Below are 144,179 nucleotides of genomic sequence, written 5' to 3' on the forward strand. Positions count from 1 at the left end.
AAACATGAATTCTTTTTTGGCTAAATCTTCCAAGTGCTATTATGAATTCATATGCAGAAGCACATTAAACATGTCAGACCTATTGAACCTGTGAGAATCAGTTTATAGGGTAAACATAACTGGTGAGATATTATTAGAAAACACAAGATGGCGCCAATGCTTACCAAAAAATTATACATTGCTGGCACACTACTGCTAGCTTTAGACAAGAGTCAAAATAAATTTTACTGTAATAACACTGTTTCCCTGCTTCACCGAGTACATATACTTTGCTCTCTTCACAAGTAAAACCAAACACGTGGTTATTTCAAATGGTTACTAGTAAATTTGCCAAATACAATTTTTCTACCTAAAAATCTAGTAAATGTGTGTGGTAAAACAAAAAAAAAACAAAAAGGTAAGGAATACCTGTCATGCCAAAGATATGTCGGGCACCACGGATGATCTTCTGTAAACAATAACTGCTTGGCTGTTGGTGGTTTTAATCCTTTTTTAAATCATTCACCAGAAATCAGGAACATTGCTAGGATTTTAAAGGAGCCACAGTATCCCAAAGCATACTTCTAGGTGTAAATGTTAGTTTGCAAAGAACACCACAGCAGATTCCAAGTTACAAAATGCATAGGTGGTTTTAAATTGCATAATGCTGCTGTAAGCTGAATGTTTCCTTTATTACTACACTGCATGCTTTGGTTTAGGGCTTAGTTTAGGGGTGAGGTTAGATTAGGTATGTTGATAGGGTCAAGGGGAGCTTCCCCACATCTCATTTTCCTGACTTTGTGGATGTAAGGGTCTGTGGGGGTATATCAGAATCTTAGAAGCCCTCTAAAAAAAAAAAAAAAAAGGGGGGAGCCCCAGATGTCCAACCCCTCACCCATCCCCACCAACGTTAATGGGTAACTCATCCACAAAAAAAACAACGTAAATAAATACACCACACGATCCAAGAAGTTCTTTACTGAAAAAAAGGTCCTGCAGGGTAAATTATTTTTCAATCACTTCGTCAAGAGATGTAGATCCATGTCAATCACAACCTGCAACGATCCCGAGAACACGCTGCAAAAAAAGATACCAAGACAATCCACACCTAAGGGACTTCCACCATGAATGACCTTGCTGGCCTTGCAGCTGAATCTAAAAAAAAGGTGTAGGGAATTGTAGGTGACACTATTGACTATTTAAAGTAGTTGTATATTTTTAATGTTGCCCTTTAAAACTTTTTAAGAGCACCGCCCCCCACTGAACACTATTTTATAATTAATTTTTTTTATTGGTATATCCCCCCCCCCCCCCAGGGCAATGTCCAGCTCCCTATGCCCTTTGTTAGATTTTTGGGAGACCCCATGACATTTTAAAAAGAATTAAATCACAAGCCACAGGGAAATGTCACAGCATATGGTATATATATATATTTTTTTTTTTTAAATGTCACTTATGCTGAAGTACATCCTGCAGATCCTGAACTTTACAGACAGGTTTGGGACATCCCCCAAACATGGTATTTAAGGGAATTGCACCCTTAATATTTCATTTTAAATCTTATTAAAAGAACTGCTTTCCAGCAAACTGTAGTTTTCACATTTTTGCTTTGCAAGACTCACCTCCCATTGACTTTAATGGAGTTTGCATTAAAGTTCGCAATTTTTTACAGATTTTTGGGTGTGTTTACAAAACCTGCCCTTGGATTGAACCCAAGCAGATTTGCCTATCACTACTTATCAACAGTACATGACCACTGACTACAACCGTACAGAAAAACGAATTATCTAACTTAATGTATCTCTTTCATGAATGCACCAGAAAACTTTTCACATAATGTTATATTGTATGTTCCACACCACTGTACTTTCCTGTAGGTTCTATGCTCAACATCTGGCCTATATATGGTGATTTAAATTCTACATCATTAAGCTGTCTAAACGGCTATTTACTGTGTACATTGCTGTATATTCTCTAATGCGTATGGTGTTATACATTTTATGCTCTACATCGCTCCAATCTACAGATACAGATAGTTCTGCACACTTTTCTGCTCGGCACACAGTATTGTACAATGTATACTGCCCACTACGCTGCTCTGCACTTAAAGTGGGAGTAAACTCCCACGCATGATTTTTACCTATAATAAGGCTTACCTATAGGTACTGTAATTATCTCCTAAATGCACACCGTTTAGGAGATATTTAATTTAGATGCAGCTGGTGACGTCACCGGCGCATGTGCTCTGAGTCCTGTGTTGTAAACCATGACTCCTGCTTGCATGCACGGGAGTGATGTCATCCTGGCTCCGGTCTTTCACACAGCTGGAGTCCGGGAACCCGGAAGGAAGACCGGGTGAAGATGGAAGCGCCTTCACCAGCAACAGCGTGCCGCTGGAGGGCTTCATTCTAGGCTAAGTTTCACATTATGTGCTAGTATGCAATGCATACACAATGAGCAAGGGTCATCATCTGCATTACCTTTCAGTGGACAGGTCTTTCTACACAGGCAGTTGATGCTTAAACAACTGTAACAACTGTGTTAAACCTAGATGAGTATTTAGTTGAAACTGAAGGTCTAGTTGGGCTTTTTTTTTTTTTTTTTTTTTTCAATCTGAATTTATTCGACTGGAAAAGCAGAATTACAGATATAGATTCAAGTTTGATATCACGAGAAGTAGCAAGGTTACATGAATACAATGCAATAGTTAGGTACACGTTTTAATAAAGGAATTAACCTAATTGGTCAAGATAAAGTAGTCTAATGGCGGATGCATTACAATGTCCAAGGCATTTAATACAGATACACATAAGTTTAAGGTTTCATGAATTATGGTCTTGTTAGAAAAATCTAAAAAATCGTATGCTGGGGAACATGCACATTGTATTAAACATCAATGATGATCAGTATATGCATGGATTATGGTCATAAGTAGAATTAAAGAGGAGATAGGAGGGGTAGAGGACAGGGGGGTGAAATGAGAAGAATAAGATAAAGATAAGGATGCACTCTGTCATGAGTGCAGTGAACTAGGGTCAATGTCGGTTTCCGCCCATGGTTGGAAATCAGAGGCGTAGTGAAACATGGACCATGCGGTCCAGGTAAGAAAAAAAAACGGTCTTCCTTTCCTGCCTCCTGTGCCAACAGTCATTCAAGGTCTCTAATGAAGTTCAGTTAATTGGCCCATTTCCCCAGGGAAGGTACACTGGTTGACTTCCAGTGATGGGGAATTACCATCCTGGCTGCAGTCAGAAAGTGCCGCAGAATATCTCTTTTGACAGATTTGAAGGGTCATGGACAGTAAGACTATTTTGGGAGATGGTTGAATAGATTTTGCCATCAATTTTCAGTACACCTCAAAAACCAATTGCCAAAACCTCAGAAAAGAGGTGCAATCTCAATAGTTGTGAATCATATTACCCTTGGAAGCAAGGCAACGCCAGCAGGTTTCAGGTATTGATAGTGTAGCACCCTCCTTATGGTATAGGTGATCTATTAACAGGATGCCCGCTTTAATCCAACATTGGAGGGGTATACAGGGGATTAAGTGTTCTAATATTCGTAGTGATAGAGGGACATGCTGTGTAGGGGAGGATGCAGGATTTTGTGAGATTAATTTTCTCCAAGCAAGTACTGAGGCCCGGGTAGGAGGAGGGAAGGGTGTAGTGTTCAGGGATTTCCAGGTATCTGCTAGTAGGACGTGGCAGATTTCCTCTGATTTCGTAAGTGTCGATTCTATGTTGGTCCATGGGGTGTTGAGAGAGTCACAGAACCAGTGGGGTAGGGATGTTGGTTGTGAAGAGCAGTTATAGTCTGTTAGGTCCGGGTAGCCAAAACCTCCTATTCTTCGGTGCTTAATAAGGTGTTGGTGCGCACATCTGGCTCGTTTATCTTCCGATAGAAAGGATTTTAAAATGGTTTGTAGAGCATCAAGGTATCGTGTCGATATTGGGATTGGGAGTGTGCAAAATATGTATAGTATTTTGGGGAGGCATTTTATTTTAAATGCTGCTAGTCTACCGGCCCAAGATAGCTCCGTTTTAGAGAGGCAATGTGTGTCCTCTTTGATAGAACTAATTCATTTTTTTTTTCATTATATACAATGCAATTATTTTCATTAAAATTGCCCAGATTTTTGGCAAGCCAACTGTAAGGAAAAATAAGAGGATGTTCAAAATAAGGTTTACAAGACGAATATAAAAATGTATTTAGTATGTCCCCACTTTAAATTCAACTCAAGGATGAGGAAAGTTTAGGAACTTATTCGGGTTTCTTTTGTTCTCCATTTCATGTGGAGGAGATCCAGCTTATCATCTTTTCCAATGAACCGGGAAGAGAAAAACAGGTAATCTAAACATTTTAGCATGTTACTGGAACCAGTATATAGGAAATATTTTCCAATAAGCATACTTTCCCTGCAAGCAACTGTCAAAGTTACATAGTTACATAGTAGGTGAGGTTGAATAAAGACAATAGTCCATCCAGTTCAACCTGTGTAGGTGTGTGTGGCTGTAATCATCTCACATAGCCCTGAATGTTCTGATCCTTGAGATGTACGTCTAACAGTCTTTTGAAAGCCACCATACTTCCCGCAGAAACCACCTCTTGTGGTAGAGAATTCCACAATCTTGTAGCCCTAACAGTAAAGAACCCCCCACGTTGCCTGAGGTTAAAACGCTTCTCCTCTAATCGCATCATATGCCCTCAAGTCCTCATGCAATCCCTTCGACTGAACAGCTTTTTTTCTAAGCTGAGATCCCCATTGAGATATTTAAAATTTGCTATCATGTCCCCCCTCAGGCGTCTCTTCTCCAGGGAGAATAAATCAAGCGATTGCAGATGCTCTTCATAATTAAGGTCCTCCAATCCCCTAATTAGTTTAGAGATTAGTTCCTTCTCTGGACTCTCTCCAGCTCCAACACATCCCTCCTGAGGGATGTTGAACCATCCTCTAATTTTAGGCATATTGTCACTTACTTCCTGCTGTGGTAGCTAGTTTATGTTTCAGTCTATATCTAGAAAAGTAGGTCAGCAAAATGTTTGTTATATTTAATTTTTACTCTAAACTATTATATTAAAATTTTATCATAATGTATGATATATGCAAAACACTAACTAAGGTGTGTTGCAATTTTTGAAGAATGATCAAAGTTAGTTTTCTTTAATAATGGGGCACAAGCTCAATCTTTTAATGAGACTTCAGTAAATGTAGAACTTAAGGTAAAACTGCAGTACATATATTTATTTTATGTCTAATTATTTTCTATACCCCCTTTGTCACCAGATCAAGCCTCTTGTTGGGCTTAATTTTATTTGCATGCATTACGGTACCTAATAAACGCTGCCCAAATGCCATTTTTGTTTTTTTTAGTTTTTTTTCACTAAGGGAAGTAAGCGCTGTCAATGCTTTCAAAACTCATTCTGAAGGCACCAAAAACTCTATAGATGCATTTTTGGTGCACAAATTTAATGGAGGCAGCAGGCTGCAGCAAAGCCCAGACAATGCAACATGGCCTACATTTTTTTGACAAAATGTAAACTGAAGCAATGCTAACAGGCTGGTGTATACTCTTCCTTCCATGTGCCATTGTTTTCATTACCTAGCATGTTGGCAGGCAGTGCAGGAGTATTGAAAACACTTGTTTTTGACGCATCTCAATGCTCATGTGAAAAAGGCCTTAAACAAAGATTTAAATCTCTTTATAGACAGAGGGTTGTAGCGGCATAGGCAAAAAGGAAATGTGTTTTTCACATAAAAAAACTGTACTTTTTGGAAAATTCAATGTGGTTTATTATAGTCAATTTAAAAGCAAACAGTGCTTAGAGGCATACAATGCCGTAAAAGGTTGGTGAATGTATATGCACTGTAATTGGTCAGAGGGAGTAATGAATGCTTTATTGTTCTTAAATATGATGCTCAGGTCACATGTTCACTTGACTATCCTTGATGAATCTATCGTTGACCACAATATATTTTTACTATGCTGTTTTCAATTAAATGTATAACATAATTTAGGCAAACATTTAGAACATTGTTCCCCAGGGGGTCTATAATAAACTGTATAATCTTGTTTGCACTCCCCAGGGGGCCCATTGTAAATACTGTAATCATATAGGCATACACAACATTGTCCCCCTATATAAATTGTGTATATTAATGCATCACCTAAGACACACAAGTTCATCAGCGTATATATTTAGGATATATGAAGAATAGTATGAACACAAAACATTTGTTTATGCCATGGTATTCATTAACTGAGGGTGTAACGGGAAACTGCAAAAGCTTGTAGTAGTACTGAATACTATGAGCAGTGACACGTTCGCTTACATGTAGGAAGAAGTACAGCTGCAACAACCTATACATGCTAAATACTGTATTGTAGTAAGGCGCCCTTGATGTATAAGCTGTAACTGTTACTATGGATATCTTGTAGTACAGCCGATACTTTCCCAGATAGCAAGCAATTGAGCTGCAAGTTTGAAAATGACTAGCAAGCTTTTGCTAGACTTGCCAGGCTTCACAAGTTTGTTGCACAATTGCAGCAAGTCCAGAGCTACTTTCTTTGCAAAAATTCTGCAAACCTAGTGTAAGTTCTGGTTCAGGTATGTTGTGCAATATCATGCACAACATGCCACCACAGGGGTCTCCGTGGCTGAATATCCAAGCTGTAGACTTGCTTAGCTTTTGTAGACTGTAGACTCACCACTGCAACTTTGCTCTTGCTAGAGACTTACCACGCAAATTTGCTACAAATTGGAAAAGTGTCAACTAAAACTTGTGCTTCAAGTGCTCTGCAAGTGTAAAACTTGCCAGTGAAAATATGTAGCAAGTTAACAGACTTACAATTCAAAACTGCCAAACATTGGTGGCAAATTATCCTTGCTATCTGGGTTATTATGTTAATAGAAAATAAATTATTAATTGGATATTCTTCAATGGCCTGGGAGTATGATTGAATGAAAAGTTCATTGATGGATAGCAGAAAGAGCCTTCTTTCAGTGACATTTTGGTAAGTCCTTTCCAGCTTATCTGGAATCTTATCTTATATGACCATAATAAACATGGGCAGATGTAGCTATAGAATATTAACTAACTACCATTATACACCATTTATGCTATATTGAAAAAGAAATGCATAAGACTCTGGTACACTTAAGGACCATTATCATTATACACAGTATGGTGCATACATACAGGACTGTATTTACCATAATAATAACACTTGTGGTGCAGTACCTAGAACAGAGGATGGGGGGGGCAGCCACAAGCTTTAACATTTAGACCCCGTTCACACTGGGGCAACTTGTCAGGTGACCTGGTCGCCTGACAAGTCGCGGTGGGTCGCCTGCCATAGATTAGCACAGGACCTGTTCTAATAGGAGCGACACAGCGCGCACCGCGACTTCACAGGTCGCCCCGGCAAGTCGGGTCGCCCCTATGTGAACCGGCACTTACAGGTCATTATTTTTTATTTTTTTACGTATTTGGTTTCCCTCTTTTGGTTGTGGCTAAATTTAACAATAGATAAAAAAGGATTAAAGAGTCCTAATTATTTTATTGGTTTACGCTAAAAAAACAGCCATGGTTTTCGTGGGCCAGAACCTTCCCCCTTCAGAGCTCTAGTTAAAATAAGAACCACCTGGAATGGGTTCAAAATAGCTATCCTAATTGCTTACACAGATGGTGCTGTTAAGTATCTCTCCTAGTCCAGCAGCTGCCCTATATAGATTCATACAGGAAAGCTTTATTTTAAGTCTATTCAAGGTTCTTGTTTGAACTGAAGTTCTGGTAAAGTTTCTGGCCCCCAAAATGTTTTGGCTGTTTTTTTAGTGTAGTTTTTTTTTTCAGTTTGGTCTGGCGCTCCTTCCATTGACACATGTTTTTTTCTGATAACCTGCTGGCTGGGTACCCACTGGAGGTTAGTCTCCTGTCTGTTGTGAGCAGCCTAACCTGAGCCAATGTCCTCTCACTACTTTTGTCATGCCTTCAGCCTAGGGAGAATTAATATTATTGTAACTTGCAATACTGATATTGTCCACAGGATGCCACTGTGACAAAGACTATTGATGGACAGTACTCAATGGTATTTCTTGCTCTCTATCACTGGGTATTAACTCCACCTCTTACTGAGAAAACTTCCTTTTGCAATCTTCATCTTAGAGGAGTGAGACTGTCCCTCATCTTCTTGTGGAAGATCCTTGAATCCTTCTAGGAAGTATCACTGGTATGCCTCAGAACTGTTGACTGTATACTCAGTGCATATCTTGTTTATGTTTATATACTGATTGTATGCTTTTATTTGTTTATTTCCAGTTTCACCATATTCTCAATTCTATCTGAAATCAATCCTATCTTATACAATCCTATCTATTCGCAATCCTATTCGCATATGTATCCTGTTTCATGTGACCACCATTCTTTCACCGGAATAAAGCCTAAAGTTACAAAAAGACTGGTTATTATAGGATTGAAGGTTTAGCTGTATGTTGAGCTGCATACACGCCTGGGGCATACATGTAGTGAGAACAGAACAGTGAAACAGCGGCTATCCAGCAAGTGGGATTTAGGACAGCGACTATACAGAGGCCTGCTACCCTGCCAGCGCAGTCATCTGCATATGCAATACAGCAGTCTCTACACAGTCAAGCATTCCTGCAAGCAACATGTCACATAGCCAGACATCCTCACTCCACTCAAGACAAGGCCCCAAGTTTTTAGGCTCCTCTAGATCTTGCTCCGCAAACAATGCACTCGCCATAGCACGTGCGAAAGCTGAAGCCGCCAAGGCCTGAGCAGCCTTTGCTGAGCAAGAAATGCAGATTAAACAAGAGAAAGTGAAGCCCTCGTAGAAGTAGCCCTAGAGAAACTCACTGTAGAGATGGAAGTAGCAGCAGCCATAGCTGAAGCAGAGGCCTTAGAATTAGCTGTATACCCGAGAAGTGAACGCAGCAGATGCAGCAATATTCTTGACCCAGAAGCTGAAACTCAAAATTCTCTACAACGAACTTCAGATTACATCAATCAACATTTTAAAACAAGCAGTGAAAAAGATTACGTCAAAGAGACAAACCAAAGACATTCCACGGTACCGCCGCAAGTCAGTGACAAGCCTCAAGCCTGAAAACGGGAGAAATCCATGCAAAGTGACGTCTCCTACGACAGACTCCCCATAAGTGAGAATATAGAATCGCCTTCTAATCGCCCTCCAGGACCAACGTCCAAGCCAGAACGGTACATCAGAGTTTGGGTCGATGCCCTCAAAAGGTATGACTGCACACAGCCACCTCACCATGGCAACACACAGCAGGCTAATCAAGCCACCATAGTCTTTGCAAGGTTCTTTGCACGACGTGAGTTAGTCACCAAAGGACTTGAAAAGTTTAATGACCGCCCTGAAAACTACAGAGCCTGGCGGTCATCCTTTCAAAACACCATCAGAGACTTAGGGCTATCTTGCATTGAAGAGATAGACCTCCTGATCAAATGGCTTGGAAATGAGTCTTCCGAGCATGCCAGGCGAATCAGGACAATAAATATAAACTACCCAGACACTGGCCTTAAAACAATCTGGGATAGACTTGATGAGTGTTATGGTTCAGCAGAAGCAGTAGAAAGTGCATTATTCAAAAGACTTGACAACTTTCCCAAAATACCTAGCAAAGCCTACCATAAACTTAGAGAGTTAAGTGACTTGTTAATGGAACTTCAAGTAGCTAAATCCGAGGGAGACTTACAAGGACTTGCATTCCTTGAGGTGTCAACCCCATTGTGCAAAGTTACCCTATAACTTGCAAGAGCAGTGGATTACACATGGATCCTGATTTAAAAGACAGCATGATGTTCCATTCCCTCCTTTTTCTGTTTTCGTGGACTTTGTGTGCCAGCAAGCTAAAACAAGAAATGATCCAAGTTTTGATTTTACACTGTTGTGTGCTGCTCCTGTGGGACTTAACCCTCGCAAACCCCCAGTAGCAGTACACAAAACTAACGTGTCTCCTCCAGGTTCCTTTCACAGGTCTGTCAACTTCTCTAACTCAGAGACCAAGATCCTGGTAAGCAGTGTCCCTTGCATCGGAAGCCACATCCTCTCCTAAAATGCAGAGCCTTCAGAGAGAAAACCCTGCAGGACCGCAAAGCCTTCCTCAAGGAGAACCACATCTGCTACAGGTGCTGCTCTTCAACATCTCATCTCGCCAAGGACTGTAAGGTCAGTTTAAAATGCACAGAATGTGACAGCTCAGATCACAACACAGGGTTGCATCCTGGGCCAGCTCCATGGACTTTACAACACACCCTCAGCACTAGTGAGCACGGCGGGGAGGAGGAGCACACCACCACAACTACACCAGAAGTCACTTCACAATGTACAGAGGTCTGCAAAGGAGCCATAGGTGGTAGGTCCTGCTCCAAAATCTGCCTAGTCAGAGTCTACCTAGCAGGCCAAAAAGACAAAGCTATTAAGCTTTACGTGCTCCTGGATTACCAAAGTAACAGGTCATTAGCCAGCTCAACTTTCTTTGACATGTTCGGCATTAAAGGCCCCAGCATTCCCTACTCCTTAAAAACTTGTGCAGGAATAGTGGAGACGACCAGTAGGAGAGCATCCGGCTACTAAATCGAGTCCATCGACGGGCGATCTAGCTTGTCTTTGCCAACTCTTATCGAATGCAATCAGATCCCTGATCATAGATCTGAAATTCCTACACCAGATATAGCTGCTCATCACCCACACTTGAAACGCATAGCGCATCTGATACCGGAACTTGATCCTCAGGCTCAGATTATACTACTCCTCAGGAGAGATATCTTACAACCCCACAAATCAAGAGCTCAATTCAATGGTCCCAATAACGCCCCTTATGCTCAGAAGTTAGACCTCGGATGGGTCATCATAGGAGATGTCTGTCTAGGAAGCGTGCACAAACCTAACTCCATAAGCAGCATGCTTACAAATAACCTAGAGAATGGGCGTCCCTCTCTTTCCAGCCGTGCCACAACTATTTCCTTGTTAAGGAATCAGCCTACACCACCCACTCATCTTGTCCTTTCACAAGCTCCACTAGTGACAACTTTGCCTGTGACAGTGACCAAGACCATCTAGGGTGCACAGTCTTTCAGAGAACTAAAGATGACAATCGCGTGGCAATGTCTATCGAGGACAAACTCTTCTTAGAAATAATGAAGCAAGGTCTAGTCAAAGATAGCACAAACAGCTGGGTCGCACCTCTTCCCTTCAGACTACAGAGACAACGCTTACCCAATAACAAAGAACAAGCTTTAGAGAGTTTTGCTTCCCTTAGACGTAATTTACAAAGAAAGCCAGAGATAAGGGAACATTTCTTTTCTTTCATGGGGAAGATCTTTGAGAACGGTCATGCCGAGGTGGCTCCCACCCCTAAAGACTCTGAAGAGTGTTGGTACCTCCCTATATTCAGAGTGTACCATCCCAAAAAGCCAGGTCAAATTAGAGTAGTGTTTGACTCTAGTGCCAAATTCAAGGGTATCTCCTTGAACGGTGTCCTCTTGACAGGCCCAGACCTCAACAACAAACTCCTGGGAGTGCTCTTACGCTTCCGCAAAGATTCCATTGCCTTCATAGCTGACATCCAGCAGATGTTCTATTGTTTCTTGGTCAGAGAGGAAGGCAGGCACTTCCTAAGGTTCCTTTGGTTCCAAGACAATGATCCTTCCAAAGATATCTTAGAGTTTCGTATTAGGGTACACATCTTCGGCAATAGCACTTCACCTGCAGTCGCTATCTACGGACTCAGACATTCCGCCCAAGAAGGTGAACTTGAGTTTGGCTCAGATGCAAGACAATTCATAGAGAAAGACTTTTATGTGGATGACTGTTTAAAATCCTTACCTTCCAGCAAGTCTGCAATCTGTCTTCTTAAAAGAGCACAGGAAATGCTCGCTTGTTCCAATCTCAGGCTTCACAAGATTTCTTCCAAACAGCAAAGAGGTAATGGAAGCTTTCCCCGCTCAAGACCATTCCAGTGATCTAAAGGACTTAGATCTGGGTACAGACTCTTTACCTGTACTGCGCAGTCTAGGTCTACTTTGGGACTTGAAATCCAATTCCTTTACCTTCCAAGTAAATGGAGAAGAAAGACCCTTCACTCGCAGAGGTGTCTTGTCTACAATCAATAGCCTGTACGATCCATTAGGATTTGCGGAACCTGTTGCAATTCAAGGTAAAGCTTTACTTAGAGACTTGATTCGTGAAACATTCGGCTGGGATGCCCCACTACACCTTGATAAGAGAAACTCTTTGATAGAGTGGAGGGACTCTCTATCAGTCTTATCTGATCTCCATGTTTCACGCCCATATGCTCCCGTACCTTCTACAAAGACACAGAGCCAAACCCTTTACATAGTCTGTGATGCTTCTGTCAATGCAATAGCTGCCATGGCCTACTTAAGAATTGTCGACACTACAGCACGATGCCACGTAGGATTCGTCATGGGCAAGGCAAAGCTGGCTCCACACCCTGAGCACACTGTACCTAGGCTAGAACTTTGTGCTGAAGTACTAGCAGTTGAACTAGCAGAACTAATAACCTCAGAGATGGACATTGACCTCAAGGATGTTCAGCTCTACACAGACAGCAAGGTAGTGCTAGGCTACATCTACAATGAGACCAGACGTTTCTATGTTTATGTCAACAACAGAGTGTTGAGGATTAGGAGATCCACTAGTCCAACACAATGGCACTATGTACCTACTGACTATAATCCTGCAGACCATGCTACAAGAGCTGTTGCTGCATGTAACCTGAAAGACACAACATGGTTTACTGGACCTGCATTCTTGTACAATGCAGAACAGACTTTTCCTAAGAGTGACACTATTGAACTAGTAGATCCAAACTCAGATACTGACATCCGTCCTGAGATCTCAACATTTCATACTGCAACTTCAGGCTGCCAGCTTAAATCTAACAGATTTACCAGATTCTCAAAATGGAATACTCTTGTTCGAGCTATTTCTTGTCTTATCCATATTGTTCGCTCCTTTAAAGGTGACTCAAACAGCTGTGACTGCAAGGGATGGCACCATTGTCAAAGGATCAGTTCAGCATTAGAGCTACAGCAGTCTCAGGATCTTATCATCCGCACTGTACAGCATGAAGCCTATGCTAAGGAGATTGACTGTATCTTGAACATAAAACCTATCCCTAGAGACAGTGTCCTGAGAAAACTTGACCCATTTCTTGATCAAAATGGACTACTTAGGGTAGGTGGTCGTCTAAGACAAGCCAACCAAGAGTCAGAAGAGAGAAACCCTCTAATAGTTCCTGGTCACCACCACATTGTATCACATCATCACTCCCATGTAAAGTGGAAGTCAAGATCCACAGAAACAAGGAGACAAAGTTGTTCCTCGGACCAGTTTCTGAACTGATTTTGTTGTTGTCATCTGAGGAATAAATAGTGGTATCTGATGATACCAGGCAGGGAGTGTCATGCCTTCAGCCTAGGGAGAATTAATATTATTGTAACTTGCAATACCGATATTGTCCACAGGATGCCACTGTGACAAAGGCTATTGATGGACAGTACTCAATGGTATTTCTTGCTTTCTATCACTGGGTATTAACTCCACCTCTTACTGAGAAAACTTCCTTTTGCAATCTCCATCTTAGAGGAGTGAGACTGTCCCTCATGTTCTTGTGGAAGATTCTTGAATCCTTCTAGAAAGCATCGCTGGTATGCCTCAGAACTGTTAACTGTATACTCAGTGCATATCTTGTTTATGTTTATATACTGATTGTATGCTTTTTTCTGTTTATTTCCAGTTTCACCATATTCTCAATCCTATCTGAAATCAATCCTGACTAATACAATCCTATCTATTCGCAATCCTATTCGCATATGTATCCTGTTTCATGTGACCACCATTCTTTCACCGGAATAAAGCCTAAAGTTACAAAAAGACTGGTTATTATAGGATTGAAGGTTTAGCTGTATGTTTAGCTGCATACACGCCTGGGGCATACATGCAGTGAGAACAGAACAACTTTGTATAAACTCACATCAAAGTTCTAAGGCCTCTAGGATATATTTTTCTTTATTACATTTAATAGTAGAAGTGGAAGGGTTGCAAGGGATGCTGAGAGATGTCACAAGGCTCATGAATCATAAAGCCATCTGTCTTTTGTCTTCTTTGGTGGTCTCTTCAGTTTAAAAAGGCAATTCTCTAGGGAAAGAGGGGAGAGAGGTGGCGCAAACAGACAGTACGGGTGACTGCAAAGTGTACTATGGGCAGATGGTGGAGTGTAATCCGATAGCTGGACACTTGGATGGCTGCAGGCTTGTAGAGGGTGAAGCGACCCTGTATGATTCAGGAGAGAGAGAAAAGCAGATCACATTATGCCACCAATCAGAAGTTTGGAACCACCAAGACTCTTCCTAGAATGGGCCATCCAGCCAAACTGAGTGATTGTGGGAGAAGGGTCTTAGTCAGGGAGATGACCAAGAACCTGATGGTCACTCTGACAGAAGCATTTCTCTGTGGAGAGATGAGAACCTTCCAGAAGAAAAACCATCTCTGCAGCACTCCACCAATCAGGCCTGTGTTCCCCTCGATTCACGGTATCACGGTCGGGTCTAAGTCACATAAATACGTGGCTTATGCGGACGATGTTCTTTTTTATGTACAACAACCCATGATATCCCTGCCTAACCTTCTTTCTGAATTTGATAGATATAGTGCTTTGTCTAACTTTAAAATCAACGAAGTCAGAAATTTTAAACGTTACAATTGCCCCGGCAATGGCACATAACATCAGTCCAGCATTTCCCTTTATATGGCAATCTTATTCCCTTAAATACCTAGGGGTACATATTACAGCCCAGGTTGAGGATCTAGCACGGGTAAATTATATTCCTTTACTTAACACAATTAGAGCTAACTTTGCGAATTGGCATCATTTAGCAACCTCCTGGATAGGGAGGGTGAATGTAATCAAGATGAATGTGCTGCCCAGGGTGCTCTTCGTGTTTCAAATGCTTCCGTTTAATATACCTGTCAACTTGGTGAGGACCTTAAATTCCTTGGTTAGAGCATATGTTTGGCGCCGCTCACAGCCTCGGCTTGCGCTCTCGCTACTTTCGCTGGGCAAAAGCCGGGGGGGGGTTGGCGGTACCGGATTTTGGGAGATATCTGAATGCCGTCTCCCTGGTTCGGATAGCCGATTGGAAATTTTATACAGAGGAAAAGCTCTGGGTTCAGCTGGAGCAGAAGCTGGCAAATACATCATTATATACTCAACTTTGGATACCGCCGGAGACTAGAAATCTGGCTGACACTATTTCGCCTCTAACCAGTTCGGTTTTCCGTGTCTGGGATCGGCTTCATAGGCTCTATAAAATTCCATACAACTCACCACTTATGCCGATTTTAGGCCATAGCCTTTTTCCGCCTGGTTATAAAGATCACTCTTTTTCCCAGTGGTTACCACAGGCCAATGCTACGCTGTTGCATCATATAACGGGGATGGAAGGAATACTCCCATTCTCTAAAATATGTCAGGCCTCACCAAAGACATTTATGGATTGTTGGAAATACCACCAACTTCAGCAATTTGTGAAAAAACTACCCTACCCCTTACGTAATATACACTCCTTGAACCCGATTGAACAAATTCTAGCACGCCCTGAATCAGGAAAAGGTTTATTATCAAAGTTTTAAGCCCCAACTCCACCCCACATTTTTTGAAACAGTGGCAACTAGATCTTAAATGTACTTTTTCGCCGACACAGGAGAAGGTTATTCTTCAAATGTCTCATAGTTCAGGAACATCGGTGCGGACAGCAGAAGCTAATTATAAGTTTCTCACTAGATGGCACTACTCCCCCGTCAAGCTACAGAGGATGACACCATCTTTTTCGGCTGACTGTTGGAGAGGATGTGGGCTTAGAGCTACGCACGCACATATATGGTGGTTCTGTCCAGCAATCCGACCCTATTGGACTAATGTACTATCTTTAATTGAAGAAATTCAGGGTTTACCTATTGCCAGAGATCCGTTGTCTGCTTTATTCCATGACACTAAACTCCCTCTGGCCCAGTATCGAAAATCTATTACCCCTCATCTCTTAAATGCAGCCAAAGCATTAATCCCAAAATACTGGAAACAGTCTACAGTCCCCTCGATATCTCAATGGTTGCAGGCAGTTGACCGTATTTATTACCTGGAAGACATGACATTGGATTCTCTCTCTTCTCCTTATATTGGAGAGCCCCCGCTTAAACAAAATTAGACAAAAATGCTTAATAATCCCAGAAATACTGATTCCTGTAGATATATTAAAGCGTATGTTTGTGCATTTGTTTTAGTTATGATGTGTAGGGATCGCCAAAATGTATACAGCCTGGGGAGACTCTCCTTTTCTTTTCTTTTCTTTTGTCTTGTTTATGCCTGTATAAACTGTATATATAAATCAATAAAAACATATTAAATAAAAAAAAAAATCAGGCCTGTATTGTAGAGTGGCCTGACGGAAACCACTCCTCAGTAAAAGGCACATGACAGCCTGCCTGGAGTTTGCCAAAAGGCACCTGAAAGACACTCAGACCATGAGAAACAAAATTCTCTGGTCTGATGAACCAAGATTGAACTCTTTGGCCTGAATGGCAAGCAATATGTCTGCAGGAAACCGGGCACTGCTCATCACCTGGCCAATACCATCCCTACATTGAAGCATGGTGGTGGCAGCATCATGCTGTGGGGATGTTTTTCAGCGGCAGGAACTGGGAGACTAGTCAGGATCGAGGGAAAGAGGGATGCAGCAATGTAAAGACATCCTTCATAAAAACCTGCCCCAGAGAGCTCTGGACATCAGACTGGGGCAAAGATTCATCTTCCAACAGGACAACGTCCCTAAGCACATGGCCAATATAACAAAGGAGTGGCCACAGGGCAACTCTGTGAATGTCCTTGAGTGGCCTAGCCAGAGCCCAGACTTGAACCCGATTGAACATCTCTGGAGAGATCTGATTGGCTGTGCACTGACGCTCTCATCCAACCTGATGGAGCTTGAGAGGTCCTGCAAAGAAGAATGGGAGAAACTGCCCAAAAAAAGGTGTGCCAAGCTTGTAGTATCATACTCAAAAACACTTGAAGCTGTAATTGGTGCCAAAGGTGATTCAATAAAGTATTGAGCAAAGGCTGTGAAATCAGATTTATTTCATTTTTTCTATTTTTAATACATTTTCAAAGATTTCAATCTTGTTTCACGTTGTCATTTTGGGGTATTGTTTGTAGAATTTTGAGGTAAATAATGAATTTAATCCATTTAGGAAAAGGCTGTAAGATAACAAAATGTAAAAAAAGTGAAACAATGTGGTAATGCGCCTAAAATGAATGTAAAGCCAACTGCACCCAAAACACACTGCAAAGTTGTGAACTGGCTCGTTACTGTTTTTTGCTGTAACCATTGGATGAGGTACAAATAAGAGATTGGGTAAAGTTTGTTATCCTGTTTGTTTTACATTGTAATCATGTAATGTTTTAGTTACAATAGTTTTATTTTGTTGTGGTAATTAGGCTTCAGATTACTATTTGATATATTATTTCAATAGCCTGTAGAAAGGCATTACGGTTTCTCTGCTCCTCACTTTGTAGGTGGGTGCCTACTAAAGTACTACCTCAGTTGTGTAATGTTCAGTTTGTTTTATATAGGCCTTATATTGTGCATTGTAATTAGGTTTTCTGGCTGGTGCAATCTGGTCATTAGGGGTTTTCGTACTCTTAGCAGCCTGCCCCCTGGTGTTCATTGGTCTGCCCACTTTGGGCGGACATAAATACAGGGGAGGTGGGCTTTGTGGTCGTTCATTGGTCCATTTATGGGAAGTGTCAAGAGGACTTGCTAAAGGATGTAGAAGCATTTGTGCCTATTTTATTAAGTCGCTTGGTGGGAACCCAAGCGTGGCTCCAGGGTATGGACAATAGCTTTCATAATGGACATTTACCTCTCAGATATGGATATCGGCCCACAGGGCAGGGTACCAGGTCAACAGGGGTAACACCGACAGCCTATGTCAATATTGAATATGTGTTTGTTTTGTGATGTATGAGGAAGTTCTTCAGTAAAGAAATAATTGTAGAAAAATAATTGCCTAGTCTGACTTTTTTACATATCACATAGTGGTGTATGCCGGGTGTATAAAATAACATTTACTGGGGAAAGAATACGTTAACCCTCTGTGTTAAGGGAAGGAGGACTCTCTACATAGATGCAAGGCTAAGTTAACCCTAGCTGGTGGTGTCCTAGCTAAAGGATTTTCAGGGATATAAGTACAGAAAAGATATAAGCCAGCCTAGTGTAAGAAGCAGGTGACTTGGTAAGTGTGACGGGGAGGTCCAGTAGCAGTAAAGCTGGATACACACTATCCAACTTTTGTGGTTAGATTTCCTTCAGATTTACCTTTTCTATGTAGTGCAAGGGCCTGCCAGATTGCATACAAATTGAAAGTGTTTAGGTTTGACCTCATATTATATGGTTTTGGTAAGTCTAAAGGAAAAAGTCTTCAGAAAATCTTATAGTGTGTATGGCCCATAAGGGGACCTTAGCATCGCAGACCTCCTCTTGGGGCTAGCTGCAGTATGGGATCATTCTTGGGAGAAGAATCATGATGTAGCCTCCTAATAAGCCACTGTGACAGTATTCTGTTAAGTATGAAGCAAAGTGTGTCAACTGTGTCATCATATTAAGCCAATTACAATGGGACGGTGGAGTCCAGGACATGTTCTGCATTACCAGCTCATAATGCTACATGTTTAAGTGTCATGCAGAGCTGGAGATGCCTGCCTGCAGTTTCATTAGGAGAGAAGCATATGTGATGGAGAGTGCTGCCTTAATTCCACCTCAAGTGGAATTAATCAGGGGCAGAAGATTAAAACAGCAGATTACAACAGTAACCCTCCCCCCCCCCTCTTCTTCACCTGGTAACACATTTAAATAGATGGTGGTAATGGCTGCAGGCATACTCAATGAATCTTTGAATAAACAGATACTGCAAAATGGACGTTAGGCTGGGAAATTCCATTTAGTAAGTTGACATTCAGTGTGACTTTGGATGAATATGGCTTTTTGGGTGTTGCACGTGATGATCCTTCTTACAATGCTTCTCTTAATATTTTTTTGGCTTTATTTAATTTACAAACGGGCCTCTAGCTAATTGCTTTGCACACAAATAAGAGCATGAGAATGAGGTTGTTTGGTATAGAATTGTGTTTAAAGCCTACAGTCCTATCTACAGGACTTGTGAGATTCTGTATTTGTGAATATTTAAAACTAGAAATAACATACAAGTTTTGGTTATCCTAAGGTTAAAGGCTGGATTCACCCATGTGCTGGATGAAAAAGAGCATCTAGAACCCATGTGGTTAAAGCAGGGGTTCGCCAACATACCACATTCCAACCACTATTTCAGGAAAAATAATATTGAATATGCTGCTATGGCTGAATAATGTAGATATTTTTTTTGTTGGTGCACCATGCTGCACAGACCTAAACTGCTCAAGTGAATACTAAGACATTTGTGTCTACATATGCCCATCCTACAGTAGGCACTTGGTTTGGATCAAAAACACCACCTTTTACAGCCCTGGTAAAGGCATCTTAGAAAAAAAAATATATGTGCTGCATAACTCCCCTAACAAAAGTATGTTGATTCTGACAGTGAAAGCCACCTAATGCAGCTTACTGTGATGGCGTGGAAACAATGCTGCACTGCTCCTGAATTCGGAGCAGAGTTGCCACTCTTATGTAGTCTCTGCTTGATTGCACTACAGTGGGAGGAAAAATGTTGCAGGGAGTTTGGCTATCGGCATTGTCACTGCTGATTGAAAAGATTGTAGCTTGTCAATCAGCACCTGACCACACATAGTCCTGCCCTTTGCTTTTTTTTATTGACAGAACTCCCTTTGCTGCTGAAACACCCCCCAGCACACACTCTGTGTTTGGGAGAGGGAGTGTATGAGGGATGAACGAAGAGGGATTTGAGGTCAATCAGAGAAGGTAAAAAATAAAGGAAGTTTTTGCCTAAATATTTTGTTTTGGGCATTGTACAGGAACCCTTAATTGTACTTGAGTGAAAAAACAAAATCAGTAATAAAGCTGGCCCACTGGTCTCTTTAGTCACTTCCAAGGGATGATTCAGTAGTAACGGTACATCTACTTCAGTATTAAGTTATGTAACCTAACAATGAGTATCAGAAGCCATGAATTCCAGAGAAGAGATTCCACCACTGAGGCCAAATGCATTAGCAAGTTTATATGCATTGTAACATATCATTGTCCACCCAGTACGTTTTTTTAAAATTGTAAAAATACAGAAACTATATTACTAAAAGCCCTTAGCATATACTTTTTATTGATCTTTACTGTTACAGCATATACCATAATCAGGTTAAACACGTGGCTCTACTATTCTGCCATGAAAACTGCTACAAACAGAATTACAATGGATTAACCGTTTTGTTGTAATGTCAGCGGAAGCCACCTTTGGCACTGTATAAGCACATCTTTCTCACTTTATTATTCTGATATTTATTTATATTTATGCTCATGCAATTTTAGTAAACCAAAGTATGTGCTCACTACTATACATAGATTAAAGGGGAATGGCATAATTTAGGAAAGGGTGCACAACCTGTAGGTTAGAACCCAGAATTCTGTTTCAAAAAAAAATTTTAGAGTCCCTAGATTATCATAAAATAAATATATGCTATTGATTTGAGTAAAAACCATACGTAATTAGGCCCAATAGAAGATTGACTTAAAAATCTCATACTAACACATGGCACCTTTTAAAGAATGAGCACCATTGATTTTAGGATTTTTACGTAACAACTAACAAAGAATCATAATCTTGATGTTAACCTCCTGTATGTCCCTGGATATCATCACACTGGGAAGAGAAAGTGCAAAACTGTAAGCCAAACAGGCTAAACTGCGTTCCACAGGGCTGTCCGTCCAATACATGAAGCTGCCATACAGGAGAAAAAAGCACAGAGATGACTAGAACATTATGCTGCTACATCTTTTATTCAATCATTGTTGTAAACAGCATGCTCTGTCAGGGGTACCTAGACTACGAGACTGGCTGAACAGAGGTACAAATGCCATGATAGGAAAGACGGTTTTATATATATATATATATATACACACTATATTGTCAAACGTTTTGGGATGCCTGCCTTTACATGCACATAAACTTTAATGGCATCCCAGTCTTAGTCCGTAAAGTTCAATATTGAGTTGGCCCGCTCTTTGCCGCTATAAAAGCTTTAGCTCTTTTGGGAAGGCTGTCCCACAAGTTTTAGGAGTTTGTCTATGGGAATGTTTGACCATTTTTCCAGAAGTGCATTTGTGAAGTCAGACACTGATGTTGGATGAAAAAGACTGGCTCGCAGTCTCCACTCTAATTCATCCCAAAGGTATTCTTTCAGGTTGAGGTCATCCACACCAAACTCACTCATCCATGTCTTTATGGACCTTGCTGTGTGCACTGGTGCACAGTCATGTTGGAACAGAAGGGACCATCCCCAAAAACTTTTCCCACAAAGTTGGGAGCATGAAATTGATGCCTTAAGAATTCCCTTCACTGTAACTAAGGGGCCAAGCCCAACCCCTGAAAAACAACCCCCCCCCCCCCACCATAATCCCCCCTCCACTAAATGATTTGAACGAGTGCAAAGAGCAAGGTTCAAAAAGAATGAGCAAGTTTCAGGTGAGGAAACATGACTGGCCTGCACAGAATCCTAACCTCAACCCAACAGAACACCTTTGGGATGAATTAGAGCGGAGACTGCGACATCCCCATAGACACACTCCTAAACCTTATGGACAGCCTTCCCAGAAGAGTTGAAGCTGTTATAGCTGCTGAATACCTGTTTTTTTTTTAATCCAAGGGGCATTTTGCATTAGTTGGCATGTGTTTTTGTCATGGTCCCATTTTTTTCTATGGGCATGGATGGCAAGAGAAACCGCCTTGCAAATGTGGAATTGATGACTTATATTAGCTGTACCGCAAAGCATCTCGCCACAGCAATGTGGACAGACCTGAATAGTCATTATGTTATTTTGTAGGCGGGTAGTCGGGATAATAAAAACACTGATCAACCACATGTTTTTGCCGCCCCTTTGACCCTATGTGAAAAGACATACAGAAGTCGTCATGTTTAATGACCCTAAATGTTAGAGAAAATGATTAGTAACCAGCTACCTATTCATAGAAAATGAAGAACCTCTTTTTTGTTATTTTTTTCTTAATCTAAAACCCTGTTACAAAAATTATTAATGGAAGGAAATTTTTTTTAAGCAAATTTCTGCTTTTATATACTGCAACTTTGCAGATAAAATACCTGTATAAGGAAATCGGAGTGAAAGCCACCATACTTTCAATTCTCAGCTGTCTTGCAGTACAGCTGACAACATTTAGCTTTACTGTCCCGGAATTGGTTGCAACATTGACATTTGAAAACTCTCCTTCTGATGTTCTTCACACAGATATTCTGCTTTCTGACACACACACATATATATATATATATATATATATATATATAGCCACCCAAAAAAAAGGTCACACACTCTAATATTTCGTTGGACCGCCTTTAGCATTCGCTGTGGCATTGTTTCGATAAGCTTGTGCAATGTCACCAGTTTTTTTTCCGTCCAGTGTTGCATTTACTTTTCACCAAATGATGGGAGAGTCAGACCACTGCACAAAGCCCCTTCTCCAGCACATCCCAAAGATTCTCAATGGGGTTAGGTTCTGGACTCTGTGGTGGCCAATCCATGTGTGAAAATGATGTCTCATGCTCCCTGAACCACTCTTTCACAATTAGAGCCTGATGAATCCTGGCATTGTCATCTTGGAAGATGTCGGTGCCATTAGGGAAGAAAAAATTCATTGATGGAATAACCTGGTCACTCAGTATATTCAGGTAGTCAGCTGACCTCATTCATTGGGCACATGCAGTAACTATCCAATAGGATAGTTACTGCATGCTTAGTTTAGTTAGTCGCTTAGTTAATTCCAGGTGGCAACTTTTTTTTTGGCCCGGGCAGTGTGTGTATATATATATATATATATATATATATATATATATTTATATCCAAAGATAAGGCAGGGCTTGATAGGTAAACACTCATTGATAAGGTTTATCTCAGATAGGCATAAGGTAGACTTCCTCAGGAGCTTGTGCCTCATCAAAATAAACCTCATTACTGAGTGTTCAACTTTCAAGTAAACAAGTTATGTGGAGAGAGGATAGAAGTATCCATTCTCAATGTTAAATGAGACACAAGCTCAACTTCCTCAGAAGCTTGTGCCTCGCCAAAATAAAACCTTATCATTGAGTGTTCACCTTTCAAACCCATTGAGTGCTGCCCTTACTCCTGAGGAGTAAACACTGCAAAATCATGCCGAGAGAGAATAGCAGTATCCATTCTCAATGTTAAATGAGACACAAGATCAACTTCCTCAGAAGCTTGTGCTTCGTCAAAATAAACTTTATCACTGTGTGTTCATCTATCAAACCCCTTGAGTGCTGCCTTACTCCTGAGGAGTAAACACTGCAATGTCATGTGGAGAAAGGATAGCAGTTTCTACTCTTAATGACAAATAGCCCCTTTACTGTAAATATAGTATATTTAAAACTTAAAATGTCACCTTATGATAAAGATATAGCAACAATATAAATAAGTGATCTTTTTCTTACAGTTTAATCAGCTTAGCAGAAATACAGACATATTTGAGAAGCCGTTCTATAATAAGTGTGAATTTGCAGTTATACAATGAGTCTCAGCATGGTTGAATAGAATTGCACTCTGCTAAACAATTTTGTGTTTTAGGTTTGGAGGTCCATTAATAATGTATATGTGTGTATTTTGTACATAAATAACTTTACTTTATTAACTAAAGAAACCCGTATTTGCTACAACTTGAATTACGTAATTACAATTACACTTTTTTCTGCAGTGGTACCTGATGGATTGGCCAATATTGGAATAGGATCTAATGATTCAAATATAGTGAAGCTATTGGGCACCAATGGTTTTCCATTATTAGATCCCAATTTGCACAGCAATATAAGCAACAGTGTTGTTGCTTAAATAGGTGTTGTGGGAAGTAGACCCTTCCGTCGTTCTACATCAGAATCAATGTGTGACTTTTCTTCTTATTAGGATATCTTGTGTCATTGGCTGATGGATACAGTGGGTATTAGCTTTGAAAGGTTAACAATGTAAATGCATAAGGTCACTGTTGAGCAGTAGTGTTAAATAAGCTAGAAGATGAGAGTATGTGATAATCGTGATCAACCAAATACACCAAATTGCCCTTATTTATACACTAAATAAGACTGTGATACAGTGGTTTGAGGATAACACCTCAACATTATTTAAACCTGGCAATAGCAAAGGTCATGGAAAAAATTGTATGTTCATTTACTTATATGCTGTTTTTTATAGCCCATCTTGTTCCCACAGTGACCTATCTGAAGCAGAAAGCCCTTGCCATATAAAGTCTTTGTGAACCTCAAAGTGTAGGCTGTACGCAGTGAGTCATATTCAATAGATGACAGTTGTCACATGACTTATATTTTGTTAATTTTGTACCACTGATTTGTAGTACTGCATACAGCATTGAAGTTTCTGTGAAATTGCATGTCATAGTTTACTAAAATACAAGGCTTACCTCGAGGACTGAGGACATGATGCCTCAGGTATTAAAGTAAAATAGGAGTTTTCTTTGTCTTCTTCCTGTGGAGGTTGAGGTTAACCTACTACAAAGAGGCTAGACACTCCTTTAGATCCTTGAAAAACATTTCAAAAATCGAAGTCTGCTGCATGCAGTTCAAATACAAAAGTTACATCTTTTCTATGTAATACACCAGAATACTACTCACCACAGTGGTGCACGATCAACAATGACACTGCTACTTTGCAGAGGCCTTGTATACCTGTCAACTATCTTACATCCTTTATACAAACCAAAAATTGTGCTATCCAGTACACACTACTGGAACACTCCTGATGCTTCTGTCGCCTTTGGCAACAAAAGCTTTACCTGTAATTTTCAGTCTCCTTTAAGGAGCCATCTAATCAAAACGATGCTGGGTGTCACGTTATAAAATTGCCTAAAGATTCAGACTGTGTGACCACCGACAACAACCAACCACAGCCCCCTATGCTTCAGGTGGATCCTAACCCTTAAAGGGAAGTTCCACTTTATGCCTGGTTTTGACAGGTACACGCTACCACTTTTGAACAGATTGCTGCGGCGATCCACCGGAGGTTCTCCACCCGCCTTGCCCGCAACCTTCTGGGACACATCACAGGTCCCAGAAAGCTGTGGGACCATTTACAAAGTGCAGAGAAGCTCATGCATGCAAAGTAAGCAGTCAGCTCTGAAGCCGCAAGAAATCAGAGCCAGCTGTCCGCAGTAAACATGCGAAGACTAGCGAAGAACCGGTTCTGGTGAGTCTAGAGTTGGACCCCTGGACAGGTGGGTGTCCTTTTATTTAAAGTCAGAAGCTACAATATTTGTAGCTACTGACTTTATTTTATTTATTTTTTTTCAAACAGAGTAAAGAACCGCTTTATCTACTTTTCCTTCCTAAAAGCTGGATGTTATAGGTTACAGAATAACAGAACCTTAATGTTTCTAAAAATTTTTGGGAACTGGGTCCTAATTTTATGATCTCTGTGATAATCTCAGAATACATACAGCAGGTATATATTTCACCTGTATATTAACATTATTACAATAAGCAATAAAATGAAAAAACAAACAAACACAGTACAGATGATAAACTTTTGTACTGGTATAAATAATACACATAATTTAAAATGTCATCTAAAATCATCCATATCCATTTCTTTTCTTTGACTAAGGCTGTCTATGCATGTTCAATTTTCTTGTACAATTTTCCTTTAGATTTACCTTAAACTATGTAGTGCAAGGGCCTGCCTAATTGGATATAGTTGAAAGTTGTTTAGTTTTGACCTCATATTGTATGGTTTTTGGTAAATCTAAAGGAAAAATTGTACAAGAGGATTGAACAGGTATAGCCAACCTAACTGACTACAAATGATTGTTTTGCTCAACAAAGATTACAGTCATTGAACAATGGTCTTTACTCCATAATATAATGCAACAGTTTTTTTTTCCTGTTAAATGACACCTAAGGACATCTTTATAAAGCAGTGAATCTGGCATTCACCAAACACTGAAGGTAAATAGTCCAGGTACATGTGTTTTAAATGACAGTGAATGATTCAGCACTAGGGAATGTCTGGTGAAAGTTACATTATCTGCTTTATAAATAGACCCCCCTATTATCTGTGTGCCGCTTTATGTGTGCCCTGATATACAATTCACAAACTGTCATGGAAATGCTGATAATGTAAAATGTTTTACAATTTGCTTTTAATTTGATCAAAAGTAGATCATATTTCACAGTTTTTAAGGTAAGACGATGTTGGTTTTTAAATATCAATTATCACTATATTTAATATAATTAGATGTTATATTGGTGGCATTGAACACTGTATTTCCTCTACAGGTGGAAATGTATACAATGAACCTTTTTTGGTTTTGGATCCTTGATCAAAAGCAAAAGTGATCCCTACTAAACAGTAATCACCTCTACTCTGTATTAGTGCAGCCAAGACAAGACAGTGTCTACAGGAAGCAAATGGGATCTTTTGCATTTTCACCTATTTTTTGTCCTGAGTTATGACCACATATTCCACCCCATTTATTCCAACTAGCAAAAACTATTGCAAAAGAAAGATTATCTTTCTTTATTGGTTACTTAGGAGTGATTTTTCGTTGGTATATTTTGTCCATTTCCAATTCTTCGATTACCACTGTTCCACCATTAAATCAATCATTCTGTTAATACTTAAGTCTGGAGAGTCAAAAATGTCAGTGGAAAATATACTTGAATTCATAGGACTACTAGGTCCAAAGTTGGAAGTGGATCCTGATGTCAGTGCTTCAAGCCAGTCTGCTGGATCAAATGGAGCACAAGATGATGAGGAAGAAGAGGATGATGGGGACATGTTTTCTGGATGATCTGGTGAAGATGGCATTTCAATATGATCAGGAGAAAACATGACTGAGAAGCTATCCTGGCCAGACAGGAAATCATAATTCCCACACACTGGAAACTCCAGAATTGTAGAACTGGGTACAGTTGGCGGGGGTTGGGCATCCATACAGCAATGAACTTGCTTTGTAAAATTCCTGTTTTGAGTCGCATATGTATTTTGAAGATCGCTTTCTGGCTTTAGGGTATCCACCATGTCATTGTCGACATGCATTAATTCATCTGAAATGCAAAATGAAGACCAGGTTTTAGAATAGACGTTCTCGTTGAAATTGGCAGAGATGTTAAGTACAGCCTAAATAAAAAAATGGGCATTGATTGGAGGTCAACTCTAAAAATACTCTGGAGTTTCATCATCATTACATGATAAAGCAATAGCCTAAACAAAATTGTTTCTCATTTTTATGGGGCAGTGACACTAGGTTTAGGCACCATGTTTTTTTTTTTTTTTTTTTTTTTTAATGGAACCACCATTACTAAGTTGTTCTTGTTGTTTGGCATTTTGGAGCTTTTACCTTATTCCTATTTCTCTACTTGGTGAGTCAATGACCCCCCAGGAGTACACCCCTCACATTTTTGCTACAATGTAAAGTAGTGAGTGTCCAGCTTGTATAACAGTGTAAATTTGCTGTCCCCTAAAAATAACTCAACACACAGCCATTAATGTCTAAGCCGCTGGCAACAAAAGTGAGTACACCCCTAAGTGGAAATGTCTAGGTTGGGCCCAAAGTGACAATATTTTGTGTGGCCACCATTATTTTCCAGCACTCCCTTAACACTTTTGGGCATGGAGTTCACCAGAGCTTTACAGGTTGCCATTGGAGTCCTCTTCCACTCCTCCATTTGAGGATGCCCCACAGATGCTCAATAGGGTTTAGGTCTGGAGACATGCTTGACCAGTCCATCACCTTTACCCTCAGCTTCTTTAGCAAGGCAGTGGTCATCTTGGAGGTGTTTGGGGTCCTTATCATGTTGGAATACTGTCCTGGGGCTCAGTCTCCGAAGGGAGGGGATCATGCTCTGTTTCAGTATGTCACAGTACATGCAGCCCCAAACCATGACACTCCCACCACCATGCTTGACTGTGGGCAAGGCACACTTGTCTTTGTACTCCTCACCTGGTTGCCACCACACACGCTTGACACCATCTGAACCAAATACGTTTATTTTTGGCTCATCAGACCACAGGACATGGTTCCAGTAATCCATGTCCTTAGTCTGCTTGTCTTAAGCAAACTGTTTGTGGGCTTTCTTGTGCATCATCTTTAGAAGAGGCTTCCTTCTGGGACGACAGCCATGCAGACCAATTTGGATGCAGTGTGCAGCGTATGGTCTGAGCACTGACAGGCTGACCCCCCACCCTTTCAACCTCTGCAACAATGCTGGCAGCACTCATACGTCTATTTCCCAAAGACAACCTCTGCATATGTCCCTGAGAGCATGCACTCAACGTCTTTGGTCGACCATGGCGGGGCCTGTTCTGAGTGGAACCTGTCCTGTTAATCTGCTGTATGGTCTTGGGCACCATGCTGCAGCTCAGTTTCAGGGTCTTGGCAATCTTCTTATAGCATAGGCCATCTTTATGTAAAGCAACAATTCTTTTTTTCAGATACTCAGAGAGTTCTTTGCCATGAGGTACCATGTTGAACTTCCAGTGACCAGTATGAGAGAGTGAGAGCAATAACACCAAATTTAACACACATGCTCCCCATTCACACCTTGGACCTTGTAACACTAACAAGTCACATGACACCGGGGAGGGAAAATGGCTAATTGGGCCCAATTGGGCATTTTCACATAGGGGCGTACTCACTTTTGTTGCCAGTGGTTTAGACATTAATGGCTGTGTGTTGAGGTACTTTGAGGGGACATCAAATTTACACTGTTATACAAGTTATACAAGCTGTACACATTACTTTACATTGTAGCAAAGTGTCATTCCTTCAGTGTTGTCACATGAAAAGATATAATAAAATATTTCCAAAAATTTGAGGGGTGTACTCACGTTTGTGAGATATATATATATATGTCTATAGAATATATATATATATATATATATATATATATATATATATATATATATATATATATATATACACACACACACACACACACACACATATACTGTATATATAGATTAGAGATATATATTATATATCCCTAAGTAGGAGTTCCAACAGAGGGGGGATGACTGCATTAAAGCGGAGTTCCGGCCTGGGGAGAAAAATTTAAAGTCAGCAGCTACAAATACTGTAGCTGCTGACTTTGAATAGAAGGACACTTACCTGTCCAGGGAGCCTGCAATGTCGGCACCCGAAGCCAACCCATCCATTGGCTCCAGGTGCAGGTACCAGCATCCTTACTAAGGGAAACAGGAAGGAAGTGAAGCATTGTGGCTTCACAGCCCGTCTCCTACTGCGCATGCGCAAGTCACGCTGCACTTTACGAATGGTTCCGCTGTCTTCTAGGACCTCTGTGTCTCTCCCAGAAGGCAGAGGGGGAAGGAGGAGGGGCCGCAAATGACGTAGTTTGCCCCAACGCCCTTAGACGGGTTTTTGACAGGTATCCACTCCCCCCTTTCCCCAGAAAGGTGCCAAATGTGGCACCGGAGGGGGGGGGGGGGGAGGAAGCAGTAAAGCTGAGCTTCCATATTTGGGTAAGCATATTATGGGGTAACATAGAAGAGTCAGAGAAGAGATAGGAAATTTTAAAGCTGGTGCTTATCATAAGCAAAACTAAGCTGAAATAAGAAATACATTTTCAACTTCTCCTTACATTCTGAGAGTGTATAGTATTTCCAGAGGATCTTCTGTCTGAGAGTTGCTTTAAACTTAATTTTATAATGATTAAAAACTAACCTGTGTGGAGTAAAGGTTCTTCTAATATATCTTCAATTGAATGTGTAATAGCCATCTATGAAAGAAATAGACAGTTTACTTAGAGTTTGTCATATGCCATGAAGCAGATGTGAAATTTTCAATGACCCACATACTTGTGCCTTTTGTATAGCTTCCTGCAATTCTTCCTCAAAGGAGCGAGGCTTTTGTATTGGATTTTCAGGACTTGCCGTGATCTGCATTGGAAGCTCAAAATCTTGTCCGATTACTTCGCACGTAGGAGGTGGAAAAACCTGAGAGATTGACAATCAACTTATGTTAGGTCATTCTGTCTCTAAATAGATAGAACTTAGTGACTTTCAATGCCACAAGATCCCAACAGGAAAAGTGAGAACAACGGTTTTGATATTCTTAGTAGTTTCAGAGGGCAAAAGTTCATTGCTTTTGAAAGGATAAAGGTTCCTTCAATTACTGCACAAAAAAAGCAGCTTTGAAATGTCCGTTGACTCAAAATTTAAAACAGCCCTTTAGACTGATTAAATAACTTTTTCGATATAGTAAATAGATTCTGACCAAAAGAACTTATTTTAATATGTCATTGACTTGTGTGAACATCAAAAATACTTTAATATGTACCTTACAATACAATAGAGATAAACTCTAGACACATCGCCTACAATAGAGAAAAGCTCTAAGAGGTCTTATAGCAATACAAATAAACATGACTCCTATGACCCATCCTTAAGGTGGGTATACATGGTCTGAATATCGGCCAATTTAGCAGGAACCCGCTGACATTTGGCCCACATGTACAGCTGTTCTTCAGGCAAAAGCCAGTCTAAGGACTGGCTTTTGTCGAAGGGACATGCTGGAAAACCCGCACCTGATCAGCGCTCACAGCCAATGGCTGCGAGCACTGATTAGTGTGTTCTGGCAGTGGGGGAGTCCCCCTGTCAGAACACAAAGGCACAGCGGGAGATATCGCTGCACCAACATCGCTCAAGGCTGGTGCACATGGGCCTGAATATTGCCCGTTTTTGCTGAACCGGCCTGTACTAGCCAATATTCAGCCTGTGTGTACAGCAGCCTGTCTGACAGAAGCCGATCTAACAACTGGCTTTTATTGAATGGGCATGCTGGAAAACCAGCATCCGATCAGTGTGTGTAGCCAATGGCTGTGAGCGCTAATCAGTGTGTTCGGGTGGGAGGCAGCACAATAGCTCAGCAGGGATATCACTGTACTAACATCGGTTGTGTAAGTACAGCGATCTGTCAGTTTTTTTTTTTTTTTTTTTATGCAGCTCACTGGGTTGAATGTAAAAACAAAAAAACACCCCATGTGTACCAAACCTTAGGTAGTACAGCGATCTTTTTTTTTTTTCGTTCAGCCCCCTGGATTGAATAAAAATACACTGAAAGTATGTACCAGGCATTAAGGTAGAACACCAAAGAATGAGATGACAGAGAAAAGATTTTAATCCAACATGTGGGCAAAAAAGACTATAAAATCTATTTAACCTTCCTAGCGGTATTCCCGAGCGTGGCTCGGGGGTTAAATTTCAGTGTCAAAAGCGGTAACCCCGAGCCACACTCGGGGTACCACTAGGAAGATCACTGGATCCTGGTAGAGGGGTTACTTACCTTGTCACCGGGATCCAGCGATGTTTCTCGGCGGTGAGCGGCGGCGGAGCTTCCTCCCGATCCTCTGTGAGCCCCAGCTTCCGTCTCCTGCGACATGACGTTCGCAGGGGGGTGGAACCGGCGGCAAATTCAAATGTAAAACACACCAAACACACTGATACAATGCAAAATAAAATATAGTCACATTAGTTTGCCCCCCAGTGCCCTTTCCTGCAGTTTTACTGTACACACACACACATATATATATATATATATATATATATACACACATACACACACATGGGCTGCTCATTCTTAAGAATTACATGCAAAATAATGGTACCGCTTTCAGCACCTAAAATCCGAAAGAATCATACCGCCAGGGAGGTTAAATGATAAGTACATTTGATTAATTCAGTGGGTAGTTTTTCATTGAAACCTTTACTTAAAGCAATATATGTAGCAATACACATGTAAGTGAGTAACGTGTTTACTCACCATGTAGTTTTCATTAACATCTGGGCTCATCAGTTGCTCCTGGACTGGTAGTGGTACTTCTGTTCTATCATTACTCAGAGTATACAAAAACTGTGTCTCTTCAGTTTGTGCTTTTGCACATGAGGTTATCACACATTCATCAATCTCTTTTTTGATGGCTATTCTGGGGTTTAGCTTCTCACTCTTCCGCCGATTTTTTAAGCGTTTGTGCATCTCTAGTTCCACTCGAAGGTCTTCTGCCTGCTTCTGTTCTTGTAGTAACTTCCATGTCAAGTTTTCAATCACTTTTTGCTTTTCTAGAAGGACTTGGTCATCGTCGATTCCTTGCATTGCCATGTCTTTGTCCTGACTTCCTGGCTGTGTCTCAGAACTTTCTGTGACATTGTTCGGTGTTTCGGGTGGTTCAGGAAGACCCTCAGCAGGAGCTGGAGGAGGGGAAGTCCGAAAGGTGCAAAGAGTAGCAGCAGTGGTGTCACATGAAGAAGGATTTTGAAAGGAGGGAATTTCAATAACTGGGGTTATCAACCCTGCACTTTGGATGGGAGCTGGAATGGTCTTGGCACGAGGAATCTGGTATGGCCTAAGGCGTTCCAGTAATGCTGGTTTTGTGCCTGATACAGGAAGTCCTCTTTTCCTAAGATGTTGGCGGAGCTCTGACACCTTACAAAAAATAGATAAGGAGATATCATTGTATATTTATGTGATTTTAGCACATGTTATGGTTGTTCAAAAGCTAAAGGCATTACATAAGAAATATGACAAGTTAGAATGATGTTAATATACCAAAGTCGGAACTGCTCTTATTAGCATATCATTGAGGTTGTGGGCTTATGGGCCAATAGGTTGGTGTAAGGCCAAGCATTTACAATATCAAAAAGGACTAATCTTTTCTCATTGCTGCAGCCAAGGGTTCTAGGCTCCCAACCTGCAGAGACATTTTCAGATCCCATGGTGCTGATTGTTGGGGCAAGGTCAGATGAGTCTGGGCATTTAAAACCTTTTAGATTGACATCACCTGGTCTTCCCAGACGATGATTGAGAACAATCCATGACACTGGCAGGTCTCAGCCTTGCAAAGGGGGCAGTGCATGCTATAAATTCTGCAGGGTGCCCAAACTCTTGCAGACGCCATTTTTTGTTTTCTGTAATTTTGAAAGTGTAAATGATGGAAATAAAATCTAACTTTTGTTGACATATTATAAGAATATCTTATCTGTAATTTGATGCCTTTTGGAGATTTTTCCATCTTTCCTTGGCTTCTTTATGCACATTAATACAAATTTTTACCTGGGGTGCCCAAACTTTCGATCCCCACTGTATGTGCAGATATCACTTGGAGTGCTAGAGCCTATTTAGTAATCATATGTATGACAGGTGTATTTTACAGGAATATGGGACCTTTCTTTTACTAACTTGTTTTATTATTATTATTATTATTATTATTTTACAGGATTTATATAGTGCCAACAGTTTACACAGTATTTTTTAAGCTTTTGAACATTTACTAGAATTAATTTGAATCTTTTTTTCTTGACTGTTCTTCCACATATAGGTACTCAGAAAGCAAAAATAACAGTATTGTTTTTCTCTAGGGTCTATCTACTTCAAATTAATTTCTAATATTAGCTGTAATACTAAGTTAACATGAATGTACAAGCTTAACAAGTTTAAATATGTTAAGGGACAAGACTCTGCTTCACTGTCCTTTCCTGGCCAGTGAAAACACACAGCTTTCTCCAAAACGGCTCCAAAGCTTAAACTTAGATGACTAGATATACACTTACGTTTTATACATTTTGGTTATAAGTCATTGTAAATTCAACACTGATAACCAGAGCACAGTTCCAGCTAAAAACTATGTTTTAGTTTTGGAAAAAGTAGTCATAAAGTGAAGGTCAATCTTCCCAGTGGGAACATGGGCAGAAATAAAGATCTGAAATCGGTTACAAATCTTTCCACTCGATTAAAAAGGTTTTTGTTGTAGTGTGTCTCCATGCTGCAGAAATGTATTCTACTTCCTGTACTTGGTGACACCACCTGTGCATGGGGACATCGACAGCAAGATGAGGCCTCATTCAGACAGACTGGGGTTGATTTAGTAATGCTGGAGAGTGCAAAATCTGATGCAACTCTGCAAAGAGACTAATCAGCTTTCAAGTTTGTTTTTTTGCCAAAGCTTAGGCCCCTTTCACACGGGGGCACCACCTGACAGAGTCCGTTCTGCTCAGCGGGGGATCGATCCGCCGATCCCCGCTGTTGCCCCATTGTTGGAACATTGGATGGGTGCGACCTGGATGTGACTTCTTGTCCCTCTTGCAAAGTAAGACCCACTATGGTATGTAAAACATTTAGGAACAACTTTCGTGCAACTTTTGAGGGTATGTTATGACCCACTGGTAATACAGGGGTCATAACGTGAGGTGAGCGGCTAGTGTGCACAGGTAGAGGAGAACGGGCACTTTGTGATTTTTTTTGCCTATAGAGTGGTGAAATAGTATCACCAATGAACTGCTTTTTTTTTTTTAAATGGTTTTATTATAACATTTAATATGGACACTTTGCACTTTAATGTATGATTAATTGCAGATTAAAGTGGATGTAAACCCCATTCATGAAATTTGACCTGGGCACAAATATCTGAAGTGTTTACTTATCTCTCTCCAAAGCCCACAGTTCTGTGTCTTTCTGCTGCTCTGTTCCTATGTTATCAACATGATAACTTCTGAAAAGTTCTCCAACAAAGGAGATAAAAGCAGCTGGAAATTTGTGTCGGGTGGGTGCATAGAGATAGATTAGCAGAGAGCTGGTCTGTTCACAGCACAGCTCTGCATGTTTCTTCCTTCCTCTGCTTATGTGAAGAGGAGGGGGGGTGTGCCTTTCCTCCAATCAGCTGTCACATGGTGTATACCAAGACTCCACACCTAGTGCTGGAACAGAAAGAAAAAATTCTAACACGATGTTCACTTTCTAAACAGTGTATAAAGCTGAAGAGAGCAGATAAACAAATAAAACATATGTAGGGAGATTTGTTTAATCTTGGTGGATCATCTGAGGCTGTTCACTTTATTGGGTATATGTGAGGGTTTACATCCACTTTAAGTATTTTTTATTGGTTTTAATTAACCACTTTACGTCTGCTCACAGTAATACTACTGCGGCAGAGTGGCTCGTTATCGTCTGACGACGTAGTATTAACGTCGTCAGACACTCCCCCTTCTGGGCGGCGCTTGCGCGCCGCCGGAGGCTCGCTCCCGCTGTTTTCATTCACAGCGGGAGTCGGGCCAGGGGAGGACCCGATCGTCGGGGATCGAGTCTGGAGATCCGCCCGCTGTGTGTAAACACAGCGGGCAGATCTCCATAGTGACAGGGAGTGACAGATCGGACTGTTCAGCATAGCTGGACATCCGATCTGTCCATGACTCACTCAGTCACCTCCCCCCCTACACGTCAGTAAGCACCAGGCATACATTAACCCCTCCCTCTCCAATAAAATTAACCCCTTCCCTGCCAGTGTCATTTTTACAGTAACAGTGCATATATATAGCACTGATTACTGCAGTAATGTCACTGGTACCCCCAAAAGTGTCAAAAATGTCAGTCAAGGGTCCGATCTGTCCGCCGCAATGTCGCAGTCCCGCAAAAAAAAAAAAAAAAAAAAAAAAAAAAAAAATCGCAGATCGCCGCCATTACGCGTTAAAAAAAAAAAAACACCAAAAATGACAGAAATCTTTCCCTTTGTTAGTAAACGCAATAACTTTTGCGCAAACCAATCAAAATACGCTGATTGCGATTTTTTTTACCAAACATATGTAGCAGAAAACAAATTGGCCAAAAATTTTTTAAAAAATTGGTTTTTACATCTTTTTTGGGGGGAATTTCATATAAAAAAAATGTTAAAAATATTGTTATTTTTTCAAAATAAACGCTCTTTTTTTTGTTTATAGCGCAAAAAGTAAAAATCGCACAGGTGATCAAATACCACCAAAAGAAAGCTCTGTTTGTGGGAAAAAAAAGGACGTAAATTTTGTTTGGGTACGGCGTCGCACGACCGCGCAATTGTCAGTTGAAGTCGCACAGTGCCGAATCGCAAAAAGTGGCCTGGACGTAAGACAGCAAAATCCTCCGGTGGTAAAGTGGTTAAAGGACAGTGATTGTAAATTGTGGCACATTATTTTTGCACTAATGCACATGATTTGTGTTGTACTGAATTTGTATGTATTTTTGAATATTAGTTAATGCTTTAAGGGAAGTTGAAATAATCACACTTACTGTTAGATCATCCAGGTTTGCTGGTAAAAACTCCGGTTTCAGAGGAGAGGTGCTAGTTGAATTCTGTGCAGCTGGCATGGCTGCCGTAGCAGATTGGGGAGAGATATTTATGGTGGATGTACCCGCAGGTGCTGCTCCTGTGAAGCTAATCACCTGATCTGCTGAAATACTGAGAAACAAAAAAAGGTAGATACTCTTAATTTGGGTCATTGTGTTGTGAGAAATGTTCTTTTAAACTTAAAATGATATTCCCACCGCAGATCGTTAATGAATACGTTACCTTGTAGCCAGAGGGTGAACTGTCTGCACACAGAAAGTTTGGTTCTGTTGCTGGTTGAGGATTTGTAGTTGAAGGAAGATCTGTTGCTGTTGCAGCAAACGAGAATAGGCAGCATCCATTGCAACCGGAGACCTGTCAGCCTTCTGATCCGGTGGAATGTATTGATGATACTTGAGCTTCTTAACCTTTGGTTTAGCATCTTTGGGCTTCTTTTGCCTTTGGCTTTTTCCCATATCAGAAGGCTTTGCTGGGGCCTGAAAAGTGAAGTGAAGTATATTTTTGTGTTTATTGCAAAAGCAAAAAATATAACAAAAGTCTTTCTTTTAGGAGATACGGACCTAAAACATGCCAGTCTCAATCCAACAACTTCACAACACACACCTAAGTGTGCAGATGCTGAGAAAAATTATATTTCCTGCTTTTTCATCCACTACTTACAAGCTTGTCCTAGGCTTGCCTGCTGGTTTTATACACTTTGGGCTTGATTTACTAAAACTGGAGCACTCAGAATTTGATGCAGCTGTGCATGGCAGCCAATCGACTTCTAACTTCAGCTTGTTCAAGTAAGCTTGGTAATAAGGGGCCCAAAATGTGCCAAGAAAATATCCCCCACACCATTACACCACCACTGCCAGCATGAACCATTGATACAAGGCAGGATGGATCCATGCTTTCATGTTGTTTATGCCAAATTTTGACCCTTCTATCTGAATGTCGCAGCTAAAATCAGGACTCATGAGACCAGGTCAATCGTCTATTGTCCAATTTTGGTGAGACTGTGCGAATCGTAGCTTCAGTTTCCTGTTCTTAGCTGACAGAAGTGGCACTCGGTGTGGTCTTCAGAAGTTGAAGCCCTTCTGCTTCAAGGCTCGATGTGTTGTGTAACGAGTGGTTATTTGAGTTAATATTGCATTTCTATCATCTCAAACCAGTCTGCCCATTCTCCACTGACCTCTGATATCAACAAGGCATTCTCATCTACACAACTGCCTCTCCCAGGATATTTTCTCTTTTTCGGACCATTCTCTGTAGTGATGGTTTTGTGTGAAAATCCCAGTAGATCAGCAGTTTTTGAAAAATGCAGATCAGCCCATCAGGCACCAACAATCATGCAATGTTTAAAGGCAATTAACCACTTAAATACAGTGTCCTTTCACACCCTTCCTGCCCAAGCCAATTTTCAGCTTTCAGCGCTGTCACACTTTGACAATTGCGTGGTCATGCTACACTGTTACACTGTACCCATATGACATTTTTATCATTTTTTTTTTTTTTTAATCACCTCTGGGCTTTTTATTTCTTACAAAAAAAAAAAAAAAAAAGACAGAAAATTTTGAAAAACAAAAGTTTCTTATTTTCTGTGGGTAAATTTTGAAAATAAATAATTTTTCTCCTTCACTGATGTGCGCTGATGAGGCAGCACTGATGGGCACTGTTAGGCTGACACTTATGGGCACTGATGAGGAGGTAACAATATGCCGTACTGATGGACACTGATAGGTGGCACTGATCAGCACTATGAGGTGGCACTGATGGGCAGCACAGATGAGCAGGCACTGATGGGCACTGACTGGCAGCACAATGGGCACCGATGAGCATTGTTTGGGGGGACTTATGGGCACGTTTTTTTTACTTTACAGTAATCAGGGCACTGATGATCAGTGCCCTGATTACCTGTCCTAGGCTCCGTTTTGAGGAGGAGCCGCTAATCGGCTCTCCTCACCACACACTCTGACAGTGTGAGGAGAGGAGAGTCGATAAACGGCACTTCCTCATTTACATGTGACTAGCTGTGATTGGACACAGCCGATTACATGGGTAAAGAGCCATTGGATACCAAGATCGGGGTCATGCTGTATTCTACCAACACAGCCGCGCGAGAGAGGCCGTCATATGACGGCATTCCAGAACAAGAGCCACGCCGCACTGCTCCGCCATCATTTGACGGTGGGCGGGCGGCAAGTGGTTAAATCCCCTTTCTTCCCCATTCTAAAGCTAGGTTTGAACTTCAGCAAGGCGTCTTTACCATGTCTAGATACCTAAATGCATTGAGTTGCTGTCATGTAATTGGCTGATTAGCAATTTGTGTTAGCAAGCAATTGAACAGGTGTACCTAATAAAGTGGCCAGGGAGTGTATATACAAACACTGTATGCCATACATATATATGTGTTGTGCAGAACAATACAATACCTTAGGAACTCCAGATGAAGCCTGTGCTGGAAGATGAGTGCTTGACCTATTGGTTGCCAATGAGTCAGCCTCTGTGATTGTTCCTGAACTTGGCTGGTTCACCTCAATTATACAGGGAAGATCCAGCTGGAAGAAAATAACACATCTCAGAAGTCTGAAATTGAAGATATGAATGTATGCTCCTTGTGGCACAAAGCCTATCATTATCTTGAAGTGTCTTATGAGAGTCAAGCACAGAACTGTATGAGTGTAGAATTTAAAAAATGAAATGTTAACAGTAGTAGCTATGAAGAAAGAGCCAGAGGTGTAAGATCAGAACTATATGGGTTCCATTTCTCCATTCAATCTCTGTGAAACTTCACAAAACACATAATAAACAGCAAAATAGATAACCAATTGACATTACATCAATCGCATAAAAGAAATTAGAAGCATTTTGTGAAACAGCCCATATATACAATATATATATGTGTGTGTGTGTGTGTGCAAATCAAGCCACATAAGAACTGAAGCACAACATTGAGTAATAAACAATTCTACTAACCCCCCCTTAAGCTGCAAAGGGAATCAGACCTAGTTGTGCACATGTTGTGGATTCAATGCTTTGCTTTATGGCGCAGCAAAAATTATAGCTCATGTTGCATTTGGTGGGCAGAACCATTCAAGTGAATGGGGCCCCACCGCAACCACGAACCAACCAAGGCTCACAAATGCAGTGCAGTGTTTAGACTCAAAAACTCAATTTCAACTGTCAAAAAAAAAAAAAAAAAGGCATTCAGGAGGCAGCAGTCTCATCTCCTAAATGCCTGTCAGCTGCACCTGTGCACAGGATCACTTTCAGACAGCAGCTTAGGTGAAAATGAACCCTTAGTGATCCAATATGCAGTAAACTGGGTGCAGCAGGTTCACACTACATGGTCCTTTCTCAAGCTAAACCTAACATAAACACACTGGGCTGGGCACACTGCCCTCTAGTGTATGTTTGTGTATTCATGTATATAATATATATATACATATATAACAATAAAAATATATAATAATATATTACATATACATATATCATAATAATAATTACATATATAATAATAATATATATATATATGAGTGTGTGTGTGTGTGTGTGTGTGTGTGTGTGTGTGTGTATATATATAACTATACTGTCAAAAGTATTGGGACGCCTGCCTTTACACCTACATGAAATTTAATGCCATCCCAGTCTTAGTCTGTAGGGTTCACTTTTGAGTTGGCTCACCCTTTGCAGCTATAACAGCTTCAACTCTTCTTGGAAGGCTGTCCACAAGGTTTAGGAGTGTTTCTATGGGAATGTTTGACCATTCTTCCAGAAGTGCATTTGTGAGGTCAGGCACTGATGTTGGACGAGAAGGACTGGCTCGCAGTCTCCACACTAATGCATCCCAAAGGTGTTCTATCGGGTTGAGGTCAGGACTCTGTGCAGGCCAGTCAAATTCCTCCACCCCAAACACGCTCATCCATGTCTTTATGGACCTTGCTTTGTGCACTGGTCCAAAACATTTGGTGGAGGAGGGGTTATGGTGTGGGGTTGTCTTTCAGGGGTTGGGCTTGGCCCCTTAGTTCCAGTGAAGGGAACTCTTAAGGTGTCAGCATACCAAGACATTTTGGACAATTTTATGCTCCCAACTTTGTGGGATCAGTTTGGGGATGGCCCTTTCCTGTTACCAGTGCACAAAGCAAGGTCCATAAAAACATGGATGAGTGAGTTTGGGGTGGAGGACTTTTGACTGGCATGCACAGAGTCCTGACCTCAACCCTATTGAACACCTTTGGGATGAATTAGTGCAGAGAATATGAGCCAGGTCTTCTCGTCCAACATCAGTGCCTGAGCTCACAAATGCGCTTCTGGAAGAATGGTCAAACATTCCCATAGACACACTCCTAAACCTTGTGGACAGTCTTCCCTGAAGAGTTGAAGCTGTTATAGCTGCAAAGGATGGACCAACTCAATTGAATCCCACGTGCTAAGACTGGGATGCCATCAAAGTTCATGTGGGTGTAAAGGCAGCTGTCCCAATACTTTTGAAAATATTATATATATATATATATATATATATGTACAGTATATTGCAAACAGTTTAAAGGTTAACCTGGATGTACATATTTAAAATATGGACTTTTTCAGCAAATGCTTTTACAGTCTATTAGGAAATGCAATAAAAATTCTGATATTTATTTGGAAACTGACATTCTTAGCCAGAGAATATAGTCCCTTATCAAATAAATGTGGCCATCTGCCAACTGGCAATTACTACTGAATGTTTATTGTATAGTTATTCATACTTTAGGTCACAGGTGTCAAACACAAGGCCCGCGGGCCGAATGCGGCCCCCCAGGCCATTTTATGTGGCCCTCGCACTTCTCCTGCAGCTGCGGCATCCCCCTTGTCTCTGCCCCCACCTTGAGAGGACAGAACTGCTTTGCCAGATCCTACACTCCTCTGTGCAGCTGCAGAAAGGCTCATCTTTGAACAACCCCCCCCCCCCACTACTTCGCAGTCCGCAGCAGAGAGTTCAGAACTCCTCCTGCAGATCCTGCACCTCTCTGTGTAGCCGCAATACCACCTTGCCTCTGCCCCCCCTGGTCTCAGCATTCAGCAAAATCTGGAAGCTGACTCTAGCCCTCTGGTTCTCCTCCAGACCCTGCACTTCTTCCCAGATCCACCCGCATCTTCTTCCTGGCAACAGCACAAGGTAAGGGGTGCATTGTGATGTAAGGAAGGGTGGGTGACTCTTGAATTCTGATGGTGGGGGGGGGGGTTCTTGACATCCCATGTAAGGGAGCATGGGGGGCTCTGGACATCTAATCCTACAGATATAAGCGACCCTTTGAGGGCAACCATAATGCTGATGCGGCCCGACATGAAATTGAGTTTGACACCCCTGCTTTAGGTCATGAAGACCAAATGATAAGCATTCTAGTGGATTATTAGGTCAAGTAAAAAAGAAATGGACACCAGGTAAAAGATATCATAGATGTGAGCTGTATCTCCATCTAGTGGTAATACATGGTACAACTGAAAAACAAAATAATCTCTCCAAATTAACAAATACTTCAGTATGTGGACAGCCACTGCAGCTACACTATTATGTCGTGAATGACTTATCTATCTTTCCTCATACCTGAAATGCAGTGTTGGTAGATGTTGGGGACAAGTTAACTGAAAGACCAGGAGAAGGTGCAAAGCGAGGAGAGGAGGAAGTAGAAGAAGAGGAAGAGCTAGTAATGTCATCATCAAAAGAAAATGCATCAGAAGGAGAAGAGATTGTGATCTGTTCTACTGAAAGAAAAGATAAAGGTAAATTAAAAATAAAATAAAATAACCAAATAATAAATAAAAAAAATACAGATACAGAAAAGACCGATTGAAAGATGAAAAAAATTGATTTTTAATTTTTTTTTTGTAATTGGGAATGTTATATAGTAGAAAATAAAAAATATTGTTTTGTTTTGTTTTTTTCAGAATTGTCGCTTTTTTCTGTTTATGGTGCAAAAAATAAAAATCGCACAGGTAATCAAATACAATCAAAAGACAGCTCTATTTTTTGGAAAAAAAGGACATCAATTTTATTAGGGTACAGTGTCGCACGACTGCGCAATTGTCAGTTAAAGTAACGGAGTGCCGTATCGCAAAAAAATGGCCTGGTCATTAAGGGGGTAAATCCTTCCAGTCCAGAAGTGGTTAAACACGGTATTGGTACTTTTGGCAGTGTGGACAGGTGCCGAGTCCTGCTGGAAAATGAAATCAGCATCTCCATAAGTCCCCTTTCACACAGGCGGACCGTTCAGATCCGCCTGTCCGTTTTTTTGGCGGATCTGAACGGTCCCCCCATGCATCTCTATGGGGGATCGGATGTCAGCGGAGACATGTCCGCTGACATCCGATCCGTCAAATCTGGACGGATGGAAACCCTATTTTCCATCCGTCCAGCGGATGGGATCGGATGAGAACGGACCGACGGTCCGTTCCCATCCGATTTCCCCCCATAGAGATGCATTGGGAACTGACAGCTCTGTCTCCGCACACTTGATAAAACACAGTGGACCTACACCAGTAGATTACATGGCTCCCCAAATTATCAATGACTGTGGAAACTTCACACTGGACCTCAGCTTGGATTCTGTGCCTCTCCACTCTTCCTCCAGACTCTGGGACCTTGATTTTATAGTGAAATGCACAATTTACTTTCATCCAAAAAGAGGACATTGGACTACTGAGCGACAGTCCATTACCTTTTCTTCTTAGCCCAGGTAAGACTCTTCTGATGTTGTCTCTGGTTCAGGAGTGGCTTGACACAAGGAATGTGACAGTTGTAGCCCATGTCCTGGACCCCACACCGTTTTTTTTTCCCAATTTTTTTTCCCCAGTGACAGCTGATGACTCATTGGTTGTTAAGGACATGGCAGCTGGCTTCCCAACCCGCTCCTTAGCAACCAGCTATATACAGTGTTTTTAAACACTGTATATAGCTGGTTGCTAAGGAGCGGGCAAAAAAAAAAAAAAAAAACGCATCGAAAAAACGGAACACTTGTGTTTCTAGTGTGACTCTATTGAAGTCTATCACACGCAAAACAAAATCTGCGGGAAAAAAAGCCCCCGACCCTTTCCAAAAATGCACCAGCTGAAAAAAGCATAAATGTGAACATGTACCATAGGAAACCATGTTAAATGGACTGTAGTGCGTCTCTGCAAAATGCAAAATACACCAAAAAGTGCAAAGGTGTGAACGTAGGGTAAAAGCACTTTGCACACAATGGTAAGCAAACTGCTTCTCAAATAGCCGCAGCAATGTCAGCCTGACAGTTGACCATTGGGTTGCCCACCTGATATATCTGGTAGGCCCAATGGTCACGTGAAGGAGTGCACAGAGCAGGCTGACAACACTGCTGCTAATTCCGAGTGGCTTAGTATTGTTATCCTGCATCAAGAAGTACTGTGCTGAAATCACAGTGCTTAGTACAATCTGTATATATAGAGCACTAGCTCACCCTTTATTCCATCTTTCATGCTGGCAGTTAGTGGAAGGATGTTCTTTTTCACCAGCTCCAGAGGTCCTGGCCGATGTAATATCTTTTCATTTAGATCTTCAGCCAGCCTAGCTTTCTTCTCCTTAAGTTCATCCGATTCAACTAGTCCATCTATACAGTAAGCACGAGACATATCATATTTGACTTGTTCTATAAATCAGCCGAAACTAAAGAGTTATGTTCTAGTAAAAAAAAAAACTATAGTGTAACACATTAAAGTAGAACTATAGGCAGAATGTTTTTTTTTTTTTTTTCATTTAGGATAGAGCAAGGGAGGGTCAGAACCCCTGTCCGATTTTATTTTTGGCATCTGTGTCCCATTGCGGAGATTTCCCTTCACTTTCTGTCGCATAGCCACATAGGAAGTGAGAGGAAATCCCTGCAAATTAAAGGAATCCCTTGGGGAACCCCTAGACCACCAGAACTAGTGTCCCCAGTGAACGATTTCCCCTCTATTACTTTTTTGGGGGACAACCCAAAATTTGGGATTTTCTTTTACTTTTAATGATAACGTTAAACAGGACAAAAAGAGAGGGCAAATTTCCCTTCCAGAAGCACAAAAAGCATTAAAAACTGACAGGTGCTCTAATCCCTCCCCACTCTATCCAAAACGAAAAAAAATTTTTTTGCCTTTAGTTATACTTTAAATCCTAAGTCCAGCCAAAACATCTCATTTCATTTTAGAGAAGAGTGGGAAGAGGTAAAACCTCTCTCAGGTCTTGGTTTACTGAGATTAATGGACTTACTGAGTGATATATCAGTATGGAGGTCACATCAGTTCCTTACACCTTCCTCAAACTCAATATGTCTAAAACTGAGTTCATATTTCCTTCTCCTCGATCCCCCCCCCCCCTCTCGACTTTAACATCAGGATCAGTAGCATAACCATTGGTCCCTCCGAGCATGCCAGGGTGCTAGGTGTAATCATAGACCCCTCCTCTTCACATCCAATCACTGGCTAAATCTTGCCGCCTTAAAGTGGAGCTCTGCTCATAAGGGGAAGCCCCACTTGTTTGCACCCTCTCCCCCTTCACTGCCACATTTGGCACTTTTTTTTGGGGGGGGGGTTAAAACCAGGTACTTGCTCCCACTTCTGGGTAAGATTGGTGATCTATGACATTTCTGACCAACCCAAAAGCCACCCCCAACCCCCCCCCCCCCCGCTGCCTTCTGGGACACACAGAGGTCCCAGAAGACGGCAGGATCATTCAGAAAGTGCAGCGTTTCTTACTACAGATGCCGACACCTGCACTCAGAGCCGATTGAAGAATCGGGTTGGGGTGCCGACATCGAGAGATCCCTGAACAGGTAAGTGTCCTTAAAGTAAAAGTCAGCAGCTACAGTATTTGTAGCTGCTGCTGACCCTTATCTGTTAGCAGACTGGTGGGTGAGTATATCAAGGTAGGGGCTGGCAGTTTTCCACACACCTCTTTTAGTCCCCTTTTTCTTCAGTTTTTTCATATACAGGGATGGAGACACAGAGCATTACTTGCCTGTGTCTCATTAAAAGTCCCAAAACTGCCCATGTTTTATATGTAATCAGGGATGAAGACGCTGTGCTTTACAGGCTGGTCCCTCATTTAAAGTCCCAATTTGTCTTTACTACCTATACTAAAGGGATGGAGGTGTGTGCTTCCCAGCTGGTCATTTTTTAGTTTGCACCCCATGGCTATTACACAGCCATTCGTTTTTTCAATACCAGTCATGAATGGGAGCAGGTTGGGGGAGGATCGTGCCACCTCCAAGCCCACCTGTTTACCATCCATCCATTAGCAGTCATGTGCTTCAATTGTGAAGACACTCATGTTGAGTAGTGTTAGGACTGCAAGATACACAGGGTGCCGTGAAGAGGTCTTGCAGCTTACACATGCGTTTGCAAATGTGTGTTAATCAAACCCCTGTTTTTAACCTACATTGTTGGAAAGGTTTATTTGGCTTGTTAGCAGACTGGTGGGTGAGTATATCAAGCTAGGGGCCGGCTGATTTCCACACACCTCTTTTAGTCCCCTTTTTCTTCAGTTTTTTCATATATAGGGATGGAGACGCAGAGCATTATCTGCCTGTGTCTCATTTAAAGTCCCAAAACTGCCCATATTTTATCATTTTAAAGGCCTGGCTAGTTGCTCAGGACTTGAAATTTAGGGCCCTGATATATACACTGTTCAAAAAAAAACTAAAAGAACACTTTGAAAATACATCAGATCTCAATAGGGAAAAATATCATGCTGGATATTCATACTGATATGATCTGGGTAATGTGTTAGGAACAAAAGGATGCCACATCGTTTGATGGAAATGAAAACTATCAACTTACAGAGAGCCAAATTCAAAGACACCCCGACAATCAAAGTGAAAAAATTATGTATCAGGCTAGTCCATTTTGCTGAAATTGTCATTGCAGCAACTCAAAATGGTACTCAGTAGTTAGTATGGCCCCCATATGCTTGTATGCATGCCTGGCAATGTCAGGGCAGGCTCCTAATGAGACGACGGACGGTGTCCTGGGGTATTTCCTCCCAGATCTGGACCAGGGCAAGACTGAGCTCCTGAATAGACTGAGGTGCAACCTGGTGGCGTCGGATGGACCGAAGAATAATGTTCCAGAGGTGTTCTATTGGATTTAGGTCAGCGAGTGTGGGGGCCATACAATGGCATCAATTCCTTCATCCTCCAGTAACTGGTTGCGTACCCTGGCAACATGAGACCGGGCATTGTTGTGCACCGGGAGGAACCCAGGACCCAATGCCTAGTGTAGGGTCTGACAATGGGTCCAAGGATATCATCCCGAAACCTAATGTTAGTCAGGGTTCTATTTTCTAGCCTGTAGAGGTCTGTGCAACCCTCCATGGATATGCCTCCCCAGACCAACATTGACCCACCACCAAACCAGTCATGCTGAACAATGTTACATGCAGCATAACGTTATCTACGGCTTCTCCAGACCCTTTAACATCTGTCACATGTGCTCAGGGTGAACCTGCTCTCATCTGTGAAAAGCACAGGGCGCCAGTGGTGGACCCGCCAATTCTGGTGTTTAATGGCAAATGCCAACTGAGCTCCACGATGCCGGGCAGTGAGCACAGGGTCCATTAGAGGACGTCAAGCCCTCAGGCCCCCCTCATTAAGTCTGTTTCTGATTGTTTAGTTAGAGACATTTGAACCAGTGTCCTGCTGGAGGTCATTTTGTAGGGCTCTGGCAGTGCTCATTCTGTACCTTCTTGCACAAAGGAGCAGATACCGATCCTGCCGATGGGTTAAGGACCTTCTACGGCCCTGTCCAGCTCTCCTGGAGTAACTGCCTGTCTCCTGGAATCTGCTCCATGCTCTTGAGACTGTGCTGGCAGACACAGCAAACCTTCTGGCAATGGCACGCATTGATGTGCCATCCTGGAGGAGTTGGACTGCCTGTGCAACCTCTATAGGGTCCAGTTATCGCCTCATGCCACCAGTGGTGACACTGACCCTAGCCAAATGCAAAAATAGTGAATTTCTGTCAGAAAAGATGAGTAGGGATAAAAATGGCAGTGGCCATTATCTGTCTCATTGTCTCATTTTTGCCCATCAAGTGCAACTGTTGTTAATTTCATTAACACCAAAGCAGCTGAAACTGATTAACAACCCCCTCAGCTATTTAACTGATCAGATCAATATCCCGGGAGTTAAATTGACTTGATGCTATACTCTGATTAAAAAGTGTTCCTTTAATTTTTTTGAGCAATATATATATATATATATATATATATATATATATATATATGTATATGTACATGTATGTGTATATATATATATATATATATATATATATATATATATATATATATATATATATGTGTGTGTGTATATATATATATATATAATTAGAATTATAATTATAAGATGTATTGGACTTTTTTATCTTGGTGAGTAAATGTTCCCAGAGAAGCACTCCACTCAAACAGATTTAGTAGAGAAAAGGTCTGGTGAGTGTGTTAGGATAATAGAGTACAACCCTGTGCTTAAAGTAGGCTATATGTAAACTATAGACAATTTTTTGTTTCATTTTGGATAGAGTAAGGAATGGTTATAGATTTTTATTTTGCCACGTGTCCTATTGCGGAGATTTCTCTTTACTTCCTGTCCCATAGCTAAACAGGAAGTGACAGGAAATCCCTGCAAAGTAGGAAAATGCCTTGGGGAGCCCCAGGTCAGCAGAACTAGTGTCCCCATTGGAAGATTTCACTTTATTACTTTTCTGGGGACAACCCAAAATGAGGGATTTTCTTTTAGTTTCACTTTCAATGATATTGGTAAACAGGACAAATAGAGAGGATACCTCTCCCTTAACCACTTCTGGACCGGAAGGTTTTACTTTAACTGACAATTTCCCAGTCATGTGATGCTGTACCCTAATACAATTGTCCTTTTTTCCCACAAATAAAACTTTCTTTTGGTGGTATTTGATCACCTCTGCTATTTTTATTTTTTGCGCTAGAAACAAAAAAAGAGCGACAATTCTGAAAAAAAAAAAAAAACAGTATTTTTAACTTTCTGCTATATAACATTTCTCATTAATAAAAATTGTAAAATCTATTTTTTTTTCATCATTTTAGGCCAATATGTATTTAGCTACATATTTTTGGTAAAAAAAAATCCCAACAAAATTATATTGATTGGTTTGCGCAAAAGTTATTGCGTCTACAAACTAGGGATAGATGAGCCCTGTGTTCATTGCTTACAGAACAGCAGTCTGCCCTGTTTACAACAGCAGACCGCCGTTCTGTCTTCACGGGGAGCGATTGTGGGTTCCCAGAGGCAATTTTGAATTTGTAGATCAACTTCCCCTGTGGCGAATGGGCTAGCGCGCCCCCACTTGCTGTCCCGCGAAGCAACGTACAGTTACGTTGTTTCACGGGACAGAGCCTGTCTGCCGCAGTTTATGTACTGCTGGCGGTCGGCAAGTGGTAACAGGGGCACAGATTGCAATAAAAACTGACAAGCATTCTAATCCCTTTCCCCTCTATCCAAAACTAAAAAAAAAGTTTTGCCTTTAGTTTTACTATAAATCCTAAGTCCAGCCAAAACTTCTCATTTCATTTTAGAGAAGAGTGGGGAAGAGTTAAAACCTCTCTCAGATTTTCATTAAAAGAGATTTATGTATTTGCCGAGTGACATATCAGTATGGAGGTCACACCACTTCCTCACCAAAAGCCACCAAAGCCTTTGGAGCTCAAAATATAAATGTCTTACAACTTCAAAGCAAAGAAGTTGCTTAAAAAAGAGGTTGTAAACCCTCATAAAGAAAAAAAAGCAAACAAAAAACAAAGGCATAATGAACTAGTATGCATCTCATACTAGCTCATTATGAAATACTAAAGGCCCGTACACACGCGTCGAAATTCAGCCGGGAATTTTCGTCGGACGACCGATCTTCCGATTTTCGGCTTGTTAGTATGATGCTTCCGACAACCGACTCCGACTTTTCGGCCGAAAAAAATCTGGTGTGCCGGCTATAAAATTTGTGTCCTCCGTCAAAACACGTGCAGTGATTTTCGTGCAGTCAGTACAGATTTCGACATGGAAAAATCTTATGAGCAAGTCTGGGCATGCTCAGAGAAGAAAGAACACAAAGAAAGCAAACCAACACATGACATCACTTCTGAAGTAGAATTTTGTCCTGCGGGAAAATTTGTGTGCAGTCTAGGCACATTCCAACCAACAAAACACTACTCTGAACAAAAGATGGATGACCGGTCGGCGGAAATTCGTTGCGTGTGTACTAGGCTTTACCTTAGAATGAAGCTGTCTCACTGGCACACCGCTGAGACGGCTGACATTTTCCCCAGTGTTACTTTCGGATCCGTGGGCTCAGGCGCTGTGAGTGGCAGGAGCCACTATAAAGCGCAGGGGGGCAGAAGCCGCTGTTTACGGCAAAGGCTCTGAAAGACCTTCAGAGCACATGCGCCGATGATGTCACCGGTTGCATGCATTCTAAATATTTATAGTACCTACAGGTAAGCCTTATTATAGGGTTACCTGTAGGTATAATTAAAAATGAAGACTTTACTTGCTCTTTAAGAAGAGAACATTGTTGGTTCAGGTAACCCCATAAACACCTTACCTTCCTACTTAAATAACCATTTGTTGGCGTTCTTAGAAAAGCATAACATTACAAACCCATACCCCAAAAGGGATAAAAACAATTCCAACCTTCAGAAAAAGGCATCTTTACTGCAGCCACTTTGTGGAGCTTGTTCTGAGCCTTGCACTTCATGAAATCTTCTGTCTGTGGAGGAGATAAGATAGAATTCTAAGGAAAGTCTTGCAGTAATTATTTCAGTTGGATATTGTTTTACCATGGAATCCTGTGCCAACACTGAAGAATCTAAAAATTTTTGAAAGTTACACTCAAATAATACTTTGACAGAATTGGATTTTAAGATTATACGAGAGGTGCACTTACTTTTGTTTGTCCCAGGTTGCCATTCTGTTCTGAGAAAGTTGTCTGTGGCTTATTTCCAGCTAGAAGTTAAATATAGATGTACATTAGATCTTGTGTCTACCAATTATTTCTAAATGTATGCTATTTAATGGGATAAAGTACAGTTTAAATAAATGTGAAAACTTACAGCTTACAAATTGGTAAATTACATTCACTGTTTTAATACAACTTGGTAACAGTATACCAATTCTGAAATGATTTTATTGATGAAAAGGAAAAAGTTACTTAACTTCTTCAGAGCAAAGTTAGTTAGCGTGGATTGGCTAACGAAACACGTCTGAGTGTCGTTATCACGCACGCATGTGACATTCTCCAAGGGACAGCAGCTGTGAGCATGCGAAAGGGGAGAGGTGGAAGCTGTACGCAGCATGGACTAGTGGATGGTCAAATGCTGGTGATGAGTGGATGTGAGAGAACGGAAGAGGTTTTTATGCACGAGGTGGTGAGAAATTCCTCCAGTTCTACCCTCCCTAGATTCTTGTCCAGCTTAACTGTGTTCAGGACTCTACCCACTCCGACTGCACCTAACAGCACTTTGACCACTGTGTTTCCACCACACCTACAGGAGCCCTTGTTCCATTCCCCTTGCGGAAGACTTTAAAGGAATTGCTTGCGAGCATACTTCTTAATCGGAAGCTCAGTGATTTCATGTCCAGTGATGGCAATTTAGGAACTTCCCATACTTACCTGCTGTTTCAACCAACACACAATCATACTGCAAACACAAGCAGAGTTCCACCCAAAAATGGAACTTCAGATTAAATGCTTCCTCCCCGCCTCCAGTGCCACATTTGGCACCTTTCAGGGGAGATGAAGGAACGGGTACCTGTTTTTGACAGGTACCCTTTCCCACCCCCAGGAGACAGCGCCGCGGCGCTGTCCTTTGGAAGTTCGGCCCCTTCCTTTTTCCTACAATTTCCAAGCGCAGCACGCTTCGCGCATGTGCAGTAGCAAACCAGCTGTAAAACTGAAAGGCTTCACTGCCGGGTTCCCTTAGCCTGAATGGCGGCAGCACCCGAGAGCCTATGCTAAAATCGGCTTTGGGTGCCAACATCGCAGGAACCCTGGACAAGTAAGTTCTAATATTTAAAAGTCAGCAGCTACAGTATATGTAGCTGCTGACTTTTAATTTTTTCATGGGGGTGAAACTCCTCCTTAACACACTCTGTAACTGCAAGAGCTTTGGACCAGTACATTACATGGCTTTTGACTCAGAGTTGAATTTTAGCATTGCTAGATATCTCAGATGAGGAATGGTGTCACTTCTATTTCAGGAATATTTCTGCTTGAGTCCTTAACTCTTTAGAGAGTAACTGTGTGTATGAATGGGTGCGTGCACAGCTGCATATCCCCTCAATAGACAATGATGTCCTTATTTTTAACCAAGGTGTGGTGAAGGCTAACTCACTGCTGCTTATTTTGTAATGTACAATTTTTCAATAAAGTTGTTTTTTCTTCAACCAAAGAGTTTCACAAATGTGACTTTCTTGGTGGACAGTAGTCCTTATTTCCTTCTGAGTACAATTAGTCTTATTCAAAAATATTTTATGAGTTGTTAAATCAGTAACACCACTGATGGGTACGAGGTGAGCTTTACCACAATTCACCCCTTTTACTGTAAACGGATTCCAGTACTGGATTCTGCAGTTGAATGGATGGTTTCTGGATCCAATAAGAAGAGTTTTATCTCTGTGATTTGTCCTAACAACAGTCAAGGATTTTTTTTTCAAAAGGGTTAAAGGATAACTAAACCCTAGAAAAAAAAGTAATATACTGCACATTGTAGTCCTTAGATGTGGTGGCTGTATGCATTTACTAATACAGTAATACAGAAAATTCCTGTTGATCTTGCCAGAAATGCAGTTTCATTGTAATTTCCCGTGGGTTGCACAGAAGCATATCTTCCCTCCTAGCCAACTTCTGCAAATAACCAATTACCCTGCTGCCCAGTGCCCATGTAATGGAGATGAATGGAAAAGGATATGTTTGTAGTGAATATCAGGAGAGCAGCTCAGAGTAGAAACCATTGTTCTCTCCATAGATAAAGTGGAGGAGTGACCACCCATCCATTTTTTTTGGGAGGGGGCAGTTAGCAATAACGTTTTTGTAAATGTTTCCTTTCTGTGACCCCCATGGAGGAGATGTTGCCTCACGTCTTTTTGTTTCCTCCCTGTGGAACCTAAGGGGTTAATCCTCTGCATTGTCTACATATGTTTGATCCTGTCTTTGCCTCTGATCCTTCTTTTACTATCTCCAGTCCATCTCCTGATAGTACAGAGCCTTAGGGGCACTCTGCACATGCTCAGTTTAGTGTGTATTAATAGAGTTTTTTTTTTTCTTTTCTTGGGAGAGTGCATGTGATCAACACAAGGCCAATCAGCACTGTCCAGACAGAGGGTCAGGGGTACTGCAGCCTCACAGGACAATGAGGAGAGTAGAATGAAAACTCCTCCTACAATCTTTAACCAGAAACTGATATAAGTCACAAGACTGCTATATACTGCTGCTGACAAAATTATTTTCGCAGTTTATATTTACTAAAATAATAGCATTTCCATGTTCTTTGTATTGTGGGAGACCAGATATAGTGAATGCATGGTCCTGGGTTTAGTAACACTTTAAGGCCCCTTTACACCTCTCCATTGCGTTGTATTGTGTGAAAGGGATGCCAGCTTACTACAACATGCAGCACTTTTTTTTTTTCAATGCACTGCACTACAACACTCACAGCACCCATCTGTGAGTAAGCAAAAGTGTGTTGGAGTGTTGGGGCGCATTGCTGAAATGCCTGGTATAACACACAATTTACATTACTGCAACACAAATTTGTAAAGCCAGCCTAAATCTCTTTTCTATCTATGAATGTCAAATAAAACTATTTTACATAAACCATCTCAGAGGTTTAGTAGCCTTTTAAAAGTCCAATTTTGCCATGCCCAATACGTAAATTTACAGGTGACTGATGTTTTACATTTTATATGTGATTCAATTAAATGTTTCCTGTTATGTATTCGGCCCCCATGTGCTAAAAGTGTATGTAAAACCCAACAATTATATTCTCTTATTAGCTTCCTTTTTGTCCAATAAATACAGTATGTGGTTGAATGTTTAAAGTGGTTGTATACCTCAGTCATAAAATCCAAGCAAAGTACATGTATCTGTAGTATTTTCTTGTCTATCTTCAAAGCTCTAAGTGTCGATTCTCTCTGGTGCTTCGTTCCTCTGTTACTAGCATGAGTCACTTCTGAGAAGTTTTCCTGACACATGAGATACAACTTGTGATGGGGGAGGGAGCTCAGCACACATCTTGTCTATTCAGAACACAGCTCTGTATCCTTTCTTCTTTCCTGTGCCCTTTGTGGACAGGGGTGTGTCCCTTTCCTCCAATCAGCTCTCATACATTGTAACTGTAACTCTCCACACCCTCCTCTCTGCTCCTGAGAGATGCAGAATTATTTTATCACAATTGTCCACTTTTGAATGGATGTAGGGAAGAGATGGCTGCAGATAAACATGTAAAACTTATGTAGAAGAATTAGTTTTATCTCTTTGTATCATCTGAGACTATTAACTTCACTGGGTATATGGGAGGGTTTACAACCACTTTAAAGCGTGTGTGACCCTAACATGTCTGTTATGTGCCTGCTGTACCGTGTATTTGTATGATAAAATATACTGTTCTCTTTGTATTGTTTCCTTTATGTGAAATCCCTGCTGTTCCTTCTAGTCCCCTTGCTTTTCTATTAAAAACTGACCACACTAAGTAGGAGAGCACACCGTGGTCAGTTCTCTAGTTATGCTGGGCACTCAATGTACTATCCTTCAATGATCAGACTTGTCCTGACACGCCCCCGATGCACAGCCATTCACTGGCAAGCTTCGTGTGCTGCTGCTTCTCCTCCTCCAGCTCTCATGCAGCTGAGAACAGAGGGAATGTGATCACTTATAAAAAGGAGAAAAATGTATTTATAATGTTTATATCTATACAAAAATGTGTTGCCTTTGATTTCTATTTTAAACTGAATTTATAAGGTGTTTTATAAGGTGATTGTTTACAATCGCCTTGTGAATTGTTATATTTGTATAGGCTGAAAAAATACTTGTTGAGTCAGTAATTCAGAGCTCTCCTGTATCCAGTGCTTGCTTCCTGTGTTGTCTCAAAGAGAGTAAACAGAGCTGCTGATCCTTATCTTACAGCTACAAAATGATTAGCCTTTATGTAGTGGAGATAAGAGAAAAGGAGGATTTGAGTATTTTGGCTAAAGAAAAAGGGCAGGGCTGACACCACTCAGTCCACATAAAATGCTGTGTGATGTAAGCTCACAATTGAAAATTAAAGTGGAACTTCACTCTCTTAATCAACATTGATTATTTTTAATCATGCCGCTAGCATTAGTAAATAGATAGGAAAGTGTATCATATTTACTTGTTTTAAACTTTTTTTTTTGTTTTTACATTTCATCTACTTCCTGGTTTCCTGCCTAGGCAAATGATGTCATACATCCCAGTAGTCTTCAGGAAGAGAGTAGGAGGGGGTTTCTCAGCTAAGCACAATCCCCTGCATGCATACTTAAGCTAGGGCAGGAAGTAAATGCCACATAAATTATTTGCCCTTACTCAAGATGGCCACAGGCAGAAATGCTAGGGGGTGTTTTTCAAAGTGATTTCTCAGCAAAATAAAGGATGGAGACATGGATGGATGGGGGAGTTTTCTTTAAATATTAAAAATATATGATATAGTGTTTTTGGTTTGTGGTGTTCAGATGCAATAAAGATCCTCTTTAAGAGTAGAGTGCATTTCTGACTAACCAACACATAAACAGATAAAACATGGGGAAATGTGTATACATTTGAAGAGATAATCTGCATCTGTTTTTTTTTTTTCCCTGACGTACATTTTAATGTGTTCCCAACATATTTGTGGATATTTTGCCAAGGGAAAGCATGTGTGGTATGTACAGTGCTACGAATTCGTTTGTCACTAACAACTTACGTGGGATCAGGTTTCGCTCAGACATTTGCTCTTGTGAGCGCCGATGTTGCATTCTCAGTTGAAGGACTAAAGGAAAGCAGAGAAGAGTGAAATTAATTATTTTAATTAAAGCAATGTCTGGTAACTGGTACCAGGTTTAGTATTTTTGTTTTCTGCAATTTCTAACATGTTAATTTTACTAATGCTAAACCATAAAAAGTGCAAGATTATTAATATGTTCATGAATAGAGAAGAGTAATATGCTTGCATAACATGATAGATTTACTCATTTAATAAATACACAATACACTGCGATACATGAAATAATCAGTATACAAGCTTTGTGATATAGTAGATTTGTAATGCAATGTTTAAAAAATGAAAATTGAAGAAAGCCCCAGATGACCCCCCCCCCCCCTTAATCTCCTTCTGCACACACCTCTAGATGTCTCCCCCCATTAAGATACAAAATTACCGCCCCTTTCTGGAACCTGCATTATATAACCTCCCTTTTTACTACACTCCCGGTTTCGGCAGTTTATAGATTATTAGTTACTAAGCCTCAGACATAGCGATATTCCACTCTTTTATATGCTCTGCGGCCTGCGAGCCTACATATTTTCTATTTCTGATTTTTCATGTTATTTTGATCTTCTTCTTTTAATTCATGAGTTTATTGTACTTACCACTGTTGTAAACTCTGTTGATACAAATTCAATAAAACATTTTGGAAGAAAATCGAAGCATATTTCCACAATTACTCCTAAATCTGAGCTCCAGGATTGTTCAATACTTGTGCTAGCCATACACGTATAGATTTTTGGACGGGAATATTCTTTGAACATTCTTTGAACATTCTTTGAATATTCTTTGAACATTCTTTGAACATTCTTTGAATAGACGAATGTCGTTCGAAAATTGTCTTTTGCTTTCAACATTTAATTTTAAAATGAATGTAATTTCTGAACGATTACCACATACACTGCCCGAAAATTCGTTGATCGAGAAAAGTTTTCCCTTCTGCCCCTGCAAATTTTCCCGTTGCTGCAGTCGAAAAAGGACATCGATTTAACCCCACTAACGATTAGAAAATCAAACGAATTTTCTTGAAACGAAAATTTCCGGACGAAAATCTATACGTGTATGGCCAGCATTGGTCCCCGCACTGCAAAAGGTTAAATGCTCATTAAGTCTAGGATTAGAGGAATAAGGATCTCCTCTTCTCTCTGATGCTCCAGGTTGTGGGTTGGCCCTGACCTCATGCACCATGCAGTACTATTGGTCCTGCATTGTATTTGATGACATCAGCATGAGGGGACCAGTCACACAGTGGGAAGGAAGCCTGATAGAGGGAGGAATAAAATAAGTATTACACTTTATTCCTCTACCCCTAGACCTAAAGCAGATGTGAACATACTATGTTATAGTCACTTTATATTACAGTTATAACAATGCAGGCACCATAACTGCTTTTTGATTAATTTCAGAAATTATCGTTCTTAAATGTTTACCAAGGTTCAAAGTTCTGTCATGTGACAATGCATCTGCCTGAGAGAAGCTGCAGACTGTGCTTGAGCAGGGGGTATGTTCAGAAGGCAGGCTGTGATTGGTTGGGGGTGTGTGCCAGTGGCATACTGTAATTTCGCAGAGGGCCAGAGGGCATGGTGGCTGAACAAATTAACAAATCAGGCATCCTGTGTGTCTGCACAGTGTCCTGTACTTCTGAATAACCAGCCAACAAATGGAAACTGACCAAGCAAGAACACATCAGCTTCCGTGCTTTGTGTGGTCAGTTTAGAGCCAAGGAAGAAAGGTGACTGGCAGGATCAACCAGGTACTTCAGATTGAAGATGTGCATGAAAATGATAGACACGATTAATTAAACATACACAAAATTAGGGTATTTAAACATGTAACCATTGCAGCATGGGGACCCTACTGCAAGGGCAATTTTCATCTACTTGGAGTGGGGCTTTAATATAAAGTAAGCGCAGCCGTGGATCAGTATACTAAAATACTGGAATACAGTATGTAGATGTAGCATCAAATATATTCTTCTAATTATATGCATGAATGCTTACAAATGTGTATTTATAACACTTACGGGTATTCAGCACCTTTCAGATAAATTATATTATTTACTTTGTTTTCTCCCTAGAAGGTTTTAACTATTTTTGTTAGGACATCATCCATGGTCATATGTACTTACATGACTTAGGGACATTTCACCCTCATGCACTTCTGGTGTAGTTAAATACATGTGAAACTGAATGCAAAAAGTTTTATTGCATGTACTCAACTTAACTTAGCATCGCTTGTTCCATAGCGATTATGTTCTTCCTTGTTTCTAAATATGTTTCACCCATCTTAGCACCCGGCTGCTGTCTCCCAGGCTTTGACCAGCCAGTGTAAAAATGAATTGCACTCCTACAGCTCAGTCCCACTACTCAGTTACCTTCCATTGTATAAATCCATTCTTTATCTAAAGCCTCAGATTTTATTTTTCAGCTCAGTTTTTCTTTAGGGCGAAGTTGGGGGTGGTACAAAAATTGTGGACTTTTCATGCAAGGTCTACTTAATTGCGTTGTGGACATTTTTTCTGCATGTTTGAATGGACACACATTATTTGAAGGCATAAATTTAATATATACTGACTTGACATAACCGACTTGAGTGAGCAAATGCTTACATTCAATGGCGTCTGGCACTTTGGAGAGGTGTTCACTTCATGGATGAATTTGTACAGTCTTCACTGTACAGGGCAGATGGCAGACAGCGTGTATGGTGTCGTGTGGGTGAGCGGTTTGCTGATGTCAAGGTTGTGGATTGAGTGGCCCATGGTGGCGGTGGGGTTATGGTATGGGCAGGCGCATGTTATGGACAACGAACACAGGTGCATTTTATTGATGGCATTTTGAATGAACAGCGATACAGTGAGAAGATCCTGAGGCCCATTGTTGTGCCATTCCTCCATGGCCACCACCTCATGTTGCAATATGATAATTCACGGTCCCATGTAGCAAGGATCTGTACACAATTCCTGGAAGCTGAAAACATCCCAGTTCTTGCATGGCCAGCATACTCACCGGACATGTCACCCATTGAGCATGTTTGGGATGCTCTGGATTGGTGCATACGACAGCATGTTCCAGTTCCTGCCAATATCCAGCAACTTCGCACAGCCATTGAAGAGGAGTGGACCAACATTTCACAGGCCACAATCAACAACCTGATCAACTCTATGCGAAGGAGATGTGTTGCACTGCGTGAGGCAAATGGTGGTCACAGCAGATATTAACTGGTTTTCGGACCCTCCAGGACCTCCCCAATACAGTAAGGCTCTTTCACATGGTCCGCCTCCATAGGTGGATCCGTGCTGCTCAGCGGGGATTCGTAAACACAGATCCCCGCTTAGCAGGAAGGTGACAGCTCCCTCTCCGCTCTGTGTGCGGAGAGGGAGGTGTCAGAGCCCCATGCATCTCTATGGGGGACTCGGATGAGAGTGGACCGCTTGTCCGCTCTCATCCGATCCTATCCGATCTGATCCCCTGGACGGAGGGAAAATAGGGTTTCCATCTGTCCGGATTTCACACACAGGATCGGATGCGGATGGCAGCGGGTGTCAGCGGACATGTCTCCACTGACATCCGCTGCCCCATAGGGATGCATGGAGCATCCGATCAGATCCACCTAAAAAACTGACAGGCGGATTGGATCGGAGCGCTCTTGTGAAAGGACCCTAAAACTGCACATTTTGGAGTGGCCTTTATTGAGGCCAGCCTAAGGCACCCCTGTGCAATAATCATGCTGTCTAATCAGCATCTTGATATGTCACACCTGTGAGGTGAATGGATTATATTGGCAAAGGAGAAGTGCTCACTAACACAGATTTAGACAGATTTGTGAACAATATCTGAGAGAAATAGGCTTTTTATGTACATAGAAAAAGTCTTAGATCTTTGAGTTCATGGGTGGCTGAGAATATTAATTCTGGCCCTGAATTCAGACTTCAATACCATTTTTATAAAACATTAATGTGGTCTTAAATAGCCACTTAGGATTTGCAATTTCCAAAAATTCAGCATAGTGCATCATTTAAATTTACCATTTTTAACCAAGAATTTTCTATTGTGGAGGATGTGAAGGTTCCCACTTCATTTACTCACAGAAGTGTATCTAAGTCTAAAAATATAATATTTTAAGTCCTTATAGCGGCTGCATTCATTTTCTTTCCACATTTCCTCTATTGTTAACTGGTGATCCTGCCAGTAACACACTTCCTGTACTAGTGTGACAACACACTACACTGAATATATGGACCATTACATTAAGCTAATCATACTGATATGGACTGGAAAGCACCTCCCCCTCTCCTACTTTCCAGAACATTATAGAGGGGAGGGGGGTTGTAGTACTCACAGGTGAACTGGGAAGGCCATTAAGTGCTGGTTCACATTTGTGCGATGCGGGAACGCTGCGAATATACAGCGTGTTCCCGTATCACATCTGCACCCCTGGCAGTTCACACTGCCATATGCGATACACTGGGGGTGTCAATTAACCCCCAGATAAGATCGCATATCGCAGTGCGATCTGTAAGTTCGCACAGAATCGGATCGCACTAGTGTGAACCACCATGCGATCCGATTCTGCTGGGATCTGGAGAAACTGGTAGTCAAGTCAATACCTTGAACTCATTGTTGTGTTCCTCAAACTATTCATAAACAATTTTTGCAGTGTAACAGGGCACACTATCTGTCTGAAAGAGGGAATACTGTTTCCATGAAGGGGTATACTTGGTCAGCAACATTTTTTAGGTAGTGGTACATGTCAAGTAACATCCACATATTTGACAGGACCCAATGTTTCCCAGCAGAACATTGCCCAAACCATCACACTGCCCCTGCCCGCTTGCCTTCTTCCCATACTGTATCCTGGTGCCGATTCTTCCCCAGGGAAGCAATGCACATACGATTAATCAGATCAGGCCACCTTCTTCCATTGCTCTGTGGTCCAGTTATGATGCTCACATGTCCACTGTAGGTGCTTTTGGCTGTGGACATGGGTCAGCATGGGCATCCTAATGCGTCTGTGGCTACACAGCCCCATACACAACAAATTTTTTCTGCTTTCAACACATCAACTTCAGGGACAACAGGTTTACTTGCTGCCTAATACATCCCACCAACATTTAGACGCCATTGTAACTAGATAGTCAATATTATTCACTTAACCTGTCTGTGGTCATAAAGTTATGGTTGATCGGTGTCTTTTCTCATGCATGGTCATAGTCTTTCCATAGCAAAAACTGGTCCCCTTCTCTCCAAGTAAACTGATAACTAGACTACTGAAAAGGCAGAACGTATGCCAGAAAACAAACTGTAATATGTAATGTAGGGAATAACCATGTAGAGAAGGTTATCTTACACATTGTCTGAGAAAACATACATGAAAGGATTTCCTTCCTTAGGAAAGGAATTTTATTATATATATTCTCTTGTTTTTGTCAAATGAACTACTAACGTTTAGCAGTTGGGTAAGACTAGCATTTGGCTCCTTAAAAGTCCCCAGGTGAGGCTGAATACAGTCACTGTAATTTTGAAATGTTAATGGACATGGTGCCAAAACCCATTTGCCAGTCCTGAACATATCCATCCATACATCCATTTTAGTGCTATACTGTTATCAAGCTGCACTGTGCCAGCAGCAGGCTGGAGATAGAGACTGCTGGTCCCATACAGAATGTACCAGTTTGGGTCTCTGGTGGTCCAACATGGTCAACACCCCTTCCCTCAAATGGTGTTTTTGATTGGAGCACTGTGGAGCTGAGCTGTTGAACCACTGGAGACCCAGACCACTGTGGATAAAACCAAGAAGAACACATCCTTTACTTAAGCCAGCCTAACTGCACCCCCCCCCCCCCCTAATAAAATTGAGATTTAATATTTGCCCCTTTTAGGGACCTCTTTAACTCTTTTTAATATGTTTTATATAATTCTGTAAGCTTACCATTCTCAGTAGTCTCGTTTGGACCAGGGCAACTCTTAGACACTGGCCTTTGTAAGCTACCAACTTCTGATAACCACTTGCACTTTTTAAATAAACCCAGCAATGTTATAAGGATACGTTTTCCAGCACTGTAACAGTGCACACCAGCCACTTTCCAAGCAGTGTGTTAAATTTCAGGCCAGCATTTTTCTATAGGTCTGGGATGGCATGGAAGGCCAAGGAGACATAGTAAGACTGGGTCATGTTCTATTTCCAGTAGCTTCATGCTCCCCGCAGTTGTCCCTGGCCAATGTTTTGCTGAGCAGCTGAATGATTTTAAGTGACGGGGACTTCTATTTATTTCAGTAATCTGATCAGTCACCCACTCCCTTTTCTCTCACTCCCCTTTCTCCAAACCGCACAGAATGAAAAACAAATGATAGACCACTTCATTGGTCTAAAAAACATGAATTCCTCTACAGTACAATTGTTTAAACAACTGAAAAACCTGAGCAGATGATAATGTACAGCTTGCAACTAAAGATCCAGCTTTTGTAATGTAGAATGAGACGTGTGCCAGGTTGAGGACTGCAATTTAATGCCATCTGGTACCATTTTGCTTTCAGCAAAGCAGCACTATTTCCAGGGTGTGTATATCTGATACAGGGTATGCTGCTGTCAACACCTTTCACTATGAAACAATATGTAAGTCATAAAAAAATATAAGCTAGGTATGATCCTGCTATCTTTTCTGCAGACCCTAAGGGCTCTTTCACACGGGCGGAGCGCTCCGTATGTCCGTATTTCATCCCATTTTTTTGTTGGTGATATACGGACATAATGCATGTCAATGGGATTGTGGATGTCAGCGGACCATCCGCTGACATCCGATTTGTGTCCTTTCAGTTCTGTTCCGTTTTTTGGAATGGAACAGAACCCTATTTTTCTTCCATTTAAAAAACGGAACGGATGCAAAATCGGATGTCAGCGTTATCATCCGCAAACGGATGGGATGATATGCAGACATACGGAGCGGATGACACAAGTATCACCCGTGTCCGTGAAAAAAAAAAGTGCCGCAGCGGAATAATAAAGTTGGAGCGCCATGTGAAAGAGCCCTAAGGCCCCTTTCACACATACGGCCTGTTCAGTTCATCAGTTCAATTACGTCAAATGTATCAGTTTTCCATCCGTTTTTCATCCATTTTTCATCCGTTTTTTATCCGTTTTTCGTCAGTTGTCATCCGTTTTTCGTCAGATGTCATCCGTTTTCAACCGTTGTCATCCGTTTTTCATCCGTTGTCATCCGTTGTCATCTGTTTTTCATCCGTTGTCATCCGTTTTTTGTCGGATCGGGCATTCATCCGTTCAAAAAAACGGACATTGACGGAAGCGGATGAAAACGGATGTTAACGGATGATCATCAGTTGTCATCCGTTTTTACATAGAGATACATTGATGTCCGTTTTTAATCCGTCAACGGATGGATGAAAAACAGACAAACGGACAGCATGTATGAAAGGGGCCTAACATATAACAGACATAACAGTGCTCAGGTGGGACCCTAGAGCCATGAAGTCTTCCACTGATAAACTGCCAGCCACTACAAACATGGTTAGAAAAAAATAAATATGTTGAGTAGTTTACCAGTGACAATGTTCACTCACTGTACTGATTCTATGGAGAAGATTTTTTTTTTTATATTGGACTGCTCTCATTATTTGAACTACCAATTTGTCCCCGTCTCCGTATCTTGGAGGGGGGTATTATGTATTTCACAGAGGAAAGCTAGAAAGGCCGATAGCATTGTTTGAAATTTCAATTCGGTGTACAGGTTACAAAGACACTGCATTTCTGTCAGGATCAACAAGTATTCATCCGTAAGCTATATCAGATTTGTGATGAAGAGCAGTAAAGCACATCCATGTATAGCATTGCAAAGAAGGAAGCAAAGCCGGCACATGTAATGCTCAGATCAGTCTGCCCCATGTGCCCATGTGTAATAATCGGCTTAGTGCACTGCTAATGAATGTATTGTAAAACATATTGTTTGGAGAAACAGCTTTTCCTTTTTATAGCAATTCTTTTTCCACCATCCTCCATCTCGTGAACTCTTTGTTGAAATATTATGTATATATTGTGACCTGTCCAGCCACGTCTTGTGTCTTGTCTTGTCATTTCCCCCTATAGCAGGGGTCTTCAAACTATGGCCCTCCAGTTTTTCCGGAACTACAATTCCCATCATGTTTAGTCATGTCTGTGAATGTCAGAGTTTTACAATGCCTCATGGGATGTGTAGTTCCCCAACAGCTTGAGGGCCGTAGTTTCAGGATCCCTGCCCTATAGGGATCATAAAGTCCTGCCACACTCCTCCGCATGACAGAACACATCTGTTTTTGCTGGAATTTTTCATCAAAAGAGTATTTTGAAGAAAAACTTGTGTAACACAATGTAAATTTTAATATTTTAATCAATATTTTTTAAATAGTCATATTTTCTATCACCTACAAAGATGAAGCTTTGACATTTCAATAAGGTTTCAGATGATAAAACAGTTACAGTTATCCATGCTTCCCTTAGGAATATAATCTTTTTAAATGTTTTTTCCCCCATAATTTAGTGCTGCCACACTTCTGTATTATTATCTATTTGTCTGCTCCTGATGCATGAGTACCCATCCCTAGTGCTGTAAATACAGCCAAAAAGAAGATTACATTGCATTGGGTTGGCAACCCGCTGGTTCTAAATCTATTTTAATTTTCATCATTATTACAAAAATCCATGGATATGACTACAATGTTGGACACCTCTTTCAAGGCAAATCAGGCATCACAATCTTTAAGTAGAACAAAAAGCTCCTGTAAAATAGTCTAAAGGATTCCCAAAACTACCGTATTTTCCGGCATATAAGAAGACCCCCCTAATTTTCAAGTTAAAACATAGGTTTTGGGCTATACTCACCGTATAAGACTACCCCCCTTCCGAAGCAAGGCAACACCATTGAAAAACATCAGATTTCTCATAGCTCTCCAAGGTACCCCAAGTACTGTAATACAAGTAATCTCTGATAATATTGCCAAGATACCGTAAGTATAAGTATTACCAGTTGATGTAATCTCAAGACGCTGGCTGTGTGGGAATCCTGTACCGGTATACCGTATGTACCGTAGCTTCGGCTACATACTGTATACCGCGCTGAGCCAATCACAGTGAGCGACTGTATGTAGCTACACTGTATGTAGCCGAAGCTACGGTACATACGGTATACCGGTACAGGATTCCCACACAGCTAGTGTCTTGAGAGATTACATCTACCGCTAATACTTATACTTAGGTTACCTTGGAGATATTATACTCGGCGTATAAGACGACCTCCCATTTTTGGGGGATTTTCTTGAGGTTCAAAAGTAGTCTTATACGCCAGAAAATACAGTATTTTATGCAGCAGAGCTGGTCTTAGGTTGCCACCTTGGACTTGGACAGCATGAGGAGGACACAAAATGGTCAGCACTTGTAACCTATTTTGCTGAATTCACGGCTTATGGGGGGGGGGGCAATTTAACCCATTTGCCTTGAGGAAAACAATTACCTGGGCCCTGCACTGTGCACAAGCCTCATAAAGAAAGCAAAAACTTCCTTTACATTCCCTGGCTGAACCTAATAACCCATTGTTTGTGTCTCACATTCTCACCCTCCAAGGCACTGCAGCTCACAATGGGAGGGTTTAGGCAGCCAAGGCAGTACTGCCCATCCATAAAGCAGTGGAGAGGGCTGGTTGTGGAAACTTCCTTTAACTGACAATTCTGTGGAGCTCTACCCACAGAGGAACTGCATGGTAGTTTGTGTTCTCGGATCTGTGAGCAACCTTGGCCCCTCAGACACACCAGGTTAAGCAAATAGAAACCATAATACTGTTAAAAGCACAAATATACATTTTCTGCACACATAATTCAAAATTAGTAAGTAGATACCTGACTGTGAACAAATAGGTTTTTGACTTATAGCCACATCCAGACTTATAATGCAAAAAGGCACAGTCTCCCAGTAGTGAGATACTGACCAAAACAAACATGGACTTTAAAGACTCAATATGGGAGATCACACAACATTATAAAAAATATTAAATCTATTGTTCAACATTAAAATTAAGTTTAAAAACATAGGCATAAATGCCTCCAGAACATCCACATAACAGTATTACATGTGAAGTACCGGAAGTCTATCCACATATATACATAAAAGCAAGGTGCCAATTATAGGACTGTATGCTTCCAGTAGCCAGGTCTGCCAGGTCAATGTTTCACCAATCCTCAGCTTCTTCAGGACCCAATATGGCAGGGCAGAGCAGCACTAGGTATATTTTATAGAAAAAAGTACATAAGAGTATCAATCACACATTGGTATAGAGAAAGTAGAACTAGGTGTATTGTTGTGGGTTATAGGAAATACCTTCATACTGTAAATGAGCCAATATAGAATTCAGTAAGAGACAATACACTAGACAGAATGCTCATTAGCTGGTAGAAGTGATACCCATAAATCAGCATAAAGCAATGGTGTGTATAACATTAATCACAATAGCAAATGGTGCTGTGATGACTGTCCAGCAGCCAGGGTACTAGTCTGCTAGAGTGCACTCTTAGGATGACTATGTTAAGACATGGGGTTATTGCAGTGGTACTCCTTACTATAGGCAGTAGATTAGGTCTTTGTAGAGCAGCTTATCTAAAGTAACAGTCCTTTGCCCTAGATGTTTAATTGGCTAGCAGTGGGGCCCAGTCTTTATGGTGGTGCACATAAATACAGTCCTAGTAAAGTTTGTATACACTGGTATAGGCTGCAAGTCCATTGTCCAGTCCCTATATGCTCAGCCTCTGCTAGCAGCAAACAAGCTAATGGCAACAAGGCCCTCTCACCAGATCCAGAGAAGCAGCCGCAATGATCCCACTGTTCAAACACCCTCTGGATTGGAATGGCATAGCTCCAGTCCTCAGAGATTCTGTGAACTCTGCAGCAAGAAGGTGTGTCCCACCAGTGACTCAGTCCTCAGTGTCTGTGCACTCTGATCCACTCTCTCTCTGACCTCAGTGCTTAGGGCCCCCGATCTCCATTTAGGCCGCTGGTTTTTTTGTAGCGCAGGCGCACATCCAATCAGGCAGATGTTCTCACTCTGGTTCCCGTGTGGCAAATAGGAAAATCCTGGGTCTGCAGCAAAGTAAAAGCAGCCTTTTCTTCTCCCTCCACTGTCCCATCCGACGCACCCTGTAATCACTGCTAATCACAGATCATGGCAAAGGGACAATCACAGCGGCCCCTTGCCATGTGAATAGCTGTGTCCAATCACAGCTACTCAATTGTAAAAAAACTTGGTAGTTATCAGCATTCCTCTCCTCACATGCTGTCAAAGCGTTAGGAAAGGAGAGCCAGTAACAGGCAATTCTTACAGGGGACATTTACTTTGATAATCAGGGCACTCATCATCAATGCCCTGAGTATCAGTGCAGCCCCATCAGTGTCCATCAGTGCTGCCTATCAGTGCTGCATATTAGTGCCGCCTATCAGTGCTACATCATTAGTGCCACCTCATCAGTGCCCATCAGTGCAGCCTCATCAGCACTCATCAGTGAAGAAGAAAAAATACTTATTTGTAAAATTTTACAACAGAAACTAAGAAACACTTTTTGTTTTCAAATTTTTTGGTATTTTTTAATTTGATTAGCAAAAAATAAAAGCCCCAGTGGTTATAAAATACCACCAAAAGAAAGCTGTATCTGTCTAAAAAAATGAAAAAATTGTCATATGGGTACAGTGTTGCATGACCGCGTAATTTTCATTCAAAGTGCAACAGCACTAAAAGCTGAAAATTGGCCTGGGCAGGAAGGGGATGAAAGTGTGCAGTATTAAAGTGGTTAAAGCAGTAGTAAACTTGGAAAAAAAAAATTCAGGGCCCCCTTCAGGTTTATGCCATAACGTTCTAGTATGCACCACATACTAGCACATTATGACAAACTTACCTTGAAAACAAAGCCCTCTAGTGGCTCACTGTCACCGCTGCAGTCGCTTCCAACTTCACCTGGTCTGCCATCCAGGTTTGTAGCCTCAGGCCATTTTAATGGCATTCAGTTACAATGTGACTTGTGTAGCAATTGTATATGCTATATTATTTTTTATTTGTTATTTTTTCCCCACAAAAGTGGAGCTACCCTTTAAACATGAACATAGACAAGGACTAAGATAAAGAAGCTGCATAATTAGCAAGTGATTAAATCAGCTGCTGAAAATGCTTAATAACCTGAGGGTTTAATATCACTTAAACAAACATTTTTTGCTTTTACTTACAATTACTGTTCTTCCACTTCTGACTGTGTGCGGCACTAACCAGGGCCTCACAGCTGCATCCTGGGAAGTACCTGTCACATGTTCCAGGAGGCAGAACCGGAGGTCCAGGAAGTAAAGGGAGATGGATTCATCTGCCTTTAGTGAAAATAGTCACATAAGGAAAATTGGGAGGAAAAGAAAAATAAGGTATAAAAAGCCTGCAATTTTCTATAGGCATACGTATAATGCCATTACTAAACATTTCTAAAGGTGCCTTTGTTGTAATTTTTATGAGATGGATGAAGCTTCTCTTTTAGGAATATACAAAGAACTAATAGGTGGAGAAACAAAGAGCTTGATAGAGTTCTTACTCTATCCTATTACTGTGATGGAATGGAACAAAAATGAGGCCATAGTATTCTCAGACCTGGAAGGGGATTTGTTTCTGACTTACTCTTTGTTTAATATGCTTTGTTTCCACTGAGCGGAACAGTTCGGGTTGGTACAGTTTGGAAGGGTTATAATGGTTCGGCCTATGCAGGTGAGCGTTTCCACTGCAAGTCTGGACTATTATCTGGACTGAGCTTTTCGTTTGACGTGAGCATTGACGTTTTCCTGTCCGCCAATCAGTGGAATGAATCGTATGACATCAGTAGCTCCGCCCTAACCGTACCGTACCATTTCCTATGGCCCTACATCTGAACGAGGACCAGGAATGGTGCGGTTTGGTTCGGTTGTATGGGCCACTTTCATAATGGAAACACTCAAAATAGTGTACCGAACCAACCCAAACCAGGCAAAAGAGAACCCCATTTTGAGTGTAAATGGTGTTTGATGTAGCAAGTGAGGAATGGGACCACAAGACTGCTTTATCATAAGCATGTGCTTGTATATGGTGGTTATGGAATATTATTTCCCACTACAATGTATAACCCAGATCCCATAGTTCTCAACTGTCCCTCATTTGGAAGGATTGTCCCTTTTTTTTAAACCAAATCCCTTTGTCCCTCTTGCAGCTTCCATTGTCCATCATTTTGGTCTGATGTGCACACGTCTACATACAGTCTACAACCAAAAGTGTTATTTCTCACTTAAACTTTTTATCTGACCTCTATATTACTTCACTAGTTATTTTGGAAAGCCAATATATAGGAAAACTAGAGGTCATAAAACACTTGTGTGGCTTAACCAATCATTTTCTGCATATTAGATCTTTGTGATCCCTGTAACCAGGTCAGTGGCAGGGACATGTCCTTTATTCTATATACTGTGCACTAAAAGGTGTCCCCTCTTTGGTATTTCAGAAAGTTTGGAGGTATGCAGGTATGCAGGTCCTGTTCTGTGATTAGAAGAGTAACTTGGGATAATATAAGCTGGGAATCACATTCCTTTGGGATCTTAGATTGTAAGTTCTAGAGAGCAGGGCATTAGATTCCTCATGTATTGAATTGTATTTTAACTGTACTGTCTGCCGTCATGTTTTAAAGGGCTGCACAAACTGTTGACGCTATATAAATCCTGTATAGTATTAATAATAATATCTGAGAGTGTAAGGAGATGATTGTAGCCACATTAGTGCACAATTTATGGTCTATAATGTGAAGTGAGAAGTATCAGTCACGAAAATCAGTGCATTGTACAACACAGGTTCTCCCTCTTTCCTCTTGCTGGGTAGTCACCCTGACATTTGGGAGATTGGGTGCCCACGTCTGTGGAATATTTACCTAATCTCCCTGCACACAAGCTCTTCTATATAGAGCAGCTGGAGACAAGTAATGGTGGCACTACCCTTTGTGTAAAAATGTGCTCTTCAACCATAATTTGTCATCCCTATAACAACACAGTTGAGTACTTTCTGTGATACTTTTTACATTTTCAGGACAAGCTTTCAATACTGTATATCAGTACAGCTTGGACCACGAAGAAGTTGGTGGTGGACCCTTGAAAGGTTATTGGGAAAATGTAACTGTTAGTACAAATAAAAAGTACACAAGTATGGAAGTATAGAAGAACTTGTGTGCAAAAAGATCTAATATGCAGAAAATGATTAGCTAAACCACACAAGTGCTGTATGACCTCTAGTTTTCCTCTATATTGGCTTTCCAAAATAACTAGTGAAGTAATATAGAGGTCAGATAAAAAAAATGAGTGCGGAATAACACTTTTGGTTGTAAAATAACACAGTATACAGAATATATATATAGACATGACACCGTTCACACTGGGGCGACCTGTCAGGCGACCTGGTCGCCTGAAAGGTCGCCGTAGGTCGCCTGCCATAGAGTAGCTGTGGACCCGTTCTAATAGGAGCGACACAAGTCGCTCCGACTTAGAAAAAGGGTCCGGAGCTTCTTTGGGGCGACCTGGAGCGACCTGCATTGACTTCAATGATATGAAGTCCGTGCCGGCCACTCCGAGGTCGCGGTGCGAGCTGCGCACCGCGACCTGTGAGGTCTCCCCGGCAAGTAGCGTCGCCCCAGTGTGAACGGGGTCACATCAGATCAAAAAGATGGACAACGGAGGGCGGAGGCTGCAAGAGGGACAAAGGGGTGTGGTTCAAAAAGATGGACAGTCCCTTCTCACTTCACATTATGGCCCATAGATTGTGCACTAATGTGGCTACAATTATCTCCTTACACCATTTTTAGATATCTCAAAGGATTGTGAATCCCAGCCTATATTCTCCCATAGAAAGGTAGAATACGGTGCACTGACTTCAAGTGACTTACGTGACTGATACCTCTCACTTCACATTATGGCCCATATAATGTCCTTCTGAGAAGTTTTTTTCCCCAAGGGCCCTGTTCGGTTAGCAATGTAGCCCTCCTCACATGCCACAAGGAGAAAATCAGAGTCAATGAGGAGAGTGCAATATCTCAGAGAATTTGGCGGGGTATTCAGGGACAGGAGGTCATTAAAAAGATTCCTGTTCCCTTCAGGCTTGGTTAATTTTGTGAATACTACATTCCATATTCCTATGTTACCATGCATTTATAGGGCTGAATTTTAGTTTATAACATGGGCCCACCTATGTCCATACAGGCAATTGTGTAATCAATACCTATACATTCATCGTGTGTAGAGAGGTGTCACTAAGGGCGAAGAAGAGGCTCGCTTACATACTTCTAGCAGTTTCCTGGAACTCTCCTTGATAACAGTTCTCTATCTCATTCCAGGGGCCTAACACTTGAGCAGGGCATTTTTCATATTATCAACACAAAATCTTTCCTGGTATGTAAGGGGAATCCTGACTAAGCTGGACACTGCGGAGAGGAAGAAAAAAGGGATACTTAAAAAAACTACAGTGAGGTAATATTGCAGTGTTTGGTTGCAGCCAAGTCAGGATTTACACAGATCTTATGGCACAGGTGCCAGGGCTTGATTGACAAGCCCAAATTGCAACTGTCCTTTCAGAGATGACATCACCAGACAACCAGGGACACTGAGGCTGTGAGGAAGGCCAGGGCCGGTGTTTTTCGCAGACATTCAGATTTATTCAGTAATGCAGTCCAAAGATTAATAATTATATGAAAAATGCTATAATCCATAGCAACCAACTGGATTTTATGAAATAAGAATTTCCATTCACCAGTTATTTACAAATTGCACTTAAATTATAACAAGGAAACATTTAGTTATAGTGAAGAGTACCCCATTAGGAAGTTCAGTGTCTCTATTTTTCATGTTTACTGTTGTCTCCAAGGGCGTAAATGACAATAGTTCTAGTGACCCTGGTGGCATTCATGGATTCTCTTTTTGTGGCTATGGATGGGAAGTGAAGGGAATAAAATATTTAAAAAAAACTGACAAGGGTTATTGCTGTCCCTTACAATTGGTTCACACTACTGTGACCTGAAAGTTGCGTGACTTACGGTGCGGCTTTGCCAAGCAACTACATGGCGATTTGATGGTGACTTGATGCAACTTGAGTACTACTTTGATGGGACTTGATGCAATTTTGAAGTGAGGGAGGGGCTACACCACAGGGAATGCCTTGTAATCTTCCTGTAATGTCAGATCAAAATCACATCAATATAGATGAGGATCCGACTTGAACGCGACTTCCATTAAAGTCTATGGGCACAATTTGTATAGAAGTCGCCTTGAAGTATTACAGGAATCTTTTTTAAAGTCCGAGCGATTTCAGTAGTGCTAATTAAGACAGCTCTCATTGACTAACATGAGATTTCACATGTCATGCGACTTGGGGTCTCACAAGTCGGATCCCAAGTCATGGCAGTGTGAACTGAGCCTTACTCTATCCAAAATAAAAAAAGGTTTTGCCTTCTTTAGTCTTCCTGCTTTAACTAATTACGATGGATGCTTCCTCTCAAGTGTAACATGTACGGTTTTGATTAATATATTTTTTTCAGCTGCCTGGAAGTTCTGAAACCTAAACAATCTAAAGTGAGTGTAAGCCATTTTTGAAATATTTTTTAAATGCATTACATTACTCAGGTTATTTTAGTAAGACAGTTCGTTCACAAAGAGTTAGGTTACATGGCCTATTTTTTTGTTCACTATTGTAAACGGCAACTATTTAGGGATCCTTTTTTACTCTTGAGATTGGTTACTATATGATGTTGAACAAAGGTAGATGCCAACATTTCGTTTCAAAATTGTCACGTCACTCTGTAATTTAGCCGGTCCTTTACTTAGGGAGATTAATGGGCATTTTTTTAACTCTAGTTTATACCACCTACTCATGAATAATATCCCTTCAATCTTAAATGGTAGCACATAATGGAGTTTAAAGGCACTTTACTTTTAGTGACGTTGTCCTTTATTTCCTCCTTCCCACCTTCTGAGTTGCATCCACCTACCTAAATATCTACCAGGCACCTGAGGAGCCAGGTGAAAATACTAAAATATAACATGGTCTCAAAATTATGTAGTAAAGACCTGAACAAGATAAGTACATATGCAGTGGTGCCCACTAAGGGCTCTTTCACACAGTCCGCCTCCGTAGGCGGATCCGTGCTGCTCAGCGGGGATCGATCCGCGATCCCCGCTGAGCCGGCAGATGACAGCTACGTCTCCGCTTGCAGTGCGGAGAGGGAGGTGTCACAGCCCCCGCTGCTCTCTATGGGGAATCGGATGAGAGCGGACCGCCTGTCCACTCTCATCCGATCCCATCCGATCCAATCCCCAGGACGGATGGAAAATAGGGTTTCCATCCGTCCGTATTTCACGGACAGGATCGGATGCGGATGTCAGCGGGTGTCAGCGGACATGTCACTGCTGACATCCGCTGCTCCATAGGGCTGAATGGGGCATCCGATCAGATCCGCCTAAAAAACTGACAGGCGGATCTGATCGGACCGCCCGTGTGAAAGAGCCCTAAGCATGAGCCTAAAATCATGATAAAAAATAAAGATTAGCAAGGAAATCCAACCTATTCTCCAGAATATGACTGTTCTGAAGGTAATTATTTATGTAAATGACTGCCACTTGAAGGGGAAAAGGAAGATTTTGTCCTTCAAAGAGACTCCATCACCAATCTAAAAAAAATGCAGGTAAAGGAACTGAAAACCAACATTTTTATATTTTTATTTACAGCATTTGTTTTTTCCATAAACATTTTTGACAACTTTAGAATAGTTAATTCCCTAGCACAGTCTCTGCCTGAGCACAATATACTAAACTCACCACCCAGGGAAAAAACATCTTGTACTACCACAGCTTGTCACAGTGTGTTACTGTATTTAATGCTTCAGCAATAACTTGGGATTAGCTGCCTTGCAAATTAATGCTGTACATCTGCAGCTAATAAATTAACCTATCAGCCTAACGCGGTAGAAACTGCAGCAAACATAGGTACACTGTCTATCAAACAAGAACAAGACCTTTACATCATATCACATGATGCCGTGGGCCAATCATATTACAAGTAAGGCGTTAGAATGTTGGCACACCACACTCTTCATTCTTATAATAATTTCATTCTGTGTTCCCTGGGGATTGGTTGGTTGTACTGTATTACATTATGTATGTTCATGGCAAGTATTTGTCACCTCAAAGTTCACAAAGAACATCAGCCACTGTAACTCATAAAAAGTTTCCCTTAGCTAATGGTTTATTCATAATCTCTCAGTAACTTTTTGTTTGAGGATTTTTTTATTAAATGAGAACTACCCTAATGCAACTACCTAAAGGAAGGTTCCTGTAAGAGAAGAGATTGTCCTTCTGGTGGCCTGTGTCTCCTATCTTCACTGTGTTCCAGAGCTGCAGTTTCTTTATCATGTTGGATGCCTGTGTCCCATGCCACACGCCATGGTTCCATCCTCTGAACCCAAATCACTGCTGAGTCTTCTAGTGATGTGGGGATTGGAAGATTTAACCATGGCGAGCGGTGGGGTACAGGTATCCAACACTCCAGAAATATTGAATGCTGAAGATACTGATGGAGATTGCAGCGTTAAAACAGAGGGAAGGTATGAGACATGGGCCATTGGACAGGTGAGGGGTTCTTATATTGCAGGGCACCTTCCTTTAGTGTTTTCTTGAATCCTGACAGGGTCATTTTGAAGATAATTATCACTAGTAAATATACATAATATCATCTTGTGAATTGAAGTAACCTGCAGAAGGGCTCTTTCACACGGGCGTTCCGTATGTCCGTTTTTCATCCCATCCGTTTGCGGATGAAAAACAGACATAATAATAATGTATCTCTATGTAAATACGGATGTCAGCGGATGACCATCTGCTGACATCCGTTTTTCGTCCTTTCCGTTCAGTTCAGTTTTTTGGAACGGAAGAGAAACCTATTTTTTCTTCCGTTCAAAAAACGGAACGGACGCAAAAACGGATGTCAGTGGTGTCATCCTCTGACATCCGTATTTACATAGAGATACATTATGTCCGTTTTTCATCCGCAAACGGATGGGATGAAAAACGGACAGACGGACCGGATGACACAAGTGTCATCCGTGTCCGTTTAAAAAAAAAAAAAAAAAAGGACCTGATCGGGCAAAAAAAAACTGAACGCCCGTGTGAAAGAGCCCGAAGTGTCTGCAATAAAAATAAGAAATCATGACCTTTCAGCCGCAAGTAAGGCCTTTTCTAGGTGTTCTGATGTTATGGCTCATAATGGATAGATAGAACTGCACTGTAAATAATGATTGGTAAGTGTTCACAGGCAACAGCCATTATGAGAAACAGACTTAATTTCTTAAGAGGTACAAAATTGTTTTTTTATTCCAGTGGTGCATGCAAAACCATGAGGCTGTCATACCAAAAAAAAATACATATATACATTTGCAATTATCATTTTCAATACAGACGATTTGACTTTCCAGCGGTTTTTATTCAAAACAGGACTCCTAGAAAATTTCCATCCAGTTATACGTCTGTATTAGAACCCTTATATGTATTTTTTAATGCAACTAACATAAATACCTCAATGGTATAGCTAATCCTATTGTGCATTCCAAAATGTCCCTATGCAATCCAGCAGCAAAAACCCACATCTTGCCCAATGCCATGTGAGCAATAAGCTTATACCCTTAGTTTATCATATTTCTACAACAAGTTCTATATGAAAATAATTCAAACCCAGTTATAACAGACAGTAATTTTAGTACCCCAGAAATAAAATAAGACATACTTTGCATGTTTATGCTGGGATCATTCTACAGAATGTATATTCTGGCCATTTGAAGTGACCCTTTAGTCAGAAATCATGATAGATCACTTAAGGTTCATTTTGCAGATATAGCTATAAACTATATTTGCAAAATGCTATACAGCTATACAGATATGTAAAACATTAAAAATAAGTGCCTCTGCTGTTTACAATCTAGTAATGCACTGTCTTGCCCTACTCTGCACATGCTCAGTTGCTCTATATTCTTGGGACTGTCCCTAAAATCAGAGCCACTAGAGGCCAATCTTCCAACAGTTTTAAGATTTACTGTTGCTGAAGAGGGAAGATAGTAAAACTTTTCATGAACCATACTTTGGAAAAAAGAGTGCCAACAAATGTTTTATGTGTTATAAAAAAATATACCAAAGGTATATTCCCCACGCCTAATGGTATATAAATATATTAAATTGGTGTATGCTAGCTGCAGAGTGGGAGAGTTCAGAAGTCTTCAGAGATCTCTAAAGACATCACCGGATGTGACGAAATGCGTTGGATTGGAACGCACGGCGTGACGTGTGACGGCAGGTGGAACGCAAGCCGGAACTCTGTCGCTCGCCACTCTGCAGCTAGCTGCACACAAGTCACAGACGGCCAAATTTTTTTCATTTAACATTTACCACTGTTTGTACTTCCTTTTAATCGTTTTACCCATGGAATGGGAATAAAATAATTTTATTTACTACACTATCCATAGCACCTTTCTCTTTTTTTTCTACATCTTGGCCCCACATACAATGAGGTAAGAGGAAAGGAAGAACCCTACCATCCCAGCCATCCCACTACTGGAGAGCCACAAGAGGATTAGCCTGGGGGCTATTTAAGCACTAATGGTCTTGTTGCTATAAGGCACACAAGACCCACTCTATCTGGTACCTTACCATGGTGGAGAGGAATCAGAGCCACATTATTGTCACAGAGTGGACCGGAAAACATCCACATTGAACACTTGCACCATATATGCGTTGGATGAGCATATTTTGCACAAGAAATCTACTATTGTGAACTTTGTCACTACAGTCACAATATAGGGACTTGATCTAGCAATTTTGAGCCACATGCACTTTAAAAACCACTATTGTAAATACTTATCAATTCACTTTTTGCACTATTGTATAGAATTTATATAGATTGTATATTATTTTAATTAATTATTATTTACTTTCCCGTTAATGAATTAGATGTATTTTATGGTGTGAAACAGTCTTTATATTGTTTACATTGCACAAGCCCCAATGGTTGCACTCACGGCTTTCATTGGTCACAATTTTTGCCACATACATACCATATATATTCTTGCACAAGATCTCTGCAAGGGTTGTATATATACCAGCAGGCGCTATAGGTAGCCTCACCATAAGGCTACTATTGCTAAATACAAATGTTTTATAAATGCACATTTTTATATAAATGAAAATGACTCCCTTTTTATTTTATTTAATGGTTGTTAATTTCTTCTTCAAACTTTAGCCTCCATTCACCACCTGAACTGTATTTTGCTGCAGCTAGACACACTATGATGTCATCTGTTATGATCTGCACAAGACTTGGATTAAAAAGCTTTCTACAGTCTGCAAGATGTCTTTTGGATTATATCACTGTATGCTAATTCTGAGACCATAATGGCGCTTTTCCACTGCATGGAACCGAACGGTTCGGCTCACTTTTGTGCTTTTCCACTGCTGGTACCGCATGGTACGGTGTAGGAACAGTTCGGTAGGATACGGTACGGTGGAGCTTTTCTACTACATGGAACCGAATGGTACGGCTCGCTTAAACAGTACCATCTCAGTTGTGGTTCCAACAGGGCCGTACCGGTACCATATCCCACAATCCTTTGCATGCAGCCTTGACTGTTTGTCACTACTAGCCATTGATTGGTCAGAGAATCATTGTTATCCCACCCACTTACTTTAGTTTAGTGGAAAGTAAACCATACCAAACCGTACCGAACCGTTCCAACACCGTACCATGCAGTGGAAAACCAAACCGGGCCAAGCAGGGCCGAGTAGAGCCGAGCCGGTACTTGCAGTGGAAAAGCGCCATAAGTTACAACTATCTTGCCGCAACTGGATCACTTAGAGACCATATTTGTAGTGCTTCGTTTGGAGAGGCAGAACAGTCAAAAAATCATTCAGCTCAAGCAAATAATCAATCTTATATAGCAACAGTCAAAAAATCCTTTTATAGCTCCAGTTAAAAAATATGGATGCTGGGTATACAGCAGCTTAGGACAGTGCAGCCATTGTCATACAAGCCTGTACAAGCCTGCAAGCTAATCACAGCATCCTACAGCATATAAGACAGCAAGATGCCCGTGTTTTCCCAATAAGACTGTGTTATACAAGTCAAGTTGTGCATTATACATGTATGCAGTAGAAGCTGACTGCATTACTACATGCCATTCTGATTTCTGCCTAGGTTTCCCTCTCATGCAAGTGAGGCAGAAAGCAGTCTGTACTTCACAAACACCTTCCAAGAACACAACCAAGCAATTGATACATTTCTCACAGATTGCCGGTTTATTCTTGCATTGCCAGCACAATATCACAGCAAAACATTACATTTTCTGTGAAGGCCGAAACACAACAAGAACCAGAATTCTCTCAATCAGAAAATAAACAGACAAGGTAAACACCTGGTTAAACCAACTTGGGAGATTCAACAGAATCATGAGGCTGATAAAAAAGTATAGCTGGTTAATGTTAATCACTTATGGTCTAAAATTGTTTAATGCATGTCTTTCCTTTCTCCCCTTTTTCATGCGGTACTGCAACTAGAGGGCGCTCTCGGACAATTCATTGCTGCCTCTGAGAGTTAATAAAGACTGTGCCTTAAACCCAAAACCAAAAATTTAGTATAACTTATCAATCGTTAGATTTGGTGGCTGCATTAGCTTTCTTTTTTTATTGCCTTTTCCCTTTGTTTTCCTCTGGTGATCTGGCCAGTAGCACACCTGTATCAGAATCCCCCCACTACAGGAACAGAACAGGGGGAACATTTGGACAGTAGCATTGTCAGTATGGGAGGAGGGGAGTGTTAGATGTACAAGCAGAGTTTAAACACTAAAAAACTGAAGTCAAACGCCAGCTTATTTTTTAAATGCCGTTATAGCAGTTTTTTTTTTTTTCTTTTGGGATAAAGATTTTACATGAATAAATTAAAGCTGATCATTGTAATCACCCCTGCCAATGTGAAATAGGTTGGCTCAACCCTGGAACTGATAAAATCTGCACAAGAGCTTTTTCTTTAGAAAACCAACAGACTTACTGGCTGGATCACCAGGTGAAAATAAAGAAAAGAAAGTCTGAAAGAAAACTCATGCAGCCATCACATCTAAGAATTGTTAGCTGCAATATAATAAATGTTTGCTTTTGGGTTTAGTACTTCTTTAAATATAATAACCTCATAAAGCAGATAAACACTGAAGAATTTCACAGGAAAAATTAAAGGGATTTGATTAGCTTTCAATGGGGAGTGTCATGTTACACATGCATTTCTCTTTGTTTGCCTTTAAATAATGTTGTCCCAACTAGGGATGATCGCAGGGTTCGGGTCGACCATGCGCTACTGAAATTCTAAGAAACATAATCCGTTTATTTTTTCTGGTTCTGGACATGCTACAGAGCTGAAACTTCATAGGTACACGTTTTAGACCCCCCAAATACTAAATCCAAAGAAATCTCATTTTTTTTTCAATACTTTTTTCAATAATTGGCTCTCTATCAAAAACGACAATTTTTAAGAACTTTTTTTTGCCTGATTCATAGTCCCTGGGGCATGACCCAGAACCCTAGGCATTTTTTAGGGGCATTTATAATTTTTTAGGGCTTCAAAATTGTGTTTTTTAATTCCCGAAAATCGGGTCCCATTGATTTCAATGGGGTTCTGGAATCCGAACCGAACTTTTGGGAAATTCGGGTGTTCTGGTCGAACCAAACTTTTCAAAAGTTCGATCATCGCTAGTCCCTACTTCATTTCTTAGCTAGAAGATGTCTAACCCTTCATCGTATTGCTTTAGCCCCCATTCACCACATTTACAGTATTCTGCTAAACACATTATGATTTTTTTAACCTATCTGATGTTCATCTGCTATGATCTTCACGAGGTTTGGATGAAAAGTATTTCTACAATCTGCAAGATATCATTTGGATGAGTCACTATATGCTAATTCTACAGCTGAGTTATAGCTATCTTGCCACAACGGGACCAGTTAAACATATTACACTTGCAGTGCTTATTTTAAAGAGGCTGAACAGTATATAGAAATTCAGGGCTGTCGATAAGGGCCACCAGTCCTCTTGTACAAGGCCCAGGCCAGTAGGGCCTGGGCCTTGGTGAATCAGATATGGGCAGGTAGGGTGATTGGTATGGCAGATGGGCAATTACTGGAACTGATCCCCTGTATGGCTCTCTCTGCAGCAGCTGAAAGCTGCCATCTTCCCCTCTCCCTCCTGTTGGCTTTCAGTTGCTGCAGAGAGAGCAATACAAAGGATTGTTTCTAGTACTTGCCCCCACCCCATCAATCACCCTACCTGTGCGCCATGCATTTCCCCCTGCTGCCTAGGCCCCCTTGTGTGCCCCACCTGACCCCGCAGTGCTGCTGGCTTCCCTCCTCTTCTCACTGGCAACTGCAAGCACACAACAGAATCCTTCAAGACTAAAAGTGGGGGAAGGTATAGGTAAATATTTGCCAGCCCCTACCTTTCCTGATTGAACACAATGAGTGATCAGTACCGATCACTCACTGTGTTCATTCATAACTGAAGCATTGGCTGTATGGGGCCCCGTGTCAGGTTGTCTGTATGGGGCCCTGTGGTTTCTAGCAGCAACCCTGTAGAAAGTACAAAATATGTTCCAGGTCTCAGTGGGGGAAGGGAAAGACAATGGAAATTGAGGATTTGAGTGTGTCCAGGGAAAAAAGCTGAAAATGGCTAAAAACCATAAGTTTTTATTTTGTAATACAATTAAAATACCACACAGAACGTGGGGCATTAAAATTCCTACATATATGCATGTAAGCATACAATACACGTGTTGAGATATTGGATAATCCCAGAAAGGGGTACGAATCAACGTGTTTCGCCCACAGTGCGAGCTTCTTCAGGATCCAACTTCCAATATATGTGAGCCTTATAGTAAATTAACAGTACATGATATATAGTGAATAAAAATGTGTACAAAAGAAAAACAAATAAAAATTAAAAATGAGTATTTCATATGCTGAACAGACATGCATTTATTACACGTTACATATATCAAAGATGAGGTAAAAGTAAAGGAAACTAGGCACAAAAAAAAAAAGATAAAGGGGGGGGGGGGTGTAAGGTATATACTTTAAAAAAAATGTTATTCCTCCCCACAGAGCCACATAAATTTGATAGGCATCAGCAGGAAAAGACATGGCAAATATTGCTATAGATTTAAAATGATTTATTGATTAACTATTTAAACAGACAACCGTCTGGCATGCTAGTACAGAACAGACACTGGTGACCTATAAAGAACTTTGCTCACTTACCAAAATAAAGTTCTAAATTCCTTTCTCCTAGTAATGGTCCAGATTCCATTATATAACTGCATAAGTCATTCCTTACGCATAACCTTCCATGCTTCGAGTTTCATCTCATTTGGATTACACTGAATATTTGCTTTAAAGGGTTTCCAAGTGTTTAAACACCAGTTGGTGAGTTTAAGGCTAAGCCATTTGATTTGACACCCACCAACAACAGCAGTTAAATATTGGTATTTGTATCAAATAACCAAACAGACAGGCAGCAATGCTGACAAAGTCTGGGAATTTCAATACATCTGGGCATCATAATCTCATCGATCTAAAAGGGATTTAGATCCTAAAAGCAATATATGAATATCACATACAGTGCAAGAGTTCACAAAGTGCTGTAAATGTGATTCTACTACATAGAAAAGATGAATGTAAATGTATGATTGTCCTGAGACTATAAAGAAATTGCAGATCACTCGTAATAATAGTTAAAATATATTAAATATAAGTTTTCTTCTATCTGTGTCCCCGTTAGAGAGATTCTCCTTCACTTCCTGTCCTGTAGATACACCAAAGTGAAGGAATCTCCCTCTTAGACAGTTGTCACCAGAACAAGTGTCCCTATTGGAAATTTTTAGTACTATTCCTGCTTTAGTTAAAACTCAAAACATTGGGGTTTCTTTCTCACTTTAACCACTTAAGCCCCGGAAGATTTTACCCCCATTCCGACCAGGGGGTATTTTGCGATTCGGCACTGCGTGACTTTAACGGACAATTGCGCGGTCGTGCCACGCTGTACCTAAACGAATTTGGCGTCCTTTTTTTCCCACAAACAGAGCTTTCTTTTGGTGGTATTTGATCACCTGTGCGATTTTTTGATCACGCGCTATAAACAAAAAAAAGTGTCAATTTTGCAAAAATAACAATATTTTTCACATTTTTTTATATGAAATTCCCCCAAAAAAAAATGTAAAAATCAAAATTTTTTAACATTTTCGGCCAATTTGTTTTATGCTACCTATGTTTGGTAAAAAAAAATCGCAAAAAGCGTATTTTGATTGGTTTGCGCAAAAGTTATCGCGTTTACTAACAAAGGGAAAGATTTTTGTCATTTTTGTTCTTTTTTTTTTAACGCGTAATGGCGGCGACCTGCGATTTTTTTTGCGGTACTGCGACATTGCGGCGGACAGATCGGACCCTTGACTGACATTTTTGACACTTTTGGGGTTACCAGTGACATTTCTACAGTAATCAGTGCTATATATATGCACTGTTACTGTAAAAATACACTGGTAGTGAAGGGGTTAACTTTATTTGGGAGGGAGGGGCTGTGTGTGTCCCTAGGGGCGTGCTTTCTACTGTGATTGGCTGTGGCTTCAGCTGTAAGGACACTGATCAACAGATCTACATAGTAGATCCATGTGATCTGTGTCTTTGCAGCGAGGAGAATGACAGGCAGCTTGTTTACACAAGCTGCCTGACATTCCCCCTCTTCCCCCGACGATCGCCGAGTGGCCGGCGGACATCGGGTCCGCTGGTCACACGCGCGGGGGGGTCCGTGACCACGCGGGAGCGGGAGCGCGCCTCCGGGGGCGCGCGCTCGCTCCCTAGACCCTCACAAGCAAGCAACGTAGCCCTACGTTAGTTTGCCTGTGAGGGGCTGACCGCCGACGTAGATAGTCGTGCGGCGGTCGGCAAGTGGTTAAAGCTGGCCATACACTGAGGAATATGGATGAAATCTGATCAGTGGGTGGCCCCGTTGGCTACCTCCATCCCGACATCCACAAATGAAAAATCAAGAGAGTCAGGCAGAAAATTGTTCAATCCAAAAGGATGAAGCTGCTAATCAGATATTTTAACTGCAGGTCCAGTCAACTGTCAAATAACAATAGCCACAGTGTGAGATTTGTCCACCTGTGTTCAGTAGCATGGATGGAGGAATCTGTTAATTTTTTTTTTTTTCATTTAGCCTGCAGGCCACTGTGACCGGAGAAGAAGCTTATGGAGCACAATCTGCACTCTATTAGCTTCAACAGAGGGCAGATGAAATAATCAGGGGTCTATTAAACCCCTGATGTCTCAATAGAGAGAACCTGTTACAGAGACATTACATCACATAGGGGACTTTTGGTTTCCTCTGTGATATAAATACAATTTTAGCAAAAAAAAAAAAAAAAAATAAAAGTTACACCTAAGCATTTACCCCCCCCCAAAAAAAAAAAATAAGCCCACCCTACTCCCATATACATGCAAACTGATGATATGTGGGGGTCTTTAAATGGTCACCTATGCAAAAATTAGGGTACCAAAGTTTGTTGTCATTTTACGGGTGCATGCTTTTTTTATCAGATAACTTTTTTATTTAAAGGTTTTATACATTACAAAAAAGGCATTGGTATATGGTATAGTACACGAAACAGTTGGTAGCATGGAAAAAATGCTGCATTAGAATGAGAAACAGAGGGTGCACAATTTTAAAGCTTTACATGTTGGGTATCTATTTAATTGGCGCAACGTCATCTTTTATATTTTATCAAACAAGTTGGTAATTGATTGTGTTTGTGTGCCCTAAAATGAACTCTAGTGTATTTTCTTTTAAGAGATTCAAAAGAAAAAAGCTGGGAAACGACCCAGTGACAGATATTTATAGGACGAAGTACAAAAATTGTCAACACGTGCCACATTCATTTAAATAGGAGGTAATTCAGCTGGAGAGTTTCTATACAGTGCATCCGGAAAGTATTCGCAGAGCTTCACTTTTTCCACATTTTAAAATGGATTAAATTCATTATTTTTTTCAAAATTCTACAAACATTACCCTATAATGACAACATGAAAGAAGTTTGTTTGAAATCTTCACAAATGTATTAAAAATAAAAAAAATAAAAAAATTCCATGTACATAAGTATTCACAGCCTTTGCTCAATACTTTGTTGAAGCACTTTTGGCACCAATTACAACCTCAAGTCTTTTTGAGTATGATGCTATAAGCTTGGCACATCTATTTTTGGGCAGTTTCTCTCATTCTTCTTTGCAGGACCTCTCAAGCTCCATCAGGTTGGATGGGGAGCGTCGGTGCACAGCCATTTTCAGATCTCTCCAGAGATGTTCAGTCGGGTTCAAGTCTGGGTTCTAGCTGGGCCACTCAAAGACATTCATAGAGTTGTCCCCTAGCCACTCCTTTGTTATCTTGGCTGTGTGCTTAGGGTCACTGTCCTGTTAGAAGATTAACCTTCGCCCCAGTCTGAGGTGCAGAGCACTTTTTTTATCAAGGATGTCCCTGTTTATTGCTGCATTCATCTTTCCCTCGATCCTGACTAGTCTCCTAGTTTCTGACGCTGAAAAACATCCCCACAGCATGATGCTGCATCCACCATGCTTCACTGTAGAAATGGTATTGGCAAGGTGATGAGCGGTGCCTGGTTTCCTCCAGACATGACACCTGCCATTCAGGCCAAAAATCTTTGTTTCTTCAGACCAGAGAATTTTCTTTCTCATGGTCTGACAGTCCTTCAGGTGCCTTTTGGCAAATTCCAGATGGGCTGTCATGTGCCTTTTACTGTGGAGTGGCTTCCGTCTGGCCACTCTACCATACAGGCCTGATTGGTGGAGTGCTGCAGAGATGGTTGTTCTTCTAGAAGGTTCTCCTCTCTCCACAGAGAAATGCTGGAGCTCTGTCAGAGTGACCTTCAAGTTCTTGGTCACCTCCCTGACTAAGGCTGTTCTCCCACGATCGCTCAGTTTGGCCTGCTCTAGGAAGAGTCCTGGTGGTTCCAAACTTCTTCCATTTACAGATGATGGAGGCAACTGTGCTCATTGGGACCTTCAATGCTGTAGACATTTTTTTGTGCCCTTCCCTAGATCTGTGCCCCAATACAATTCTGTCTCAGAGGTTTACAGACAATTTCTTGGACTTCATGGCTTGGTTTGTGCTCTGACATGTACTATTAACTGTGGGACCTTATATGGACAGGTGTGTGCCTTTCCAAATCGTGTCCAATCAACTGAGTTTACCACAGGTGTACTCCAATAAAGTTGTAGAAACATCTAAAGGATTATCAGTGGATCAGTGGAAACAGGATGCACCTGAGCTTAATTTTGAGTGTCAGGAAAAAGGCTGTGAATACTTATGTACATGTGATTTTTTCATTTTTTATTTTAAATAAATTTGCAAAGATTTCAATCAAACTTCTTTCACTTTGTAATTTTGGGGTATTTTTGGAGAATTTTGAGGAAAATAATGAATTTAATCAATTTTTGAAATAAGGCTGTAGCAAAACAAAATTTGAAAAAAAGCCCTGTGAATACTTTTCAGATGCACTGTAAACCCATAATATTGTCAATGAAAAAAAAAAGACAAAGAAAAAATACATATGGAAAAGACTGATGACTGCTCAAGATAACGTAACGTACCATAGAAGAAACCAACTCAATGAGAAAAAACATATTTATGGAGTCATTAAAGGCAGATGGCTGACGTGGTAGAAATATACTTATTGTGGCACAAGTAAAAATCGAAAAAAGAAAAACAAAGAACGAGTGAAGAGCGGGGAGGAGGGGAGAGTATGGTGGGTTAAGGGAGGATGCGATAATGGGGAAGAAAGGGGGGGGGGTTAAGGGAGGGGAATCCCTTCTCCCTCCATTGGTCTCTGAGGAATAAGTGAATACAAATTTAGAGCATATGGATTTATTTGGGTAAATTGGGTCCAAGGTGTCCATATTTTCCAGAACCTCTTATAGGTGTCCGTGGAGAAGGCTGTTAATTTCTCATTGATCGTAGTTCTGCTCAGCCGAGATTAAACTTCAGAAAAGTTTAGCACTGGAGACCTACACAAGCTAGCTATCATCTGCTTTGTGGCAGCAAAACTAAAGAAAAATGTTTCCAGCTGAGCGCGAAACTTCCACAAGGGATTTGTTTAACAGTGCTTCGACCGGAACTTTACGTAGGCTACAGCCAGGAACAGTATAGATTAAGTTTGACGTGCGGATCCATAACCTGCGTACTTTCAAGCAGGCCCACAAAGTATATAGCTTAGTGCCTTTCTGACCACATGTCCAGAAGCAAGTCTGAGGGTATTGAGCATCGAAGGCAGTAACTCCAGTTGGGGTAGGGTACCATTTAATAAGACTTTGTATGCATTTTCTGTAGCTATTATGTTATGGGAGGATTTTGCCGTAGCCCCCTATATAGCCCTGCAGTCTTGGTCAGAGAGCGTGTTACTCTAGTGTATTTTTTACTGAAAAATTGCACTTATAAACCCTTGCGTAAATATCATGTGACATAAAAATTGGAACTGCCACCATTTTATTTTCAATGATCTCTTCTTTCAGAAAATACATAATTCTTTAAAGCAAACTGGTATGTTGATCTGCCAAGAAACTGTGGAATTAAGACAAAAGACATTTCTGTAGCACAGAAATACAGCAATAATGATTCTCTGTGAGCACTATGGTACTTAGGCTGGCCATACATTATTATTATTATTAATATATTTTTTTTTTCATTCAGTCATTTAAATGAGGTGGATGGAGGAATCCTCTCACCCCCATTTATCTGACCAACACTTTTGACCCCATGAGGCTGGAAACCCTTAAGACATGATGCCAGTGGTTTCTGCATGCTAAGTAGGAAATGTTGTGCTGACCCTGGGCAGGTCATGTGGGAAAACCTAACCTGCCTTTTAGCATGATTTGAGGTACAGCTCTACGTCTACTATTGGATGTTTTTCTTTTTAAAGGACCACTATAGAAAAAAAATATTGTATTCCAATAATTTCAGTATATGTGGTTAATGCCTGTAATAATAGTGTTTAGAATATGTATTCCTTTTTTATAGTAAATACCTTTGTTTATTTTTCTTAAAAAATGTAGGCCAAGCTGTCAAGAAAAATCGATAGTTACAGGGTTGGGACAAACTATATGACACTGCCAAGGATTTTTACAATAGTTATCTTATAAGCATGTGGGTTTGCACGCCCTACTGACCAGAAGTCATCTTGACTTACCAGGGCCCCACAACAGAAGGAAAATATCATTCCTACTTTTCCTGCCAGTGACCAGGATATCTCGACACACACCAACTCAGAGACAGTTCAGGAGACACGCTAGTCCTCCCATCATCTCTTGCTGACACTCAGCTCTTTGTAGAATACACTCAAAGCAAGGGAGCCATATCATTCCACATACAAGGCCTTGCTTCTACGTGGTTGCAGTCTGGCTCCTTAGGACCAGCCCGGAGCTGCACCTGAGGACCATATAATATTAGGCTAGGGTGCTGAGAAATACTAATAAGTGGCATAACAGCACATCAAAACTCCCATCCCCTACTACCTGGGATGGGACACCCCCCAAATAGAAGTTCCATCAATAGTCCAAGTCTTTTCTCCCCCCTTATGGGTGCCCACAAAGGGGATAACCAAGTCCTTAAAGTGACTACATTTATCACCTTTAATCTGGAAATTCTCAGCTCCACTCCACTCCAAATACTTATTTTCTTAACAGTATCTATGGCTCACCATCCAACAGGGAACAGGAAGTCACACCCACAAAAGAAAGCGCACTACAGCTCTTCTATCCTTGCACCAACCTTTTATTATTTTACAATCTATAGGTTGACAACACTTCAGTGATTACTATATAACCATAGAATGAGCAGGGTTGTTTCTCTGCATAAGCAAGTTATTCCAGAATCAACTGGTAATAAAAGTAAAAAAAGGGATCCGTCAAAGAATTTAGATTTTACACCACATCCCTGACAAATCACTTCTACAAAATAAAACACATATTGTGGGACTTTCAGGGTGTAACCTGACAACAAATTCACACAACAATAAAAACAATAATTAAAAAGGTTTCTTTATTACAAATGGTCAAAGTGATCTAATAGGTAAAAAAATCTTTATATATCATTAAAACAATGCCATTAATCGGAACCTAATAATACACCCTAATTAGAGGCCAACAATACAGATATCAGTAATGTACATACAACATCAGTATGGCCTCATTCATTTTTTTTTTTTTTTTTACCTATAAGATCATCAGTATGGCCCCATTCTATTTTCTATGTATGGCCTCATTCAAAGAAGGCCATAATGATGATCTTCCAATTACCTGCCCTTATCTTGGACAATCCGACTTTGGATGTAATGTGTATGGTAAATACTGTTTTATTGTTATGTGAATTTGTTGAGAGGTTACACTTTGAAAGTCCCATAGTGTGTCTTGTTTTTTGGTAGGTAATAAAGGTAATTTTAAACATAGGGCTCAGAAAAAACAAAAACTGCTAGTCAATTAAAACCATGCTTTATGCCTGTGATGCAATAGGAGGTTTTAATATTTTGATCCATGTAATCTTTGCTCTCCTTAAAGCGTTATTAAACCACTGGGAGTTTTTTTTTAAAACAATGCCCTTCCAACGCCGAGCTGTCACCATTGCAGGCGCTTCCATCTTCACCCAGTCTTCCTTCTGGGTGCGTGGACCCTGGCTTTGCGAGTGGCTGGAGCTGCGATGACGTCACTCCCGCACATGTGCATGGAAGCTGCCGTTTATGGCACAGGAATCCAAAGCAATGGCCCAGGTGGCCATTCCGTCAGAGCCATTGCGCCGGTGATGTCACCGGCTGTATGTACAGTAAGTATCTCCTATGCACATTTAGGAGATATTAACACTACCTATAGTTAAGCCCTATTATAGGCTTACCTATAGGTAAAACTCATGCATGGACGTTTACTCCCACTTTAAGCATGATATAGGAATGAACAGGTGAGCACACAGTGGGCTGCATTGTGAAGCTGGGTTCACAATGCCGCATGGAGCGGCTCACAGCAGGGGCCCAGTGCGTCCCTATACACCGATTCAGGTCTGATTTCAGTCCCAATTTTTAGCTGAATTCGGACCTGAAACGGAACAGAAGACGCACATGACTCCTGTGCAATTCGCTCCGGAGCCGCTCCGGAGATATGTAGATTCGTTGCCTGATGTTATGATGATCATTTGACTTCAATATTATTACTAACTGGAACAATATGCAAACTATTTTTTCTTTTACCTTCTTCACCTTTCCTGATCTGCATTCTTGTTCTGGGTCAGTGGCGCAAAGGAAAACCACAGAAAAGCCAGTCCACCAGCATTTTCAAATGAGGAAACCAAATGGAGTACCCATATTTCTCCCCAAACAGAATTACTTTTAGGTTGGATTTATGGTAAACTGCAAAGCACATTAACCTTTTCTTCTGAGTGGTGCCCCAATGCAAGTATACAGTATGAACAAATGTACCTGCACTACATAACACCACAATGCACAGATGCTTAGCATCACCCAAAGTGCGTTATTTTGTTTGCTGAGGCCCACTAATGGCTTGTTCAATAGGCTGCTGCAATGCACTACAAATAACGAAAGCATGTGTAAGTGAGCTCAAGGGTAAAATTGTATTTGCTTATAATTATTGATTTAGATCCCCATTGTATAACATCATAGGGCTATTCCAGTAGCTCAAAGTTTTCTTTTTTATTATTTACTGAAAATATAGATTTTAGTTGTAGAAACTCAGCAGCTGGCGTGCCTTTCGAGGATTGGATATGATATTTCCTAACTTAGCTTTTTATATCTTACCAGTTGTTAAGGATTTACATTTTAACAGCTTTTATTGAGTTTTGCACCCTGGTCAAATCATTTCACATTTATAGATGTGTTATTTGAATACCTGGTTGAAAGTTAAGAGTTAAGATACGATTCTGAAAAAATCTGTCATTGGGGAAAACATTATCAAAATTGATTTGCTATTACACTGTAAGACCATATGCAACTTTAATGCTGTCCTTTTAAAACATGATACACATGCATAATATATACCCTGGTAATGTCCATGCGGCAGGGAACATTGTGCCTCACCAACACCTGTCTGCATTAAAATGAATGTCATGGTTCAACTATCCATAGCCATTACGACTAAGCTGAAGGCATTAAAGACCTTTCAGCACTGACCATAGAAAATGTGCATATGATCAACCTGTCTGAAGGAGTTGCATTTCAAATGTTTTTTTCAAGTGCATTTGTTTTGCCATTTCAAATGATCATGCAAGGAAACTTGCACATGTAGGCCTCTAATGTTTTTTTTTTTTCCTATTAAAATGAACTAATAAAAATAAGGCTTGATGAATCAGCTTGAAACCCTGGAAAACAACTGATATGTTTGTATTGCAATTTCCATTTTTGGATGAAGGTAATAAAACCCTAAGTGAGCATGCAGTGGACTGCATGGTATTTTTCAGGGTGAGTTTACTAAAGGTGACAACGATGGACATTACCTGCCTAATGTGTGTCAGCCTGGCAGGTTTTAGTCTGCACTAGAAAGAATAAGCTTCAACTTTGGAATCAACCCAAACCCAGCTTGCTCACATTTCTGCAAATGACGAATGAACAAACTGATCAGATTTGGTCAGTTCTCCCACCCTAACCTCCAGCTGATGTTTGTAAGACCCAGATGATGTTTGTAAGTATAGGTAGAAATATAACTGCTATATGAAATGACAGATCTCTGGTGCTACTGTAAGGTAAACCATAGCTCCAGGGAACCTGCATGATGCCATTGACCAAATATGGTGCCCTGAAACTCATAAAAGACTCTTATCCAGTCATATAACCTGGGTGCCCAGATATGGGGGGCAGCAAGCATGCTTTCCCCCCAAACCATACAAGGCCACATCATTCATGCATGCTTTCCCCCCAAACCATACAAGGCCACATCATCCATGGTAGTCAGCAGAATCAGAAAGAATTTGAAGCTTCACTGATGTGTAGGGTTAAAAATCATTAACATAACCCTGCTTACCAGGCCACATACCTCCAACATTGGGAGAGTACCTTGCAAAGAGGGTCAGCAAATCCAGCCTCCCCCCCCCCTCGGCAAGGCACATTGCCCCCATGTTGATGCATACAAGGACCTCATCACGATATCTGATGCTCCAAGAAAGTGTGGGAGTCCAGTGAGTTTTTTGAAGCCTAGATGCCCCCTTTAGAATAAAGGGGCCCCCCCATATTGGGCCCTGCCCCCTACATTAATGAGTATGAGCTAAAACACAAATAACCACACAGTAGAAAAAAATATTTTAAAATCCCCCTCCAAAAAAATAAATAAATAATATCCCACTGTGTAAATCTAATGTCAGTCATGTTGTCTAGCAATGTAGATCTAGCATCAGTCATGATGAAGAGATGCTTGACAGCCCACTGGCACAGTGACCCACCACTATGACGAGGATGCCCCACCTCTACTCCTCTCAAATGCTGATGCTGATGGAATGGAAACACAGCTGTGGGAAGCCTGGGTTACATTATTAACGTCATATGGTCATGACAATTTTTGGTGAATGATATCATCCAGGATCCCCTAACGACTTTGTTAACAAACAGAAGAAGGCCAGGGATCAGAACTGTCATTTAGCAGTAGTATTTGTCTTTATGTCACTATTGTACTGATGTGTAACTTCACATCATGTTATTTAAAGTATCAAGTCAACATCAAATCAACATTTTGTACCATTTGCAATAGTATAATAGTGCTGATGCAAAATTGTTCAATCTCAGCAGTTTTGGTAGTTTAACTTTTGAAATGACATTACCACTTTTGAGATCACATGAATCTAGTATGAGATACTATGAATTTCGTTTAGAGCTAATTTAAAGTAGAAGTTCACTCCAAATCTAGCTACCTCTAAACCTACTCGCAGGGACATTCTAAAATGAATTTAGCAAGCCCTGTAAAGAAGAAATCACCTTACCTTTTCTGAAGCCAATCTGGTTCAGTCTCCAATAGCGAATGCTGTGTGAAGGAGAGAATAGACGATGGCTGGGAAGTGACGTCACCCATAGAGTTACTATGGGGCTTCTGTTGTCGGCTGCCTCTCCTGCACATGCCTACACATGAAGCCAGACACCTCTGTGAACATTGTGCTCTTTCCTCACAGGTGTCACTATACCTATAGGTGGCCAGTGGGTGTCGCTGTGTCCGCATTCAGGTTGTGGCCTTCTCCACGTCCAGCCGTGGCCTAGCCTGAGCTAAGGAGCCCACCTAGAGCGGCCCGGGGAAACATGAGGCGGGAGTGAGAGGAGCAGACCAGTCCAAAGGGAATCCTTTTTGGCCCAGGAGGCCACCCAAGCGCGAAAGGTCTTAATGTCATATGGCATATGAGACCCACTACATTCGGTAAGTGATCCAATTCTCACATTCACTTGGGAGAAGGAATCGACACCGTAGCCAATCAAATCACAGCAGTTTGCACCTTCCAATCGTGAAGAACCACTCTCACTAAGGACAATATTTATTCCTGAGCACTAAGTCACTATTTACCTTGGACTGCGTTACTTTAATTTATTTTGTACTGTAATATTACGTATACTGCACATGCAATATTTATTGTTTGATATATTTATGCCACACCCACTCATGCACAAAAGAATATAATTTGAGCACATCGTCACTTTGTCACGATATATAATTTTACTATTTTTATCGGTTTTGCTGTGGATTTTATATTTATCTGATATATTTTTTTATTGAGTCATTTATGTATTTGGTTTCACTAATATTTTACATCATCACATATTTATTTATTTAACTTATAGTTAGCAAGCGCTGTATGTGGTCTTTCCTTTAAAGTCCAATTTTTACATACATCTTTTTATTGTCCAGCAGCTGCTTTTTCTCTTAACTTTTGCTAATACATTCATCTGGTAATTTATTTATTTATTTATTTATTTACCCATCTGGAACCCTACTTTTGGCGCGTGGTATATACTTTGTATATATAATTTTTTACACACTGACAGCTCAGTGTAGGACCCAACCAAATCAGATCGGCTTCAGAAAGGGTATGTATAACGATTTCTTCTTTACAGGGCTAGATAGATTTGTTTTAGAATGTGGCTGCGAGTAGGTTTAGAGTTAGTTAGGTTTTGGGTGAACTTTAACTTTAAAGAAAAATTCATTGAAATATAAACTAATTTTAATGTCCCACCTAAAACAATTTGTGTAGTGATTATCCAAAGTACAGAAATACAGGCTATAGGTAACAGACATGTGAATTTGCACACAGCTGCGCCACAAGGATGACGGTATCCAACAGCAAAGCTTAACAGCTGTCAAAGCATCAGCTGTTGGTAACACACACCACCCACTGCCACAAAGCACTTGCTTTCTGTAAAACCTCCACAAAACATCCTTTTGTCACAACATTTTCTTCTCAAGACTATTTTAACAATTTGACAGTAAAAAAAAAAAAAGTTTGAGGCAAAAGGGGAATACAAACATTTAAGTGACTGCTAATGCTTATGTAATATACTGTATGTATTTGTTTTTTCATTTTTATGGTTATCCAGCATCGTCCAGCAATGAATTATTTGCATTCAAAGGAGTTTAAAATCTATTGATTTTGGGAGGAAATTCTCACAATTGTTAGAGAACATTGGCAGGACCTTAATCCAGGACCCCAGCACTGCTAAACAAAGAATGCCAGGCACTAACCATGCTATAGTATGTACAAATAGCTAAACATTTAAGTAGCTAAAATTTCAGAGGTCTATTTAAAAAGCAGTGGTATGGGCTCTTCGCGCACTGCACATAAAGCACAGCAGATCACAATAAAAACAAATTTAGAGTTTAAAAAGAATCATGTGCATCCGCGTTCCTGCCTACTTCCTGTCCACAATGTTTTAAAATATTATTTGGCAGCCCAAATTTCCCAGATTACCATGCTCCATGCAACACATTACATCCCACTTTGGGTGCTTCTTGAACTTCCTAACTGCTGGCCAACTCCAGTATCGGCCTTGTTATGGCTTCCACATAGATCCTATCTATCCCCTTTGAGCCCCCTAATGTCACAAAGCCTACAACTTTGGCACTCTGTGTGCTACTCCGGCAACCTATGTTCCCCCTCCTACTCCTGCTACCGCTCCTAAATAATCCTGTTTTCCCTCCGGGTCTCAAACAAAATCTTACTAAGATGGTACTGGGTTTCAGCCCACATAGCACACGCAAACCCTTCGTACAGTGATAGAAGTTTTAGGGGCTGTGGCCAATGTGGAGAGGTCCTCCTGCATACCCTATTTTACTTACCCACCTGTAAGGATGCAAAGCTTGCCATATTGCATGGCTCTGTCCAGGGTCTATTTTCTTACCAACAGAAACTGGCCACCTATGTGTTTCTTGCAGCTAAGCTTACTATAGCCAAGGCCTGGAAGAAACCCATGGTTTTGCAGCAAAGAAAGACTGTTTTACCATTATGATGAAAAAGAAGAAGATGTCCACCATCTTGCAGGACTCCCATTCTAAATTCCTAAAAACATGGGAACTTTGCCTATCTTACGTTTTCCCCACAATACACCTAGGCAGTTATGGTGCCTTGTAACCCCTAGTGGATTCATACCAGGGCCTGTGGAATCCCTACCCCCCTTTTTTTTTCTGTCTTCTTTTTCTTTCTCTCTCTTCATCTTCTCCTTTCTTGCTTTGTACTTGCATACTCTCAATTTTCCCTTTTGGCTTCTTCTTAGTACTACCCTCACATGTCCCAAACCTGGGTCTTTTGATTCAGCCAGTTGTTTAGTTATAGTGTGTACCCAAATGTTTTAATCTTTGAAATATTGTTCATTATACTGTCACACACCCACCCACCCTTTTTGACAATTGCTGTTTTAGGGTGTATGTGATTCTCAATTATATATGACAGTGTAAAGCCCCCTGCATGGGTGACCCTCGCATTGTATTTACTTTAGATTTTCAATAAAAATTATTGTACCAGAAAAAAAGAGAAATGTGATTTTGACGAGCTCTCTTCCAAACATGGGGTACTTTTTGCTGTGCTCATCAGAGAACTGGTACCACAGGCTACATCAGGGCCGGATTAAGAGCATCATAGGCTTGGTGCTGAGGATTTTAAAGGGCCTTAAGGGCCGTGCCTTGGCATGCACCCAGAGGAGGAAGGTCTCTGAAGCCCATAAACACATCCATGCATCGGCAACTGTCCCTCCTTGTCCAGCCTTCGTGCTGTGTGGGGAGGTTCTGAGGGAGCTGCCTGGGGAAGCGAGCATAGAAGCCAAACTTCTGTGTTTACAAGTGACAGAAGAGCGGTAACAGTGAATATGGCCAACCCGGGGCCTATATTAAGGTAGGGGCCTGGAGCTGCAGCTCCAATAGCCCCTATGTTAATCTGGCCCTGGGCTGCATACCAGGGTCCACATTTTATGAATTGGGAGGCCGAAGTGTGCAGTATTGCAAAGTATTACAGAGAGTTGATAGTGATATCAGCTTTCTTTTATAAATTAGCAAGTTAGTGTGTGATTTGTGTCCAGAGTATGTCACTAGGAGGAGGTTTGGGGGAAATCTGCCAATGAGTGCATCTATTCTGATGAACAGGGACTTCTCTTAGCTTAGACTGTTACCCCTGTACAAACATGCAGGACATATTTGAGTTATGGCAGACTTACCTACTAGTGTTCCTTCCTCAAAGCGCTCATTATTACTGTGCTTTTTTCTGCTGCCATGATCTTCTCCACTACTTTTGGTTCCAGCATCACTTTTTGTCATCCATTGGAGGGCCACTGATAATGTAACTCCTGACCATATGCAGTTTTTAAGCTTCAGAACAATTCACTGGTGTACAATCATTGAACAAAAACTATGCCTAAGTTTGTTCCTAAGAGCTAGATATTTCCCTGTGGGAGATGCCATCTTGCCTCTCACAGAGCATAGTGAAAGTAAAACTAGACTTTCAATTGGAGCCTGCATGTCAATGACATGTGTCACTGTTTCTTGCATGGTAGCAGACAGATATTAAGATAAGGAATTAGCTATTTGGCTGAAATGTGTCCTTTGCATAGTAATTGTGCTTTTTAGTTTTCCAAGGATGCATGTTTTGGGGACAAAAAGAGTGCATTTAAAATAGATTTTGCTGGTAAAAAGGTATTTTAAGAAATTATCGGAATGTTTAGATGCTTGGGGAACTGAAAGCTTCACTTTAAGCCACTACTATATATTTATAAAGTTAACTTAGTTATCATACAATAGTACTATATTCCTGAAAAAGTATGTTCCATTCACCATACTGCTAATAATGCATATTGTAGGTGCAACTCTGCAGTGATCTTTTTTAACATTAATATATTGTGGTCTTGTGGACCCTTCTCTCTAAGCTAGGGGGTTGGTCTATATCAATTTATCCATATTTGCAGAGCTTAATAATAATAGCTTCACCCAACTATTACTGAACTGAATAATCACATCAAGGAAGTAAGAAGAATGAAGAAGCTTACAGCCAACATATGCAATACCTTTGATAAATTCCAACTTCTATAGAACCATTGGGATGTTGTACTCCCCTAATTTATTAGTTGTGGCCTTATTTTAGTGCCTCACGCTGGTCGGACACTGGTGGGCTCTATCTCCACCTCCTGATCTTATCCTACCCTGATCCTGTTTCTATTACTTTAATTACTTCTATTTACCTAATTGTTTGTTTAAGATTTATGGAACTGGGATCTAACAACCTTTCCTTGATGAAAGTCTGACTGCCTCCGATGTTCTACTGAAGATTCTTAAATAATATAAAAACTGGAACTCTGCAAAGAATGGGTGATGTATCTGCATTATGACAACCTTGTGTGATCCAAGTTTATTTTAAATCCTTAATAAAAAATAAATTTAATAAAAATGATAGTATTTATGAAGATCTGTTGTTTCCAATATTTTACATACAAATGTATACAGTAACTGTTCTGTCTGTCTTGTACTGTAATATCTCACTGAAAAAAATTCAACAGTGAACTGCCAGCTATATTTATTATAAATGTCTAGTCTATTTGCAGTCTGTGACCAACAGCAGTGATGACCACATCGATGATGGCTATTCTAATATTTTTGTGGCTGAGTAACAGAATCTGATTTCACGTTACAGGTTTTCACCCTTTAGTTGTCTACCAGATCCATCTTCGTAAAGTATATCACTAGGTGAGCCACATCTTCCAGTAAAAAAAGCAGATTATTAGTGAGAACTGTATTATGGATCTGTATCCCACAGATGGTATGTGGCGTGGCAACCAGTGTTATTGTGATGTCAAATTTCGATTCAGTTTTAGTCATGGTCTTTTGACTAAAATGCCATTTTAGTGTTAGTCACATTTTAGTCATTTGAATTGTTTTAGTTTTAGTTGTATTTTAGTTGACTAAAATCTCCAGTACATTTTAGTTGACTAAAATCTCCAGTACCTTTTAGTCTACTAAAATCAAATGGGTTTAATTAAATTGTAATGCATTATTTAAGCATTTTTCTAGAATTGCCAAACTCATTATATACTCCTGGAGTAAAAATATATTAATATTATTTATAGTATTAAGGTTTGAACATGCACTATAGACACAGATTTAGCTATTGTGATGTAAAACCTTTTTTTTATAAATAAAACAATGTTTCATAAACAAACAAAAATATAGATTTTTGCCAAACATAAGTGCAGCTTTAAAATATATAAAAAATATATTTAAAAAAAAAAATGTAAACTATATTGGCTGTAATGCTATTGGACATATTACCTGAATATATTGCCAACAATAAATATTAAGAAAAAAATAAAAAAAGCCTTTTTCTTTTTTTTTCTTTTAGCAGCTTAGTAGATGCCCCCTACTTATTCTTATGTGGTAGTGCAGTACATGTGCTATTATTATAGGCTGGGAATGGAATTGAGTTGCCAATTTATAAAAGACCAGTAGAGGGTGCTAATGAAATAGTGTGCATGAGTGTAATGTGTGGAACTGCATAGGAAAGGGAAAGGATTGATGGGAGCATGTGTCTCCCTGTCAATACAGATTGCCGATAAAGTCAGATGGTCGGGGATTGCTTCTAGATTGTAAACTCTAACGAGCAGGGCCCTCTAGTTCCTCCTGTTTTGAACTGTATTGTAACTGTATTGTCTTCCCTCACATTGTAAAGCGCTGCGCAAACTGTTGGCGCTATATAAATCCTGTATAATAATAATTTAACAGACAAACGGAGCTTCAAGGAAAGTAGAAATTCAGGTGGGTAAACGTCCCCTCCCTCACATTTTTATCCAATTTTCATTAGGTGACAAAATTGGAATTGATTTTCGTCATAGTTTTTGTCAATTGACTGAATTCAAAATTTATTTTGATTTTGTTTTTGTCACTGAAAGCATGCAGCTGACAAAAACGATGCTGAAAATATTTTCATAGTCAAAATTAAAACTAGTGGCAACCAGCTGTTTTAGAACCTTCAATGTAAACCAATGATTGGAATGAAACATTTTAAAGGAAAAACTACAGACTTTGCCTTTAGCTATACATGTAAAAGTGGCCATCGTATAACAAATAATCAAACGAATGCAAATTAATATATTACAAACCAAGTTTTTGATGTATTATTTGTTTTCATATACGTGTATGTCGGCAGCTACATTTGCTTGTTACATATGCAGAATCTGCTTGTAGATTAGTAGTGATGTACAGTGGTTGTACCTTAATATGTGCCTATGGTCAAGTTATCCTTGGAATATTAACAATATATTTGCATAATGCATTCTGCTTGCTTACCAGCTAAGCCAAAATATTTTCCTTCTTTTGTGTCCCCAGACTTCCATGTAGCCCTTTATATGCACGTTTGGACTTTCAGTGAAGGGCCACAGATTAGCATGCCCCATTAGGTTTAACAACTCCCCTGCCTGTGAAGATCCTCTTGATGATCAGCATCCTCAGGACTCTTACTTGATCTCTCCACTGCACATAGCTTTGCTCCTGTCGGATCAAAAGCCATGCAGAGGTCTTTGGAGCCTGGTTCCATTACCAGCCTGGCCAAAGTGTAACACTTCATGGACAGAGCAAGGATGGCTGTACCTGCAGAAATAGTTTATGGTTCAGGCAGGCAGACAGGCCATAACAGTCAACCCATCCAGTATATGAACATTCATTGAGTATGATAACAGGCAGCTTGACAACTTTCAATGTTAACACTATTTACTCAAGTTATAAAAACAGTCCCAATCACTTATTCTCTCCACTGAGATAGGTGGCACTGGGAACATCTGACTTCACCACTCACCTCCTCCACTCTAACTTTTGCATTGATGTAAACCTACTGGGTCAGATGGCTGGATTTGCATGGGCACTCTGCACTTTTCAGAAAGATTTCCTGATCTTATTGTAAGCATGATCTGACCATGCTCTAAAGCCTATAGTTGTCTTAGGCTCTTTTCACATATCATTGATGATAATTAGGGGCCACAAATCCCAGGAGTTTAGGAATTGATCTGAAGGCGGTGATAAGCTGTCCTAAGTAGGTGACTGTTGTTGCACCCTACATATAGCAAACCCAAACTGCTGTACACTCCATTCCAGCAGACCACTTTTACCAGTATAACCCCAGATCTGAACTGTAGTATTAGTTACAGTATAGGTCTCCCTGTTTTCAGGTGCTGTAAACTATTCTGCAAAATGTTGTTAATGAGCCCTTATGTTGGCTACAGTGGTGTCCCCATTCAGTGCTGCACATTGCACTGCTCAAGACTTTTCAATGATGGTGGTATGTATGCATGCCTATGCCCCATCCCATAATGCAAAGCCTGAGCTCTAAGCAATCTATCAGCAAACCTGGGCACTGTCATGGATGTGCAAAAAGCAACTTGATAAACATCACCTTTTGCATAGACACTTCAGGAAGCTTACAGGCTGTCCTGGAGGAAGACATCTCTACAGGAAATCTTATGCGGTCAGCCATTAGTCTGGCCTTAGGTTATACAATCAGCATTTGACATGAGTTTTCTTTAGTCCACATGCACACTGTATTCCCTATGATGCCTTTTCTCCTACAGGAGTTTAGTAGCAGAAAAACACAGTAGAAAGCAGTGTTGTTGCATGTGCGTTAACGCGGGTTCATGCATCTGGTGTTCTATTGGCCAGAATGTTAATTTATTCTGCTCATTGGAATGTATTTATGAACTTACATAAACACACCTAGTGGTACCGCGCGTTTATGAGCCTTTAGGCACTTTTGGGTGTTTTTTAATCTCAAAAGCTCCTTTTCCGAATGTGACTTTGGTGGGGGTTCTGCCTCTAAACGCCCCTGCTTCAAACTTGTAAATGCCTATAGTGTGCATGGACACATAGGCTAACATGGAGGGGTGTTTAAAGACAGAGAAAAAAAAAAAGGTCAAACGCCCATAAAAGCAGTGTTTTGTAGCTCAAATGCGCATGAGCCTTTAAAATAAACTTGCTATGTGACAAACTTGGAGGCTGCAAATAATCACCTCTCTCTCTCTTATCCGGTTGATATGTTGACACTGTGGCTTCGATACTTTAATTCACTGAGCAGAAAAAAGTATGCAAATAAAGACTGAAGACATTTCTATGTCTTTCTTGATCTGTGCATGTTCCAGTTTAGTGACTACAAAAGTATTGAAGTCAGTGGTAAAGCATAACTGCCAGGCAACTAGAATTATCAAAAGCAGGTTAACAATAGCAATCTACAATATAACAATATACTTACTATTTCCATTTTTATTTTTCCATTTTATGGCAATTTTGGAGTTTCCCATCAGCTTTTAACCATAAAATACTGCCAAGCAGATTTTAGTGTCCAAATAAAAAAAAAAAAAGTAGTATAGGTATTGATCAAATTCCACTGAAATTTCAATAATATGCTATATAGCTGTAAGAAGAAGATTGCTGTTTTTGCTGATTTCTGCAATTGTGTAGCAGATTGCTGTGGCTTCTGATTTCTTCAAATGTGTAGCAAATTGCTGTGGTTTCTGATTTCTTCAAATGTGTAGCAGATTGCTGTGGTTTCTGATTTCTGCTATTGTGTAGCAGATTTCCGTGGTTGCTGATTTCTGCTATTGTGTAACAGATTGCTGTGGTTATTGATTTCTGCTATTGTGTAACAGATTGCTGTGGTTATTGATTTCTGCTATTGTGTAGAAAATTGCTGTAGTTGCTGATTTCTGCTATTGTGTAGCAGATTGCTGTGGTAGCTGATTTCTACTATTGTGTAGCACATTTCTGTGGTTGCTGATTTCTGCTATTGTGTAGCAGATTGCTGTGGTTGTTGATTTCTGCTATTGTGTAGAAAATTGCTGTGGTTATTGATTTCTGCTATTGTGTAGCAGATTGCTGTGGTTGCTGATTTCTGCTATTGTGTAGCAGATTGCTGTGGTTGCTGATTTTTGCTATTGTGCAGAAGATTGCTGTGGTTGCTGATTTCTGCTATTGTGTAGCAGATTGCTGTGGTTGCTGATTTTTGCTATTGTGTAGCAGATTGCTGTGGTTATTGATTTCTGCTATTGTGTAGCAGATTGCTGCGGTTGCTGATTTCTGCTATTGTGTAGCAGATTGCTGCGGTTGCTGATTCCTGCTATTGTGTAGCAGATTGCTGTGGTTGCTGATTTCTGCTATTGTGTAGCAGATTGCTGTGGTTGCTGATTTCTGCTGTCATAGTATACAGGGATAAGACATAATACACTATTTGGTAAATGAGACAAAAGCAAAACAGTTTGGTACCATTGTTCTTCTCTTTGCATCATATATCCCTTCGTTTTTTAATTCATCGCTGAGTAGAATACAGCGGAAAAGCAATGGCTTTAATGCTTTATATTTCAATTAATTCTCGATAGAAAGAGTCCAGCTTTAAACACTGTCCTATGTTGCATATATTTATTCAATGTGAATAATCCCAGAATGGAATTCGTATTACAGTGTCGTTTTTTTTTCACCCAATAACAAACTTTTCTATATAGTGAATGTCTTGTCAAGCACTTTTTTGTTGTTGACTGGATTCCTGTAAGGAACATCTAACTTTATTTAATAAAGCTCCTATTCTTGCTAACCCTTGAATGCACACATGAAAGCCAATCAGTGTAGTGTACAGTGTAGTGTCATCTGAATTCTGCTAAAGTCAGACCAGTACTAAAGGGATTCTAATTGGTCACCATTGCTTACTGGCATTAGGAATTACCTCTTCTGAATATTGATTCTTTCTTGAATAAAGCTTGCTACACATTATACAATTTTCTTGTTCAATTTTCTTTACACCGCATTCACACTGCAGCGGCACGACTTCGGGGGCGACCTGTGAAGTCCTGCGCAGCGCGACTTCGGCGCGACTTGCACGGACTTCATAAAATGAATGTCTATGCAAGTCGCTCCAGGTCGCCCCGAAGTAGTACAGGAACCTTTTTCTAAGTCGAAGCGACTTGTGTCGCCCCTATTAGAACCGTTCCTGTACCACACAGAGAACCGCGACGGTCCACGACTTGTCAGGCTGACCAAGTCGCCTGACAAGTCGTATTAGTGTGAATGGAGTCTTAGATTTACCTTCAACAATGTAGTGCAAGAGCCTGCCTTATTGTATACAATTTTGAAGTGTTTAGGTTTGACCTCATATTATATGGTTTTGGTACATCTAAAGGAAAATTGTACAAGAAAGTTGTTTAATGTATAGCCAGCTTAAGGCTGTGTGTGGTTTGTAGTTTACTGATTAAACATAATACAATGAAATATAGATGTTTTATAAATGACTAATCAGGAGCAATGCTAAACCAAGGTAAAATAAATGACTTCCGGTATCATGGTTAACTGAGGTCCCACACAAGTCTTTAGCAGCCATGGACCATCCACATTAGCCAGCATCCCAAATGTGATAATCTTCATTTTGATATGTCTACCATCTGGCATCACATTTGTTTGAAGTCACATAAAGTACTACTAAATCAGTTACCCAGTGTCACCATATGTGGTGCACAACACTATGCAGATGACTGAGATTGATGATAATTACTTAAAAATTATAGTTTTAGGTCTCATACTCATGATCACGATCAACAATCTGGTGAGCTTTAACTGCATTGCTGGTTATCTGTATAATAATTGTAATGACGTGTATATCCAAATACAGACAGGGCTTACAGGTATATGTACTTTGTTTCACACACTGCTTTGCATAATAAAAGTTGAACTTTGCACTAGGCTAGGCTGTAGTTCTTGATTGTTCTAATCGCATCCCTCCAGGGAGAGCCCTTAGTAAATCTGTATCCAGAATGTATGTACATAGTCAGCCCTGAAAATTTATATTCACACCTGACATCCAATTGGATTACGACATAAAAAATAAAAGAAATACAGATATCTACTCAATGTGACTTGGTGTCTGAAGCAAGCAAAGCCTTTGAAGGTAGTACAAAGACCAATGGTGATGTTCATAGTGTAGTAGCCTACAGATCTAACAGCATTAGATCTTGCTTTTGTCTGTTTTGAGCAGCCAGTACAAGCAAGGATGCTTGCAAATTGGTTTCTGGAATGCACAATGCTCCTTATTATGTTAAGTCTGCAAGATTTGCATTTACTACTTAGGACAATTAAATATAGGAATGTTCTTCTGTGCACATACTGATACAACTTTAGTTTTTTAAAATTTAAAGTATATATATAGCCAGCATATTATACTTTCTGTCCTGGAGACACAACACAACAGTGACATGAAATCTCTACAAAGCGAGGGTGATTCCACTCTAAGCCCCCATTCACATTGGGCCAATTCGACAAGCTATTTGACATATCGAATCGCATGCCAAATTGGAGCCTATGGCCCGCAACGGCACCGACTTTGCGGGGCAGCACTGATTCCCAAAAGTAGTTTCTACCCTACTTTTGGCGACTTGAGGGCCAATTTCAATAGACCTTTGTGCAGGAACCCGCACAGATGTCTGTCAAATTGACCCTGAATTCGCTCTGATGTGCGGGTTTGAATTTGTGCGAGTTCAGCTGAACTCACACAATTTCAAACCCACCCTCAGTGTGAATGAGGGCTGAGACAGTTGTCATCAGAACAGGTGTCCCCATAAGATTTCCCTTAATTTCCTCTTCTGCTGACAACTTTAAAATTTGGGATTTCACATCACTTTTTGTATCTGTAGACAATGGTCACCGCGACTAATTGTCCTGGTGGAAATACAAACAGCAATAAAAACTTGATAGGGATTCTAACCCTTTCAGTGCCCATTCACACTGGCGCGGCACGACTTGCTGGGGCGACCTGTGAAGTCAATGCAAGTCGCCTCCAGGTCGCCCCAAAGTAGTACAGGACCCTTTTTCTAAGTCGGAGTGACTTGTGTCGCTCCTATTAGAACAGGTCCTGTACTATTCAATTGCGGGTGACCCACCGCGACTTGTCAGGCGACCAAGTTGCCTGACAAGTCGCGCTAGTGTGAATGGGGTCTTATACATCATCCAAAATCTAAACAAATAAAAGTTTGACTATACTTTAATTGTAAATACATCCAAGTAAAAATGACCTTATAATACACTGCCCGGCCAAAAAAAATAAAAAGTTGCCACCTGAAATTAACTAAGCAACTAACTAAACGAAGCATTCAGTATTTATCCCATTGGATAGTTACTGCATGTGCCCAAAGAATGAGGTCAGCTTGCTACCTGAATATACTGAGTGACCAGGTTATTCCATCAATGGATTTTTTCTTCCCTGATGGTACGGGCATATTCTAAGATGATAATGCCAGGATTCATTGGGCTCTAATTGTGAAAGAGTGGTTCAGGGAGCATGAGACCTCATTTTCACACATGGATTGGCCACCACAGAGCCCAGAACTTACCCCCGTTGAGAATCTTTGGGATGTGCTGGAGAAGGCTTTGTGCAGTGGTCCAACTCTCCCATCATCAATACAAGATCTTGGTGAAAAAATAATGCAACACTGGATGGAAATAAATCTTGCGACATTGCAGAAGCTTATCAAAACAATGCCACAGCAAATGTACGTCGTAATCAAAGCTAAAGGGGGTCCAAAGTGTGTGGCGACTTTTTTTTTTTTTTGGCCAGGCAATGTATATTAAAGGCTCAACGGCCTAATATGACTTTTTCATGTGCAGTCATTCCGTAACAACTTACCTGAGCGAAACTTGCTCCGAATGAGCATAGAGCGCTCTGAAGCCAGCAAAGTCATATTGGGTGGCAAAATCCCGGTCGTCCCTACGGACTGAATTAAGGGGATGGAGACAGACGTAATTGCTTCTTTTTAAATGAACAAACACAGAAGAAAAAAAAAAATCCAGGAGTGAAGGATAAAATATAAATAAATAAGTTCAAAAAAACATAAATAAATATTTTGAAGGAGTGTCCTCAATAAATAAAAAATGGAGTGAATAATAAATTAAAATGTTTTTGAATTGCTGTATTAGCCTCAAAAATGCCTCTTGTTTTCATTAAATGTTTTTGTTCCCCTGTAGGTAAATCTTCATATAAGAGTTGTGTAGGTTGTTGCTTTGCTGGTTGGCTTGCTTGGCTCTTTTTTCGAATATCTTCGGCAAAAATAACTTGTGTTGCAAGCTGTAGCCTGTCAGTTGTAAGGCCGCAGGAAACAAGCTTTAATGAAAGGAGAAGGGAGCGAGGCCAGAAAGATTTCCCAATTAGAGTTGGGTTAGGGAGCTTCGGTAGATGTGGTCATTAGTTGAAAGATCCCCCTTCTCACTGTCTTTGACACACAGAAACTCTCTCTGTACTCCTAGGCCCCCTACCCGCCCCTTTGCCTGACAGTCCCATCCATGTGTGATAAAATGACATCTGCTTTGACACTTGACACTTCCCAGGCATTCTATGCTACATCAGCAGGGCTCTCCTCTTCTTTCATACAATCCTCATTTGTTCGTATCCCTTCCAAGTCACTACAAATTACAGTTACACATACGTTCATGAATTTCATGCCTTATCTTTACCAATACACAACATTTTTTGACAGGTACACTTTAAGATAGCAGCACTAGCTGGAAAACACCATGAGGGTGCCCTTAGTAAATGAGAAGATCCAAGCCAAATTTCACTTACTGACAGCATACCTCCAATTATCTCCATCATGAACAGATTTCGTTGCAGCCACTGTACATCTCATGTCGGTAAAGATATACAAACCAGAAGACTAAAAATGAATGCAACTGCATTTTGATTCGCTGAGGTGTAGGTCTGCACTGACAATCCACCCATGACAAGCTTAGAACAAGGTAAAGCACTGAGGAACAGATACCAACATACACCCCTTTCACACTTGTATGACCTGAAAGTCGCGTGACTTTGACGAGACTTTGCCGCAAGACTTTAATGTGACTTGAAGCAATGCCTATGTAATCTTAAAGCGGAGTTCCACCAAAATGTGGAACTTCCGCTCATTTGCTTCCTCTGGTGCCACATTTGGCAACTTTCAGGGAGGAGGGGGGAATGGGTACCTGTTCTTGACAAGTACCCTTCCCCACTTCTGGGAACGGTGCCGCGGTGAAGTGAGGACCCCTCCTCCAACCCTCCGCCGCCGAGCCAATCTGAAAGCGCAGTGCGCTTTGCGCATGCGCAGTAGGGAGCCGCCCGTGAAGCCGCAAGGCTTCACTTCTGGGTTCCTTGACCGGCAATGGCTGCGGGAGCACCCGACAGCCGATGGAAACATCGGCTGCGGTGCCGACATCGCTGGACTCCAGGACAGGTAAGTGTCCTAATATTAAAAGTCAGAAGCTACAGTATGTGTAGCTGCTGACTTTTAATTTTTGTAGGGGGGGGCAGAACTCCGCTTTAAGGTCTATAGACCTCAAGTCGCATCAAAGTCAGACCAAAGTAGTGCAGGGACAAGTCATACAAATGTGAAAGGGGCAATAAAGACTGTTAGGCCTCATGTACACTACAGCTGTTAAACTGAAGTTTAGGAGCAGTTGGGCGTTTTTTTCTGCAGCCCCTAAACTCTCCTCTATGTTATCTTATCTGTACATGTACACTCAGTAGTTTATAGCAGTTTAGGGTCAGTTGAGGTTACTGGTGCTTTTTTTTAAAAGCAGAAAAATCGCATTCAGGACTGTAGTTTACTGGCATTTTAAACGCCAAATGCTTGTTGAAACCGCGTGTAACTGCTTGTAAGGGCTCGTGTACACAGGGCAGTTGAAAACCTTTTCTGAATGCTGGAAAATGGCCATTTTACAGCTTTTACATACCGCGTTCACTCAAAGCGTTTTTTAAAGATAACCTCAGGAGACGCTCCGAAATGCTCACAATGCACGAAAAACAAGTAAATTATGAACTATTTCAGCCATTCTGTGAGAGAAGAGAGGGCAGCAGCTGAGAGAGCGCTGTGCTTGTAGATAGTTGTCTTATTTTTTGTGTTTTCACTACAGATCCCACCATGAGCATGTGTGTCAGCCGTGCAGAGGACACAGCCAACAACGGAAGCCCCATAGTAACTCTATGGGTGCTGTTACTTCCCATTTTTTTCACAGCCGTTGTCGGCCATGTCCTCTGCAGAGCTTCCGTCGCTGGAGATCAGTTGGATTGGCTTCAAAAAAAGGTATGTGGACGGATTTATTCTTTACAGGGCTAGATAGGTTAGTGTTAGATCGTGGAGATCTATAGATGCAGGGATTTTAGTGCAATGGCCCATACACACTATACAATTGTCTTTAGATGTTTTCCTTTAGATTTACCAAAATCATATAATATGAGGTCAAATCTAAACACTTTCAATTTTATGTAATCAGGCAGGCCCTTGCACTACATAGTTGAAGGTAAATCTAAAGGAAATCTAACAACAAAAGTTGTATAGTGTGTATCCAGCTTTTGGGTGGACTTATCATTTAACCACTTAAGCCCCAGCCCTATTTCAGACACTTTTTGTTCACAAGTTAAAACCAGTATTTTTTCCTAGAAAACTACTTAGAACCCCCAAACATTATATATATTTTTTTAGCAAAGACTCTGGAGAATAAAATGTCGGTCATTGCAATATTTTTTGTCACGCGGTATTTGCGCAGCGGTCTTTAAAACGCCATTTTTTTGGAAAATTTTTGAAAAATCACATTTCACTGCATTTAAAAAATACTAAACAGTAAAGTTAGCCCATTTTTTTTTGTATATTGTGAAAGATGATGTCACGCTGAGTAAATAGATACCCAACATGTTACGGTTTAAAATTCCAAACCCCCCCCCCCCGTGGGATGGCGACAAACTACGGTCAATAGAGTTCTCAATAGGCGACGCTTTACATTTATTTAACGGTTACCAGTTTAGACTTAGAGTGTAGCTCTTTTTTTTTAATTATTGCTCACGCTCTGGCGATCGCGGCGATACCTCACATGTGAGGTTTGAACAGCGATTTCATTTGCGGCTCGACTTCCGTATACGTTTTTTTTTGTACGCGAGCTAATGGTGACGGGGGCTGCTAAATTTTTTATTTTTTTTTTCCCCATTTATTTTATTTATTTTTTTAACTTTATTACGGTTTTTAAAAAAAAATAAAAATCTGATCACTTTATTGCTGTCACAAGCAATGTAAACATCCCTTGTGACAGCAATATGCAGTGACAGGTACACTTTATGGAGGGATCGAGGGTCTAAAAGACCCTAGACCCCTCCAACACATTCCCTGTATGCAAAACGCTGAAAACTGCATTTTTGCATACAGCCGTTTTTCAAATTTGCCGCCTTTTGCAGCACAGTAACCCGGAAGTTACGTCATGGACGCCGCCTCCGGGTTACGTCATCGGAGACCCGATCGAAGCCATTTCCGGCATTGATCGGGACTCCATCCAGCCGGCGGACGTGCCGGCTGGGTGCTCGGGGCTCCCGGTGGGACGGGAGCCTCGGTAAAAGCCACGGAAGGCGGCAGGAGGGGGGGGCCGTCCCCTCCTGCCCCCCCGGGTAACGATCGAGCGGCTCCCGAGCCGCATCGGTCGATACCGACGGAAAGCCAACCGTCGGCTCTAAACCACGGTACCGGGATGATGCCTCTAGCTAGAGGCATCATCCCGGTACACTACCGCAAAGTTTACCGACATAGTCCTACGTTAGTATGCGGTAAGTGGTTAATAATTTACTTGTTTTTCATGCATTGTGGGCATTTGGGAGGGTCTCCTGAGGTTATCTTTAAAAATGCTTCTAACCTCAAATGCTCATAACTGCTGCTAAACTCATATAAACCTGGTATATATAGGCTGTAAAACTGACATTTTTCACTGTCGGTTTCCAGCTGTCAAGTTTCCAACCTTCAGAAAAGGTTTTCAGCTGCCCTGTGTACATGAGCCCCTATAAGTAACTGGTTTTGATGTGACTTGAGGTCTATAGACCTCAAGATTACACAGGCATTGCTTCAAGTCCAGTCAAAGTCACGTGAAATATGTGGCAAAATTGTGTCAAAGTCGCGGCAAAAAATGGTGGCAACATCGCGCAACTTTCAGGTCGCACAAGTGTGAAAGGGGCCCTCGTTCATGCTGAGGGCCAGGGCCGGTCCGAGGCGGGTGCTTAGGGTGCAGTGCGCCCAGGCGCCGCAAGGTGGGGGGCGCACTATCCTCTCCTGGGTGCAAGTCTCTCACTGCAGCCTCGCCTTTCACTGAAAAAATACATTGGTTATAGCTGCTCCGCCTCTCTGCTGCCTCCTCAGCCAATGGGAACACAGTGGACACGCCCCCTTCCCCAGCGCGCCTTGTTTGATATCTCAGCAGGAGATGCCGACCTGGAGAAGAGAGGAGAGTGCACAGCCTGCAGTGTGGGACGGGCTGCAGCCTTTATAAAAGAAGGTGAGCTGGGGAAAATAAACTAAATGTATTCTTGTCAGTGCTTCCCCTGCTGAGGAGGGGGGAGGGCTGTGTTTTCTCTTCCTGTCTCTGAGTCTGTTGTTTTTTCTGTGTGAGTAGCAGTGCACTGCTTCTGGAGGGAGGATATTCTCTAACCTTCTCCTCCAATCTCTACTGCACCTCCCTACTCCATACCTGACCACCTCCCTCTCTTCTGCATTACCACATGCAATGTCTGTGAGCTGCTGGAGCACTACAAGTACCAGCATGCCAGGAAATGGAGGCAGCAGCAGTGTGTTCAATCAGGCAGGCTGATATTTAGATGGAAAGTGCTGGTGTGTGTGTGTATACTGTGTGTGTGTGTATACTGTGTGTGTGTGTATATACTGTGTGTATGTGTGTGTATACTGTGTGTATGTGTGTATATACTGTGTGTGTGTATGTGTATGTGTGTGTATACTGTGTGTGTATATACTGTGTGTATGTGTGTATATACTGTGTGTGTGTGTATACTGTGTGTGTATATACTGTGTATATACTGTGTGTATGTGTGTATATACTGTGTGTATGTGTATGTGTGTATATACTGTGTGTATATACTGTGTGTATGTGTGTGTGTGTATATACTGTGTGTATGTGTGTGTGTATATACTGTGTGTGTATATACTGTGTGTATGTGTGTGTGTATATACTGTGTGTATGTGTATGTGTGTATATACTGTGTGTATGTGTGTATATACTGTGTGTGTGTGTATACTGTGTGTGTGTATGTGTATGTGTGTGTATACTGTGTGTGTATATACTGTGTGTATGTGTGTATATACTGTGTGTGTGTGTATACTGTGTGTGTATATACTGTGTGTATGTGTGTATATACTGTGTGTATGTGTATGTGTGTATATACTGTGTGTATATACTGTGTGTATGTGTGTGTGTATATACTGTGTGTATGTGTGTGTGTATATACTGTGTGTGTATATACTGTGTGTATGTGTGTGTGTATATACTGTGTGTATGTGTATGTGTGTGTATACTGTGTGTGTATATACTGTGTGTATGCTGTGTGTATGTACTGTGTGTGTGTGTATACTGTGTGTGTATACTGTGTGTATGTGTGTGTATACTGTGTGTATGTGTATGTGTGTATATACTGTGTGTATGTGTGTGTGTATATACTGTGTATACTGTGTGTGTATATACTGTGTATATACTGTGTGTATGTGTGTGTGTATACTGTGTATAGTGTGTGTGTGTGTGTGTGTGTGTATACTGTGTGTGTGTATACTGTATGTGTATACTGTGTGTGTATACTGTATGTGTATACTGTGTGTGTGTGTGTGTGTATACGTGTATGTGTATACTGTGTGTGTGTGCATGTATACTGTGTGTGTATATACTGTGTGTATACTGTGTGTATACTGTGTGTATGTACTGTGTGTGTGTGTGTGTATACTGTGTGTGTATACTGTGTGTATGTGTGTGTATACTGTGTGTATGTGTATGTGTGTATATACTGTGTGTATGTGTGTGTGTATATACTGTGTGTGTATATACTGTGTATATACTGTGTGTATGTGTGTGTGTATACTGTGTATAGTGTGTGTGTGTGTGTGTGTGTATACTGTGTGTGTGTATACTGTATGTGTATACTGTGTGTGTGTGTATACTGTATGTGTATACTGTGTGTGTGTGTGTGTGTATACGTGTATGTGTATACTGTGTGTGTGTGCGTGTATACTGTGTGTGTGTGTATATACTGCGTGTGTGTATATACTGTGTGTTTGTATACTGTATGTGTATACTGTGTGTGTGTGTATATACTGTGTGTGTGTATACTGTGTGTATACTGTGTGTGTGTATACGTGTATATACTGTGTGTTTGTATACTGTGTGTGTATATACACTGTGTGTGTGTATACTGTGTATACTGTGTGTGTGTGTGTATACGTGTGTATACTGTGTGTTTGTGTACTGTGTGTGTGTATACGTGTATATACTGTGTGTGTATACTGTTTGTGTGCGTGTATACTGTGTGTATACTGTGTATATACTGTGTGTGTGTGTATACGTGTATATACTGTGTGTGTGTGTGTACTGTGTGTGTACACTGTGTGTGTTTGAGCTTTGGTTTGAGGTGCACACCCTAATGCCATAGGCTGCGCACGCCTATGTTTGTAGTTGTGAGCTGAGGGAAGGGGCGACAGTGGGGGAGGAAGACAGGACAGAGGGAGATGCCAGGTGAGAGTTCCAGCTTTAAAAAGGCAAGCACATGACAATGACAGATCATCAGGTGAGGTGTGAGGTGTAAACATTGATGGGATGGATGGATGGATCGCTGAGTGTAATGTAGCAGCTGCCTCTCCTTACAATCTTCCTCAGTCTGTTACTGCAAGCAGGCTGGGGGCTGCTCAGAGACTTCCAGTCCAGCCCCTTTTTCCCATGCGGAGCTGAGGAGGAAGAAGTCTCATGGCATGTGTGTGAGTGTGACTCGGCCATCCCACAGCCTGAGCCTGCTGAAGTTTTAGTGTATGCTGGCAGTTTGTGACACTGATTAGCAGAGCCTGGGAGGGAGGCAGACTTTACCAGGGGACATATCTCAGTCCCACACTGACAGATGAATTAAAGTGCCTGCCTGTGTATGGGCTGATCACAGTGTGATCACTGGGTTTGATAAGTTACAGTCAGACCATGTAATGTACACTACACATACACTTCCATAACATGACGGTGATGTCACATGACCATTATGGAAGTGTATGTGTAGTGTACATTACATGCTCTGACTGTAACTTAGACTGAAGTTTAATGCATAGTAAAACGTTTTAGGCTTATGGAAGTGTATGTGTACTAATAATGCGCATTGTACCGCACATTCACGAGCATATGGGGGGGCAGCAATTTTTATTTTGCCTAGGGGCCAAAAATCCTTGCACCAGCCCTGGAGAGGAGGAGCCATACAGAGGAAGCAATGGCTTTGCTCTCTACAGCAGCCGCCTACTTTCTCTGTACGGCTCCTCCTCTCACAGGCGGAGTGCATTTGATATCACTCCGCCTGTGAGCCAGGACTATGGAGGCGCCGTTCTCACAGTGACATCCGCAGCCCCGCTGAGATGTCACACAAGAGCTTTACACCACAGAGCCCGGCACACCACAGAGGAGCCAGGAATCAGGACAGGCAGCCAAGAATCAGGACCAGCAGCCAGACCCCAGGACCAGCAGCCAAGAATCAGGACCAGAAGCCGGCCCCAGCAGCCAGACCCAAGGACCAGCAGCCGGAATACAGGACCAGCAGCCTAGCCCCAAAAACCAGGACCAGCAGCCAGGAATCAGGAGGACCAGCAGCCAGACCCCAGGACCAGCAGGCCAGCCCCAGCAGCCAGACCTTAGGACCAGCAGCAAAGCCCCAGAAGCCAGGCCCCAGGACCAGCAGCCAGCCCCAGTACCCATTATTTAAGATAAGTGAAGTCTTCTAGTCTTGGGCCTGGGCATCAAAGTGCTATTAATATAATATTGTTTATTTTTCTATTGTTCGGTGACACTCTAATGTAGTCTCTCATCGGGGATGGAGGGGACTCTTTCTATCAGAGACTCTCCAATAGGCACAGAGAGGGCTTCTGTAAGATAAACCCCCCTCCAGGTCCCATTAGACTCCGTTGTAGTCTCTAATGGGGCCTGGTGGGGGGTCTTTCTAACATAGACTTTAAAATGCACACAAAGATGACCTCTGTTCGAAAGACCCCCCTCCAGGTCCCATGATACAACCCCATTGTAGTCTCTAATGGGGCCTGGTGGAGGCTCTTTCTAACAGACTCTCTAACAGAGGCCCTCTCTGTGTTCCTTGGAGAGACCCCCTCCAGGTCCCATTAGGAAAGGGGAGGAGTTAGTAAGATGACCACGCCCACACAGGGGGCGCCATAAATATTTCTGCACCCAGGCGTCTATTACCCTAGGATCGGCCCTGCTGAGGGCAGGTTTGAAATCGTGCAAGTTCAGCTGAACTCACATGATTTCTAACCCGCATGTCATTGTAATGAGCCATACACACTATACAATTGTCTTTAGATTTTTGTCTTTAGATTTACCAAAACCATATAATATGAGGTCAAATCTAAACACTTTCAATTTGTATGCAGTCAGGCAGGCCCTTGCACTACATAGTTGAGGGTAAAGCCCCGTACACACGTACTGATCGTCGGCCGAACGATCGGCCGTCTTTTGTCCAGGGCTGTCGTGTCTGTTGAAAACTGCAAAAGACTGCACACGAATTTTGTCGGCCAACAACAGCCGACTGCAGAATTGATGTCATGTGATGGTTAACTTTCCTGGTCTTTTTTCTTTTCTGAGCATGCCCAGTCTTGCTAATCTGCTGTCTGTCGGACGAAATCTGTACTGACTGGCAAACAATCGGCCGTTGTGGTGACGGACAACAAAAAATTTAAAGTCTGCATGACAGATTCTGTTCGGCCGAAAATGCGCTGTCGGCTGTTGGAAGCATCATACTAACAAGCCTACAATCGGCCGATTGGTCGGCGGCCGAATATTTACGGCCGACAATCGGTACGTGTGTACGGGGCTTTAATCTAAAGGAAATCTAACAACAAAAGTTGTATAGTGTGTATCCAAATTAAGTTTGTGTGCTATTTGACATATATCTGTGCGGGTTCATGCCCAGATGTCTATTGAAATTGCCCCAGAAGTCGCAAAAAGTAGTGCAGGTTCTACTTTTCGGAATCAGTGCGGCTGTTGCCGGCAATAGGCTCCGATATGTCAAATCCCATGTCAAATCGGCCCAATGTAAAGGGGGGCTAAATCTACATGGAATTATTGTAGTAGAGCAAATCTTGCCTTATTCAGTCTTACATTGTTCAGCTTTTCAGCTTGAGGGTTTGGAGTCAGAGTTTACACAAAAGCCTGGCATTTACTACCCTTATCAACTGCCTGACCAGGAGTTTTGACTTAATTTTGTTTGCTGCATGCTTGTTTTGGGTTACTCTGAAAAAGCGCTAGGTGTATAAAAAGCTATGCAACTCACTTTTTCAAAGCGAGATTAGCAATGGCAGCTGATATTCTTTCTCTATACAGATTACAGGTTTACACCTTGTGACTAAAAAGACCCAATGCATGTGCCACTTATGCTCTCCAAAGGGGTGCAAGTCTTTGATGTCCACCGATAAGAGTGCTGTTCTTGGAGGAAGCTCGTCCCGGCTCCTGTGATTGCTAAGTGTGAAGGAAGATCTCCCTATAGCAGCACATCTGTACAATCCCAGGGATCAATAGTAAATGGCAACCTTAGCCTGGACTCCGACCAGGCCACACCCCAACGCGTTTCGCTCCGCCCCTCTGAGCTTAATCATAGGGATGGAGATCCCAGGCATAAGGGAGAGTTTTTATGCATCTTCGGCTGTCTTGTTAGATAAAGAAAGAATTATCAGATGTGTGCGGATCTGCTATAAAGCTACATTATATGAGAAACATAGCAAGTCTGTAATCAGTGTGATTAGACCGCAAAGACCTGTGGAATTTAAAGAAGACGTTGGCGTTTAAAGTAATCTAAGCACAAAAAAGCATAAACAAAAAGCAGGAAAAAAAATGCAAAGACCTCCACCCTCCCAAAAAAACAATAAAAAATCGAATTTGTTATGTTACCGTATAAAAACAACTGGAATAAAAATATTTAAGAAAAAACTTTTTTTTTTTCCCAAGGTTTAAAAAAAATCGAATAATCAAAAGATGAATTAATGTCTCTTTGATAGAACATTTAAAAAAGGCTAAGCAACACTTTTTCAAAACAAGATTGGCAATGGCAGCTGACATACTTTCTTTTACAGGTTACTGGCTTACAGCTTGGTTAGGATGCAGATCTGTGTAAGGTTGATTGTTACATCCCCAGTAAGGAACTCCAGCGCTCAGACTGTTATATGTCCAGTGGTGTCATGATCCATAATGCTCCGCCCAGTGCAGCCCTCCTCAGATTGGAAAATCTTAAAACAAACTGTAAAAATGCAGAGGAGGATGCAAATGCCTAGTGCATTACAACCATTATTATTTATTGGATCCAAATGACAAAAACATACTCACAAAAATTAAAAGGAATAAAAGGAATAGGAGTATCATTTCACAACTCCAGCCATAAGGAGATGTCATTTAAATGTGAATACAACAGTGCTAATCTTACGCGTTTCATGGGATGCGCCCCCTTCTTCAGAGCACAGCCTTACAACTGTGGTGTACATGGTTAGATGATATCGCCTTACAGCTGAAGTTGTGATATGATACTGTTCCTTTTAGTGCCCATTCACACTGCCGTGACTTGTCAGGCGACTGGTCAGCCTGACAGGTCGCGGTCCATGCAGTGCTACGGGAACCGTTCTAATAGGAGCGACTCAAGTCGCTCCGACTTAGAAAGTAGCTCCTGTACTACTTCGGGGCGACATCGGAGCGACTTACATTGACATTCATTATATGAAGTCCTTGCAAGTCGCGCCGACGTCAATAAATATTGGTGGTGGTAATTCAATAGGCGTTTGCACCCTCCTGTGTGTTTTTACAGGGTTGATTGTTAGAGTCATAAGGGGGCACAGGCTTCACAGTGAGACTGGGACCCTTACACTAGGATTAACTGTGCCAGGCTCATGATGCCAAAACCCAAATGCTGGTTTACCAAATTCAAAAATATGTTCTTTGATGTCGTTTTTGCATACTCAAAGACTGGGAGCGTGTGATGTCAGAGGGTCAGAAAATAATACAAACACCTTACCAATGTGGTAACTAGCCAAAATTGAAGAATGTATAAGTGCAAGAGAGGGTAATTGAAAATAAAGTTTAATATAGGTATTAGGTAACATACTGTATGTATATATGTAAAATATATTGGTGTGAATTTAGTCTAATGTGAACAGCAAAGTGCCCAGCTAAGGAAGGTAAAATGATGCCCTCCTAAACTACAGGTGTTCTCCCTGGGCAAAAACATAATACCATAATAGTACCCGAGCACTAGAATAGAGAAACAGTGGCTTATCTCATTGTTTCTCAAAACCATTGGAAACAGCTGTGATATTTAAAATTAATGTATACTGTATATATACATTGTAGTTGAGCCAGAAGGAGCACCAAACAAACATGTTGAGAGGCCAAAAGACAATGAATTACAGTCAACATGTTTCGGGGGCCAAACAGTCCGCTTCATCAGGAATACAAGTAAAACACATCAAAAACGTCACATCTATAGATCTTTTGGACATTTGTGGAATCACTAAATTAGATTTCTGGATTTTCAGTCTGTGTTTAGTGCTCCTTATGGCTGAAATACAATGTTTTGTCAAAAGTATTGGGACGCCTGCCTTTACACGCACATGAACTTTAACGGCATCCCAGTCTTAGTCTGTAGGGTTCAATATTGAGTTGGCCCACCCTTTGTAGCTATAACAACTTCAACTCTTCTGGGAAGGCTGTCCACAAGATTTAGGAGTGTGTCTATGGGAATGTTTGACCATTCTCCCAGCAGCGCATTTGTGAGGTCAGGCACTGATTTTGGATGAGAAGGCCTGGCTTGCAGTCTGCGCTCTAACTCAAAAGGTGTTCTATTGGGTTGAGTTCAGGACTCTGTTCAGGCCAGTCAAGTTCCTCCACCCCAAACTCGCTCATCCATGTCTTTATAGACCTTGTTTTGTGCACTGGTGCGCAGTCATGATGGAACAGGGAGCCATCCCAAAATTGTTCCCACAAAGCTGGGAGCATGAAATTGTCCAAAATGTCTTGATATGCTGATGCCTTAAGAGTTCCCTTCACTACAACTAAGGGGCCAAGCCCAACCCCTTAAAAACAACCCCACACCATATTACCCCCCCCCACCAAATGATTTGACCAGTGCACAAAGCAAGGTCCATAAAGACATGGACGAGCGTGTTCAGGGTAGAGGAACTTGACTGGCATGCACGGAGTCCTGACCTCAAAAGGACAGGCCTTCTTGTCCAACATCAGTGCCTAACCTTTATAAATGCGCTTCTGGAAGAATGGTCAAAAATTCTCATATTCCTTAACCTAGTGAACAGCCTTCCCAGAAGAGTTGACCCCATATCTGGAGGGGGGGTGGCATTTTTGTGAAGAGCTATTAAACTAAGACTATCCAGCTGACACAAGGATTTTTAAACTACCTACTAAAAAATAATAATAATAATAATAATTTATCTATCACCTCACTTCCACCTCTACTTCAATTTAAAATAATTGGTTGCCTAATCTTAACTCTTTTGCATGGGAAAGTGGATGGCACCTTTTGAGTGGTAACACATGAAGAGGGCCTTAAACATTAGTCCAGCCATTGTTGACATAAAGCAAGGGTCTTCAAACTATGGCCCTTCAGTTGTTCAGGAACTACAATTCCCATCATGCCTAGTCATGTCTGTGAATGTCAGAATTTACAATGCCTCATGGGACATGTAGTTCTGCAACAGCTGGAGGGCCGTAGTTTGAGGATCCCTGACATAAAGTATCTGGATTTTTATATCTTCCAAGGGGCTCTGATACAAAGATATCTGAACCTAATTTTGTAGCTCTACCCCACAGCCATGACAAGGAGTCTCTTACAGGTCCTGTTGGATTTCTGATTACATTTCTAAGATTCCTCTCACTGTGACAGTAATGGATTGCTGTAGGTTTGACCCCATAATGAATTAGCCTTATCTCATACCCAAAAAACTGAAGTCTCTCGGAATAGATAAACGTTTCTAGGAAATGCTGATTGCAGACATTTTGTGAAATCAATCAGCAGTCTTTGTCTTAAGAGCTCTGACTGTTAGTGACATGTGCATAGGGGGGATCCCCAAACAAATAGTAAAGATTCTACCTAATAACACACCTGTTACTCCTGTGCAAAGAGAGAAGTCAGATTTAGAGAAGGCTAATGATGTCCCCAAGTGTGTTGTGGTGACACTCTCCAGCTGTTGACCCACAGAGACTGTCTTTTATTGAAGAGGAAGTACACAAGCAGGTGGGCAGCTTATAAATGAAGAGGACTAAAAGGACACATTATTTCACTAAAGAAGTGAACAACACAACCAGCTGACATACTCAACAGAGGTACATCATCACTCATGTATGCTACAGCAGTTATAAACAAAGTTCCGGCATGTAATAATCTAATAATATGTATGATTTTTATATCGTTTTATACATTTGGGCACGAGTCAAATATGAAAGTGCAATAGATCATCGTTGTTCCAAACAAAAAGAATTTGCAGTGAATGGCTCAGCATGGAAAGAGGGTTGGTTTTGGTTTTATTTTACGTGGCATCAATATGAACACAGAGCATAGCGCTGGTTCACATGCCAACCTTGTTTTATTTTATTTCTCCACCACCAACCAAATGTAATTTGTACCTGGGTTCAGGAGTCATTGTTTGTACCATAACAGGAATTGCACTTTTTGAAGAATGCCTTTTATTGAATGGAACCACTCAGCAGCAAATTGCAGCACACAGGACTTTCCCCTAACTCACTGCAGTCAACTGCCCCCGTTCACACGGGGGCGACCTGTCAGGCGACCTGGTCGCCTGACAGGTCGCCTGGCATAGAGAAGCTGTGGACCCGTTCTAATAGGAGCGACACAAGTCGCTCTGACTTAGAAAAAGGGTCCGGAGCTTCTTTGGGGCGACCTGGAGCGACCTGCAATGAAGTCCGTGCCGGCCGCTCCGAGGTCGCGGTGCGAGCAGCACGCCGCGACCTGTGAGGTCGCCCCGGGAAGTAGCGTCGCCCCAGTGTTAACGGGGCCTAATAGTTAGATGGAGTTCTATAGAAAACAATGTATCTTTTTTAAATGTAACTAGAACCTATAGAACTGCTATTTCCTGTACTTCCTATTTAATGCTGCACCTCTGCCTTGAGGGGACACATCTCTGTATGCTGGACATAATGTTTTTTGTGGAGACCTATGGTCTGTCTCATGTCCATACCTTCATTGGACCCCAGGCGACAGGCTAAAAAAACCTGATAACATGCACAAATAAACAGACCACACAGAGCAATATGGATCAAAATAGGCTGCGGCCTAGTTTTGGTTTAAATTTAAATTTTTTATTATCATCAAACTTTATTAACCTTAAATATCTTCAACATCAAACTTATTCATAAATCACCAACACTCAACCCAGACGCTAAGACTCGGGCTAATCCAGCATTTAGTTTAAACATATTCTCACATGTCTGCTTTTATTATTTTTTTAAAACCAAAGGGACCCACCACATAAACCGGCCGCGACAGGGAAAGGGGGATTTGAAGAGGTGACTGGCAAAATCCTGTCAGGGAGGCTGCTTAAATAAGCCCCATAGCTTTTCCAGAAGGTTTTGAAGGTCATGTGGCCCTAAACTGACCAACCCTCACTTGACCTTTCTAACCTTCCAGAACCTTCAAGGTCATGACCTATGAGAGTAAGCCCCATTCAAATCACCTCAAAATTAATTAAAAGCGCAGACGCCACGGCCCGTGAGGTAAAGGGGGGCCTAATAAGTCTCCCCCCCCCCCCCCACATTCGTTTAAACCTAGATATTGGAATTCTGGGAACTTCACACAATCATTATCTGGATTTTTTATTGACTTTATTTCATGATCTTGGGCCCTTGTTTTCCTCTCTGCGATCACTGATATTCTTATACTGCATTGATGAATAAGTGAACTGTTATGCAATATTCCAAAAATCTCCTAAAGAAGCCATAGTCTGGTGAAATATGTAGAGATGAATACATTACAGCAGTACTGTATAATTAATTTTTTTCTGCCATTTTTATCTGAAAAAATATTTTGATGGTTACAATAAAAAATTGCTTTTTTATACTTTATCTTGTGTGTGGCACCTTTAAAATCCCATTGTCTACCTTTTCACTAAACTGCTATTTCATTTTCATCCTTCCATAATATACTGAAAACATGAAAGGAAGAATCCAATAGTTCCTCATCTGCTTCCATTTATAAGGCCTAATTAGTCACAGCATGCACCATTGACCATCTCACTAACTTCACTGCAACTGGCTCTGTACTTGTCTCTCCTAGTATACAACAATCACAACAAATCCCGATGGTTCAAAATTTACAGCCCTGATCATTTTATGCCCAAATTTGCCAGACTTTTTTTTTTTTTTTTTTTCAATCAGAATGCTGCTGCATGGTCTTGGAAACATGGCCAGCAGACTCAGAAGGGTCAATAATGTGGGGCTTTGAATAGGCCAGCCCCTCACAATAAAAAATGGTCCAGGTGTCAGTATATCACAGGGCTGCTGTAGGGAGGGGAAGGGAAAATTGCATAGGGATAGATTAGGGCATTTAGGAAAAGGTGTTTTACTTCTGATTGCTAGCTTTTAGGATAATCAATTAATTTTGTGCCTTTTTGCTTCTTGTTCTTCTTGTTTTTTTGGTTTTTGTTTTTACACAGGTGCCTCCACCTGACGAACCCTGCTTGCCCAGCGGGGTCTCGCTCTGCTGATCACCACTAAACAGGCAGATGACAGGTATGTCCCCGCTCATTGTGCAGAGCGGAGACAGTCAAAGTCCCACTCCCCCCTATGGGGAATTCAAGTGAATACGGACCACCTGTCTATTTTCACCTGATCATATCTGATCCGCCAGATGGATGGAAAATAGGACCACCATCCATCTGGATTTGAAGGACAGGATTGGATCGGATAGCGACAGGTGTCAGCTGATATGTCACTGCTGACATCCGCTGCTCCATAGGGATGAATGGAGGGTTTGATCCGGTCCGCCTGAAAAACTGACAGGCCTGATTGGACAGCCTGTGTGAAAGGGCCTTTGGAATTATTGTAAAGGCTCACATTTTATTTTAATTTTTTAAAATAACAAACATGTTATGCTTACCTACGCTGTGCAATGGTTTTGCACAGAGCATCCCCAATCTTCCTCTTCTCGGGTCTATCCTCCTGGAGGCTCCTAGCTCCCCCCCCTCCACCACACTGGGTGCCCACCATTGCAAGCCACTTGTTATGGGGACACTCATGCAGGCTATCTCCCAAGGCAGCATTCATTTTAACTGCTGTCCAGTCCATAACAAAATGTTTTGTTCTTTTGCTGGAAGGACTTTCCATTAAAAAAAAGTTGGTCTCTGTTTCAAGGATGTGTTTTTTCATTTATTTTGGGGTTATATTGCTTTTTTATGGTTATTTTATGTTGATATGGTCTGTCTTTATGTTTGGAGTATTCAACGGGCAAGGTGAAAGAGCAGCATGCACTTAAACCACCTGACATTATATTACTCGGATTTGCCCCACCCATAGGTGTGCACACAGGGTGAGCCAGGTGTGCCTGGGCCCACCCTAGTCACCCTGTGTGCCACAGATCCCCCCTGTTTGAACCCCTGATAATTCACCAAATTTTACTAACGGGGCTCCTAAAAAAGTTGTAAAAAAATAGAAATAAAATAAAGTTGTAAAAAAATAAAAATAAAATAAAATTGTAAAAAAAAAAATTAAAAAGTAAAATATTTAAAATAAAAACTACTGACACCGTCCGCTCCCCTACTGACACCAATCTCTACCCTACTGACACTGTCAGTATATATACGAATGCGCACACATACACACATATGTGTTTAAAGCTGTGGGATGCACACCCTAATGCAATAGACTGTGCACACCTATGGCCCCACCCTCTATCCCTAAAGTAAAAATAAAAGATAGGCAAAGACTAGATTGACATATTTTCCATTGTTAAAACTGTGCTACCACTGGCCAATTTTACATTTTAAATCTTGTTGTAAAATATCTACCTATGTCTCATGTCTTTAGTACATTTTGTCCTGTCTTGTTCATTAAAACTGTTCTGCTATTGCCATATATTTTCACTGCTTTATCATCCGCAGTCTCTTAATTCTTGTAATAAAACACCTGCCTGTGCCCTGTGTCTCCAATACTTTTCAGCCTAGTCTTGCTCTTTAAATTGGCTCATTAAAGTTGTTGCTGCTTAACCTCCTCGGCTCCAGAAGACCGTTTTACCCCCTTAATGACTAGGCCATTTTTTGCGATACGGCACTGCGTAGCTTTAACTGAAAATTACGTGGTTGTGCGACGTTGTACCCAAATACAATTGATGTCTTTTTTCCCACAAATAGAGCTTTCTTTTGGTGCTATTTGATCACCTCTGCGATTTTTATTTTTTGCGCTATAAACAAAAAAAGACCGACAATTTTGAAAAAAAAATCAATATTTTTTACTTTCTGCATTAAAACACATCCAATAAAAACATTTTAAAAAATCTAATTTCTTTATCAGTTTAGGCCAATTTGTACTCAACCACATATTTTTGGTAAATAAAAAAATCCCAAAAAGCGTATATTGATTGGTTTGAGCAAATGTTATAGCATCTAAAAACTATGGGATAGATTTATGGACTAAGTGACTGCGACATTGGGGCGGACAAATCTGACACTAAAGGCCCGTACACACATAGCGATTGTCGGCCATAAATATTCGGCCAACGTCCGATCGGCCGATTGTCGGCTTGTTAGTATGATGCTTCCGACAACCGACTGCGACTTTTCGGCCGAACAGAATCTGGTGTGAAGGCTTTAAAATTTTTGTTGGCCAACACCAGAACGGCCGATTGTTCCTCAGTCAGTACAGAATTCGGCCGACAAACAGCAGATGAGCAAGACTGGGCATGCTCAGAGAAGAAAAAACACACGGAAAGTTAACCATCACATGACATCACTTCTGCAGTCGGCTGTTGTTGGCCGACAAAATTCGTGTGCAGTCTTTAGCACTTTTCAACCGACAGGACAGCACCGGACAAAAGACGGCCGATCGTTCGGCCGACAATCGCTACATGTGTACGGGGCTTAAGTGACACTTTTTGGGGACCCATGACACCAATACAGTGATCAGTGCTAAATATATGCACTGTTATTGTATAAATGACACTGGCAGGGAAGGGGTTAACACCAAGGGCAACAAAAGTGTTAAGTGTTCTCCTAGGGAGTGCTTTCTAACTGTGTGGGGAATGGACTATAAGCAAGGGATCTCTGTTCCTGATTAGTAGGAACACAAGATCTTTCTCTTCCTGTCTGACAGAACTATGTTCTGCCCTGTTTATATAGGCATACCGCCTCTCTGTCATTCTCCTGAACAATCACAGTGGAAGCATGGCTCGGGCGGCGTGCATGCGCCCCCTAGAGCCTTTATAAAAAATCACGTACAGGTACGTGATTTTGCGCTTAAGGGCCGCCCTGCCGCAGTAAATGTACGTGGGGCAGTCCTTAAGTGGGTATACTACCTGAAAAGGGCTTATTTTTTAAAATGCTGCTACCGTTTCATGTTGGCCAAACTAATTAAAAAAACAAAGATCAATTCCACAGGCAAATACATCTACCCAATTAAGGCATGCCTAAATCTTGTAATTTAAAAGATTTTTTTTTTTAATGTGGCCTATAAAACTACAAGGACCCTCTCCTAGCTAAATGGCCAAGCTACCTCTCCTTGATTTCCATTCCTTTTTCGATAATTGCCTTCACATTCATCTAAAATGAACAGAATGTACTAACAACATTCACCTCCCACTATAGACTTTGATTTGATTCCCCGCTGAGAAGCACTGACATTTTCAAGTTACGGAAGAATAAAAAGGCATCTTTTAAATAAAAAGTTTTTTCTCTTTCAACCCAGCAGGGCTGAAAAAAAAACTGACAGCTCCGGAGGAGCCGCTGTACTAACCGATGTTAGTACAGCGATCTCCCCTGCAGTGCTATTGTGTTCTGACAGGGGGGTGGCTTCCCCCGAAAGAACACTCTGTTTAGAGCTCTCAGCTGAGAGCGCTGATCAGGAGCTGGTCGGCAGACGTTTTTTACTCCTGCCCCATTGACAGAAGTGGGTTGAACGGCTATCTTCTGTCGGACCGGCTGCAGTATGCACGGGCCGAATGTTGGCCTGTTTAGATTGAATGGTGCTATGCCATCTGACATTTGGTCCATATGTACTAGGCTTAAAGGAATAGACATGCTGGAGCTACTTAATACAATTCGGGTACAGGCAGGTTTATTTAGACCTCAAGAATATAATATCTTAAAGAGGAGTTCCGCCTCCCATGAAAAAATTTAATTTTAAATATTAGAACTTACCTGTCCAGGGTTCCTGCAATGTCGGCACCCGAAGCCGATTTTCATATCGGCACTTGGGTGCCACCTACGCCATTCAGGGTAAGGGAACCCAGCAGTGAAGCCTTTAGGCTTCACAGTTGGTTCCCTACTGCGCATGCGCAAAGCGCGCTGTGCTTGCTAATTGGCCCGGTGGAGGAGGAAAAATTAGGGGGCCGAACTTCGAAGGGACATCGCTGCGGCGCTGTCTCCCGGAAGTGGGGAAAGGTACCTGTCAAAAATCGGTACCCGTTCCCCCTCCCCTCTGAAAGGTGCCAAATGTGGCATCGGAGGGGGTAGGAGGAAGCATGTAAGCGGAAGTTCCACTTTTGGGTGGAACTGTGTTTCCTATAACAATCAATCAGAAGGAGAGACTAAACAAATTGGTATTGTCTCCTACAGACATGACAGATAACATTTTTTTTTTTTTTTAGAAACTGGAAGGTAGGTCCATTGTGAAAGGAGGAACAATGTTCTGTAATTCACTTTTATTTCTTAGACCTCATGCACACTGGACGTTTTTACAGCTGCTGTTTTTTGGCTTCAGGCGTTTTTTTTCTGCAGCCAGTAAACTCCCCAGCATGTTATCCTATGTGTCCATGCACACACAGGCTGTTATCAGTGTTTTTTGGCAGGGACGTTTTCAGGCTAGAAAACCCCCAAGAACTAGTGGGTTTAAAGAGGAGTTTTTCAGCTGTAAAAATACTCTAACGCTGAAAAATGCTAAAGAAAATCTGAAAAACAGGGCTATTATGTGTTTATGAGCGTTTTTGAGTCATAAGCTTTTGTAGGAGTATGGTTTTGCTTTAAAAAGAGCTAAAAAACGCAAACAGCAAAAAACGCTGAAGAAAAGCTTCTGAAAAAACGCTGCAAAACTCATTCTACAGCTTTCTACAGCTTTAATTTTACCATCCAGTGTGTACGAGGCCTTATATTTATAGAGTGATGAAACATTACACAGAGCTTTACAGAAGACATAACAGCTTTCTAATTAATCCCTGTACCCTAAAGTATAAGTGTAGGCTCACACTGAGGCAGGTTTAATATTGTGCAAGTTCAGCTGAAGCCGCGCAATTTCAAAATGGCATTTTTAGTCCGTCTTCGGGGGCGATTTTACAGATATCTGTGCAGGTTCCTGCACAGATGTCTATTGAAATCGCCAAAAGTAGTACAAAAACTACTTATGGGAATTGGTGCTGCACCGCAAAGTCCGTGCAGCATCGATTTGGACGGTCCCATTGCCAGCAATCAGCGCCAATTTGACATGTGATTTGACATGTCAAAATGGACCAACGTGAACGTGGCCTTAAGGGCTCCTCCAACAGCCATAGAGCCACGCATGTTGAGAGGTGTAAATTTATTACAATGACTTTGGTGAAAAACACAGGTAGACGATAGAGATAGAAGATACATTTGTTTCACCTTTTTTAACTATAATTAAAAATATTTAAAGCATTTGACCAAAGAAAAAAAAAATTGGCAAAATATTAGAAATAGTATAAAAATGTAAAATACAGCAAAATAGTGTTTTTAAGCTTTTGGAAGCTTACGCAAGCTAGGAAACCAGTAAAAAAACATAATGTACCTAACAGGAACTTTATTGAAAGTAAATCCTTTGGAATCCCAATCAGAACTGTTGGTAGCAAGGAAGGAACTACATACTACACATTGGTCTTACCCACTCAGACATTTAAAAAGAGAAAAGGGTACTAAAGTGGTTGAACTTTGAGAACCAAAACCCTGAGATCGCAGGGTGCAGAGATCGGGATAACAAGTGAAAAGCTGTAAAAAATGGAATAGTATAGTTCCCTAGAAGAAACAAAACCACTGTTCAGAAAGAACTCCAGCTGAGATAAGAGCCCAAGGGTTTGGTTCTGTACAAAGTCCACTAAAGCCTGGTACACACGATCAGATTATCGGATAAATATTCGTCTGTTTTTTTTGTTGCATGCTAGTCTCATATGGAAAGTGAAGAAAGTGAAGAGGTTACTCAACATACGAAAAATTTCATACAACAGAATTCAACTTCAGAAGTGATGTCATGTGTTGAATTGTTTTATATGTGTTCTTTCATTTCCGAGCATGCGATAGGGTTGCCACGTCCTCCCTTTAATCCAGGATACATTATAATTACACAGGTTCTGTGGCTGATATAATGCACATAAGGCACCAAGTAAGTTTAATTACCACCTTAATCAGTCACATAACCTGTGTAAATAATTTGTGTCCTGGTTTAAAGGGATGAGGTGGCAACCCTAGCATGCCTAGTCTTGCTCTTACAATTTTTTTCAGACGAAAACTGTACTAATTAAACGAAAATCGGACAATATGTTCATGTACGATAAAAATTTTATAGCCTGCACCTCCAGGTTTTGTCGCCCGAAAAGTCAAAATCAACTGTTGAAAGCACTATACTAACGATCCAAAAATTGTCAGATCATTTGCCGTACGATTTTTTTATCATCGTGTGTACGGGCCTTTAGAGGTCAGTCCTCAACTCACTTAGGGCCAGTTCACACCACAAAAATGCACTCCAGATCCATTCTGGATGCATTTCTGCATGCACATTTGTGTGTCAGCACTTCTGTACCAAATCTGCTAACAGCAAATATTGATTAACAAGACATATATATACTACTTAAATATCACATTAATACTCAAACAACTTGAAGCACATACATAAATAAAATGCTGCCAAGGTGATAAAACTCCTAAAATATTAAAATCAGGTTATGATGTATATAATATATATATATAATAGACAATTTAAAGTCCACTAAAATACATAAATATAAAAATCAAATCTATAAAATGGATCAGTAGATGTATATGCTTGTGAGCCTTTCCTATGAGAATAGGTGGGCCATAATTTCTGGTGAGTTGCCATCCCCCCTTTATGTCACAATGGTGGAGGATTTGTTGTCTGGTGACCCCGATACACACTGGTGACCCCTACTTGGTGAAGAGGGCTGTTGCAAGACCATTTACCCTTTTGCATTGATATGGAGGTTTTTATGTGAAGTTGTGTATCTTCATATCTGAACGTTAAAGGACTATTTTCATATTTGTGTGTCATAATGAAATGATATGCGAGCTGTCTGCGCTACTATTACTTTTTTCATGATTCCACCTGGGATTCTGATTGGAGTATTCTTTTGACAGTAAAAAGCATTTAAAACGGAGCTCCACCCAAAAAGGGAAGCCCCACTTGCTCGCCCCCCCCCCACCCCTGCCCCCCCCACTGCCATATTTGGCACTTTTTTGGGTGGAGGGGGGAGCAGGTACCTGGTTTTGACACAACAATCTGTGTAATTTCCGGCCCCTCCTCCTTCCCCCAGCTGCCTTCTGGGACCTGTGTTTGTCCCAGAAGACAACAGGACCATTCAGAAAGCAGAGTGCAACTCGTGCATTCACAGTAGGAAACCAGCCATGAAGCATGAAGGCTTCACTGCCGGTTTCCCTTACTTGCAATGCCAGGGCAGGGTGCCAACATCGTGGGATCCCTGGACAGGTAAGTGTCCTTATATTAAAAGTCAACAGCTACAGTATTTGTAGCTTATGACTTTTAATTTTTTTGTACAGGCTGGAACTCTGCTTTAAGCAGTGCTAGCTAAATCTCGCATGTGTCAAACAACAGTCATGGACAGAGATGGACTCACACTCCAGTCTCCGCCTTCTATATGCGTTACGTCCCAGGGGTGTGGACTTCATCAGTAGGAGTGGAGCTGCGCCGCATCATGGCTCTTTATATGCTTCTGACAGTTGGCTTCCAGGCTGCAAATCAAGCTAATTAACCTTGGAACAAGTGCTCACACTCCGGAACTTTTAAATGGTGACACACCAAAAATACATGACCGCAGTGATCAGGGACTCTAGCAGCAATACACAAACTGCATTAGGGTCACAAATAAAAGAAAAAAATTCAGCATGCTAAAACTATTGAAACTTGGAGCCTGTAGCATGATATACATTCCTCGCAAGGCCATCTTTACATTGATTTCAACAATCAAATCAATTTGAATTAATCATCTATTGTTACTAAAAAAAAGCCGCATCAATGTATTAAAATTGTAAATGTAAATTTTGCAAATTTCCAATAAAAATTAAAAAAAAAAAGTTCATATGAAATAATCTATAAATCTTAAAATAATTGAATAAAAACTCTATTTGTGAATTTATTTCCTCATATATGAAATAACTATTTATGAAAAATCAACAGATCTAGTTACGTTTTAAATTATATATGCTAACCTCAGCCAAATTAACTCATTCATACTCCCTCCAAAATACAAATGGGCCCCTTCTTTATATGGCATAAATAACATCCTTTTTACACTAATGTAGTACAGGTCTTAACTTCCTTAAGGAGCAAGCCTATTTCTGACACATGTTGTTTAAAAGTTAAAATCAGTATTTTTCTGGCACAAGCATGACAGCAGACATGTATTGTTATAGGCTCCGCCCCTCACCCAATCAGGACTGGTTATACTATATAAATAAGTCACCTCCCCTAAGGCGGCATTCTCTTTTTGTTGCTCAAATGCTCAACCGGTTATAACTTTGGAAAGAAGATTTTAATTTTTGTCCTCACCTTGCCGGATTCATCTGGCTAGCCGCACAGGTTCAGCGTCTCCTGTGACGAAGCTTCCTCTATTTGAGTGTAAACCGCCTATACGAGGGAGGCCTCCCCCAGGTCGAGGTACTGGGTTGCAGGATACTGGTCTCTGGATTAGGGTTGCCACCTCATCCCTTCAAACCAGGACACACATTAATTATACAGGCTCTATGGCTGATAAAGGTGGTATTTAAATAAAGGGAGTGGCAACCCTACTCTGGATGCAAGTAAAAAAAGTTCTGCCTTGTTGTTTGTTGGGACTGATCCAGTCTTTCCTCCCTGGTGAGTTTTGGCCCCACACACTATTTGTTTAGTCTGGCGCTCTGTGTATGTTTTGTTTCCCTTGCAAAACGCTGGCATTGTTGTTAGGGCAGCTGTCCCTTTTCAAGATGGCTCCTTGTCTATTTCCTGTGGCTGTATTGTGGGCTTCCCTTTCCAGATGGATGTGTCGATGGGGGTGGTGCCCGGCAGACTTGCGGTCGACAGGGAGTACCAAGATGGCGTTGGGATAACTTCTGGCTGATGGTAGTAGCAACTGGGAGCCCTGGGCGACTGTCTGCGGGTGTAATGGTGGCCACATGTTCAGGAATAGAGCCTCTCCCATTACTTTAGAGCCAGTCAGGGATGTGTGCTGCACAGGTAGGTAAGCTAAGCCATAGGCTGTCATGGTTTGTCATGATCATTATGCGGTTAATATGTCAGGCTGGCAAAGTAGATTCATTTGCTGTTTATTAGGGTTGAGCGGACACCTAGATGTCCGTGTTCGACGGGTTCGGCCGAACTTTAAAAAAAAGTCCGGGTCCGTGTCCCGGACTTTTACCGAACTTTTCCCGGACACCGAACCCCATTGAAGTCAATGGGGACCCGAACTTTAAGGCACTAAAATGGCTCTAAAACACCAATGGAAAGGGCTAGAGTGCTGCAAATGGCAGCAAAACGTAGTTAAGAGCATGGCAAGTGCTCTGCAAACAAATGTGGATAGGGAAATAACTTAAAACAACAAAAAAAAAACAGAAAAATAAAACAATGTTCTTCATCTCTGAAGGACGAGGCCCATATGGAGTAGGAGGGAGGTTGAGGTGGTAGTGGATGTGGCGGTGTCATAGGCGTGCGCACAGGGTGTGCCTGGTGTACCTGGGCACACCCTAATCACCTAGGGCACATAGCATTATCGCTCTGTTTGCCAGTGAGGAGATGGGAAAGATCTCCCTCGCACCTGCTCTGCTCTATTTCTCTTTGCCAGCAGGGAGAGTAATGTATCGGGGCCATGTACATGTAGGCAAACACATGCATGTGTATTTCAACTTTGGGGTGCACACCCTAATGCAATAGGCTGCGCACACCTATGGGCGGTGTAGGTGGAAGCGGCGGTGGAGGAGGACCAGGGCCGGATTAAGAGCATCATGGTCTTGGTGCTGAGGATTTTGAAGGGCCTTAAGGGCCGTGCCTTGGCATGCACCCAGAGGAGGAAGGGTGCAGCCATGCATGCCTAATTCAACATGGGATGCTGTCTCTGAAGCCCATAAACACATCCATGCATCGGCAACTGTCCCCCCTTGTCCGGCCTTCGCGCTGTGTGGGGAGGTTCTGAGGGTGCTGCCTGGGGAAGCGAGCATAGAAGCCAGACTTCTGTGTTTACAAGTGACAGAAGAGCGGTCACAGTGAATATGGCCAACCCGGGGCCTATATAAAAGGTAGGGGCCTGCATGGAGCTGCAGCTCCAATAGCCCCTACGTTAATCTGGCCCTGAGGAGGAGGACGAGGTAGCCAACACTGCTTCTTTTCACAAATTTTAAATGAGGGTACACCCCAAAAGAGTGAGAAAGAGCAAAAATGGAACAATGGCTGGGTAAGGTCGGTATCCATTGCTATTCTGCACAAGGTACGGAAAAGTCCCGTGGGATCCATGCCTGGTTCATTTTAATGAACGTGAGCTTGTCCACATTGTCTCTGGACAGGCGGCTGCGCTTGTCTGTTATAACACCCCCAGCCGTGCTAAATACCCGTTCAGATAATACACTGGCTGCAGGGCACGCCAGCACCTCCAAGGCGTAAAGGGCAAGCTCAGGCCATGTGCCCAATTTGGAGACCCAGAAGTTGAAGGGGGCAGACCCCTCATTCACTACATGTAGGCGTGTGCACACATACTGCTCCACCATGTTGGTAAAATGCTGCCTCCTGCTAAGACGTTCCATCTGAGCTGCTGGTGCTGCTGTTTGTTGTGGCGTGCTGACAAAGCTTTTCCACATTTCGGCCATGCTAACCCTGCCTTCTGAGGTGCTGGCGGTGCCCTGGTTGAGTTGGCGACCTCCTCCTCCTCTGTCTTGTGCTTCCACTGTGGCCCCGCTGTCAGATGGGAATGCCAGCATCATCGCGTCTACCAGCGTGCGCTTGTACTCGCGCATCTTGCGATCGCGCTCCAGTGAGTGAATTAAGGACGGTACGTTGTCCTTGTAATGGGGATCCAGCAGCGTGGCCACCCAGTAATCAGCACAAGTTAGAATGTGGGCAACTCGGCGGTCGTTGTGGAGACACTGCAGCATGTAATCGCTCATGTGTGCCAGGCTGCCCAGAGGCGACGAAAGGCTGTCCTCTGTGGGAGGTGTATCGTCCGTGTCCTCTGTATCCCCCCAGCCACGCACCAGTGATGGCCATGAGCTGGCCTGGGTGCCACCCTGCTGTGAACATGGTTCCATCTCCTCCTCCAGCTCCTCCTCCTCCTCATCCTCCTCATCCTCCAGAACTGTGCCCCTGCTGGACAATTGTGTCCCTGGCGTTTGTGTGTGCAGGAACCCACCCTCGGAGCCCCTTGCGAATGACTGCCCTGAAAGCCTTTGAAATGTTACCTCTACATCCTCCTCCTCCTCCTCCTCATCCTGTGCCACATCCTCTTCCATCATCGCCCGAATTGTTTTTTCAAGGAGGCATAGAAGTGGGATAGTTAAGCTGAGAACGGCGTCATTGCCACTGGCCATGTTGGTGGAGTACTCAAAACAGCGCAACAAGGCACACAGGTCTCACATGGAGGCCCAGTTATTGGTGGTGAAGTGGTGCTGTTCCGCAGAGCGACTCACGCGTGCGTGCTGCAGCTGAAACTCCACTATGGCCTGCTGCTGCTCGCACAGTCTTTGCAGCATGTGCAAGGTGGAGTTCCACCTTGTGGGCACGTCACATATGAGGCGGTGAGCGGGAAGGCCGAAGTTACGCTGCAGCCCTGCCAGGCGAGCAGCAGCAGGGTGAGAACGCCGAAAGTGCGCACAGACGGCCCGCACTTTCTGCAGCAGCTCTGACATATCGGGGTAGTTTTTAAGGAACCTCTGCACCACCAAATTCAGCACATGCGCCAGGCAAGGGATGTGCGTCAAACCGGCTAGGCCCAGAGCTGCTATGAGATTTCGCCCGTTATCGCACACCACCAGGCCGGGCTTGAGGCTCGCTGGCAGCAACCACTCATTTGTCTGCTGTTCCATGCTCCTCCACAACTCCTGCGTGGTGTGTGGTTTGTCCCCCAAACAGGCAAGTTGTAAAACTGCCTGCTGTCGTTTAGCCCTGGCCGTGCTGAAGTTGGTGGTGAAGGTATTACGCTGTCCGGATGAGGAGGCGGTAGAGGATGAGGTAGCGGAGTAGGATGAGTTAGGAACAGGAGGCAAACTGAAGCACCCTGCAATCCTCGGTGGTGGAAGGACGCCAAATTGCTATCCGCCTCAGGCCCATGCGCCACTGCATTTACCCAGTGTGCCGTTAGGGAGATATAACGCCCCTGACCGTGCTTACTGGTCCACGTATCGGTAGTTAGGTGGACCTTGGCACAGATGGCGTTGCGCAGTGCACACCTGATTTTTTCCCCCACTTGGTTGTGCAGGGAAGGGATGGCTTGCCTGGAAAAGTAGTGGCGGCTGGGCACGACGTACTGTGGGACAGCCACCGACATAAGCTTTTTAAAACTGGGCGTCTCCACCAGACGGAATGACAGCATTTCAAAGGCCAATAATTGTGAAATGCTGGCATTCAGGGCCAGGGATCGCGGGTGGGTAGGGGGGTACTTCCTCTTCCTCTCAAGTGTTTGGGAGATGGAAAGCTGAACGCTTCCACGGGACATTGTGGAGATGGTTGTTGGTGACCCAGGTGGTGGTGTTGCTGACAGATCGTCTGTTTGCGGGGTGGCAGGTGCCGGTATGACTACAGAGGTGGCTGGAGCGGCCGAGACTGCAGCAGAAGAGGAAGCAGGATGAGCCAGAGACGTTTCTTGGTTTTAAAGGTGTGTACTCCACTGCAGCTCGTGCTTTGCACTTAGATGCCTGATCATGCAGGTTGTGCTCAGGTTGAGAAGGTTTATGCCTCGCTTCAGGCTCTGATTGCACAGGGTGCAAACCACTCGTGTCCTGTCATCAGCACATTTTCTAAAGAACTTCCACGCTAGAGAACTCTTTTGAGCTGACTTTGGTGCGCTCGTTCCCTTGCTGCGTTGGGCAGTAGCAGGCGTAGTGTCTAGGGCACGGCCGCTCCGCTTCTGCACCCTGCTCCCTCTTCTGCTGTGCTGGTGGCTCTGTGCGACCACCGCCTCTTCCTCCAAACTACTCAGGTCACCTGCATGACCTTCATTCCATGTGGGGTCGAGGACCTCATCGTCCTCCACATCATCTTCCACCCAGTCTTCACCCCTGCCCTCCCTGTCGGTCTCCACAATGCTGAACGCCGCAGCAGTTGGCACCTGCGTTTCGTCATCATCGGAGACGTGCTGTGATGGTCCTTCCATGTACTCATCTTGAGAAATAAGTGGTTGGGCATCGCTGCACTCAATCTCTTCCACTTCTGGGGCAGGGCTAGGTGGATGGCCCTGGGAAACCCTGCTGACAGAGTCCTCAAAAAGAATAAGAGACTGCTCTATGGCTTGGGGCTCAGACTGCTTGCCTGATTTGCAAGGGGGTGAGGTGAAAGACGGTTGGACATTGGCTGCAGGTGCCAACTCTGACCTTTCTGCAGTAGACTGGGTGGGAGACAATGTGAAGGAACTGGAGGCACTGTCAGCAGCAAACCAATCTACTATCGCCTCTCTGTGTTCTGGCCTCATCACTTCTAGAGGCGTATGATGCCCTACCAAATACTGATGCAGGTTCTGTCGCCTACTCACACTTGAGGAAGGTGTTTCACTTGTGCGTGTAGCTGGCACAGATCGACCACGTCCTCTCCTTGCAACAGGAGCTCTAGCAGCAGCACCACCACGACCCAGGCCACGGCCCCTATTTGACGCTCTCCTCATATTTCTGAAATTTAAGATCTTGCCCTAGAAAGGTCTTTATTGAATAGCGGAACAAAAGAACAACAGTATCGCACGGGTGTATCTCACAGTCAAATATGCAAACTATGCCGCAATTTAATGTTTTTTACACCAAAAGGGTGTGTATTGAATAGCGGAATAGGATAAAAAACTGTGTATCTCACACGTACAAACACAGACTAGGCCCGATTAAATTTTTTCCTACCCTAAAGGGAGGATGAGGAAGAGGAGTATGGAACAGGCAGCACCCTCAAATCTTCAGAAGTATGAGATGAACCCCAAAAACTTGGAAAGGTGGATCTCACACGTACCGACACAGACTATTCCGCAATTTAATTGAGCCCCAAAGGTTTTTATTGAATAGCGGAATAGGAAATATGATCAAAAAAAAGTGTATGTTTTTCACACGTACAGAAGCACACTAGGCCCCAATTACTATTGTTTGTACACCTAAAAGGATGGATGAGGAAGAGGAGGAGGAGGAGTATAGAACAGGCAGCACCCTCAAAGCTTCAGAAGTATGAGATGAACCCCAAAAACTTGGAAAGGTGGATCTCACACGTACCGACACAGACTATTCTGCAATTTAATTGAGCCCCAAAGGTTTTTATTGAATAGCGGAATAGGAAATATGATCAAAAAAAAGTGTATGTTTTTCACACGTACAGAAGCACACTAGGCCCCAATTACTATTGTTTGTACACCTAAAAGGATGGATGAGGAAGAGGAGGAGGAGGAGTATAGAACAGGCAGCACCCTCAAAGCTTCAGAAGTATGAGATGAACCCCAAAAACTTGGAAAGGTGGATCTCACACGTACCGACACAGACTATTCCGCAATTTAATTGAGCCCCAAAGGTTTTTATTGATTAGCGGAATAGGAAATATGATCAAAAAAAAGTGTATGTTTTTCACACGTACAGAAGCACACTAGGCCCCAATTACTATTGTTTGTACACCTAAAAGGATGGATGAGGAGGAGGAGGAGGAGGAGTATAGAACAGACAGCACCCTCAAAGCTTCAGAAGTATGAGATGAACCCCAAAAACTTGGAAAGGTGGATCTCACACGTACAGACACAGACTATTCCGCAATTTAATTGAGCCCCAAAGGTTTTTATTGAATAGCGGAATAGGAAATATGATCAAAAAAAGTGTATGTTTTTCACACGTACAGAAGCACACTAGGCCCCAATTACTATTGTTTGTACACCTAAAAGGATGGATGAGGAGGAGGAGGAGGAGGAGTATAGAACAGGCAGCACCCTCAAAGCTTCAGAAGTATGAGATGAACCCCAAAAACTTGGAAAGGTGGATCTCACACGTACCGACACAGACTATTCCGCAATTTAATTGAGCCCCAAAGGTTTTTATTGAATAGCGGAATAGGAAATATGATCAAAAAAAAGTGTATGTTTTTCACACGTACAGAAGCACACTAGGCCCCAATTACTATTGTTTGTACACCTAAAAGGATGGATGAGGAAGAGGAGGAGGAGGAGTATAGAACAGGCAGCACCCTCAAAGCTTCAGAAGTATGAGATGAACCCCAAAAACTTGGAAAGGTGGATCTCACACGTACCGACACAGACTATTCCGCAATTTAATTGAGCCCCAAAGGTTTTTATTGAATAACGGAATAGGAAATATGATCAAAAAAAGTGTATGTTTTTCACACGTACAGAAGCACACTAGGCCCCAATTACTATTGTTTGTACACCGAAAAGGATGGATGAGTAGGAGGAGGAGGAGGAGTATAGAACAGGCAGCACCCTCAAAGCTTCAGAAGTATGAGATTATGTTCACTGTACCCCACAAAGATTGTGTTCACTGTACCCCACAAAGATTGTGTTCACTGTACCCCACAAAGGTTTTGTTCACTGCACCCCACAAAGATTGTGTTCACTGTACCCCACAAATATTGTGTTCACTGCACCCCAAAAGGATTGTCTTCTCTGCACCCCACAAAGATTGTGTTCACTGTACCCCACAAAGGTTTTGTTCACTGTACCCCACAAAGATTGTGTTCACTGCACTCCAAAAGGATTGTCTTCACTGCACCCCACAAAGATTGTGTTCACTGTACCCCACAAAGGTTTTGTTCACTGCACCCCACAAAGATTGTGTTCACTGTACCCCACAAAGGTTTTGTTCACTGCACCCCACAAAGATTGTGTTCACTGTACCCCCCAAAGATTTTGTTCACTGCACCCCACAAGGATTGTTTGTCTTCACTGCACCCCACAAGGATTGTCTTCACTGCACCCCACAAGGATTGTCTTCACTGCACCCCACAAAGATTGTGTTCACTGCACCCCACAAAGGTTTTGTTCACTGCACCCCACACAGATTGTGTTCACTGTACCCCACAAAGATTGTGTTCACTGCACCCCAAAAGGATTGTCTTCTCTGCACCCCACAAAGATTGTGTTCACTGTACCCCACAAAGGTTTTGTTCACTGCACCCCACAAAGATTGTGTTCACTGTACCCCACAAAGGTTTTGTTCACTGCACCCCACAAAGATTGTGTTCACTGTACCCCACAAAGATTGTGTTCACTGTACCCCACAAAGGTTTTGTTCACTGCACCCCACAAAGATTGTGTTCACTGTACCCCACAAAGGTTGTGTTCACTGCACCCCACAAAGATTGTGTTCACTACACCCCACAAAGATTGTGTTCACTGTACCCCACAAAGGTTTTGTTCACTGCACCCCACAAAGGTTTTGTTCACTGCACCCCACAAAGATTGTGTTCACTGTACCCCACAAAGATTGTGTTCACTGCACTCCAAAAGGATTGTCTTCACTGCACCCCACAAAGATTGTGTTCACTGTACCCCACAAAGGTTTTGTTCACTGCACCCCACAAAGATTGTGTTCACTGTACCCCCCAAAGATTTTGTTCACTGCACCCCACAAGGATTGTCTTCACTGCACCCCACAAGGATTGTCTTCACTGCACCCCACAAAGATTGTGTTCACTGTACCCCACAAAGATTGTGTTCACTGCACTCCAAAAGGATTGCCTTCACTGCACCCCACAAAGATTGTGTTCACTGCACCCCACAAAGATTGTGTTCACTGCACCCCACAAAGATTGTGTTCACTGTACCCCCCAAAGATTTTGTTCACTGCACCCCACAAGGATTGTCTTCACTGCACCCCACAAGGATTGTCTTCACTGCACCCCACAAAGATTGTGTTCACTGTACCCCACAAAGATTTTGTTCACTGCACTCCAAAAGGATTGTCTTCACTGCACCCCACAAAGATTGTGTTCACTGTACCCCACAAAGGTTTTGTTCACTGCACCCCACAAAGATTGTGTTCACTGTACCCCACAAAGGTTTTGTTCACTGCACCCCACAAAGATTTTGTTCACTGTACCCCACAAAGATTGTGTTCACTGTACCCCACAAAGGTTTTGTTCACTGCACCCCACAAAGATTGTGTTCACTGTACCCCACAAAGGTTGTGTTCACTGCACCCCACAAAGGTTTTGTTCACTGCACCCCACAAAGATTGTGTTCACTGCACCCCACAAAGATTGTGTTCACTGTACCCCACAAAGGTTTTGTTCACTGCACCCCACAAAGATTGTGTTCACTGTACCCCACAAAGATTGTGTTCACTGCACTCCAAAAGGATTGTCTTCACTGCACCCCACAAAGATTGTGTTCACTGTACCCCACAAAGGTTTTGTTCACTGCACCCCACAAAGATTGTGTTCACTGTACCCCACAAAGGTTTTGTTCACTGCACCCCACAAAGATTGTGTTCACTGTACCCCCCAAAGATTTTGTTCACTGCACCCCACAAGGATTGTCTTCACTGCACCCCACAAGGATTGTCTTCACTGCACCCCACAAAGATTGTGTTCACTGTACCCCACAAAGATTTTGCTCACTGCACCCCACAAAGATTGTGTTCACTGTACCCCACAAAGATTTTGTTCACTGCACTCCAAAAGGATTGTCTTCACTGCACCCCACAAAGATTGTGTTCACTGTACCCCACAAAGGTTTTGTTCACTGCACCCCACAAAGATTGTGTTCACTGTACCCCACAAAGGTTTTGTTCACTGCACCCCACAAAGATTGTGTTCACTGTACCCCACAAAGATTGTGTTCACTGTACCCCACAAAGGTTTTGTTCACTGCACCCCACAAAGATTGTGTTCACTGTACCCCACAAAGGTTGTGTTCACTGCACCCCACAAAGATTTTGTTCACTGCACCCCACAAAGATTGTGTTCACTGCACCTCACAAAGATTGTGTTCACTGTACCCCACAAAGATTTTGTTCACTGCACCCCACAAAGATTGTGTTCACTGCACCTCACAAAGGTTTTGTTCACTGTACCCCACAAAGGTTTTGTTCACTGCACCCCACAAAGATTGTCTTCACTGCACCCCACAAAGATTGTGTTCACTGTACCCCACAAAGGTTTTGTTCACTGCACCCCACAAAGATTGTGTTCACTGTACCCCACAAAGGTTTTTTTCACTGCACCCCACAAAGATTGTGTTCACTGTACCCCCCAAAGATTTTGTTCACTGCACCCCACAAGGATTGTCTTCACTGCACTCCACAAGGATTGTCTTCACTGCACCCCACAAAGATTGTGTTCACTGCACCCCACAAAGGTTTTGTTCACTGCACCCCACAAAGATTGTGTTCACTGTACCCCCCCAAAGATTTTGTTCACTGCACCCCACAAGGATTGTCTTCTCTGCACCCCACAAAGATTGTGTTCACTGTACCCCCCAAAGATTTTGTTCACTGCACCCCACAAGGATTGTCTTCACTGCACCCCACAAGGATTGTCTTCACTGCACCCCACAAAGATTGTGTTCACTGTACCCCCACAAAGGTTTTGTTCACTGCACCCCACAAAGATTTTGTTCACTGCACTGCAAAAGGATTGTGTTCACTGCACCCCAAAAAGATTGGGTTCACTGCAGCCCACACACAGAAAAATGGATGTGGATCACTGACACCTGCCTATCTCCTATCCCACACCACACAGCAATATCGATTGTAGTTTGTAGAACACACTTTCCCTAAAATTCAGCAGACTCTGTCCCTAACAGGATTGAGAAGAGATCGTAGATCAGGAGAACTAAGTGCAGACCCCACCCCACACAGCAATATCGATTGTAGTTTGTAGAACACACTGACCCTATAATTCAGCAGACTCTATCCCTAAAATGCCTACAACTCGCCCTGCCTAAACACTCCGACCTGTCCCTCAATTCTATCCGGACACAAATGGTTTTTTCCTGCCTATCTTTCCCTAATCAGCAGCCAGCACGTTGATGTGTGCTCTGTCCCTGATCTAAGCAGCATAATGACGCCGCTGCGGCTGCCTCGAACTTATAAAGACTTGGTCACATGCTTCAGACGGCCAATCACAGCTACTGAGACATTTGCAGGCATGGCTGGGATGGCTTAAGGCACACCAGTTAAACGATTGTTGATTGGCTGTTGAAAGCCCGCCATGAAAAGAGCGCCAAAGCATGCAAAACCCGGAAATAAAACGACCGAACACGGATTTTTACCCGAATATACAGTAAAGTGTCCGTGTTCGTGTTCGGGTAACAAAAATACAATTATTCGGTACGAACACGAATAATACAGTCCGTGTTCGCTCAACACTACTGTTTATAGCTCTGTCTGTTTCAATAATGCCTCTCAGGTTCTGTTTTGTCTGCAGTACTGCTAATGCATGGCCTGATATACAGGTGTTGCTGTGCAAAGTTGAGTCTTTCCTATTAACTCAGCAATGCCTGGCTCTGCAGATTCAGATTACTGTTAAAGGCTCTAATACCTGGGTTTGCTGTTTTTAACCTTTGCAGACCAGTGGCCTAGTGTAGGTTATCCTGCCAGGGCTATTGGTCTGAGGTATATTAACCCTTCCTTGTGCTGCTTATTATATAGTAATGCTTCAGTATTAATGACTGCTTTACGTTGTATGGCTGCTATGCCTTTAATGCCTGCTTTTGGCTGCTAAACATTGATGGCGGCTATACATTAAGGGCTGCTATTTGTTTAGGTATTTATTATGACCACAAACCTACAGCTCATATCCTTGAGGTATGAGCTTACCCATAGACCAGCCATGATCATTAAGGTGAGGGTCAGGTAGGTATACTATTCTAAACAAAAAAAAAAAGAGTGCACAGGCAGTATGGATGGTAAAACTCTCCAGCCCTTAATACCAGCACCACTCCCCAAAGGAAAAGAGGCAACTTGTTCCTTCAACACTGACAAGTCCTCTCTGCTATACATTCAAGAATTCAATGGTCTGCCAGGAGGGGCAGGCTAAAGGCAATCACAATAAGGACCATCCTGGGCTGTATGGGGAGTGTGGTTAGCTGACTTGCCCGCCAAGATGCTATGCAAATGTAGCACCCTCCTAGATAGGTGCTAGTTGGTGTAGATAGTTTGCTCCATCTGCTTATCAGGGGAGCCTGATCAGTAGCTAGGCCTGTTGCATGTGTCCATGTGTGATTCATCTGGCCTGAGGGAGTGTCCCCACTGTATCCAATAGGGGAGCCTGTTGGACAGTGTAGGAAACCCAGCCAGTGACACACAGGCTTTTATGACTATCCCAGTGGGTTGGTACAACAGTGGTGCATCCTGGGATATGTTATAAAAGCCACGGGCACATGTGACAGGGTGTTTTTGGGTGGGAAGCCAGGTCCCAGGAGGAGGGTGATGGCTGTCTCTCCTCCTGTCTGATGAGGAAGGTGGTCACATGCGGTCGGCCTTGTGGACCGGAAGTGTGGTGATGAGCCAGGAGGACCAGTGGATGCTGACAAGGGAGTTGGAGGCAGAGCGACCCATGGAAAAACAGTGTCCGTGAGTACCGGGAAGCTTGCCAGAGGTCTGCCCAGGAAGGGGACCACTCCAGTAGGGTGTTAGTGGACAGAAAGTCAGCGCACACAAACAGTGAGAAAAGGGGTGCCAAGTTAGACCCTGAAGAGGAACCTAAACAAGAGTACATATTCTTTATCTTCACTTCAGTGGCGAGGTGAAGCAGCGGCCTTGCCGCATTCTACAGTCAGTTGTACTTAGGAATTGTGCATAGTTCAAGTTGGAGTATCCCACTCATCCCTTCTCCTATCTAAGTTCCAATAAAACAAAAAAAAAAAAAAACAAATCCCCTGGACTGTTCATTGTCTGAGCCAAGAACCTTTAATGCCATGTATCTGCTGTCAGTTGCTAATGGTAACCCAGGAGAACCAAAGAAGTGTAATTCTCAGCAGCTCCCTAGGGGGCAGTGCTACATTTGGGGGCTCATCCGGGATATCGCCCTGGGTTACCGGAATGGTTGCCAACGGCAACGGCCAAATAAAATTTGGGAAAATTTGCATTTGTCTCTCAAGAACTGTGTTCTAATGCTCAAGAGAAGCGTGCTCTACAAGAGATAGGGAGAGTGGGATGAAGAATCAAATGCACAGTGATGGCTGCCAACAGAAAAGGAAGACCTTTTGTTTGAACCGTACATTGTCTACTCAAGTAATGTGCCGGAGAGTGGGAGAGTTGCATCTTGCTGTGAAAATGGATTGTGCCTGCTTAACAGTAAATGGTGCAAATGTGGACGGAGAAAATGGCGGCCCAGGGCACGTGGATCGGTGTGTCGGGGCCTTGTGTGTGCCAGAGCTATGCAGGAAAAGGATGACATCCAATGACAGCGGGACATTTTCCCAAAATAGTGACAAAATGGATGCTTAACAGAAATCTGTTGACCATGCATTTAATGACAGTGGGACATTTTTCAACTACAGTATGGCGATTCTTACTTGTACAAGTGCTAAGAAGAGAAATATTGGGCGTGCATCTGACAGCGGGACAATTCTACTGACTAGCAAAGAGGGTCAGCTGGCTCAGAGTGATGGAGGTGCAGTTGGAGCCCTGGTAAAAGCAAGGATGGCGGATGCATGCAAGCTGAGAGGCATGGTCCGCTTTACAGTAACTTTCATGCAGGTTAAGCTGAGAGTGAGTGGGATCAGAAGGGTTACTGTACCGCGCAGGAAAGCGCGCACTGGAAAGTTCTGCCTAACAGGAGAAGCCACCCCCAATCTGGAGTTGTGGGCAGAGACGCCGTTCACGCACAGCCAAACGTGAGAAGGAGGGAAAGTCTATAAATTACTTCCGCCTCCGGGAGGGGTTGAGAAGGAGGCACATGTGCAGAGGAGCAGGATGGCGAGTACTGGAGAGAGTCGGAGCACAGTAGAGGCTATCCTAAGTGTTGGCGGAGAACCTTCGGAGCAGACAGGAGAGCCGAAGACATCCACCCTGTGGAATACGAGGGTGCGGATGGTGCCCGACGGAAGACTGGCATTGTGCACCGGAGAAGGCGTGGAGCATTTGGGCCTGGCATGTCCTCAGTGTCTAAATGTGACCATTCGCATGCAGGTGTGGGGCCAGTCTACTGCTGCGGGCGGAAGAGAGTGGAGGTCGGCCCAGAAGATTGAATGTGTCTTGGGAGACCGGGGTCACTTAGGCCCTGGCGGCTGCGGAGTCTGGGCCCTGCCTCAGCCGAGGAAGAGGAGTGCTGAAGTTCCTGATGCAGCTGGAGCCCATGCAGTCGGTCAGGGGTCCAGGATGCCAGTGGGAGGAGGCTCAAATGTCCGAGCCGGGGTGCATGCAGGTAGGGCGGGCCGGGGAGTGGCCACCTGGTGCAGTGGCAGAAGCAAAGTCTGCTCCAATACAGGCAGAGGGGAGAAGATGGCCAGTGGTGACCGAGGCTGCAAGTGTGAGCAGCGAGAAAGAGGCCGGGGTCATCGATGTGGGGTCTCCTAGCTTCCAGAATTGGTTCCGATCCTTGGAGGAAGGGTTGGATGTTAGGAAGTCTGAGGAAGAAACTGAATGGGACTGGGGATCCGGGGATCGGAGTAGTCCAGCCAGTCTTGGCCCACCTGAAACTGATGAGGAGGTTAGGGATTCCGTGGTGCGAGGACAGTGCACCAGGAATCTGGAGTTCTGTGAGGCTTACGTTAATAGGGTCCCAGATCTATCCCCACCTAGCAACTATGCCCGGGCTCGGGATCAAAATGAGGCCTACGCCTGCCTTATCAAAAGACAGGAGACCTCTGATGGGCGCTAATAGGCTGCACTGATGGGCACTAATATGCTGCTCTGATTGCCACTGATGAGGCATCAGTGGTGCGTACTGATAAACTGCACTGATGGGCACTAATGAGGCAGCAATGATAAGGCAGCCCTGATATGCTGCACTGATGAGGCTGATGTTTCACTGATGGGCACACTGATGGCCACTGATGAGGCTGCGCTGATGCCCCTCGGATAAGATGGCACTGAGAAGCTGCACTGATGGGCATTGATATGATGCACTGGTGGCCACTGATGGGACTGTATTCATGGCTTCTGATGAGGCCGCACTGATATGCTGCACTGATGAGGCTGCACTGATAGGAAGTTATGAGGCTGCACTGATGGGCGCTGGTGAGGCTGAACTTATGGGCACTGATAGACTGTGGTTGTGATCTGTGGTTTACAGATGACAGGGCGAGTCATAAACAGGAAGGGGTGTGGCCTTTACAGGAAGGGGTGGGTCATATTTAATTTAGGGGTGCCCAAGTTTAGTCAGGCCTAGGGCAGCAAAAAACCTAAATACACCACTGAGTATAGGGTACAGCATGGCACAGTCTAGGGCACACTTTTTCACACAGGGTCTCGAAAGATGTTGGCTGTCGCATTTTGAAAGTCCCTTGCCTTGAACAGTTTTTTACAGTTAC

The 144,179-nt window shown here is 42.0% G+C and overlaps 1 protein-coding gene across 4 annotated transcripts; it reads right to left on the bottom strand.

Annotated features, from left to right (window-relative positions):
* Nucleotides 1-26,415: 26,415 nt before the first annotated feature.
* LOC309567903 (myocardin-like) lies at nt 26,416-105,358 on the bottom strand. 4 transcript variants are annotated; one of them, XM_082273430.1, is made up of 14 exons: nt 104,742-104,857; nt 67,652-67,786; nt 55,346-55,411; nt 50,314-50,372; nt 50,061-50,136; nt 43,836-43,985; nt 41,969-42,126; nt 38,814-38,939; nt 36,622-36,875; nt 36,342-36,510; nt 32,073-32,732; nt 30,110-30,247; nt 29,976-30,030; nt 26,416-27,339 (listed from the first exon to the last, which is right to left on the bottom strand). In XM_082273430.1, the coding sequence occupies exons 3-14, from the start codon at nt 55,395-55,397 to the stop codon at nt 26,870-26,872; spliced, it is 2,367 nt and encodes a 788-aa protein (XP_082129556.1). In that variant the 5' UTR covers nt 55,398-55,411; nt 67,652-67,786; nt 104,742-104,857; the 3' UTR covers nt 26,416-26,869. The 4 variants fall into 4 exon arrangements, with proteins under 4 accessions (XP_082129556.1, XP_082129554.1, XP_082129553.1 ...); XM_082273428.1 differs by lacking the exon at nt 67,652-67,786 and having other exon boundaries at nt 41,969-42,123; nt 104,742-105,358; XM_082273427.1 differs by lacking the exon at nt 67,652-67,786 and having other exon boundaries at nt 104,742-105,358.
* Nucleotides 105,359-144,179: the final 38,821 nt, after the last annotated feature.

This window comes from Pelophylax lessonae (assembly GCF_965119305.1).
Source record: "Pelophylax lessonae genome assembly, chromosome: 12".
NCBI lineage: Eukaryota > Metazoa > Chordata > Amphibia > Anura > Ranidae > Pelophylax > Pelophylax lessonae.

What these genes read in the sequence shown, in the direction of transcription:
- LOC309567903 (XM_082273427.1), bottom strand. Translation starts at nt 104,796, where the DNA reads ATGACTTTGCTGGCTTCAGAGCGCTCTATGCTCATTCGGAGCAAGTTT. An exon ending in CATGAAAGATGGAATAAAGG is followed by an intron (nt 42,127 to 43,835) that starts GTGAGCTAGTGC and finishes CTTTTCTTTCAG; the next exon opens with TAGAACAGATCACAATCTCT. An exon ending in CAAACCTGGATGATCTAACA is followed by an intron (nt 32,733 to 36,341) that starts GTAAGTGTGATT and finishes ATTTTTTGTAAG; the next exon opens with GTGTCAGAGCTCCGCCAACA.